Genomic DNA, 140,228 nt, shown 5'->3' with positions numbered 1-140,228 from the left:
TAAGGCTTGTTTAAAAAATAAGGATATTTTGGAGATTATTTCCTTTTCAAACAACCGAAAGTGAGCAGGTGTAATCTGAATAAAGGGAAAAAGGCCCTTCTTGAACATAGGATGAGACATTCGTACCAATTTACTAGAGAACCAGTTTGGATTTAAGTATAACTTTTGTATGACTGATGCCTTTAGTGAGAGGTCTAATGCTTTAATATTTAATAATTTCTGCCCTCCGAATTCATATTCGTTATATAAATAGGCCCTTTTAATTTTATCTGGCTTTCCGTTCCAAATAAAATGGAATATTTTTTGTTCATATAATTTAAAAAGCAGGTCACTAGGTGTAGGCAAAACCATAAGCAAATAGGTAAACTGTGATATGACTAAAGAGTTAATCAGGGTGATTTTTCCACAAATAGACAAGTATTTTCCTTTCCATGGTAGCAAGATCTTATCTATTTTTGCTAACTTTCTATAAAAATTTATTGGAGTGAGATCATTTCTTTCTTTTGGGATTTTTATACCGAGTATGTCCACATCTCCGTCAGACCATTTAATTGGTAAACTACATGGCAATATAAAATGTGTATTTTTTAGTGATCCAATACGTAATATGGTACATTTATCATAATTTGGTTTTAATCCAGAGAGGATAGCAAAGGTATCTAGATCCTCTATGAGGCCGTGGAGCGACTCTAGTTGTGGTTTTAAAAGAAAACATGAATCATCAGCGTACAATGACACCTTAGTTTTTAAGCCACGGATTTCTAATCCATTAATATTAATGTTTGATCTAATTTTAACAGCTAACATTTCGATGGCAATAATAAATAGATATGCCGATAGTGGACAACCTTGTTTTACTCCTCTAGATAGTTTAAAACTTTCTGAGATGTAGCCATTATTTACTATTTTACACCTAGGGTTACTATACATAATTTTAACCCATTTTATAAGAGATTCCCCAAAATTGAAATATTCTAGGCATTTATATATAAACTCCAGTCGTACTTTATCAAAAGCCTTTTCAAAATCAGCTATGAAAACCAGACCTGGTGTCCCCGATATTTCATAGTGTTCTATTGTTTCCAGTACTTGCCTTATATTATCTCCAATGTATCGTCCATGTAAAAAACCTGTCTGATTAGGATGAATAATATCTGACAAAACTTTTTTTATTCTATGTGCCAAGCATTTTGCTAGGATTTTTGCATCACAACACTGAAGTGTAAGAGGTCTCCAATTTTTTAATTGGACTGGATCTTTATATATACCACTTGGGTCCTGTTTCAGTAATAACGATATCAGACCTTCTTGTTGCGTGTCTGATAATCTACCATTTATATAGGAGTGGTTAAAACAAGCTAATAATGGTCCTTTGAGTATATCAAAAAAAGTTTTGTATACTTCCACTGGTATGCCATCCAGCCCTGGAGTTTTCCCATCCTTAAAGGCCCCAATTGCATCAAGCAGTTCCTCCTCTGTAATTTGGCCTTCACATGAGTCTTTCTGTACAGATGTTAATTTTACATTATTAATAGGAAAAAAATCCATACAATTAGTTTCAGTTAGTGGAGATGGAGGAGCCTGAAACGAAAACATATTCTTAAAGTACTTTACTTCCTCTTTCAAAATATCATTTGGTGAATCATGCGTGACTCCATCATTTGTAACAAGTTTTAATACATTTTTTTTGGTAGCATTTCTATATTGAAGATTGAAAAAGAATTTGGTGCATTTTTCCCCATATTCCATCCAGTTCGCTTTATTTTTATAATATATTACACTGGATCTTTCTTGAATAAGTTCCTCCATTTATTTTTGTTTTTCCTCTAACTTATTCTGTGCCTCTATGGTACTGTTTTTATTGCTATCTAACTGTACTGTTAGTCCTTCAATTTCCTTTGTTAATATGGACTCTTTTGATCTAAATTCCCTTTGTTTTATAGATGAGTACTGAATTGCATGGCCTCTAAAGGCACACTTAAAAGTGTCCCATACAATAAGGGGATCTGCTGTACCTATGTTATGTCTGAAAAAGTCAGTTATAAAATCTTCTGTCCTAGTTCTAAACAATTTATCATCTAGTAGACTTTGATTAAATTTCCAATATCCTCACCCACGTGGAAATTCTGTAAGAGAAATATATATGCCAATTATGTGATGATCCGACCGCATTCTGTCCCCTATCAACACTTTTTTAACTTTTGGTGCCAGAGAGAATGGTATAAGAAAGTAGTCAATACGACTAGCTTGATTCAGCCTCCGCCATGTATATCTCACTAAATCAGGGTATTTAAGTCTCCATATATCCACTAATTCCAATATATCCATGACATTCATGATTTCCTTAAGTGCCTGAGGGTGATAGTTTGTAGTGTGATTTCCTTTCCGGTCTATAGAGGTATTTAAGACCGTATTAAAATCTCCCACTATAATAATAGAGTCTAGTGTTGCTTGTAGAGTTGATAAATTCTTATATATATTTTCAAAGAAGCTTGGATCATCATTATTCGGACCGTATAGGTTAACAAGCCATATTTGTTTATTGTCCAATAACATATTTAAAATAATCCATCTACCTTGAGGATCTGTTTGGACAATTTGCACATTTGGATCAAAATTATTGTTAATTAAAACCATCACCCCTTTTGAATTTCTTTGCCCATGGGAGAAATATATTTTGCCCCCCCAGTTCTTTTTCCACAAAACTTCATCTAAAACTGTTGAATGGGTTTCCTGTAAACAATAGATATTATAATCCTTCTCTTTTAGCCAGGTAAATACTGATCGTCTTTTCTTATTATCTGCTAAGCCATTACAATTGTAACTGGCTATACTTATTTCACCACTTACCATAATGAGACACACCTTTCATTCTTTTAATCAGAATATATTTTTGTAAACGTACTATTAAAAAGTAACATAATGATTGAGTGTCTATATAGTTGTACATTGATATTTGCATTTCTACTAAGTAAACCTCCAATTGGTCCCTACTATTCCACCCGCTAAAAGGCCTCATCTCGAGATGGCTTGTCATCCCAATGCCCGGTAGACCACCCTCGACCCCCTGTATCCCATAGCCCTGAACCGACTGGGATCCATTCTTTGAAAAGAGCATACAGTGCCATTTACCGAATTGAAGAAGATCAATTACCATATGCATTTCCATTGCCCTCACCTCGATTTGTATTATATATATCTGTGGATCATCCTCTATTGTCCCTAACATCTTTTACTTCTTCCTTCGCAACAGTTGTGGGATACACACATACACCCACACACACTCAGCCCTTACCCCCACACAACCATAAGCTCACTTTCTCAACAATTGCACCATCCCAGAGCCCAACTCAAGATGGGTCATGATTTACAAATGCACTTGCAGTTGCAGCTGCATGAGAAGGCCTGCAAGACCGCACAAAAAATTAGCAAAAATTGAGAGATTTATTTACCATTGTCATATCCTAGATAATGGAGGTCAAATGTACACCTTATTCCTGAAACACCCACAATACGGCCACCCGTCATGACCATGTCCCCACGCATCTCCATGCAGTCCGACTTTGATTTTGTGCCGCCAGGGCCACAATAATATACCCCCTCTCTGAATGTCCGAGTGTGACCCCCTCCCCATGGGTTACTGCAGCTAGTGTTGCCAGCACTGCCACTGCCTGGGTGGGGGCACCCCACCGGAATCCCCACCGGCTAGGTACAAGGTCGTCATGGTTCTCATTAGCAGCTTTGTTTTATTTATTGCTATCTTGGTCATTGCAGCAATTGAGAAAGATTGAAGAGGACAGTTGTGTATCAGAATGGTCTACTCTAGGCTTTCCCCCAATGGATACATATTTCCCTTATCATTGAATAGGCTATTTTTTAGCATAAATGATTAGCCAATTAGGCTTCATATTATAGCCTTGGGGTCACGAATTACCTTCTGCCATGGGCTGATATTTTTCCTTGAGTGGATGGTCAGGGGGTCAGAACCATAGTAATAAATCATTAGTACACTGACCGGAAAAATCCCAAACAGATATAATTTCACACCTTTACATTGGGGTGTGATCACACATGCCTCTATGCGTTGGAATACTCGGGAACAGATTTCCTAAATTAAAATCAATCTGAGCTGATATCCTGGTGATTTCACAGTCCAACAACGAAAAGTATCATAAAATAAACACAAAAAACAAGGTGTCGTTGGTGACTGTCAGGTACGAAAAGGGGGAGGGGTTAACAACAAGAGATTCGATTGGTAGCTGACTAACGAAAACAAACGGTCGGAGGAGACGGCGTGCTCTGTCTATCAGTATACACGGTGCCTCATAAGCACCCAGTAGGCGAGTGACAAACCGTGCGCTCTCACACTTTGCCATCCTGCCAGATACAGAGAAACAATGGGAGACGATAATTGAGGCAACCACAAAGAGAAACACACCGAGACCGACTATGGCTGTGGACGGTAAGAGCGCTGTTTTAATTATGAAACGACTCATTTGAATCGTTGGTATATCTTTTGTAAAATAGAGGTAAGGGTATTTGTATTAAGCATTAGGTTACATCGGGGGCTTCTATCCCTCCCAGACCGGTGGTGGGGGTTCTCTTGTCAACATCAATAACAACATCTTTACTTACCATATTAGGGTGAATTTATGAGGACGTCAATAACTGGGGGACTTGTAAGATGTCCTCTTGTTCTTTGTAAATGTTGCATGAAGATCAACATCCGTAGAGGATAAATAACGTGGGACATTGCCGTGTTAGAATTTCTAGGAGCTTTGAACTGGTTTTTCAGTAGTTGGTCACTCACATATTGTGATTTGTTTCATTAGCCTCAGTCCTTGAAGTTATCTTTCATAAGGACATTGACTGGGGTGGGTATAATTTGTGGAACGTGTGTTGGGGGAATTGAACAGGGCCCAGTTTCCCGATAGCTATGGAATTTGGGTTTAGGACTGTGTTTAACAATGCATCTTTCCTACAACGGCCGAAGTAACATGCGTTTCCCAAATCACCAGGTAGAGAGAATGTTCCGTAAGTGCGTGGTTGAGGCATGTGTCAAATGCTAATAGGTTCCCGAAAGAAAGGCAGTTTACCCTAACATTATAATTATTCCACTATACTGATGACGGATCAGCTCCTAGAAAGATATTATCACATATGGCTGCAAATATTGCGGTGGCTTATTCTAATGTTTACTTTAGCCAGCAGATCCGACCCGCTTGCTTACAGCACGCCTCGATCACACCGACAATATTTTTGCGTTTTGGTACACCAGAAGTACATTAATTTCCAGTGAAACGCTGCGTTTGCTTTACAACATTGTGTTGCAGAAGCAGTTTCAGTGCGTTCTGTGTGGTGCATGCTTTATCGAATGTATGCATCACATTGTATTTGTAGATGGCTTGACAGAAAAGGTAGCAGAAGGGGAGTGTTGAACTTTTGTCGCACACATAAAAAGACTGTAGGTGTGATCGAGGCATTACAGCTGCACTAGGGTCGAACAGACTTCATGTGTAGACTAAGACAGAGCCGAGCCACGTCTTCTGAACCATATCTCGCGTCGGCTCTGCAATGTCTTAATCTACACAGGACGCTTGTTCCACCCTAGTGTAGCTGTAAGCAAGCGGGTTGGATCTGCTGGGTAATACATACTCTACAATAATGCACTAAATCAGTATTTAGCAGATTATTGTGCACGTTACACATCATTAAATATTTTGAAGCAAAAATGACAGATGGTAGCCAACAATTAGCAAAATATTAATTAACATACAATTGATTTCAATATCATTGAATTATATAGGCCTATGTAGTAGGCTATTTATCTATTATTTGCAGTCATATTGGGTTTCATTTTCAACGTATATTTATCATTCGCTTGTTTGTCACAATTGCAAATATGTTGCCAACTTTGTATTTGTAGTCAACTCCGTTGTGAAGTTATTGCCGGTTGTCACGTAAAAAATCTTCCCAGCGTGAAATACTCCCAATCGTTCTGATTGTGTCGTTATTATGACGTCATGTTGTAAAAATTCTCACGGTGTGAAATGTTCCCGGTTCAATAATTGCACGTGCGTATCTTTATGTGGATGGTTGATCTTGTGCGTCTCTTTATGTGGATGGCTGATCTTGTGCGTATCTTTATGTTGATGGCTGATCTTGTGTGTCTCTTTATGTGGATGGGTGATCTTGTGCGTCTCTTTATGTGGATGGCTGATCTTGTGCGAATGTTTCTCTCACACCCTCTCCCTTGATTTAGCTACACTGTACACTGTGCTCCTTTTACGTGTATGTAACTATTTGCATCAGATTTTTAAGTAAATCCAACAAGGAGGATCTTTTAAGTATAATAGACTTCGCTTTTAGTGTATTACAAACCCAGATATATTAAGTGCAAACAACTCATACATTCCTTTCACTCAACTTAATTTTATCAGGTTCAGAACAATATATATTTTTTGACCTGCTTAAGTCCTTCAAATCCCAGAACTAATGTTATAAGTTTTATATACTTAATGTAATCAGTTACAGAACTAATATTGTAAGTTTAATTTGCTGAATTTACTCAATATTGTAATTGATATTCTATGTTTTATCTACAAATGTTTTTTGCTCAGTTACTTATGGTACTCAGGTTAGTAAAATGTATTTAAATTGGGTTCCTACTACTCAAATATATACTCACAACTATACATTTACATTTACATTTAAGTCATTTAGCAGACGCTCTTATCCAGAGCGACTTACAAATTGGTGCATTCACCTTTCTATACTTAAAAAGCTGATGCAAATAGTTACCTCAATATACTTGGGATGATTTACTAAAATTATTATTTCTATACAAGGGAATATGCAAAAGAAACAACAGTATTCAACTTCAAACTTCAACACCTTTATATTGAATAAAATAAATGTTTATCATTTTTTCAAACTTCAATCTCAAATTGCCCCTACTCCTTAGGCATTTGTGGAGAGCTCATTATTTTTTTGTAATCTGTAAGCATTCTGGGTATAACTACACCTTGCCTCCTTAGGTAAAGTTACATCCAGATTAGAGGTCGACCGATTATGATTTTTCAACGCCGATACCATACCGATTATTGGAGGACAAAAAAAGCCGATACCGATTAATCGGCCGATTTATAAAAAAATATGTTTTTATATATATATATATATATATATATATATATATATCATACACACACACACATTTTTGTAATAATGACAATTGCAACAATACTGAATGAACAATTAACACTTTTATTTTAACTTAATATAATACATAAATACACACACACACACAGCTCTGAAGTGACAATGATACTGAAGAGTCTGCTTAGGAGACAAATACTCTCAACTGTTTGAATAAAAATTAAGTTTAAGTTACCTGTGATGAATGTTGAAAACAAAAACTTTAATTTCTATATGCAGGAAATCCTATTTTAATAATGGGCATGGTAAGAATTGACGACCAAAGTGCGAGTCATAATTCCCATGACACCTTCTAGCAAAATCTGAAAAGCGGTTCCTTCATTTATTCCACTTTCCATTCACTTAAAATAAGGTCTGTGTTTCGTGTAGGCTTACACCACCGTGCCGATTTTATAACTGTGTAGATATCCATAGGACAAGGTAACTCTGATCAATATTGGCTAAATATAAGTGAATATACATTTTTTTGTAGAGTGGGTTTATGAAAATATGTTGACAAACGTTACCTTATCCTAGTGAGATTTACACGGGTATCAAAACGTCGAGGCGGTTTAAGCCTGCACGAAACACAGACCTTATTTGAAGTAGATCAAGACATTCTCTATGGAAGACATGAACGGTAAAATAACGAAGGAACCCCTTTCAAGTTCCGCCGCAAGTTATTACAGCAATTATAACGCGTCGACTATTTCTCTCTAAACCATATACCTTTGACTAATCCGGAAACTATCACCTCGAAAACAAAACGTTTATTCCGTTCCGTATTTTATCTAACGGGTGGCATCCATGAGTCTAAATATTCCTGTTACATTGCACAACCTTCAATGTTATGTCATAATTACGTAAAATTCTGGCAAATTAGTTCGCAAAGAGCCAGGCGGCCCAAACTGTTGCATATACCCTGACTCTGCGTGCAATGAACGCAAGAGAAATGACACAATTTCACCTGGTTAATATTGCCTGCTAACCTGGATTTCTTTTAGTTAAATATGCAGGTTTAAAAATATATACTTGTGTATTGATTTTAAAAATCTGTCGAGGCAGAACGTTCCTAGGCCGTCATTGAAAATAAGAATGTGTTCTTAACTGACTTGCCTAGTTAAATAAAGATTAACTAAAGGTGTAAAAAAAAGAGGCAAATCGGCTCCCAAAAATACCGATTTCCGATTGTTATGAAAACTTGAAATCGGCCCAGATTAATTGGTCGACCTCTAATCCAGATAGCTTACACCTGACTACAAATAATTTCAGATCTTCACGACTGCATAAGGTTTAGGTGATAGTTTGGGATTAGCACTTTGACCTCCCATCTTGTACAGTTTGGCAAGAATTCTCTGGTGGTCTGTGTGCCCCTTAAAAACAAAGCGATATTTTAACAGAAATGTAAATTAACGATGTGTCTTAAAACTTCTTCTCAATAGGGGGTGCTGTTTGCACTTTGTAATAATTTCGTTCCAAAATTAAACTGCCTCGTACTCAATTCTTGCTCGTACAATATGCATATTATTATTACTATTGGATAGAAAACACTCTCTAGTTTCTAAAACCGTTTGAATTATATCTGTGAGTGAAACAGAACTGGACTTAGAGCAATTTTCCTATGTGGATGTGAGAATGCAGAATTCTGCAAGCTGTTCCCAGATCAGTTTATTAATTTGCCTGTCTTCTATTGGTTGAGATGCACTGCATACGCCTTCCCCTGGGTGTCAGCGAATAGTGAGACTTGAAATGGAGTCTCTAGGCAGATCTGAAAGGTTATAAATGGCTTGGGAAGAAAAGGTCCGGTCTTTGCCCTCTTCGCTCTGACGCAGGAAGGAGCTTGGCATATCGTACTAGAAGCTCCGGTTATAGCTCTTAGATAATTCCGGCTGTGTTTTTATTCGATATAGGCGTTAAAGACATCATAATGTTGTTATTTTAAACCGAGTTATATCAGTTTATGTCAGTATATTGCGATTTTCGGGTATTTATTTGTGTGGCGTTCTAGGGAGTTGGGTATCTCTGGCTCACATGGCTAATGTTTACTGCTAATTGCAACGTTGAAGACTACATTCTACAACCGAGCAACGATTCTTTTGGACAAAGGACACCTTTCCCAAGATTCTGATGGAAGCACATCAAAAAGTAAGAACTATTTATGCTGTTAATTCGTTGTTCTGTTGAAAAATGTAAAATGCATAAGCCGCCATTAATTTCAGTGCGGTCTCGCTTTAACGCACGCTGTATGTTGTAGTAACGTTAATTTTAAAAATGTAACACAGCGATTGCATTAAGAACTAATGTATCTTTCATTTGCTGTCCAACCTGTATTTTTTAGTCAAGTTTATGATTAGTTATCGATTAGAATAGGTGCCTCTCCCAAGATTTCTCCCGACATTTTGTTGGCAGCTTGGCTACTTTTCTCATTGTATAACCACGATTTGTGCCGCTAAATATGCACATTTTCGAACAAACTCTATATGTATTGTGTAATATGATGTTATAGGACTGTCATCTGAAGAATTCTGAGCAGGTCAGCGAAAAAATTAATATATTTTTGTGGTTTATACGTTATCGGTATTTTTGGCTTGAATCAATGCTGTTGTGTGGTTTGCTATTGTGGTAAGCTAATATAACGCTATATTGTGTTTTCGCTGTAAAACACTTAAAAAATCTGAAATATTGGCTGGATTCACAAGATCTGTGTCTTTCATTTGCTGTACGCTGTGTATTTTTCAGAAATGTTTTATGATGAGTATTTAGGTAATACACGATGGTCTCTGTAGTTATTCTAGTTGCTTTGGTGAGAGTTGTGATGGTGGCTGCAATGGTAAACTATGATTTATACCTGAAATATGCACATTTTTCTAACAAAACATATGCTATACAATAAATATGTTATCAGACTGTCATCTGATGAAGTTGTTTCTTGGTTAGTGGCTATTTATATCTTTATTTGGTCGAATTTGTGATAGCTACTAATGCAGTAAAAAAATGGTGGAGTAAAAAAAGTGGTGTCTTTTGCTAACGTGGTTAGCTAATAGATTTACATATTGTGTCTTCCCTGTAAAACATTTTAAAAATCAGAAATGATGGCTGGATTCACAAGATGTGTATCTTTCATCTGGTGTCTTGGACTTGTGATTTAATGATATTTAGATGCTAGTATTTACTTGTGACGCTATGCTAGGCTATGCTAGTCAGCTTTTTTACTGATGGGGGTGCTCCCGGATCCGGGATTGGGAGGAATTAGAGGTTAATAGACTTTACACAAAGAACAATATGAACTTTAGCTCAAATACCTAATTCAAACTGTTTTAGATGACTCAAAACATGGGTTTTCAAAACATACATTGCTCATATTGTTACAAAATATATGGCAAATTGTCCATTAAACCCAACTACGTACGCACTAGTGAAGCCCATATGGACTAGAGGTCGACCAATTATGATTTTTCAACGCCGATACCGATTATTGGAGGACCAAAAAAAGCCGATACCGATTAATCGGCCGAAAAAATAAATAAATAAATTATATAAATAATAATAATATATATATATATATATTTATTTTATTTTTATTTAAATTTATTTATTTTTTATTTTATTTTTATTTAAATTTATTTTTTATTTATTTAAATTTGTAATAATGACAATTACAACAATACTAAATTAACACTTATTTTAACTTAATATAATACATCAATAAAATCAATTTAGCCTCAAATAAATAATGAAACATGTTCAATTTGGTTTAAATAATGCAAAAACAAAGTGTTGGAGAAGAAAGTAAAAGTGCAATATGTGCCATGTAAGAAAGCTAACGTTTAAGTTCCTTGCTCAGAACATGAGAACATATGAAAGCTGGTGGTTCCTTTTAACATGAGTCTTCAATATTCCCAGGTAAGAAGTTTTAGGTTGTAGTTATTATAGGAATTATAGGACTATTTCTCTCTATACAATTTGTATTTCATATACCTTTGACTATTGGATGTTCTTATAGGCACTTTAGTATTGCCAGTGTAACAGTATAGCTTCCATCCCTCTCCTCGCCGCTACCTGGGCTCGAACCAGGAACACATCGACAACAGCCACCCTCGAAGCAGCGTTACCCATGCAGAGCAAGGGGAACAACTACTCCAAGACTCAGAGCGAGTGACATTTGAAAGGCTATTAGCGTGCACCTCGCTAACTAGCTAGCCATTTCACATCGGTTACACCGCCCTAATCTCGGGACTTGATAGGCTTGAATTCATAAACAGCAGAGCTGCTGGCAAAACGCACGAAAGTGCTGTTTGAATGAATGCTTACGAGCCTGCTGGTGCCCACCATCGCTCAGTCAGACTGCTCTATCAAATCATAGACTCAATTATAACATAATAACACACAGAAATACGAGCCTTAGGTCATTAATATGGTAGAATCCGGAAACGTATCATCTCGAAAACAAAACATCTATTCTTTCAGTGAAATACGGAACCGTTCTGTATTTTATCTAACGGGTGGCATCCATCAGTCTAAATATTCCTGTTACATTGCACAACCTTCAATGTTATGTCATAATTACGTAAAATTCTGGCAAATTAGTTTGCAATGAGCCAGGAGGCCCAAACTGTTGCATATACCCTGACTCTGCGTGCAATGAAGGCAAAAGAAGTGACACAATTTCACCTGGTTAATATTGCCTGCTAACCTGGATTTCTTTTAGCTAAATATGCAGGTTTGAAAATATATACTTCTGTGTATTGATTTTAAGAAAGGCATTGATGTTTATGGTTAGGTACACGTTGGAGCAACGACAGTCCTTTTTCGCGAATGCGCACTGCATCGATTATATGCAATGCAGGACACGCTAGATAAACTAGTAATATCATCAACCATGTGTAGTTATAACTAGTGATTATGATTGATTGATTTTTTTTAATAAGATAAGTATAATGCTAGCTAGCAACTTACCTTGGCTTCTTACTGCATTCGCGTAACAGGCGGGCTCCTCGTGAGGCAGGTGGTTAGAGCGTTGGACTAGTTAACTGTAAGGTTGCAAGATTGAATCCATGAGCTGACAAGGTAAAAATCTGTCGTTCTTCCCCTGAACAAGGCAGTTAACCCACCGTTCCTAGGCCACCATTGATAATAAGAATGTGTTCTTAACTGACTTGCCTAGTTAAATTTAGGTGTAAAAAAAAAAATCGGCAAAATCGCCGTCCAAAATTACCGAATTTCCGATTGTTATGAAAACTTGAAATCGGCCCAATTAATCGGCCATTCCGATTAATCGGTCGACCTCTAATATGGACATATTATTATTTTAACAGGTCTAAGCATTCTGGGTATAACTCCACCTTGCCTCCTTAGGTAAAGTTCATCCAGATAGCTATATGGACTAAGTTTTTAAACAAAGCTGTTTTTTTAAACAGGAATGGACAATGTCTCTTATGACTTCACCTGACAAAGAGCATCATGTAAACTGTAGCTCCTATACCACCTAGCAACTAGCTTTTCAGCTTACTGAGTAGGGTTTAGACCACAGTTTGGGAGTGGCCCTTTGACAGTTCTCATAGATATCTTTAGATATCTCTGAAAACAAGTAACTTCATCTTTAGAGCTTGGACCCGTGGGGAGGTCCTGAGATCATCAAGTTCCAAGAATACTTTTTTGGAACACCTCAAAGGTATACTTCAGTTCTTTGGGGTGCTTTAGATTTAAGCCCAAGATGAGGCCCATAAGCAAGGTACATGACTGTGAAACACTGGAAATATCAGCCAGGACCTCTGCTCCTTCGATGCAGATCCCCATGCTCTATATTCTGGCGCAGATCCTTCACAGTGAACACCATCACATGCTGAACGAGGTCCTCTCGGATCATGGTGTCCTCGGCATCCTGAGTGAAAAAATTAAGAATTAACAGACTAGGCTGCTAGATTAACTGTGCAACTTGAGAGGAAAGAGAGGGAAAGAAAGGAAGATACCTCATATGAAAACCTTTAACTTGTATTCTGTGATAAGGTCTTCAACCCTCTCGCCGGGGGATATGATCAGGACACGGATCACACGGTCTCTTCTTTCCTGGATGGTGTTGCACTGTAATATGATGTTATACAAACAATTGCATTTAATACCGGCAACTAAATACATACAGTATAACTTATATACCATTGTGAAAGTGTTACTCTGCATTCCCCATACAGAACTTTTTTTTTTCTGCATGTCCGCATTTACAGCACCTCTTTTTGACTTCAACAAGTCCAATAGTTTGTGTATATTCGTCCAGCTTCTGCATAAATGTAACGATCGTCGTAATCCTCCTCCTCGGACGAGGAGGAGAGGCGAGAAGGATCAGGCCAATATGCAGAGTGGTTAGTGTTCATATTTAATGAAAATAGACTGAACACTTCAACATACAAAACAACAAACGTGACAAACCGCAAACAGTCCCGTGTGGTACTAACACAGACACGCGATACAACCACCCACAAAAACCACGTGAATCACCGGCTGCCTAAGTATGATTCTCAATCAGGGACAACGATTGACAGCTGTCTCTGATTGAGAATCATACCCGTCCGAACACAAACATCCCAACATAGAACAAACACATCGACAACCCACCCCAACTCACGCCCTGACCAACTAAAATAATACAAGAGAAAGGAAAAACAGGTCAGGAACGTGACATAACCCCCCCCTTAAGGTGCGAACTCCGGGCGCACCAGCATAAAGTCTAGGGGAGGGTCTGGGTGGGCGTCTGTCCACGGTGGCGGCGCTGGTCGTGGTCCCCACCCCACCATAGTCAAACCCCGCTTCCTTGGCCTCCTCCCAATGGCCACCCTCCATATAACCCCCATTAGATTAAGGGGCAGCACCGGAATGAGGGGCAACACCGGAATGAGGGGCAGCACCGGACTGAGGGGCAACACCGGAATGAGGAGCAACACCGGAATGAGGGGCAACACCGGAATGAGGGGCGGATCCTGGCTGGCTGGCTCTGGCGGATCCTGGCTGGCTGGCTCTGGCGGATCCTGGCTGGACGGCTCTGGCGGATCCTGGCTGGACGGCTCTGGCGGATCCTGGCTGGACGGCTCTGGCGGATCCTGGCTGGATGGCTCTGGCTGGTCCTGGCTGGACGGCTCTGGCTGGGCCTGGCTGGACGGCTCTGGCTGGTCCTGGCTGGACGGCTTTGGCTGGTCCTGGCTGGACGGCTCTGGCTGGTCCTGGCTGGACGGCTCTGGCTGGTCCTGTCTGGCGGAAGGCTCTGGCTGATCCTGTCTGGCGGAAGGCTCTGGCTGATCCTGTCTGGCGGGAGGCTTTGGCTGCTCCTGTCTGGCGGAAGGCTCTAGCGGCTCCTGTCTGGCGGAAGGCTCTAGCGGCTCCTGTCTGGCGGACGGCTCTGAAGGCTCATGGCAGACGGGCGGCTTTGCAGGCTCAGTACAGACGGGCGGCTTTGAAGGCTCAGTACAGACGGGCAGTTCATGCGGCGCTTGGCAGACAGACAGTTCAGACGGCGTTGGGCAGACGGGCAGTTCAGGCGCCGCTGGGCAGACGGCCAGCTCTGACGGCTCGGGACAAACGGGCAGCTCTGACAGCTCGGGACAGACGGGCAGTTCTGGGCAGACTGGCAGTGCAGGCGGCTCTGGGCAGACTGGCACACCTGTAGGGAGGAGACGGAGAGACAGCCTGGTGCGTGGGGCTGCCACAGGACCCACCAGGCTGGAGAGACCTACAGGAGGCTTGATGTTAAAAGGCACCTGAAGGACCGGGCTGTGAGGGAGCACTGGAGCTCTGGTGCGCAGCCTTGGCACCACTCCCCCAGGCTGGAGTACTACTCCAGCCCGTACCCTCCAGAGTGCAGGCACAGGTTGAACCGGGCTGTGGATGAGCACTGGAGATCTAGTGCCTACTACGCGCACCTCTCCCTTAGGCTCCACTCCCACATTTGCCCGGTACGAGCGAAGCGTAGGCATAGGACGCACTGCACCCTCCCAGCGCCCCGGAGACACAGCACGCAGAGCCGGCGCAGGATACCCTGGACCGAAACTGCGTACCGGAGACCAGACGCGCTGAGCAGGCACAATACGCCCCGGCTGGATGCCCACACTCACACGACACTTTCGGGGGGCTGCCCTATAGCGCACCAGGCTATGGGCACGCACTGGCGACACCGTGCGCTTAACCGCATAACACGGTGCCTGACCAGTGACGCGTTGCTTATAACAAGCACGAGGAGTGCGCTCAGGTCTGCTACCTGGCTTAGCCACACTCCTCTCTAGCCCCCCCCCCCAAAAAATTATGGGGTTGCCTCTCGTACCTGTCGCGCTGCCTTGCTGCCTCCTCATATCGCCGCCGCTCAGCTTTCGCTTTCTCCAGCTCAGCTTTGGGGCGGCGATACTCCCCAGCCTGTGCCCAGGGTCCTTCTCCGTTCAAGATCTCCTCCCATGTCCAGGAGTCCTGGAATTTCTGCTGTTGTCGCTGCCCGTTTACACTCCGCTTGGTCCTAGATTGGTGGGTGGTTCTGTAACGATCGTCGTAATCCTCCTCCTCGGACTTCAACATACAAAACAACAAACGTGACAAACCGCAAACAGTCCCGTGTGGTACTAACACAGACACGCGATACAACCACCCACAAAAACCACGTGAATCACCGGCTGCCTAAGTATGATTCTCAATCAGGGACAACGATTGACAGCTGTCTCTGATTGAGAATCATACCCGGCCGAACACAAACATCCCAACATAGAACAAACACATCGACAACCCACCCCAACTCACGCCCTGACCAACTAAAATAATACAAGAGAAAGGAAAAACAGGTCAGGAACGTGACAATAAAGGTGGACTCGAGCAACAGTTGACCATTTTCTGAACTCTTCCTTAATGCTATTGGGAAACCCCTCCCAAAGCTTGTGCAGAGTGAGAATATTCAGACTAATCTGTAATGCATATTTAATATTCTAGATTAGAATATTAGGTCAAGACAGCACAACATATTTAAATCAATATAATTTTTTTTAACCTTTTTACCTATTGCCTATTTTAATTCAGCTGTATTTTGTACCTGAGTGGGCTCAAACAGGGCTGGCCATCTTTTTTTGAAGTCCTTCACAGAAAAGGCCTGGTCCCGTGTGACTCAGTTGGTAGAGCATGGCGCTTGCAACGCCAGGGTTGTGGGTTCAATTCCCACAGGGGGACCAGGGTTCAATTCCCACGGGGGGACCAGGATGAATATGTATGAACTTTCCAATTTGTAAGTCGCTCTGGATAAGAGCGTCTGCTAAATGACTTAAATGTAAATGTAAACAACATCGTGTCTTCGATATGAGAAGGTCTTTGCCGTTTTGGCACTCACAATGTTGTGGTTGTCACGTATTTGTAGCTCCACTCGCTGCCTCTCCAGGGTCTCATCTGTTTCTCCAGCAGGGTGGGGTAGGAGGTAATTTACCTCTGCCTTTTGTTTTTTTTAGGTCTTGGCAATGGGCCTGTCCTTTGGTGATTTCTCTTGACAGAGTTCACTTCCAGTTCTGGGCAACCAATTCCTCTCAGTTTCAATCTGTAATTTCCCATCTTGTACTTCAGGCTGGTTTGCCATCCGTACAGGTCTGAGTAGGACCCAGTCTCTTTAAGGCATGGGTACTTTTTTACCAAAGCATCTGCAACTTGGAAAATTTGTAGACTTGATGGATAATCTGTAAACTGGAAGATCCTTTCAGACAGTTTTTCCAGGATGTCTGATTTCACAGACAGATTGTTGAGAAGTGTTCCATCCTTCATGTGTGCTTCATTAGCTGCCTCAAGAATGAGCTCTGTATCAGTACTCGGGAACGTCTGAATACGTGAATACCTATATTTAAAGAAGACGAGTTGTATTAAAATCTATGACAATGCCAGGAAAATAAAACTCTAATGACTTCAGCTTTAGATAGCTAGCTAAAAAATGTAAACATCGTAATTCAAGCTGACTTGGAAGAGAAGCTTGTTATCTATCTTACTAGCCAGCCCAGTTATTTAATTTAGCTTATTATTATTATTGACTAGATAACTACTGCAGAAAGTCAACATTTGCAGTGATGCCTTGAACATTTTGGGAATACGTGAACAACATGAAGGTTTCTGCAAGGACCAGTGTAGCTAGATGGCTAGGTTTAGTTAGCTAGCTAGCTACGTATTGTTCGTTCCTCTCTCTGCCTGGCTAGCTTTCCTAGCAGGCAAACATTAAATTGCAGGGGCACCATGTGTTCAGTTCTACTGTAATGTTTTTGCATTTTTTGGTAAGCTAGGTAGCTAATATGTTACGTAGCTATTTCAGTTAATATAAAACTTAAATAAAAGGTTAGAATCAGCACTGAGGCGAGTAAATACACTGCTAACTTACTAGCTAGTAGCATGCCCACCACTAGCTAACTATACAGACATCAAGGCCGTTAACTAGCTAGCTTATCAACGTGCAAATATATAACGTACTCTGGCAATATAGCTAGCTAAAGGCTTTTCGTACTTGAAGAATATTATTTAACGTTTTCCACAAGTATTTTCGACATTTCATCAAATGTGTGTAGAGAGATCCAATCTACATTCCAAATTATAATTTGGTTCTTACCTGCCGCATGGCCATTCCAGAGAAGAAGAAAGATCAAGATGATGTCCGTTCCAAGAACAATTGACGTTCAGAACTAGATCTAGCATGTCAGTCCAACATAATAATGATAAATTGAATATCATATTTTTAGTTGTTGGTAGTTACTTAGACATATTCATTCAAAATTAGCAGCATATTACCTTGGATTTTTATTTGCAAATGCCAGTCTTTTTCAACAAATACATTAGGTACTGTATTACGAAATGTAAGTTAAACCAGAGAACCTATTATTTTAAGTAAAAATCATTGATTTACCTTTGCAATATTTACTAATTTACAGTGTAGCCAGCTAACTAACAAATATATGCACTGTCAATCAAAAGTAGCGCCCAAGTCTTTGCAATCGCAAAAAAATCAATTCTCACATCAACCCTCAACACTTTGATGCGCTTTGGCAATGCACACATATTTTGCAGATGTTATCGCATATATATATATATAGTATATATATAGTATATATATATATATATATATATATATATATATATATATATATATATATATATATATACTACCGTTCAAAAGCTTGGGATCACTTTCAAATGTCCTTGTTTTTGAAAAAAAGCAAATGTTTCTTTGTCCATTAAAATAACATCAAATTGATCAGAAATAGTGTAAGCATTGTTAATTTTGTAAATTGCTATTGTAGCTGGAAACAGCTTTTTAAAATATTTTTTTTTCATGGAATATCTACATAGGCGTACAGAGGCCCATTGTCCGTAAACATCACTCCTGTATTCCAATGGCACGTTGTGTTAGCTAATCCAAGTATATAATTTTAAAAGGCTTGATCATTGATCATTAGAAAACCCTTTAGCAATTATGTTAGCACAGCTGAAAACTGTTCTGATTTTAAAGAGTTGAGTGTCTGGAGCATCAGCATTTTGGGGTTCGATTACAGGCTCAAAATGGCCAGAAACAAAGCACTTTCATCCGAAACTCGCTGGTCTATTCTTGAGAAATTATGACTATTCCATGCGAGAAATTGCCAAGAAACTGAAGATCTCGTACAACGCTGTGTACTACTCCCTTTACAGAACAGCGCAAACTGGCTCTAACCAGAATATAAAGAGGAGTGGGAGGCCCCGGTGCACAACTGAGCAAGAGGACAAGTATGTGACAAGTATGTTACGGTGTCTAGTTTGAGAAACAGACGCCTCACAAGTTGTCAACTGGCAGCTTGATTGAATAGTACCCGCAAAACACCAGTCTCAATGTCAACAGCGAAGTGGCGACTCCGGGATGCTGGCCTTCTAGGCTGTTGAAAAACAAATGATAGTCCAACAGATTTGGACCGATTTCCACTGGTCTAAAGTCCATTGCTTGTGTTTCTTGGCCCAAGCAAGTCTCTTTTTCTTGTTGGTGTCCTTTAGTAGTGGTTTCTTTGCAGCAATTCAACCACGAAGGCCTGATTCACGCAGTCTCCGCTGAACAGTTGATGTTGAGATGTGTCTGTTACTTGAACTCTGAAGCGTTTATTTGGGCTGCAATTTCTGATGCTGGTTAGTCTAATGAATTTATCCTCTGCAGCAGGGGAAACTTTGGGTCTTACTTTCCTGTGGCGGTCCTTGTGAGAGCCAGTTTCATCATAGCACTTGAGGTTTTTTGCGACTGCACTTTTTCCGTATTGACTGACCTTCATGTCTTAAATTCACGAAGGTCTGTAATTTCTATTTGATCTGTTCTTGCCATAATCTGGACTTGTTTTTTGACCGACTAGGGCTATCTTCTGTATACCACCCCTATCTTGTCACAACACAACTTATTGGCTCAAACACATTAAGAAGGAAATAAATACCACAAATTAACTTTTAACAAGGCACACCTGTTACTTGAAATGCATTCCTCATGAAGCTGGCTGAGAGAATGCCAAGAGTGTGCAAAGCTGTCATCAAGGCAAGGGGCGGCTACTTTGAAGAATCTCAAATATAATTTTTTTTGCTTACAATGTGATTTCATTCTTGAGATGTTTTACAACTTGATTAGACATGATTTGGAAAAGCACACACCTGTCTATATAAGGTCCCACAGTTGACAGTACATGTCAGAGCAAAAACCAAGCCATGAGGTTGAAGGAATTGTCCGTAGACAGGATTGTGTCGAGACACAGATCTGGGGAAGGGCACCAAAACATTTCTGCAGCATTGAAGGCCCCCAAGAAAACAGTGGCCTCCATCTTACTTAAATGGAAGAAGTTTGGAACCACCAAGATTCTTCCTTGAGCTGGCCCACCAACCAAACTTAGCAATCAGGGGAGAAAGGCCTGGGTCAGGTAGGTGACCAGGAACCCGATGGTCACTCTGACAGCGCTCTAGAGTTCCTCTGTGGAGATGGGAGAACCTTCCAGAAGGACAACCATCTCAGCAGCACTCCAACAATCAGGCCTTTATGGTAGAGTGGCCAGACGGAAGCCACTCCTCAGTAAAAGGCACACAACAGGCCGCTTGGAGTTAGCCAAAAGGCACCTAAAGTCACTCAACAAGATTCTCTGGTCTGATGAAACCAAAATTGAACTATTTATCTTGAATGCCAAGCTTCAAGTCTGGAGGAAACCTGGTTTCATCCCTATGGTGAAGCATGGTGGTGGCAGCATCATGCTGTGGGTAATTTTTTCATCGGCATGGACTGGGAGACTAGTCAGGATTGTAGCAAAGATGAACGGAGCAAAGTACAGAGAGCTCCTTGATGAAAACCTGCTCCAGAGTGTTCAGGACCTCAGACTGGGGCGATGGTTCACCTTCCAACAGGACGATGACCCTATGGACACAGCCAAGACAACGCATGAGTGGCTTCGGGACAAGTCTCTAAATGTCCTTGAATGCACTGTGTGTGTGTAGAATGGTGTATATGAATAGAAAAGGTGTGTACACCAATAGTTTTATATAGGATGAGGCTTGACTACAATTCCTTATATGCATTTGAAGTGTGTAAAAAAAAAAAGATAGTATGTAATCATTATTAAAGTGAATAGTGTTCAATGACTTTGTAGATAGGGCAGCAGTCTCTAAGATACCGGGTGGTAGCCGGCTCGTAACAGTGATTAAGTTTCAGGGCATTGTACTGGGTGGAGTCCGGCTAGTGGTGACTATTTAACAGTCTGATTGCGTGGAGATAAAATATGTTTTTCAGTCTCTCTCATTCCCAGCTTTGATGCACTTTTACTGTCTCCGCCTTCTAGATGGTAGCGGGGTGAACAGGCCGTGGCTTGGGTGGCTGAGGTCCTTGATGGTCTTCTTGACTTTCCTGTGTGACCGGTTGCTGTTGATGTCATGGAGGGCAGGCAGTGTGCTTCCTGGAATGCGTTGGGCTGACCTCACCACCCTCTGGAGAGCCATGCGGTTGTGAATGGTGCAATATCCGTACCTGGCGGTGATATAGCCCGACAAGATGCTCTCAATGGTGCATCTGTAGAAGTTTGTGTCTTGGGGGCCAAGCTGAATTTCTTCAGCCTCTCGAGGTTGAAGAGGCGGTGTTGCGTCTTCTTCACCACGCTGTCTGTGTGAATGGACCATTTTCAGGTTGTCATTGATGTTTATGCCGGGGAACTTGAAGCTTTTCACCCTCTCCTCTGCGGCCCCGTCGGTGTGGATGGTGGCGTGCTCTCTCTGCTGTCTCCTGAAGTCGACAATCACCTCCTTCCTTTTGTTGATGCTAAGGGAGAGGTTATTTTCCTGGCACTTCTCCGCCAATGTCCTCTCTTCCAGCTCTCCTCATTGTTGTAAATCAGGCCTACCTCTGTTCTGACATAAGCAAACTTGATGACTGAGTTGAAGACGTGCATCTCCACACAGTTATGAGTGAACAGAGAGTACAGGAGGGGGCTGAGCCTGGTTGCCTATCTTCACCACCTGGGGTTGGCACGTCAGGAAATCCAAGACATCCAACCCAATCCCAGAGTTGGGTTCAGACCCATGGCCCCGAGCTTAGGGTTGAGCTTGGAGGATACTATGGTATTAAATGCTGAGCTGTAGTCGATGAACAGCATTCTTACATAGGTATTTCTCTTGTCCAGATGGGATAGGGCAGTGTGCAGTGCAATGGCGATTGTGTCATCTGTGGATCTGTATGCAAATTGTAGTGGGTCTAGGGTGTCGGGTAAGGTGGAGGGGATATGATCCTTAATTAGCCTCTCAAAGCACTTCATGATGACAGAAGTTAGTGCTATGGAGCGATAGTCATTTAGTTCAGTTACCTTCACTTTCTTGGGTACAGGAACAATGTTGGACTTGAACAGACTGGGATAGGGAGATATTGAATATGTCAGTTAACACTCCAGCCAGGTGGTCTGCACATGCTTCGAGTACGCGGCTAGGGATGCCATCTAATCGTCACAGTGGGAACAACATCCTCTATGCACTTCCTGATGAACTCAGTCCCTGAGTCAGTGTATACGTCAATACTATTCTCTGAGGTATCCCGGAACATTTCCCAGTCTGCGTGATCAAAACAATCTTGAAGCATAGATTCCGATTGTCAGACCAATGTTGAACTGTCCTTACCAAAGCTGCTTCCTGTTTAAGCTTTTGCCTATAGAGTGGAAGAACAAAATGGAGGCATGATCTGATTTTCTTAAGGGAGGGTGGGGGAGGGCCTTGTAGCCATCCCGGAAGGGATAGTAGCAATGGTCAAGAGTGCTCGAAGAGCAAGTTGCACAGGAGATGTGTTGAAAAGAATTCGGAAGTGTTTTCCTCAAATTTCCTTTGTTAAAGTCCCCAGTTACAATACATATGGCCTCAGGATTTGTGTTTTCCAGTTTGCACAAAGTCCGTTGAGAGCCGTCTTGGGGGGGTTATACACGGCGGTGAAGGAAAAACATTTTCCGAGAGATAATGGGGTCGGCATTTGATGGTGATGTATTCGAGATTGTGAGAACAAAAGGACTTGAGTTCCTGTACGTTAGGCCAATCACACCACGGGTAGCTAATCATGTAACATACACCACCAAGAGTTCTTTCTTTCTGTCTGCAAGATGGACGGAGAACCCCGCTGGCTGAATGGTAATAATGCAAGCAACTTTTCTGAGCAAGCATGTAGGAAATAACACAAAAAAAATACTAGAAAGTTGTCTAGGAGCAAGCAATAGGGTGACCATGTCTGTCGGTGCCATCTTGTCTTCAAATAGGAAAATAATAATTCTGTCAATGAAACATTTTTGGGGATGAAAATAAAGGCATACTAAGACAATAGAAATGTGACACATTGTGTTAATGATAACAAATTAGTGCAGGAAATGAAGAAATTGATAAACATTCTGGAAGTGAATGCTGGAATTGAACAAATTACTATAACCATAGTTTGAGTACCAGAAACTACAAAAGAGGATTTTGATTCCCATGCAATGTTCTATAAATAGGACTACTTCACTGTCAGTGTTGTCCTATTATTTTAGGTTGAACAGTATAAAGCAGTCAGAGTGGAGAAAGTGCATTAAAACCACTTAGAATTCATTTGGTGCAATCTAGGGCCATGCACTACCCATACAGCATATTTAGAACTTGTATTATTCAATAACATCCATTTCCACCAAAAATGAGAGAAATACTGTGAAATGATATTCATCGGGGTGGATGGGTGGGCGTATAACATATACAGTGGGGAGAAGAAGTATTTGATACACTGCCGATTTTGCAGGTTTTCCTACTTACAAAGCATGTAGAGGTCTGTAATTTTTATCATAGGTACACCTCAACTGTGAGAGACGGAATCTAAAACAAAAATCCAGAAAATCACATTGTATGATTTTTAAGTAATTAATTTGCATTTTATTGCATGACATAAGTATTTGATACATCAGAAAAGCAGAACTTAATATTTGGTACAGAAAACTTTGTTTGCAATTACAGAGATCATACGTTTCCTGTAGTTCTTGACCAGGTTTGCACACACTGCAGCAGGGATTTTGGCCCACTCCTCCATACAGACCTTCTCCAGATCCTTCAGGTTTCGGGGCTGTCGCTGGGCAATACGGACTTTCAGCTCCCTCCAAAGATGTTCTATTGGGTTCAGGTCTGGAGACTGGCTAGGCCACTCCAGGACCTTGAGATGCTTCTTATGGAGCCACTCCTTAGTTGCCCTGGCTGTGTGTTTCGGGTCGTTGTCATGCTGGAAGACCCAGCCACAACCCATCTTCAATGCTCTTACTGAGGGAAGGAGGTTGTTGGCCAAGATCTCGCAATACATGGCCCCATCCATCCTCCCCTCAATACGGTGCAGTCGTCCTGTCCCCTTTGCAGAAAAGCATCCCCAAAGAATGATGTTTCCACCTCCATGCTTCACGGTTGGGATGGTGTTCTTGGGGTTGTACTCATCCTTCTTCTTCCTCCAAACACAGCGAGTGGAGTTTAGACCAAAAAGCTCTATTTTTGTCTCATCAGACCACATGACCTTCTCCCATTCCTCCTCTGGATCATCCAGATGGTCATTGGCAAACTTCAGACGGGCCTGGACATGCACTGGCTTGAGCAGGGGGACCTTGCGTGCGCTTCAGGATTTTAATCCATGACGGCGTAGTGTGTTACTAATGGTTTTCTTTGAGACTGTGGTCCCAGCTCTCTTCAGGTCATTGACCAGGTCCTGCCGTGTAGTTCTGGGCTGATCCCTCACCTTCCTCATGATCATTGATGCCCCACGAAGTGAGATCTTGCATGGAGCCCCAGACCGAGGGTGATTGACCGTCATCTTGAACTTCTTCCATTTTCTAATAATTGCGCCAACAGTTGTTGCCTTCTCACCAAGCTGCTTGCCTATTGTTCTGTAGCCCATCCCAGCCTTGTGCAGGTGTACAATTCTACGCCTGATGTCCTTACACAGCTCTCTGGTCTTGGCCATTGTGGAGAGGTTGGAGTCTGTTTGATTGAGTGTGTGGACAGGTGTCTTTCATACAGGTAACGAGTTCAAACAGGTGCAGTTAATACAGGTAATGAGTGGAGAACAGGAGGGCTTCTTAAAGAAAAACTAACAGGTCTGTGAGAGCCGGAATTCTTACTGGTTGGTAGGTGATCAAATACTTATGTCATGCAATAAAATGCAAATTAATTACTTAAAAATCATACAATGTGATTTTCTGGATTTTTGTTTTAGATTCCGTCTCTCACAGTTGAAGTGTACCTATGATAAAAATTACAGACCTCTACATGCTTTGTAAGTAGGAAAACCTGCAAAATCGGCAGTGTGTCAAATACTTCTCCCCACTGTATATTGTACGTTTTGCAAATTCAGATCATATATATTGTAATTCAAAACATATCATACGAAATAGATGAGGGGCATCCACAAATGAATACATACCATACGAAACGTAACATGTGATACCTGATTCAGAGGGGTTGGATTAAATGCAGAAAACACACTTCGGTTTAATGAAGTCAGTTTTGCAACTGATTAGGTATCCCCTTTCCCTAAATAGTGTCTCAGATTTACGTACAGAATAATACCAACTGCTCTGACACCAGGTTGAGGGGGGATATGGAAAGGCTCTTGGCGGTTAGGTATGACTCCTTTGGGTTTCCATAAGAAACTGGCGGGGGGGATGCTTCTCATCTCTTTGCTAGGCTAAGTGGATAACGTGATACGCCTCTAAATCAAAACCAAATATTACATGTAAAAGGGTGGGGTCAAGTTCACCGTTGAAGCTGCTTCACTCTTAGCTTGCTGTAAAAAGCTATGCTAGGTATTTTTTAAAATATTTTTTTTATATCACCTTTATTTAACCAGTTGAGAACAGGTTCTTGGCCAAGATAAAGCAAAGCAGTGCGACTCATACAACAGCGTTACACATGGAATAAACAAACGTACAGTCAGTAACACAATATAAAAAAATCTATATACAGTGTGTGCAAATGTAGTAAGATTAGGGAGGTAAGGCAATAAATAGGCCATAGTGGCGAAATAATTACAATTTAACAATTAAACACTGGAGTGATGAATGTGCAAGTAGAGATAATGGGGTGCAAAGGAGCAAAAAAACAATATGAGGATGAGGCAGTCAGGTGGGCTATTTACAGATGGGCTGTGTACAGGTGCACTGCTCGGTTAGTGAGGGAGATATAAGACTCCAGCTTCAGTGATTTTTCAATTCGTTCCAGTCATTAGCAGCAGAGAATGAAGGAAAGGTGGCCAAAGGGGGAGTTGGCTTTGGGGATGACCAGTGAAATATACCTGCTGGAGCATGTGCTACGTGTGGGTGCTGCTATCGTGACCAGTGAGCTGAGATAAGGCGGGGCTTTACCTAGCAAAGACTTATAGATGACATGGAGCCAGAGGGTTTGGCGATGAATATAAAGCCAACGAGAGCATACAGGTCACAGTGGTGGGTAGTATATGGGGGCTTTCGTGACAAAACGGATGGCGCTGTGATAGACGCTGTGATAGACGACATCCACTTTGCTCAGTAGAGTGTTGGAGGCTGTTTTGTAAATCAAGGAAGTCAAGGATCGGTAGGATAGTCAGTTTTACGAGGGTATGTTTGTCAGCATGAGTGAAGGATGCTTTGTTGCGAAATAGGAAGCAGATTCTAGATATAATTTTGGATTGGAGATGCTTAATGTGAGTCTGGAAGGAGAGTTTACAGTCTAACCAGACACCTAGGTCAGAACCATCCAGAGTAGGGATGCTAGACACACGAAAGGTGCTGGCAGAGATTCTGTTTAAGAGTGTGCATTTAGTATTACTTGCATATAAGAGCAGTTGGAGGCCACGGAAGGAGTGTTGTATGGCATTGAAGCTTGTCTGGAGGTTTGTTAACTTCTCTAGGATAGGGGGCAGCTGTCACGTTCTGACCATAGTTCTTGTGTGTTTTACTTGTTTTAGTGTTGGTCAGGACGTGAGCTAGGTGGGCATTCTATGTTGTGTGTCTAGTTTGTCTGTTTCTATGTTTGGCCTAATATGGTTCTCAATCAGAGGCAGGTGTTTTGTGTTGTCTCTGATTGGGAATCATATTTAGGTGGCTTGTTTTGTGTTGGGATTTTGTGGGTGGTTGTTTCCTGTCTTTGTGTTCGTTTCACCAGAGGACTGTTTCGGTTTGCCACGTTTGTTATTTTTGTATTTTGTAAGTGTTCACGTTATCGTCTTAATTAAATCATGTTGAGCACAAACTACGCTGCGTCTTGGTCCGATCCCTGCTACACCTCCTCTTCAGACGAAGAGGAGGAAGGCTGCCGTTACAGAACCACCCACCAAACTTGGACCAAGCAGCATAGTAACGGACAGCAGCAACAGCGGCCCATTACACAGGACTCCTGGACATGGGAGGAAATCCGGAAGGGACACTGGGCTAAGATTGGAGAAAATCGCCGCTCTCGTGAAGAGCTGGAGGCAGCTAAAGCCGAGGAGCGGTGGTATGAGAAGGCAGCACAGAAGCGTGGCTGGAAGCCCGAGAAGAAACCCCAAAAATGTCTTGGGGGGGGGGGGGGGTTAAAGGGGAGTGTGGCGAAGTCAGGTAGGAGACCTACGCCCACTTCCTGTGCTTACCGTGGAGAGCGAGAGTACGGGCAGACACCGTGTTATGCGGAAGAGCGCACGGTGTCTCCTGTACGGGTGCATAGCCCGGTGCGGTACATCCCAGCTCCACATATCGGCCGGGCTAGATTGAGCATTGAGCCAGGTGCCATGAAGCCGGCTCAACGCATCTGGTCTCCAGTGCGTCTCCTCGGGCCGGTGTACATGGCACAAGCCTTACGCATGGTGTCCCCGGTTCGCCAGCACAGCCCAGTGCGGGTTATTCCACCTCCCCGCACTGCTCGGGCTACGGGGAGCATTCAACCAGGTAAGGTTGGGCAGGCTCGGTGCTCAAGGGAGCCAGTACGCCTTCACGGTCCGGTATATCCGGTGCCACCTCCTCGCTCGAATCCAGTACCACCAGTGCCAACACAACGCACCAGGCTTCCTGTGCGTCTCCAGAACCCTGTTCCTCCTCCACGCACTCTCCCTGTGGTGCGTGTCTCCAGCCCGGTACCACCAGCTCCGGCACCACGCACCAAGCCTACTGTGCGTATCCAGAGCCCTGTACGCACTGTTCCTTCTCCCGCACTAGCCTTGAGGTGCGTGTCTACAAACCGGTACCACCAGTTCCGGCACCAGGCCTACTGTGCGCCTCAGCAGGTCAGAGTCGGCCGTCTGCCCAGCGCTATCTGCGCTGCCCGTCTGCCCAGCGCTATCTGCGCTGCCCGTCTGCCCAGCGCCGTCTGAGCTGCCCGTCTGCCCAGCGCTATCTGCGCTGCCCGTCTGCCCAGCGCCGTCTGAGCTGCCCGTCTGCCCAGCGCCGTCTGAGCTGCCCGCCTGCCCAGCGCCATCTGAGCTGCCCGCCTGCCCAGCGCCATCTGAGCTGCCCGCCTGCCCAGCGCCATCTGAGCTGCCCGCCTGCCCAGCGCCGTCTGAGCTGCCTGCCTGCCCAGCGCCGTCTGAGCTGCCTGTCTACCCAGCGCCGTCTGAGCTGCCTGCCTGCCCAGCGCCGTCTGAGCTGCCTGCCTGCCCAGCGCCGTCTGAGCTGCCTGCCTGCCCAGCGCCGTCTGAGCCGCCCGCCTGCCCAGCGCCGTCTGAGCCGCCCGCCTGCCCAGCGCCGTCTGAGCCGCCCGCCTGCCCAGCGCCGTCTGAGCCGCCCGCCTGCCCAGCGCCGTCTGAGCGCCCGCCTGCCCAGTGCCGTCTGAGCCGCCCGCCTGCCCAGCGCCGTCTGAGCCGCCCGCCTGCCCAGCGCCGTCTGAGCCGCCCGCCTGCCCAGCGCCGTCTGAGCCGCCCGCCTGCCCAGCGCCGTCGGAGCCGCCCGCCTGTCACGAGCCGTCGGAGCCGCCCGCCTGTCACGAGCCGTCGGAGCCGCCCGCCAGTCAGGAGCCGCCGGAGCCGCCCGCCAGTCAGGAGCCGCCCGCCAGTCATGAGCCGCCCGCCAGTCATGAGCCGCCCTCCAGTCAGAAAAGAGTCGGCCCAAGATTTTAACCCTGTTGCACCCCCATAGAGACTGCCAGAGCTCCGGAAAACAGGCCCTCCGATTTGACACACTGAACACTATCTGTGAACCAGGCAAGGCAGTCATTAGAGAAACCAAGGTTGTTGAGTCTGCCGATAAGAATGTGGTGATTGACAGAGTCAAAAGCCTTGGCTTGAAGACGGCTGCAGAGTATTGTCTTTTATCGATGGAGGTTATGATAGCGTTTAGGATCTTGAGCATGGCTGTGGTACACCCATGACCCGCTCGAAAACCAGATTGCATAGCGGAGAAGGTACGGTGGGATTTGAAATGGTCAGTGATCTGTTTAACTTGGCTTTCAAAGACTTTAGAAAGGAAGGGCAGGATGGATATAGGTTTATAACAGTTTGGATCTAGTGTCTCCCCCTTTGAAGAGGGGAATGGCCACGGCAGCTTTCCAGTCTTTAGGGATCTCAGACAATATGAAGGAGAGGTTGAACAGGCTAGTAATAGGGGTTGCAACAATTGCGGTGTATACTTTTAGAAAGATAGGGTCCAGATTGTCTAGCCCAGTTGATTTGTAGGGGTCCAGATTTTGCAGCTCTATCAGAACATCCGCTATCTGGATTTGGGTGAAGGAGAAATTGGGGGAGCTTGGACAAGTTGCTGTGGGGGGTGCAGAACTGTTGGCTGAGGTTGGGATAGCCAGGTGGACTGCATGGCCAGCTGTAGAAAAATACTTATTGAAATTCTAGATTTATCGGTAGTGACAGTGTTTCCTAGCCTCAGTGCAGTGGGCAGCTGGGAGGAGGTGCTCTTATTCAACATGGACTTTACAGTGTCCCAGATCTTTTTTGAGTTTGTGCTACAGGATGCAAATTTCTTTTTGAAAAAGCTATCCTTTGCTTTCCTAACTGCCTGTATATTGGTTACTAACTTCCCTGAAAAGTTGCATATCGCGGGGGCTATTCGATGCTAATGCAGTACGCCACAGGATGTTTTTCTGCTGGTCACGGGCAGTAAAGTCTGGAGTGAACTAAGGCTATATCTGTTCTTAGTTCTACATTTTTTGAATGGGGTATGCTTATTTAAGATGGTGAGTAATGCACTTTTAAAGAATAACCAGGCATCCTCTACTGACGGAATGAGGTCAATATCCTTCCAGGATACCCGGCCCAGGTCGATTAGAAAGGCCGGCTCGCTGAAGTGTTGTTGGGTGTGTTTGACAGTGATGGGTGGTTGTTTGACTGCGGACCCATTACGGATGCAGGCATTGAGACAGGGATCGCTGAGATCCTATTTGAAGACAGCAGAGGTGTATTTAGAGGGCAGGTTGGTCAGGATGAAATCTATGACCGTGCCCGTGTTTACGGATTTAGGGTTGTACCTGGTAGGTTCCTTGATCATTTGTGTGAGATTGATGGCATCTAGCTTAGATTGTAGGACGGCCGGGGTGTTAAGCATATCCCAGTTTAGGTCACCTAACAGTACAAACAAAAAATAAATGGGGGGCAATTAATTCACATATGGTGTCCAGGGCACAGCTGGGGGCTGGGGGGGGGGGGGGGGGGGGTCTATAACAAGCGGCAACAGTGAGAGACTTATTTCTGGAAAGGTATATTTTTTTAAGTAGAAGCTCGAACTGTTTGGACACAGACCTGGATAGCATTACAGAACTCTGCAGGCTATCTCTGCAGTAGATTGCAACTCCTCCCCCTTTGTCAGTTCTACGTTGTCTGAAAATGTTGTAGTTGGGGATTGAAATTTCAGAATTTTTGGTGGCCTTCCTAAGCCAGGATTCAGACATGGCTAGGACATCATGGTTGGTGGAGTGTGCTAAAGCAGTGAATTAAACAAACTTAGGGAGGAGGCTTCTGATGTTAACATGCTTGAAACCAAGGCTTTTACGGTTACAGAAGTCAACAAAAGATAGCGCCGGTACCGTGTTATTGAAACAGTCCAGGGGGCATCAGCTGTGTAGCCGAGTGATGATAGAGTCAAAAGACAAGCAATAGGTGAGTCAGGGTGCCGTTCAGAGGTCACTACTACGCTAGGCGAGCAGGGGTCACAGCGTTCAGAAAAGCTAGCGGGCCGGGGCTAGTAGATGGTTCTTCAGCGACATTGTAACAGAATAGCCTGTTGAGACCCCCTCGGACGGTTACGTCGTTAGACCAGTTGTGATGGATCGGCGGGGCTCCGTGTCGGCAGTTAAAGGGTCCAGGCCAATTGGCAAAATAGGTATTGTAGCCCAAGAATTAGCTGAAGGACCTCTTCAGCTAGCCGGGAGATGGGCCTAGCTCGAGGCTAGCTCCAGGGTAACTAGTGCTTGATTTGGGACAGAGACGTTAGTCAGGAGTAGCCACTCGGATAGCAGCTAGCTAGCTGCAATGATCCGGTGTAAAGGTTCAGAGCTTGTGGTAGGAATCCGGAGATGTGGTAGAGAAAAAGCAGTCCGATATGCTCTGTGTTGATATCGCACTGTGTAGACTGGCAGGAATTGACTGGGCTGAGGCTGGCTGATGACCGCTAGCAGTGGCTAACTGCCTACTAGCTAGTAGCTAGTTAGCTGGCTAGCTTCTGATGGAGGATCCGGTTCTAAAGTGTATAAAAAATAACAGACCCGTACCACATTTGATGAGGCGCGTTGGAGGAGAGAGTATATTTCCGTAGATGGAAATTGAGAATAAACATATATGCAAAATATATACGAAAAAAATTATATCTAAATGGGATGGGACAAAACAAATAGACGTCCGACTGCTACGCCATCTTGGAAAGGTATGCTCGCAGCCTAGAGCCCACACACGGAGTTAACTAAATTATGCGAACATGGGTTCATGATCAGAAGTAACCATTAGCCAGCTGATTGTTTAGCTATGGGTGCGTTCATAAATTCTATCACCAATTTAAAGATTTTGCAACTTTTTTGTTGAAGCTACAATGAACTAACCCACTCCTCCCACTAATACCGCTGGTCCAAGCCAAAGACGAGCTCAACGCCCCTTCACGCTGGCAGCTAGTGGGAGGATAACTGAGGAGAAGATGAATGAGTGCCACCTAGCTGTGACCAAGTTCATAGTGAAAGGCCTACACCCCTTTGCAACAGTGGAGTCCAAGGGCTTTAGGTAACAGTCTGTCCGTACATATTGAGTTGTATTCATGTTTAGGACATAGTAGTATAAAAGGGTTGTACGTTAGTCCCATCACTCCACAATACAATACACAATAAAAAAGGCCAATGTGATCACTGAGCTGAAGGACGTGCCAAAGCTGGCCATCACATCAGATGGGTGGATCAGCCTCTGTCAGGACCACTATCTCACTGGTACAGTGCACTACACCAGGGCAGTGTAAAACAGACGATCCTCCACACCAGGGCAGTGTAAAACAGAAGGCCATCCACACCAGGGCCGTGTAAAACGGAAGGTCCTCCACACCAGGGCCGTGTAAAACAGAAGGTCCTCCACACCAGGGCCGTGTAAAACAGAAGGTCCTCCACACTCCACACCAGGGCCGTGTAAAACAGAAGGTCCTCCACACTCCACACCAGGGCCGTGTAAAACAGAAGGTCCTCCACACCAGGGCAGTGTAAAACAGAAGGTCCTCCATGAAGTAGTGGCAGAGGAGATCTCAGACATTCTGTAAGATTTTGAGATAGAGCCGAACAAGATGGTAGCTGTGACTGTTGATAATGCTGGCAATATGGATGTTTCCATCAAGAGGCTACACATCCTAAAAATAGGTTGCTTTGCACACACATTGAATCTGGCAGTGTAGAAAATCTACAAAATGACTGCCATTGTTAAATTGATCAGAGCAGTGGTCGTGTTGTTCAATAGATCCTCCATATCCAAAACAGTCTTGAAGGAAAAGCAGCAGCTCCTTGGTAAGAAGCCAGTTCAATCTATTAAAGTATTATTTAGAAATTCCCACATTTTAACAATTTAATTCAATATTCAAGTGTGCGGTAATTAAATGTTTTTTGTTTCAGGCCTTCCGCATCACTCCCTCATCCTTTGTCAAGACCAGATGGAACTCTATCTAATGATAGAGAGATTCATGGAGCAGCATCCAGCGATCCAAGCAGCAGCCTTGGACCCACGACTGTGAAAAGCAATGACCAAGGACAACCTGGACCGTCTGAAGGATGAGGACATCCGTAAGGCTGAGGAGTTTGCCCAGCTCACGAGAATGCTCTATACATCCACACTGTGTGTGTCATGTGACAAGAATGCCACCTGTGGACAGATCAAACCCATCCTCCAAAAACTGGAAGAGCACCTCACTGTGAAGCATGAAGATACAACGTTTGTGGCAACCATCAAAGAGAAGGTGTGGGAGAACCTCTCCGAGTGCTATCAGGATGACATTCAAGCCTTCCTGCATGAGGCCACAGTAATGGACCCCAGATTTAAAGGGAGGCCGGTGAGTGACGCCACCTGGGACAGGCTGAGGAAGGCAACTGTTGAGGCCAATGTGACCGGAGCAACATCAGGGCTGTCAGAGGAGCCGGAGCGGACACACAGAGCACCAGCAACAGGAGTAGGAGTCTGAAAGAGAAGGAGAGGAAATGGAGGAGAAAATCCCTCCATTGTCCAAAACAAGGAGTGCCTTGGAGGAGCTGTTCTCAGAAGAGGACAGGGAGTTGAGGGTGACGATCCAAAAGGACACCTCGTCCCTCACCCTTAGCGAGCGTGTTGACCTAGAGGCCGAGCTCTACAAAGGCCTGCCTCCCATCCCCATGGCTGAAGATCCTGTGATGTGCTGGTGGGAGAAGAGAGCTACTCTGCCCCTCCTCACAAAAATTGCAACAAGCTACCTCTGTGCTCAATCCTCCTCCACCCCTAGCGAGAGGGTATTTTCGCCAGCAGGGAACACAATAAGCCAGGAGAGGTCCCGACTTCTGCTAGAGAAATATGTTGATCTTTCTCCAGAAGAACTGCTAAGAACTGTTAGTCCTTTTGCAGCCTACCTGCAGGTCCCACCCGTGTTGTTCTATACCACTGTATTTTCTTTTGCAGGAAAATATTGTTTATTTAATTTGTTTTACATTTCCATCATCATGACATTAGTCCATAATTGTGATTTGTTCAAAACATTGCTGTTTCTTTTGCTGTAAATAACTGTTTATTTTATTTATTTTACATTTCAGAAAATAAAGCAATGCTAATTCTGTTCTTAATTAGTTTTTGGTTTTCATTAATAAAATAACAAAAACAACTGTTAAAGTACCAGGTCGATAAGCAGTATCGGTAAGAGTAGTAATACCGTTGAAATCTTAACGATACCCGTCCCTAATGCTAACTGGATAACAGTCGTTCAGGTTCTTGCTAGCTAACCAAATGACACCTGCATCTCTAGCTGTATATAGCCACTGAAAAACAATATGAGGTGAAAAAGTCAGTCACTCACCCACTCCTCCAAAGGCATGACATGACATCCTCCTAGCAGCTAGCTATCTAGCTAACGTTAGGCTCTGTGTTTTTAGCTTGCTACATAAATAGATACGCTAGCCTATTAGCCACATTATGACTGACTTGTGATCATTGCTAGTTTGAGTGTGTTGACATTCCCAGCCTTAGTTACGTTTGTCTGTTTTTGTCCAGAATATTGAGTCATTAAAACTGAATCAGTGCATCCCAAATGGAGGCAGCAAACAATGTACCAGGCCAGCTGTGATTTACAACCTCATAGCAATATTTTTGGGACTACCAAGAAAGGTATTGGTGAACTATATCAATCATGATTTGAACTATATCAATCTATTCTGCCAACAATGCCTAAGTGTACATCATGGAACGTAGAGTCAAATGTAACCTATTTTTAAAACCTCTTAAAAAGTTGGTTTTGTAGCATAAACTGGGGAATTTTATATTTTTTACTAATATTATGATTGTCTGCTTTTTTTTTTATCTGCAAATTAGTTCAAATACTGTCAGTTCCACTTTAGGTCACCGGGTTACTTTCCGTGCTAAATGTGAAATGTTTTTTGCAATGGGTAGTAATAGTTGTATATTTCGATTGGGAAATGCTTAGTGGTTGTGTTTTTCTATTCTTATGATTGGGACCTACTGGTTTATTATATCCACGTTATGGTCTGCTTATCCTTTAAGATCAGGTTGTGTGTGACTGCTGTCTTTCCATCAGCCCTAAGCAGTGCTGTAGTAGTGCCTGGAGGTGTGTGTGTGTGTGAGTGAGTGTAATATGTATGTATGTATGTATGTATGTATGTATGTGTATATATCCCAAGTGATCTGCCCAGCGAAGGAAAGGCACCTCATGTGAAAATCCTGTTCTCCTATCGATTTCTCAGATTTTCAATAAAAAAAAAAAATTGTTTAAAAAATACAAAAATGTCATGGTCTAAGTCCACAACAATGCTTAAACCAGATCAATCTGATTGGGTGGGCCTGTCAGGGCCTGGTTCCCCAATGGGTGGGCCTGTCCACCCAGGCCCAGCCATGTCTACGCCCCTGATGCAAACAGCACATGATGACAATTGCGCATCACAAATAGCCTACTAACCAACACTTAGGACTAAACATTTTCAATACCTGGTTTGCATACCCATTGTTGTCTTCGTTAGCATTTACTGGTAGATATCATAAGTTGAAACGTCTTTCCTACCCTACCGGCTACGGATGTCATTCTTCTGTGAGCTGCTATATGCCAAAACCAGCTGAGAGCTGCACACTCTTGCTGCCTGCAGATGATATTCTGCTGAAACTAGGCTGTGTGCGGCGCACGTGAATATATTTCACGAGGTGCCCACTGAAAACAAGTGGGTATACGGTTTATACCTGCATTTACCCTCCACTACACCACTGGCCCTTTGTTTTTACAAAGAGTGCACTCCTACATGAGTGGGCTGGTATTACAGTTCTTTCAGAATCACGAACCTGGTCTCAAGGCCACATATTGAGTGAATAATCAGGAATATATTGTTCCTGGGACAGTAGCCTACTAGCCCTAGCTAAATAAGTAATCAGAGGAATAATCAGTTAAGTCACCGAGCCTTCACCCCTATTGGCCAGTGCTGTACCAGCCAGGTCCGTGTGTCTCTCCCTTTCTGTTCCTGCCTCCTGGAGCAGTTCACCTCTTCATTGGCTGCTGGTAGAGGTAGGCTGCAGCAGAGAGACCGATTGTCCTATCTATAGGTAATACCCAGTTTTACTTAAGCATCCCTCATTTACGCTGCTGCAGACCCTAGAGCAGCTTTCCTATTACATTATTATTATTTCTCTCGCCATGTTGGCGGTTGGTGAACCCGGTTCAGCTGCCCTTCGTGCCGGGTAGGTGAAGTGTTCCCATTTTGAACCATTTTATTTGTCTTGAGGTAAAAACTCTGCCTTCCCGCCAGGCCCGGAGAGCAAATCAAGTGCACTATAGGCTTACCGCTGACCAATCGGATGGCTCAGATTACCGTGTCCACTATAAGGTAGCAAGCTAAAATAATAAAAACTACAGCAAAGCTGGTACTGTGAGATTTTCAAAATGTTTAAGACCATGACTAGAGACACTCAACGAATAGAGCAAAGAGCTTCTGTTTTTTTGTCAGTTAATGTTGACCTTCTTACTCGGCAATATCAACACGTTGCTAGCCATAAAATGTCCACTCGCGCTACAACAAGCACTGCAGCTGCAATGAATGAGTAGGAAAGTGGATCTATAGGCTTGCGTTATTATTAGCTGATTGGGTCTTTTTTTAAATATAGAGGAATTTCACTTTCTCTGTTCGTAGGAGCAGCAACGTGAATTTGAGCGTGACCCTCAGTCTGCTGCTCTGTCAGTCCGCCGAGGCTGACCATCAGATGCAGGCACCATCAGCCCAGTAAAATAAAAATGTCAATATTGAAACGTATGCTCACTCAGCTGTGCCTCACAAGTAATAAAACAACTGATCTATTACCGGTGTGGTCATATAGCCTACCTCAAATTTTTTTACATGGCACGAACAACAGTACATTGGCAGGGCAATTGGATTAAAGCCAATATGTAGTAATAATGTATTGGGATTACTCAAAGTAATTTTGACCCTAGAGCCATGGCATTACTCTGACAGTGTATGTGTGCCTCTGTATCTTTTAATGAGTGTAGCTAGTCTTGGTATAGGAAACAGCCCAGTAGTCGGAATCACAGTGTGTTGGTTATCTCTCTGTGTGTCACTTCATTGATCCGGTCATGTGACTGATTGCCTCAGTGAGTGCTCACCTAGTTTCCAGGTCTGAATTAGCGTTGGACTGTTTTCTTTCTTTTCTTGTTTTTATTTGATATCCGCCCTCGTAGTTTACGTTATGACGTCTGGTTGAATCTCCCAAGGACATCTGGCCGCGTCGCCATGTCTCATTGGAGCAACAATACAAAAATGCTGACAAATCTTGAGACTATTTTTCTCAATTGAACATGTTCTCCCGACTGATTCCCCATGTACGAAGCAGAACACGGTGTGTATAAAGAAGGTCCTTATCAGAGATAGAGCAGCACTGCTGCACCCTCCCGACCCCCCCACCATATTTCACACCACAAACCAGCCGGCGTGTGTGTGTCTGTTTTCATTCCAGGACAAGCCTGGGTAAGCCCAGAAGGCTGCAGGCAAAAGAGAGACTGGTTGGTGTGGAGAATGCTAAGCTGGTAACCATCCACCCATACTGGATAAATACCTAGAGGAACACACACACCCAGAGACATATACACACACACACACTTGGAAAGGTTGTGTCCAGGGTTGTGGTAAATTCCATTTTTATTCAGTCAATTTAGGGGATGAATTGGACAGTTAGTACAACAGTATGAACAAGTTTTATGACCGTAGCTGGTAGATGTGACCTAGAGTCAGTGGCCATTCCGTAGTTATATAATAACCAACCCACGTATTGGGCAGATCAGTAATCTGCCCTGTGTGTGTGTGTGTGTGTGTGTGCACGTGGGGAGCAGGGCCAAAAGGGGAACGAGTGTTAGCTTTCCTAAGACAAACACCTTTTCGTTTTCTCCCTTTGGTTGGCGTTGCCAGCAGGAGGCCCCACTGGCCATTTGTTGGCTTTAGAGGGCTTGTGAAATGTGATACAGGAGACTACACAGGTGTGTGTCTGTGTGTTGCAGTCTTCTTTCTGCAAATGTATGGATGGGTATGTGTTTAATTTCTTGAGTGTTAGCGACCAAATGCAACAGTTTCTGTCAAAGATGTCATAATGTCACGGATTAACTCTCCATCTCTCTGGCATCGGCCCTCTAGCACAGACAATGGCATTTGTTCGGTGTGTGTGTATTTAGTTACATCATCTGTAACCTCTCTTTGCCCTCTTCATCCCTCTTGTCCTCTCTATCAGCAGGCTGGCTCATCTGTACTATGTTTAGCCTGGTTATCCAGTCTGTTCTGGCTCATCCTCTCACTACACACACACTGAACTGGTGGATAATGGCATCTCATTTGGCAATGAAATGCTGAGAGAGAGAGGGAGGGATGCTGAGAGAGGGAGGGAGGGAGGGATGCTGAGAGAGAGAGGGAGGGATGTTGAGGGAGAGAGGGAGGGAGGGAGGGAGGGAGGGAGGGAGGGAGGGAGGGAGGGAGGGAGGGAGGGAGGGAGGGAGGGATGCTGAGGGAGGGATGCTGAGGGAGGGATGCTGAGAGGGAGCCTGACCCAAACCTTAACCCTTACCTTAATAATTTGGAGTTCGTGCCTAACCTTAAGAATTCAGCGTTAATGCCTAAACTTAACCTTGGAACGATACAGAGAAGTAACCAAACACATCTTGAGCTCCTGTTCACCCGACCTGGAGTTTCTGATGCTAAAATTCCGACCCAACTATATGCCGAGGGAATTCACGTGTGCTGTTATCACAGCTGTGTCCATAGCCCCATAAGCAGCAACTCAAGAGGGAGCCACCAACACAGATACTAGTGAGATGCTGGATCGAGGAGGTAGACTCAATGCTGCAGGATTGTTTTTGGAATACTGATTGGAATATGATCAAAGATTCATCCACCAAGTCTCAGCCAACAACATTGAGGAATATACATAGTCAGTCACAGGCTTCATTTGGAAATGTTTTGATGATGTTTTACCCACAATAACAATCAGGACATACCCTGAATCAACTGAGAAATCCGTACAATGCTGTCGTGTCTTGGCTATCATTAATGTGAATACAATTAGTTAATCAATTTAATTAAACAATGTTTAATTTTTACGATGATTAAATTAAATCCTGTAACAATTAACTAATTTAGCAATCTTGGGGCACCACGGAAAAAGTTTATTTAACGAGTTACCGTTTTCCAAATTAACTCTTAAAGATATAAATATCTCTTACATTTCAGTCATCAATCAGTCATTAATTAATTTTTGCCTTATATCAGTCTCATTCTGAATGTTGCAAAATCCTTTATCTGATATCTAGCATAAAGGATGTATCAGCGAAATACAAATTTGCTTAATTATTTATTTACTAACTAGCTAAATAATCACACAGAATTACATAAACACAAACAGAATAGCTTACACATTGATTACTACATAACACAATGAAAGGTCCCTAGTGGACTAAACCGATATGACGGCTTGTTACACCTAATGAAAAGGGAGGGGCATGTAAGAAAGAGCGTGAGAAAAAACAAAGGACTTCACTATCGTACGTACAGCTGAGAACTATGCTCATGGAAATGCTAATATTTTGCACAAGAATGGCCACTCATTCGAAAATAATTGCAATGTACATATTTACAATTGTATGCATTTTGTCTCTGAAATCGCCGGTCCATTTTCTGGAGAGTCAGTCGACAAAGTCTCTGGTTGTCTACCAGAGGTCACCATGTCCTTTGTAGTCGTAGCTTGTTCACTTTTAGAGGGGGGGAGGAATATCTGGTGCATATGATCCTACCCCAACAGGGCATTTCTGAAAATGCTGAGAGCATTCAATGTTAGCAGAACGGACCCTGACGACTTGGTGGCACATGACGCGTACAAGGCAAGCAGGTACGAGCTCCGCAAATCAATGGATGCAAAAAATCGAATCGATGTTCGACAGATGAGCTTAACACATTCTTTTCATGCTTCGAGGCAGACAATACCGAACCATACAAGAAGACCCTCGCTGATCCGGAAGACCAGGTGCTTTCGCTCTCCAAGGCTGACGTGGGCGAACGAGTGGCGCAGCAGTTTAAGGCTCTGCATTTCAGTGCTAGAGGTGTCACTACAGACCCTGGTTCGATTCCAGGCTGTATCACAACCGCCCGTAATTGGGATTCCCATAGGGCGGCGTTCAATTGGCCAAGCGTCGTCCGGGTTAGGGTTTGGCTGAGGTAGGCCGTCATTGTAAATAAGAATTTGTTCTTAACTGACTTGCCTAGTTAAATAAAGGTAACAAAAAAAAATACAAACTCTCGAGTCAATACTCACAAAACTGCCGGCCCAGGCGGCATCCCTGGCCGCGTCCTAAGAGTGTGCGCTTGAATGGCGGGCGTCTTCTCAGACATCTTCAACTTGTCCCTGTTCCAGGCCGTAGTCTCCACTTTCTTCAACGCACACTAGACCCACTCCAATTTGCCTACAGATCCACGGAAGATGCCATTTCCAGCGCTATTCACATGGCCCTAGCAAATCTGGACAAGAGAAACACCTATATGAGAATGCTGTTCATTGACCTCAGTTCAGCATTCAACACTATTGTTCCCTCAAGATCGCCATCAAGCTCAGAGCCCGGGGTCTGGACACTACCCTCTGCAACTGGATCCTGGACTTCCTGATGGGCAGAACACAGGCTGTGAGGATAGGCAACAACACCTCCTCTACGCAGACTCTCCCCGGGGATGTGTCCTCAGCCCTCTGTCAGTTTCTACCCTGTTCACCCACGACTGTGTGGCTCTGTACGACGCCAACTCCATCAAGTTTGCTGACGACACCATGGTTGTAGGCCTGACCGACATTGTGGTGCCAGGACAGCAACCAATCCCTCAACGTCAGCTAAACAAAGGGGTTGTATACGGCCCAGTACATCAATGGGGCCGTGTTCCCACACATCCAGGACATCTACTTGAAACAGTGCTGAGGAAGTCCCGCAGCATCATCAAAGACCCCACACACCTCAGCAACGAGCTGTTCTCTCCCTTACCGTCGGGCAGACGGTATCGGAGCATGAGGTCTGATACCAACAGGCTCAGAGACAGTTTCTATCTACAAACCATCAGACTGCTGAACACTTGAACTGGACTGACTCTTTTGCACTTTAGCAAATAGGCCCTAACTTATGCACACACACCCACACATACATCTATACAGTACATTCATGCTACACACATCACAACTGCTGCTACCAGACTCTTGTTTACTATTGCTAATACTGTACAATTTATACACTTGAGCCCAATCCCCCCTTTCCTGATACATATGTAAATGTTGTACTTTCAATTGTGCCTTTCTGTATTATACTTTTGCTAAAAATGTTATTCTATTCTCCAAAGGCATTTACTTTGTTTGTATTCTTATCTTTAAAAAATATATATATATTTGTTGCCATGTTGAGAAGGACCCTGTAAGTAAGCATTTTGTTGGACGGTGTATACCATCTGCATCCTGTACATATGACGACTAAAACCTAAGGACACAGGGAGGAAGACCGGGAGCAGGGTGAAGAGAGACAAAGAGAACAGTGTGGGGAGGGCGTGTCTGATAAACATTTACACATCAGTCTGTGCGTATGATAGGAGTGACGTGTGTTCTGAGCGGCGCAGGCAGTCTTGTGGTTTCGACATTAGCTTAATTGGGATTGGGATAATTGTCGGCAATGAGGGAGAGCTTCTCGACGGTCCGATCAGACCGTCTCCTCCATTTCTCTCTCATCCCCACCCTTCCCATTTCACTCATTTTCTTCTGAAGCAATGAGGCCTTTCTCTGTTCCGGTCCAGTGGTTTTGTTCTGGCTCCAAATTGTCCCCCTCCTCCTCTTTCTTCTACTCTCCTGCTTCATCCCCCTCTCCTCTTCTAGAATTAGAGAACGCACAGGCCCGTATCCAATATCTCTCCTTTAATTGGTGTTCTACGGCAAGAGAGCGGGGATGGCGGTTATACTTATTAGGTAAATCAAAGTTATTTATATAGCCCTGCTTACATCAGCTGATATCTCAAAGTGCTGTACAGAAACCCAGCCTAGATGTGATTTATACAGGGATTTCGTCCGTCACGCACAACACACTACTTAAGTTACCAATCTAATGGAAGTCCGTGTCCAAACTCAGATAAACACACACACAAACAAGGCAATCAGTGCCTTCCATCCTATGCTAAAGAAAGGGGGAATGGGCACACATAGATATGCAAGACCTTTAGTTCAACAGGTCAACATTCACAAGGCCGCAGGGCCAGACGCATTACCAGGACGTGTACTCTGAGCATGCACTGACCAACGGGCACGTGTCTTCGCTGACATTTTCAACCTCTCCCTGACTGAGTCTGTAATACCAACATGTTTCAAGCAGACCGCCATAGTCCCTGTGCCCAAGAACACGAAGGTAACCTGCCTAAATGACCACCGACCCGTAACGCTCACGTCTGTATCCATGAAGTGCTCTGAAAGGCTGGTCATGGCTCACATCAACACCATTATCCCAGAAACCCTAGACCCAATCCAATTTGCATACCGCCCCAACAGATCCACAGATGATGCAATGTCTATTGCACTCCACACTGCCCTTTCACACCTGGACAAAAGGAACACCTATGTGAGAATGCTGTTCATTGACTACAACTCAGCGTTTAACACCATGGTGCCCTCAAAGCTCATCACTAAGCTAAGGAACCTGGGACTAAACACCTCCCTCTGCAACTGGATCCTGGACTTCCTGACGGGCCGCCCCCAGGTGGTGAGGGTAGGTGACAATACATCCGCCACGCTGATCCTCAACACAGGGGCCCCTCAGTGGTGCATGCTAAGTTCCCTCCTGTACTCCCTGTTCACTCATGACTGCACGGCCAGGCATGACTCCAACACCATCATTACGTTTGCCGATGACACAACAGTGGTAGGCCTGATCACAGACAACAATGAGACATCCTATAGGAAGGAGGTCAGAGACCTGACCGTGTGGTGCCAGAATAACAACCTATCCCTCAACGTAACCAAGACTAAGGAGATGATTGTGGACTACAGGAAAAGGAGGACCGAGCACGCCCCCATTCTCATCGACGGGGCTGTAGTGGAGCAGGTTGAGAGCTTCAAGTTCCTTGGCGTCCACATCACCAACAAACTAACATGGTCCAAGCACACCAAGACAGTTGTGAAGAGGGAACGACAAAACCTATTCCCCCTCAGGAGACTGAAAATACTTGGCATGAGTCCTCAGGTCCTCCAAAAAGTTCTACAGCTGCACCATCGAGAGCATCTTGACGGGTTGCATCACTGCCTGGTATGGCAACTGCTCGGCCTCCGACCGCAAGGCACTACAGAGGGTAGTGCGTACGGCCAAGTACATCACTGGGGCCAAGCTTCCTGCCATCCAGGACCTCTTTACCAGGCAGTGTCAGAGAAAGTCCCTAAAAATTGTCAAATACTCCAGCCACCCTGGTCATAGACTGTTCTCTCTGCTACCGCATGGCAAGCTGTACCGGAGCGCCAAGTCTAGGTCCAAGAGGATTCTAAACAGCTTCTACCCCCAAGCTATAAGACTCCTGAACATCTAATCAGATGGCTACCCAGACTATTTGCATTGTCCCCCTTCCCCTCTTTTACGCTGCTGCTAACCTCCTATTATCTATGTGTAGTCACTTTAATATCTCTACCTACATGTACATATTACCTCGACTAACCAGTGTTTATATATAGCATTGGTACGGTTATTTTATTTCTGCTCTTTAAATATTTGTTACTTTAAGTTATTTTCTTTTGTATTTTTCTTAACTACATTGTTAGTTAAGTGCTTGTAAGTAAGCATTTCACTGTAAGGTCTACTAGACCTGTTGTATTCGTCGCATGTCACAAATAACATTTTATTTGATGATCATCATTTGGTTACTGGACGAGCACTGGAATTGTTATGGGCCAATTTATTATACAGATAATTTATTATGCCCTTTCATTTTTCGTATGTTCCTACCTGTACACACACTCTCTCTCTGTCAACAAGGGAGGAGGAAGGATCTGAAGAAGGCAAGGGAGAACATTGTAGATCAATGAACACTATTGAAAATGTGTAGTTGCATTGATATTATCATGAGTACCGCACATAACTCTACCCAAAGTGCTACTGTTGTACAAAGATACCAGGTTTGAATATAGATGAGATAAATATGGGCCTAGATGACTATTTTAAGTCGTAGTTCATCTAACCCGTGAGTGTCTCTGAAGCCTAGTAGCCCAGGCTGTGGAGCTGTCAGTTATCTTTTCACGCCTCTCAACCCCGGATCCGGGATCACCCCCCACCCCCCCCACACTGATTAGCATCGCTAGCATAGCGTCACAATTAAATAGTAGCATCTAAATATCATTAAATCACAAGTCCAAGACACCAAATGAAAGATACAGATCTTGTGAATAAAGCCACCATTTCAGATTTTTAAAATGTTTTACAGGGAAGACAAAATATGTAAATCAATTAGCTAACCACGTTAGCAAAAGACACCACTTTTCTAACTCCATCAGTTTCTTACTCCATCAGGTGCTATCACCAATTCGGCCAAATAAAGATATTGATAGCCACTAACCAAGAAAAAACCTCATCAGATGACAGTCTGATAACATATTTATTGTATAGGATAGGTTTTGTTAGAAAAATGTGCATATTTCAGGTAGAAATCATAGTTTACAATTGCACCCACCATCACAACTCGACTAGAATAAATACAGAGAGCAACGTGTATTACCTAATTACTAATCATAAAACATTTCTTAAAAATACACAGCTCACAGCAATGGAAAGACACAGATCTTGTGAATTCAGACAATATTTCAGATGTTTTAAGTGTTTTTCAGCGAAAACACAATAAATCGTTATATTAGCATACCACATGTGCAAACGTTACCCGAGCATTGATTCAAGCCAAAGAGAGCGATAACGTAATCATCGCCAAAATATATTAATTTTTTCACTAACCTTCTCAGAATTCTTCCGATGACACTCCTGTAACATCATATTACAACATACATATATAGTTTGTTCGAAAATGTGCATATTTAGCCACAAAAAAACGTGGTTATACAATGACAATACTAGCAAAACTGGCCTGAAAATGTCGGGCGCCATCTTTCACAGTGATCTTGTCTCATGAATAACTATTCATAAACTTGACTAAAAAAATATAAGTTGGACAGCTATCGAAAGACAAATTAGTTCTTAATGCAATTGCTGAATTACATTTCTAAAATTATCCTTACTGTGCAATACAGGGTTCGCCAAGCGAAGCTATACCAAAAAAAATGGCGGAATATGCGTTTAACATTTTTCGACAGAACAACGATTTATCATCTTAAATATTTCTTACTATGAGGTGATCTTCCATCAGAATCTTGGGCAATGTATCCTTTCTTGGGTCTAATCTTCTTTTGGTCGAAAGATGTCCTCTTGTCCGTCGAAATGCCCACTAACGTTCGACCGGGACCCCGAAACGTGCCCGGCGCTTCAAAGTGCATCACAAAGCAATGCCTCAAAATCGCACTAAACGGATATAAATTGCTATAAAACGGTTTAAATTAACTACCTTATGATGTTTTTAACACCTATAACGAGTAAAAACATGACCGGCGATATATTACTGGCTAAACAACAGCTTGGAAAGAGAGCAGGTCCGACGTCCATCGTGCGTCAGGCGCAGGGAGCAAAAGAACGGTACATCCGGTCTTTGGCCTTTTATACAGGCCCTGATTGCGCAATCGACTCCATTCAAATTGTCACCTCTTACTGACATCTAGAGGAAGGCGTGGGCAGTGTTTGTATCCTCATAGGATTCACAGGGACTTTAAAACTGACCTGGGACCAGAGGCCAAGATTTCTGAAATCTCACTCCCTGTCAGGAAAAGTGCTGTAGAATGAGTTCTGTTCCACTCAGAGACATAATTCAAACGGCTATAGAAACTAGAGAGTGTTTTCTATCCAATAATAACAATAATATGCATATTGTACGAGCAAGAATTGAGTACTAGGCAGTTTAATCTGTAGAGCAAATTATGCTAATGCGAAACAGCACCACCTATAGTGGCAAGAAGTTATGGTGAGCAGGGTCTGACGTGTCATCCCGACCTCCCACTCCGGTCTGTCCTAGTTCCAGGTTACCACCTGCAAGACTTGAGACAACACTCCAAGCCTGAAGACCAGAGAGGAAGATCAAATGTGAACACTTTCTCTGTTACTAATATCCCTCAAACTACCAACTGGGGTAATTTTGACCCCAGAGTCATATTTTTTGATCATAGACTGAAGGTGGTTTTATTAAATTCTTCCAATATTTCATGACTTTGTCACTCAACTTGTTCTTAATAAATCACAATCATTATTTTGTGTTTCTGTATCAATATGGATGTAACGAAGTGCGCTGAGAGTCAGGAAGCAAGTACAGGGAGTGAGTGATTTAATCAGTAAATGAAACATAAAACAAAACAAGAAACACGAACAATGCACAGACATAAAACTGAAACAAACATTGACACCTGGGGAAGGAACCAAAGGGAGTGACATAGGGAAGGTAATCAGGGAAGTGATGGAGTCCAGGTGAGTCTGACGACGTGCAGGTGCGCCATATGGTGACAGGTGTACACCATGATGAGCAGCCTGGTGACCTAGAGGCCGGAGAGGGCGCACACGTGACAGTACCCCCTCCCCGATGCGCGGCTCTGGCCGCAGGACGCCACCCAAAATGACGATCCCGGAGAACAGGAGCGGACCGGTCACCTCTCCTGAGGTGAGGGAAACCTGTCGGTCCGGCTGAGACGCGGGAGCATGGCAACCTAGAGCGCCAGAGAGAGCATACGTGACGGTACCCCCTCCCGGCGCGTTCGGCTCCAGGCGCAGGATGCCAACCAAAGGGACGATCCCAGGGATCAGGAGCGGACCGGTCACCCCTGCTGATGCGTGAGAACCTGTTGCCAGCTGGGGCGCGGGAACCTGACAGACCGGCTGAGGCAGGGGAGCCTGACGAGCCGGGGAGCCTGGCGATCTGGCTGAGGCATGAGAGCCTGTAGCGGCTCACGGAAACTACATCATTCCCATCAAAAAAAAAAAAAACCTGATGCTTCCCTTAGGTGAGGCGTCATTCTGTAACGATGTGCGCTGAGAGTCGGGAAGCAAGTTCAGGGAGTGAGTGATTTTAATCAATAAACAAAACAAGAATCACGAACAACGCACAGACATGAAGCTGGAACAGAAACAATAACGCCTGGGGAAGGAACCAAAGGGAGTGACATACATAGGGAAGGTAATCAATGATGGAAGTGATGGAATCCAGGTGAGTCTGATGATGTGCAGGTGCGCGTAACGATGGTGACAGGTGTGCGCCATAACGAGCAGCCTGGTGACCTAGAGGCCGGAGAGGGAGCACACAGGACAATGGCCTTTTAAAATTGTCCTTTGGGGTCATTTTGACCCCTCCCAAAAATACCTAATTCCGTCTATAGGAATAGATAGGACCTTTTAAATCTAGGTTTATCTGGAGATTTAATAACAAGTTATCAATACCACCAGAGGGTGGAGGGGGACCTGAGCTGTGTCAGTGCTTTTAACCAGACAGATAATCTGCAGAGATATAGCTTCCTATGTACTCGCCTAAAATGTTACTTTCCTATACCACGTATTCGCGTGACTGTGTACAAAAACAAAAATTACGTTATTCTTGTGCATATACAAATCTGCCAATGGTATAGTTTCTTGATAGAACTGCAATACAGATCTACACAGACAGCCCTATTGGTGTGTATTCTCCAAAAACTCAGAAAAACCGGGGTTATGTTAGGTAACCTTAAGTTATTATAGGGCAAATCTAAAAAGTTTCTCTGGATACATAATATTAAGTACATATAGTGCATTTGGAAAATGTTCAGACCCCTTGACTTTTTCCACATGTTGTTATGTTACTGCACAATATATTGGTGAGCATATAGTAGCTAAAAATGCCAACATTGGCATCGGCCTGATGTCTAGTTTAACACCAATGTGCAAAAACCGATGTCAAAGCTGACATGCATACGTGCATAAGTAGATGTAGTAAGGACGCCAGGAACAATACAGCACTACACACAACAAAAGCAGAAAAATACTAAGCGCACACTTCCAACAACTAACCAAGTTTAAGTTGAGCAGTCGTTTGAAAGGGTAAGAAAATTTCAGCGAGAACTTAAAGGCAAAATCCATTAACGCCAAGATAATGGAATTCATTATGCTGCTTGCTATGGGCATCACGACTGACCTTTGGACCAGCGACGTCTGCCACATGAGCATGTTGAGTCTGACAGCACAGTGGGTCGACGAGGAATTTGTACGGATGAAAGCCGTATTGCATTCTCAGGAATGTGCTGGTACTCAAACCGCTGCTGCCATTTCAATGACATTTGAGAACATTTACATTTACATTTAAGTCATTTAGCAGACGCTCTTATCCAGAGCGACTTACAAGTTGGTGCATTCACCTTATGATATCCAGTGGAACAACCACTTTACAATAGTGCATCTAACTCTATTAGTTCCTTAAAGAGGTGGTGTTTCAGGTGTTTCCGGAAGGTGGTGATTGACTCCACTGACCTGGCGTCATGGGGGAGTTTGTTCCACCATTGGGGTGCCAGAGCAGCGAACAGTTTTGACTGGGCTGAGCGGGAGCTGTACTTCCTCAGAGGTAGGGAGGCGAGCAGGCCAGAGGTGGATGAACGCAGTGCCCTTGTTTGGGTGTAGGGCCTGACCAGAGCCTGAAGGTACGGAGGTGCCGTTCCCCTCACAGCTCCGTAGGCAAGCACCATGGTCTTGTAGCGGATGCGAGCTTCAACTGGAAGCCAGTGGAGAGAGCGGAGGAGCGGGGTGACGTGAGAGAACTTGGGAAGGTTGAACACCAGACGGGCTGCGGCGTTCTGGATGAGTTGTAGGGGTTTAATGGCACAGGCAGGGAGCCCAGCCAACAGCGAGTTGCAGTAGTCCAGACGGGAGATGACAAGTGCCTGGATTAGGACCTGCGCCGCTTCCTGTGTGAGGCAGGGTCGTACTCTGCGAATGTTGTAGAGCATGAACCTACAGGAACGGGTCACCGCCTTGATGTTAGTTGAGAACGACAGCGTGTTGTCCAGGATCACGCCAAGGTTCTTAGCACTCTGGGAGGAGGACACAATGGAGTTGTCAACCGTGATGGCGAGATCATGGAACGGGCAGTCCTTCCCCGGGAGGAAGAGCAGCTCCGTCTTGCCGAGGTTCAGCTTGAGGTGGTGATCCGTCATCCACACTGATATGTCTGCCAGACATGCAGAGATGCGATTCGCCACCTGGTTATCAGAAGGGGGAAAGGAGAAGATTAATTGTGTGTCGTCTGCATAGCAGTGATAGGAGAGACCATGTGAGGATATGACAGAGCCAAGTGACTTGGTGTATAGCGAGAATAGGAGAGGGCCTAGAACAGAGCCCTGGGGGACACCAGTGGTGAGAGCACGTGGTGCGGAGACAGATTCTCGCCACGCCACCTGGTAGGAGCGACCTGTCAGGTAGGACGCAATCCAAGCGTGGGCCGCGCCGGAGATGCCCAACTCGGAGAGGGTGGAGAGGAGGATCTGATGGTTCACTGTATCAAAGGCAGCCGATAGGTCTAGAAGGATGAGAGCAGAGGAGAGAGAGTTAGCTTTAGCAGTGCGGAGCGCCTCCGTGACACAGAGAAGAGCAGTCTCAGTTGAATGACTAGTCTTGAAACCTGACTGATTTGGATCAAGAAGGTCATTCTGAGAGAGATAGCAGGAGAGCTGGCCAAGGACGGCACGTTCAAGAGTTTTGGAGAGAAAAGAAAGAAGGGATACTGGTCTGTAGTTGTTGACATCGGAGGGATCGAGTGTAGGTTTTTTCAGCAGGGGTGCAACTCTCGCTCTCTTGAAGGCGGAAGGGACGTAGCCAGCGGTCAAGGATGAGTTGATGAGCGAGGTGAGGTAAGGGAGAAGGTCTCCGGAAATGGCCTGGAGAAGAGAGGAGGGGATAGGGTCAAGCGGGCAGGTTGTTGGGCGACCGGCCGTCACAAGACGCGAGATTTCATCTGGAGAGAGAGGGGAGAAAGAGGTCAAAGCACAGGGTAGGGCAGTGTGAGCAGAACCAGCGGTGTCGTTTGACTTAGCACTTAGACTTAGCACTTTTGACTTAGCACTTAGACTTAGCACTTAGACTTAGCACTTAGACTTAGCACTTAGACTTAGCACTTAGAACATGTTTGAAACTTGGAAACATGAACACACTCCTTGCGCCATTCGAACAACTGACTCGAGAAATCAACAAATGAACTGTGTCTGCAGCAGACGTGATACCCTCTGGCAGGGCATTGAAACGCCTGCTCAACAAAAATGGACAAGACAGAAATGGACACAGTGCGCACCGAGGAAGAGAGGCCACGGACAGACAGACAGCTGAAACTTCCCTGCTTGACATGTATGATGAAATCCTGGTTGAGAATGAAACGACTGAACAAAGGAACAACGAAACAGCACAGCAAGTAAGTGAAAGATAGGTTTTGATTATGTTTTACTGGCAATGGGGAGAACGTAAATGCCAACAAAATAACTTTTTGGTCGGTGTGTGTGTGTGTGTGTGTGTGTGTGTGTGTGTGTGTGTGTGTGTGTGTGTGTGTGTGTGTGTATAACCTTTATTTAACTAGGCAAGTCAGTTAAGAAGGAAATTCTTATTTACAATGACTGCCTACCCCGGCCAAACCCGGACGTCGATGGATCAACTGTGCACCGCCATATGGGACTCCAGATGACATTGCATGTGAAAGCAAAAAGCCATGAGGTTGAAGGAATTGTCCGTAGAGCTCCGAGACAGGATTATGTCGAGGCACAGATCCTGGGAAGGGTACCAAAAAATGTCTGCAACATTGAAGGTCCCCAATAACACAGTGGCCTCCGTCATTCTTAAATAGAAGAAGTTTGGAACCACCAAGACTCTTCATACAACTGGCCGCCCGGCCAAACTTAGCAATTGGGGGAGAAGGGCCTTGGTCAGGGAAGTGACCAAGAACCCGATGGTCACTGACAGAGGTTCAGAGTTCCTCTGTGGAGATGGCAGAACCTTCCAGAAGGACAGCCATCTCTGCAGCACTCCACCAATCAGGCCTTTGTGGTAGAGTGGCAAGATGGAAGCCACTCCTCAGTAAAAGGCACATGACAGCCAGCTTGGAAGAAACCAGGCACAGCTCATCACCTGGCCAATTCCATCTTGCAAAGCATGGTGGTGGCAGCATCATGCTTTGGGGATGTTTTTCAGGGGCAGAGACTTGAAGACTAGTCAGGGTCAAGGGAAAGATGAACGGATCAAAGTACAGCAATGAAAATCTCTCAATGTCCTAGACTGGCCAAGCCAGAGCCCGGACTTGAACCCGATTTGAACATCTCTGGACAGACCTGAAAATAGTTGTGCAGCAACGCTGCCCATCCAACCTGACAGAGCTTGAGAGGATCTGCAGAGAAGAATGGGAGAAACTCCCCAAATACAGGCTTGTAGTGTCATACCCAAGAAGACTTGTTTGTTGTCAACAATCAATTGTTGTGATATAAATGTAATATTTCAGGGTTTAAAAATACATTTTAAAAAACAGTTTTTGCTTTGTCTTTATCAGGTATTGTTTGTATATTTGAGGGCTGTAACATAACATGTGGAAAAAGTCCAGTGGTCTGAATACTTTCCGAAGGCACACAAAAGTATGTGGGCACCCCTTCAAATGAGTTGAATCAGCTATTTCAGCCACTTCTGTTGCTGACATGTATAAAATCAAACACACAGCCATGCAATTTCCATAGACAAACATTGGCAGTAGAATGGCCTTACTGAAGAGCTCAGTGACTTTCAAATTGGATAGGATGCCACCTTTCCAACAAGTCAGTTAATCAAATTTCTGCCCTGCGAGAGCTGCCCCGGTCAACTGTAAGTACTGTTGTTGTGAAGTGGAAACGTCTAGGCGCAACTACAGCTCAGCCGCAAAGTAGTAGGCCACACTACGGGACCGCTAAGTGCTGAAGCTCTTAAAAATGGTCTGTCTACGGTTTTCACCTGGGGTGTGTGTGTGGGGAGAGTAGAAATAATTGCCGTGTCTGTCTGACTGAAAGTCCCTGGCTAACTCGTGAGGGATTTTATCCCTAAACATCATCACCACCAAGCTGACACTCAACACGGGGTGTAATTAGTCCCCTCATCGTGTGTAGGCCAGTGCCGTGGTAGGTTCCGTGTTCCTTGTCAATCATTGACTTATTGGTGAAATTGCAGTCAGACAATATCTTCTTTAAGTAAATCAATTGAACCTTTATTAATGCAATTGCAGACAGAAGTTGACAATGGAAACACAGCATGTATATTTCAGAGTAAGTTCTGCAACCAACCAAAGGGCGCAGCTGATTATATACAGTTGAAGTCGGAAGTTTACATACACCTTAGCCAAATACATTTAAACTCAGTTTTTCATAATTCCTGACATTTAATCCTAGTAAAAATTCCCTGTCTTAGGTCGGTTAGGATCACCACTTTATTTTAAGAATGTGAAATGTCAGAATAATAGTAGAGAGAATGATTTATTTCAGCTTTTATTTCTTTCATCACATTCCCAATGGGTCAGAAGTTTACATACACTCAGTTAGTATTTGGTAGCATTGCCTTTAAATGATTTAACTTCGGTCAAATGTTTCAGGGAGCCTTCCACAAGCTTCCTACAATAAGTTGGGTGAATTTTGGCCCCTGACAGAGCTGATGTAACTGAGTCAGATTTGTAGGCCTCCTTGCCTCGCACATGCTTTTTCAGTTCTTCCCACACATTTTCTATAGGATTGAGGTCAGGGCTTTGTGATGGCCACTCTAATACATTGATTTTGTTGTCCTTAAGCCATTTTGCCACAACTTTGGAAGTATGCTTGGGGTCATTGTCCATTTAGAAGACCCATTTGCAACCAAGCTTTAACTTCCTGACTGATGTCTTGAGATGTTGCTTCAATATATCCACATCATTTTCTTCCCTCATGATACCATCTAATTTGTGAAGTGCACCAGTCCCTCCTGCAGCAAAGCACCCCCACAACATGATGCTGCCACCCCCATGCTTCACGGTTGGGATGGTGTTCTTCGACTTGCAAGCCTCCCCATTTTTCCTCCAAACATAATGATGGTCATTATGGCCAAACAGTTCTATTTTTGTTTCATCAGACCAGAGGACATTTCTCCAAAAAGTATGATCTTTGTCCACATGTGCAGTTGCAAACCGTAGTCTGGCTTTTTTATGGCATTTTTGGTGCAGTGGCTTCTTCCTTGCTGAGCGGCCTTTCAGGTTATGTCGATATAGGACTCGTTTTACTGTGGATATAGATAATTTTCTACCTGTTTCCTCCAGCATCTTCACAAGGTCCTTTGCTGTTCTTCTGGGATAGATTTGCACTTTTCACGCCAAAGTACGTTCATCTCTAGGAGACAGAACGCGTCTCCTTCCTGAGCGGTATGACGGCTGCGTGGTCCCATGGTGTTTATACTTGCGTTCTACTATTTGTACAGATGAACGTGGTACCTTCAGGCATTTGGAAATTGCTCTCAAGGATGAACCAGACTTGTGGAGGTCCACATTTTTTTTCTGAGGTCTTGGCTGCTTTCTTTAGATTTTCTCATGATGTCAAGCAAAGAGGCACTGAGTTTGAAGGTAGGCCTTGAAATACATCCACAGGTACACCTCCAATTGACTCAAATTATGTCAATTAGCCTATCAGAAGCTTCTAAAGCCATGACTTAATTTTCTGGAATTTTCCAAGCTGTTTAAAGGCACAGTCAACTTAGTGTATGTAAACTTCTGACCCACTGGAATTGTGATACAGTGAATTATAAGTGAAATAATCTGTCTGTATACAATTGTTGGAAAAATTCCTTATGTCATGTACAAAGTAGATGTTCTAACTGACTTGCCAAAACTATAGTTTTTTTACAAGAAATTTGTGGAGTGGTTGAAAAACTAGTTTTAATGACTCCAACTTAAGTGTATGTAAACTTCTGACTTCAACTGTAGCTTCTTACTTTCTCGTGTTATTTTTTTAAATTTCTTGTTTGTTTTTGGTCCCACTTTAAATGAAGTGCAGCTTATAAAGACTTCATAAAGCTTTCATAAACGCTACATATATGTGTTACAAATCATCTGCTTCATTAATGGTTAATAAATGTAGCATAACTGTGTGACAGAACCACCAATGTCAAATGTGACAAACCTGTACTTCATAATAACCGCATAACCACTTAAAAAAGGCCTCTTGAAATGTATTAAATTTTTTTTTTTTTTTTTTTTTTTTTTTTTAACCTTTATTTAACCAGGAAGGGCTCATTGAGATTTAAAATCTCTTTTTCAAGAGCGTCCTGGCCAAGATAGGCAGCACCAAGTCATTACAAAAAATTACAGACAGACAACATGAAAAACTACAAGTAATCTAGTAAAAACCATTCATGAATTCACAAGAGTATAACAATATCAAAAACAGCAAATTAAAAACATTGACAGGTCAGGGAATCAGCCTCAAAATCCTTCATCAGTGATTTAAAAACACCAATCGGGACAAGTTCTTCCAGTTTAAAATTATTTTGTAAGGTGTTCCAAGACGATGGCGCAGAGTACATAAAAGACCTTTTACCAAATTCAGTTCGGACATTTGGAACAGTTAGCAGGATAAAGTCCAGTGAACGAAGAGAGTACCCACCACATTTCTGAACAATAAAAATGCCCAAATAAAAAGGTAGTAAACCCAAAATGGCTTTGTAAATAAAAGTATACCAGTGACTGAGCCTACGAGTGACTAGAGAAGGCCAGCCAACCCTGGTATACAAAGTGCAGTGGTGCGTAAGGGTTTTGCAGTTTAAAATAAATCTCAAAGTGCCATGGTAAAGAGTGTCAATTGATCTCAAACACTGAGCGGAAGCATTCATATATAAAATATCCCCATAGTCTAGTAAAGGCATAAATGTAGCTGATACTAGCCTCCTTCTGGCTTCAAAAGAAAAACAGGCCTTATTCCTAAAATAAAATCCCAATTTCAGCTTCAATTTTTTTGTAAGTTGTTGAATATGCAATTTAAAAGAGAGGCCGTCATCAATTAGAATTCCAAGATATTTGTATGAGGTTACAACCTCAATCTCCTTGCCCTGACAGGTAGTAACAGGTGAAAGGTTCAGAGGTCTATTTCTTGCATTAGAAAACACCATTAGTTTAGTTTTGTCAGTATTGAGGATAAGCTTCAATTGACACAAGGTATGTTGAACAGTATAAAAAGCAGTTTGCAAGTTCTGGAAAGCTTTTGTAAGAGATGAGGCACAACAGTAAATAACAGTATCATCAGCATAAAAATGAAGTTGTGCATTTTGGACATTTCTGTCTAAATCATTTATATAAATAGTGAATAAGAGAGGACCAAGTACAGAGCCCTGGGGCACACCATTCAGGACAGACAATTTAACAGACATAAGCCCATCAAATTGAGTGCACTGAGTTCTATCAGACAGATAGTTAGCAAACCATGCAACTGCATGCTCCGAAAGACCTACACTCAACAATCTCTGCCTCAGTATAGCATGATCAACTGTATCAAAAGCCTTAGAGAGATCAATAAAAAGTGAGACACAGTGCTGTTTTTTGTCAAGGGCTTCAGTGATATCATTTAAAACCTTCATGGCTGCTGTAATTGTGCTATGCTTCTTCCTGAAGCCCGATTGGTACATTGATAAAATAGAGTTAGTAAATAAAAACTCTTTTAGCTGTTCACTTACAAGGGTTTCAAGTATTTTCACCAGGGGTGACAGCTTTGAGATTGGCCTATAATTATTTAAAAGAGTTGGATCTCCCCCTTTTAAAAGTGGTAGGACAAATGCTGATTTCCAGATCTTTGGAATTTCATTACATTCCAGGGTTAGATTGAACAGATATGTAAGTGGTTCAGCTATGAAATCAGCTGCCAGATTTAAAAAGCAGGGATCCAAAACATCAGGACCTGCAGGCTTTCTTTGATCTAAGGATTTCAGGGCTTTATGTACCACCTGCACTGAGAATGGCAGAAAGCTAAAAGTTTGACCAGCTCTCACTGGTTCATCCACACAGGGTTGTACAGAGACAGAGGACACTGGTTCATCCACACAGGGCTGTACAGAGACAGAGGGCACTGAATCAAACAGCCTACCAGATGATACAAAGTGCTCATTGAAACAATTCAGCATTTCAGTTTTGTCATATATAGCAACAGAGTCCTTCAAAACACATGACGGTAATTCATTAACATTACTGTTACCAGACATAGACTTAATAGCATTCCAAAACTTTCTAGGGTCATTCAGGTTATCAGTGGTAACAGACATAAAATATTCAGACTTGGCCTTCCTGAGAAGAAAAGAACACTTGTTTCTTAACTGCCTAAAAATAAGCCAATCAGCATCAGAACAAGATTTCCTTGCTTTAGCCCAGGCTAGATTACGGTCGTGAATAATACAAGACAGCTCAGAAGAAAACCATGGATTATCCCGCCCTTTAACCCTGAACCTGCGGAATGGTGCATGTTTGTTTACTATTTGGAAAAACCCATCATGAAAGAATTTCCAGGCAGTTTCCACATCAGGGATAAGCTCAATCTTGCTCCAGTCAAAATAAAACAAATCATGAAAGAAAGCCTGCTCATTAAAACACTTCAAATTTCTCTTACGAATAAAACGTGGATTTGTCTTTGGAACCTTAGTATTTCTAACAGCAACAACAGCACAATGGTCACTTAAATCATTACAAAAAACACCAACCGCAGAATATTTATGTGGAACATTTGTCAATATCAAATCAATCAGGGTAGATTTATCTGGGCATTTAAGATTTGGGCGAGTGGGTGAATTAATCAACTGGGTAAGATTCATAGAATTACAAAACATTTTTAAATCATCAGACACCGGCTTTAACCAACACCAGTTGAGATCACCAATCAAGATCATTTCACTGTAAAGAAGTTTAGACATAAGGTGCGTCAAAGAAGAAAATGCATCACCAAGAGCAGAGGGGGGTCTATAACAGCCAATCACAGTTATAGAGAGGCCCTTTGAAACCTCAATATTTAAAGCAAGAAATTCCAACTGTTTACAAATAGTTTCAGACTTTGCCACACTTACATGGAATTTAGATTTTACATATATAGCCACACCCCCACCTTTCTTAACCCGATCTGTGCGATAAACATTGTAACCACTTATACAAATATCCTTATCAAAAATAGACTTGCTGAGCCAGGTTTCAGAAAACACAATTACATCAGCATCAGTTGATTTAGCCCAAATCCTAACCCCATCAATTTTTGACAACAGGCTGCGTACATTTAAATGAAAAATACCAAAACCAGATCTTGATTTAAAATCAGAGGGGGTTTGGAGACATTGCATATCAGGGCCAGGGTTAGGTTGCACGTTACCTGATATCAACAACAGAAGAATAACTAAGCACCTCTGTTTAATAACCTTGCACGGCTTCTCTTTTTTAAGAGACCTACTGCAAGCGAATTCTACAAGTGAGTTTCCAGACAATACAAAACAGTCATTTAAAACCATTAGACTTTGGTAGTGACACAAATTCGTACTGTTCACATCATGCCACAAATGCATCGGCACTTGGACGAGTGGACCGAGTGAAAAAGAGCGAGTTCCTGCAGACAAAATGTCTAATGGACGCGAGAGTACATTGTCAGATGTACTCACCCTGCGACAATGTTCGTTTTCTCCAGAGTTCAGTAAAGTCAGTGCGCAAAGCAATACCACGTAAATTGTCATTTTCTCTGACCAAAAAACAAGAGGCCAACGAGGGTAAGTGGAGAGAGGGACAGCGTGTATGTGAGTCAATGTGAGTGTTTGCGCGTGTGAGTAGATTGGGTGTTGAGGGCGATAGAGAGAACGGGTTGAGCTGCCACTGACAGCCAGGCGAAGAGCAAAAAGGAGCAGCTTGGACAAGACACTCCGCGGACGAAGGAGAAACTCAGGCCAGCCAGAGATAGGGTTACTTTGGTAAACTTCAAGTAATGAAGTTCCGAGTTGAGGAGGACCCGTGATCTTTACACCAGCAAAAATAAAATAGTTTGCACTACGCAACAACGAAGTTACGCAACCATAAATAAATAGATTATTAGTAGGTTAAAATGTACTAGTCACAAACAAACGACTTGACATGCTGCCATCTTGGATTTTGTTAAACTGAAAAATCAACACATCAATCAAATTGAGGCTACATAGAGTATTTACAACCCTGTCATGCATCTTGGTAGGGCATTGCAACGCTAGGTTAGTGGGTTCGATTCCCAGGACCACCCGTACGTAAAAATGTATTCACGCATGACTAAGTCGCTTTGGATAAAAGTATCTGCTAAATTGTATGTATTATTTTACTCTAAACCATTCCTAGGATGGCCCAACCTCTTTCCCGCGTAGTCAATATACTCAAGTTTCGTCAAAATGCTGCAGGATGACACACACTCATGTACAGCAAAAAAATACACGTTGGTGGGGCATTTTAACCTCTAATTCCTCCCAAACCCGGATCCGGGAGCACCCCCATCAGTAAAAAAGCTGACTAGCATAGCCTAGCATAGCGTCACAAGTAAATACTAGCATCTAAATATCATTAAATCACAAGTCCAAGACACCAGATGAAAGATACACATCTTGTGAATCCAGCCATCATTTCTGATTTTTAAAATGTTTTACAGGGAAGACACAATATGTAAATCTATTAGCTAACCACGTTAGCAAAAGACACCACTTTTTTTACTCCACCAGTTTTTTACTCCATCAGTAGCTATCACAAATTCGACCAAATAAAGATATAAATAGCCACTAACCAAGAAACAACTTCATCAGATGACAGTCTGATAACATATTTATTGTATAGCATATGTTTTGTTAGAAAAATGTGCATATTTCAGGTATAAATCATTTTATACCATTGCAGCCACCATCACAACTCTCACCAAAGCGACTAGAATAACTACAGAGAGCAACGTGTATTAGCTAATTACTCATCATAAAACATTTCTTAAAAATACACAGCGTACAGCAATTGAAAGACACAGATCTTGTGAATCCAGACAATATTTCAGATTTTCTAAGTGTTTTACAGCGAAAACACAATATAGCGTTATATTAGCTTACCACAATAGCAAACATCACAACAGCATTGATTCAAGCCAAACATAGCGATAACGTATAAACCACCAAAAGATATAAATTTTTTCACTAACCTTCTCAGAATTCTTCAGATGACAGTCCTATAACATCATATTACACAATGCATATAGAGTTTGTTCGAAAATGTGCATATTTAGCGGCACAAATCGTGGTTATACAATGTGATTAGTGGCCAAAACGTCAAGCAATCTGTCCGGCGCCATCTTGGAGAGGCACCTATATTCTAATCGAAAACTATTCATAAACTTGACTAAAAAAATACAGGTTGGACAGCAATTGAAAGACAAATTAGTTCTTAATGCAATCGCTGGGTTACATTTTTAAAATTAACGTTACTTCAAGCATACAGCGTGCGCTAAAGCGAGACGCACCGAAATTCATGGCGGAATTATTATTTGACATTTGTCAACATAAGTACGAATTAACAGCATAAAGACTGCTTACTATTAGCTGAGCTTCCATCAGAATCTTGGGCAAGGTGTCCTTTCTCCAGAACAATCGTCTTTGGGTTGAAAGATGTCCTCTTCTCCTGTCGAAATAGCAGCTAACGATAGCCACCCACTGGAGAGGTGTCCAACTCGTGAAAGCGCATGACAAAGAAATCCCAGAAAATCGCAATAAACTGCTATAAACTGCTATAAGTCGGTTTAAATTAACTACCTTATGATGTCTTTAACACCTATAACGAATAAAAACATGACCGGAGATATAGAACTAATAAAACGAAAGCGTTTGCAGGACGCCATTGTGATGTCTTCTTGCGCCAGGCGCACCGTTGAAAAGGACGGTACTTCCGTTCCACGGTCTTATATAGGGTCCCAGATTGCGCAATCCACTCCATTCAAATTCTCCCCGCTTACTGACATCTAGAGGAAGACGTATGCAGTGCATGTAGCCCGATGGCTTACATGGGGACTTATAAACTGACCTCAGAACAGGGACCTCGATTTCTGAAATCTCACTCCCTGACAGGAAATGTGCTGCAGAATGAGTTCTGTTTCACTCAGAGAAATAATTCAAACGGTTTTAGAAACTAGAGAGTGTTTTCTATCCAATAGTAATAATAATATGCATATTGTACGAGCAAGAATTGAGTACGAGGCAGTTTAATTTGGGAACTCATTTTTACAAAGTCGAAATGGCGCCCCCATAGGCTCAAGAGGTTAAAATCCGTTAATGTTTTGCTTACTTCTGTTTTTTCCCAGATTTCAATTTCTTGGTTTTGTTTTTCCAGGTTTCTGATTTCTCCCATTTTGTTTCTGGGTTTCACATTTTTTAAACTTTTTTAAAATAGAAAACAACTGTTATAGACTGCATCCAATTTGTTGAGTGGAGTGTTGGAGTCTATTTTGTAAATGACATCGCCGAAGTCGAGGATCGGTAGGATGGTCAGTTTTACGAGGGTATGTTTGGCAGCATGAGTGAAGGATGCTTTGCTGTGAAATAGGAAGCCGATTCTAGATTTAATTTTGGATTGGAGATCCAAAGGAGAGTTGCATGCCATTGAAGCTCATCTGGAGGTTAGTTAACACAGTGTCCAACGGAGGGCCAGAGGTATACAGAATGGTGTTGTCTGCATGAAGGTGGATCAAAGAATTACCAGCAGCAAGAGCGACATCATTGATGTATTGAGAAGAGTCGGCCCGAGAATTGAACCCTGTGGCACCCCCATAGCACTGCCAGAGGTCCGAACAACAGGCCCTCCGATTTGACATACTGAACTCTATTGGAGAAGTAGTTGGTGAACCAAGTGATGCAAACATTTGAGAAACCACGGCTGTTGAGTCTGCCACTAATAATGTTGTTATTGACAGAGTCGAAAGCCTTGGCCAGGTCGATGAATACGGCTGCACAGTAATGTCTCTTATCGATGGCGGTTATGATATCGTTTAGGACCTTGAGCGTGGCTGAGGTGCACCCATGACCAGCTCTGAAACCAGATTGCATAAAGGAGAAGGTACGGTGAGATTCGAAATGGTCGGTAATCTGTTTGTTAACTTGGCTTTCAAAGACATTTACATTTACATTTAAGTCATTTAGCAGACGCTCTTATCCAGAGCGACTTACAAGTTGGTGCATTCACCTTATGATATCCAGTGGAACAACCACTTTACAATAGTGCATCTAACTCTTTTAAGGGGGGGGGGGGGGGGGGGGGTTAGAAGGATTACTTTATCCTATCCTAGGTATTCCTTAAAGAGGTGGTGTTTCAGGTGTTTCCGGAAGGTGGTGATTGACTCCGCTGTCCTGGCGTCGTGGGGGAGTTTGTTCCACCATTGGGGTGCCAGAGCAGCGAACAGTTTTGACTGGGCTGAGCGGGAGCTGTACTTCCTCAGAGGTAGGGAGGCGAGCAGGCCAGAGGTGGATGAACGCAGTGCCCTTGTTTAAACCACAGCTGTCTCTAATTGAGAACCAATCTAGGCAGCCATCGACATACAAACACCTAGACATGACATTTCCCCATTAAACCTACAAACCCCTAGACAAACCAAAACACATACTTCCCCATGTCACACCCTGACCTAACTAAAATAATAATGAAAACAAAGATAACTAAGGCCAGGGTGTGACATAACCCCCCCCTTAAGGTGCGAACTCCGGGCGCACCAGCATAAAGTCTAGGGGAGGGTCTGGGTGGGCGTCTGTCCACGGTGGCGGCTCTGGCACTGGTCGTGGTCCCCACCCCACCATAGTCACTACCCGCTTTCGTAGCCTCCTCCAAATGACCACCCTCCAACTTAACCCCACTGGATTAAGGGGCAGCACCGGACTAAGGGGCAGCACCGGACTAAGGGGCAGCACCGGACTAAGGGGCAGCACCGGACTAAGGGGCAGCACCGGACTAAGGGGCAGCACCAGGATAAGGGGCAGCACCAGGATAAGGGGCAGCACCAGGATAAGGGGCAGCACCAGGATAAGGGGCAGCACCAGGATAAGGGGCAGCACCAGGATAAGGGGCAGCTCTGGACTGAGGGACGGCAGCTCCGGACTGAGGGACAGCACCGGACTGGCTGGCGGATCCTGGCTGGATGGCTCTGGCGGATCCTGGCTGGACGGCTCTGGCGGATCCTGGCTGGGCTGCTCATGGCTGGCTGACGGATCTGGCTGCTCATGGCTGGCTGACGGATCTGGCTGCTCATGGCTGGCTGACGGATCTGGCTGCTCATGGCTGGCTGACGGATCTGGCTGCTCATGGCTGGCTGACGGATCTGGCTGCTCATGGCTGGCTGACGGATCTGGCTGCTCATGGCTGGCTGTAGGCTCTAGCGGCTCCTGTCTGGCAGACGGCTCTGAAGGCTCATGGCAGACGGGCGGCTTTGCAGGCTCAGTACAGACGGGCGGCTTTGAAGACTCATGGCAGACGGACAGTTCAGACGGCGTTGGGCAGACGGGCAGTACAGGCGCCTTTGGGCAGACGGGCAGTTCAGGCGCCGTTGGGCAGACGGGCAGTTCATGCGGCGCTTGGCAGACGGGCAGTTCAGACGGCGTTGGGCAGACGGGCAGTTCAGACGGCGTTGGGCAGACGGGCAGTTCAGGCGCCGTTGGGCAGACGGCAGACTCTGGCCGGCTGAGACGCACTGTAGGCCTGGTGCGTGGTGCCGGAACTGGAGGTACCGGGCTAAGGACACGCACCTTCAGGCTAGTGCGGGGAGCAGCAACAGGACGCACAGGACTCTGGGGACACACAGGAGGCTTGGTGCGTGGTTTAGGCACTGGTGGTAAAGGGCTGGAGACACGCACCATAGGGCTAGTGCGTGGAGGAGGAACAGGGCTCTGGAGACGCACTGGAAGCCTGGTGCGTGGTGTAGGCACTGGTGGTACTGGGCTGGAGCGGGGAGGTGGCGCCGGAAATACCGGACCGTGCAGGTGTACTGGCTCCCTTGAGCACTGAGCCTGCCCAACCTTACCTGGTTGTATGCTCCCCGTCGCCCGACCAGTGCGGGGAGGTGGAATAACCCGCACCGGGCTATGTAGGCGAACCGGGGACACCATGCGTAAGGCTGGTGCCATGTAAGCCGGCCCGAGGAGACGCACTGGTGGCCAGATGCGTTGGGCCGGCTTCATGACATCCGGCTCAACGCTCAATCTAGCCCGGCCGATACGTGGAGCTGGAATGTACCGAACCGGGCTATGCACGCGTACAGGAGACACCATGCGCTCTACTGCGTAACACGGTGTCTGCCCGTACTCTCGCTCTCCACGGTAAGTACAGGGAGTAGGCGCAGGTCTCCTACCTGACTTCGCCACACTCCCTTTAAGGCCCCCCCCAAGACATTTTTGGGTAGTACTCACGGGCTTCCAGCCTTGCCTCCGTGCTGCCTCCTCATATCGCCTCCTCTCGGCTTTAGCTGCCTCCAGCTCTTCACGAGGGAGGCGATATTCTCCCGGTTGTGCCCAAGGACCCTTTCCATCCAGTATCTCCTCCCATGTCCATGAATCCTGTGTAGGTGGGTCCTGTTGCCGCTTGACACGCCGCTTGGTCCTGGATTGGTGGGTAATTCTGTCACGATCGTCTTCTTGAGAGAGATTGGACCAAGGCGCAGCGTGTGCAAAATACATCTCTTTATTGTGGAAGAGAGAAAAACACGAAAACGAACACTATACACAAACTAACAAAAACAACAAACGACCGTGAAGCTAAATAACGTAAGTGCACAGACAAGCAACAAACGTTCAACATAGACAATTACCCACAAACACATGATGCCCAATAAACCTCAGCTGTCTCTAATTGAGAACCAATCTAGGCAGCCATCGACATACAAACACCTAGACATGACATTTCCCCATTAAACCTACAAACCCCTAGACAAACCAAAACACATACTTCCCCATGTCACACCCTGACCTAACTAAAATAATAATGAAAACAAAGATAACTAAGGCCAGGGTGTGACAGCATGCTTATTTAAGATGGTGAGGAAGGCACTTTTAACCTGTTTGGGCTGCAAGCCCGACACCGCCCACACTAAGACAACATCCAGCTCAAAGTGCAGGGCGCGACATTCAAAAGCTAGTTTTTAAAAATATTTAACTTTCACACATTAACAAGTCCAAGACACCAGATGAAAGATAAACTTCTTGTGAATCAAACCAACATGTCCGATTTTTAAAATGTTTTACAGGGAAGACAAAATATGTAAATCTATTAGCTAACCACGTTAGCAAATGACACCACTTTTCTAACTGCATCAGTTTCTTACTCCATCAGGTGCTATCACAAATTCGACCAAATAAAGATATAAATAGCCACTAACCAAGAAACAAATTCATCAGATGACAGTCTGATAACATATTTATTGTATAGCATATTTTTTTTCGAAAAATGTGCATATTTCAGGTATAAATCATATTTTACATTTCAGCTACAAATCAGAAAGTGCACCGAAAGCAGCCATAATATTTACAGACACCAACAGACACCAACGTCAAATAGCTTATTACTCATCATAAAACATTTCCGAAAAATATATAGTTTGCAGCAATTGAAAGATAGGCAACTTGTGATTCCAAACAATATTTCCGATTTATTAAATGTTTTACAGCGAAAACAAAATGTATCGCTATATTAGCGTAGCCACAATAGAGAGACACATTTGGGCGCCCACGACCCGTTCACATGCACGACAGATATATGAAATAACATCATAAAATGAGTCTTACTTTGGCTGATCTTTCATCAGAATGTTGAAACAGGCGTCCTCTGTCCAGATGAGTCGTTGTTTCGTTTCAGAATGAGAAATATCCCTGTTAATTTACCATTTCCAGTAGCCGTGGCCCAACGTAAACACAGTCATACGACGGAACACGGCAAAACTCCCGAATAAAGTTTCAATAATCTGATTAAACTATATTGAAAAAACATACATTACGATGATATGGTCACATATATCCAAAAAAATTCGAGCCGGAGACGTTAGCCGTTCGTTAGGAAGGCAAAACAGAAGTCCATCCCACTTCCTTCAGAATACCGGAAGTTGGCGCTCAGGTCAAAGAAATAGGTTTTTTTCCACCACAGACCAAGAGGAGCAAAAAAATTTCTTCTCTGACATCCTCTTTACACCAATAGGAAGGCGTATAGACTGTTAGCAGACTCGTAGGTGTTAAGACCATGTATAGGCATCAGATTGAAAAGAGCATAGATTTCTGACATTTCACTTCCTGGTCAGGAAAAGTGCTGCAGAAGGACTTGTGTTTCACTCAGAGAAATAATTCCAACTGTTTTAGAAACTAGAAAGTGTTTTCTATCCAAAAAGAATAATAATATTCATATTGTACAAGCAAGATTTGAGTAGGAGGCCGTTTGAAATGGGCACGATTTCACTGGCTACTCAACACTTTGCCTTGCAGCCATAAGAAGTTTTAAAGAATAACCAGGCATCCTCTACTGACGGGATAAGCCAATGTCATTCCAGGATATCCCGGCCAGGTCTATTAGATAGGAATGACACCATATTGTATATACGGTACGAGTCAAAAGTTTGGACACACCTACTCATTCAAGGGTTTTAATTATTTTGATTTTTTTACTCTTTTCTACATTGTTGAATAATTGTGAAGACATCAACACTATGAAATAACACATATGGAATCTGGTTGACTGGGAGGTTTATCTCGGGAAACATGAAAGGTGGGGTGTATACGAAGCGTACGGGGCAGCAGAAGACGAACAGCAGAGGAACTAATAATTTTAGAGATGGGGAAATGGCCCAATAAACCGGGGAGAGTTTGTGGGATTGCTTTCAGTGTTGCTTTCAGATGGGGGGAGACCCGTGACAAAATCCAGGGCTATGTGGGACCAGGGACGGTGAGGGACAGGCAGAGGTTGCAGAAGGCCAGCCGGAGCTTGGCGAGGAGTCTTGTTCTGAGCACACACGGTGCAAGCGGCGACAAATGCGAAGAGTTTAGGACCCATGGTGGGCCACCAGAAGCATCGTCGCACAAATGCCAGGGTCCGCCGGGAGCCCGGGTGTCAGGCAAGCCTGGGGGAATGGGCCCACTCCAGGACCACGGAGAGGACAGTGTCAGGCACGAACCTCCGGATATCTGGCCTCCCCCCACAGGGTTCGGGTGGGTCCGCTGTGCCTCCCAGACCTGTTTCCCAATACCCCAGCTGAGTGCTGTCGCCAGGCACAAGGTGGGAAGGATGGTCTCGGGCTCCGGGGTGGTAGCGTAAAGTTTTAGCGGCGAGACAGGGCATCCGGCTTGACGTTCTTGGACCCCCGACCGGTAGGAGAGGAAGAAGTTGAACCGGGTTAATTGCAGGACCCATCTTGCCTGCCTGGAGTTGAGGAGTTTGGCGGTGCGGAGATACTCCGTCCGCCGTTTGGTCGGTCGGTCCACACAATGAACGGATGTCCCGCCCCTTCGAGCCAGTGCCTCCATTCCTCCAAAGCCATCTTCACAGCGAGAAGCTCCCGATTCTCCACATCGTAATTCCTCTCCGTGGCGGTGAGGCGGTGGGAGAAGAAGGTGCAGGGATGCAGCTTAAGGTCCATAGCAGAACGTTGGGACAGAACAGCCCCCACTCTGATATCCGAAGCATCAGCCTCCACCACAAACTGATGGGAGGAGTCCGGATGAACCAGGATCGGAGCAGTGGTGAAGCGGTGTTTAAGGTTACGGAATGCCTGGTTTGGGGTGCGGACCACATGAACGGAACCTTTGCAGAGGTGAAGGCAGACAGGGGAGGCCAGGGTGCTGTAACCCCGGATAAAGCGGCGATAGAAGTTGGCGAACCCCAGGAAGCGTTGCAGCTGCACCCTGGACGTAGGATGGGGCCAATCGAGATCCATCTTGACGCTCCCAGCAGAGATGATGTAGCCCAGAAATGGAATGGTGGAGCAATGGAACTTACACTTTTCCGCTTTAACTAATAACTGGTTCTCCAGAAGGCGTTGGAGAACCTGCCGGACATGGAGCACGTGTTCTTGGGGGGAGCAGAAGAAGACGAGGATTTCATCAATATAGACGAAGACGAACCGGTGCAGCATGTCGCAGAGAACGTCATTCAACGGAGCCTGGAACACGGCAGGGGCATTGGTGAGGCCAAAGGGCATGACCAGATGGTCGTAGTGGCTGCTGGCCGTGTTGAAGGGAGTGTTCCACTCGTCCCCCTCTCGTATCCGCACCAGATGGTAGGCGTTGCGTAGATCCAGCTTGAAGAACACCGTGGCCCCCTGGAGTGGCTCGAAGGCCGAGGAAATGAGTGGTAGCGGATAAGGGTTCTTAACTGTGATGTCAGTGAGTCCCCGGTAGTCAATGCACGGGTGCAGGGTCTTGTCCTTATCCTCCCCGAAGGAGAACCATGCGCCAGCGGGAGAGGAGGAGGTACGGATAAATCCAGTAGCTAGAGAGTTCCCAATGTAGCCCTCTATGTTTCAGGTCCTGACAGCGAGTACAGACGGCCCCGGGGCGGTGTGGTGCTAAGTAGAAGGTCAATCCCTCAGTCATAGGGGCGGTGCGGTGGAAGAGAAGTGACCTGGGACTTTGCTGAACACCTCCCAGAGATCCTGGTACTCCGCGGGAATGGCGAAGAGATGCGGAACCACCTCAGGAAGACGTCCCTGGGCCGATGGGTCGACTTCAGACAATCGGCGTGGCAGAACGGACTCCAGCCCATGATGGCACCCGTAGAACAGTTGATGAGTGGGTTGTGTCTCTGGAGCCAGGAGAATCCCAACACCACAGGAATCTGAGGGGACTTGATGAGCAGGGACTGAATGGTCTTGTTGTGATTGCTTGACACACGTAGGTTGATGGGAGTGGTGTTATGGGTGACCTGACCTATAGAGCGCCCGTCCAACGCTCTATCCTCCAGGGGAATGGAGAGGGGCTGAGTGGAGATGTTCAGCTCGGAAGCCAGGGTGGAGTCCAAAAAAGCTCTCATCGGCCCCCGAGTCAATGAGGGCCCAGAGAGATTTGGACTGGTTTCCCCACAGCAGAATGACATTAAAAGGGGTGCGAGTAAGGGAAGCAGAGAAGTTCCCCATATGGCCCACCACAGTACTCGCTCCCTGGTGAGCATGGTCCTTTACCGAGCACGAGGACACAAGATGACCAAAAGTCCCGCAATACAGACAGCTCCTTGTGCTGATTCTGTTTTGCCGTTCCGCTGGTGACAGCCCAGCTCTGCCTAGTTTCCTGGGCTCGGGAAACAGTGCCTCGACCCTCTTCGGTGACTTGAGGAAGGTTGGGAAACCTTGGGTGCTCTCGGCCGAGATGGCTCGGAGGCGAGGTGGAATCCCTGGACGTGCGAGTGATATCAAATTCCCTCTCCATCCGTCGTTCCCACAAACGGCCATCGATGCGGATAGTCAAAGCGATGAGGGAGTCAAGATCCGTGGGCAACTCTCGAGCCGCAAGCTCGTCCTTAACCTCCCCCGAGACCCTGTGCAGGAATATGTCGAACAATGCTTCCGGGTTCCACGCACTCTCCGCTGCCAACGTGCAGATATTCACTGCATAGTCGGCCACTGTGCGGGCATCCTGCCGGAGCTGGATTGGCTTCCAGGCAGCTTTTCTCCCGGAGAGCGGGGCATCAAAAACCTTCCTCACCTCTCCCACAAACCCCTCCAGGCTCACACATATGGTCGGTTGCTGTTCCCGTACAGCGGTAGCCCAGGTGAGAGCCCTTCCAGACATCAGCATGATGAGGTAGACTATTCTGGAGTGATGCGAGGGGAAGGAGGAGGTCTGAAGCTCAAATGAGGGCACACTAAAAATGCCCGACAGGTGTCGGCTCTCCATTAAAGCGTTCCGTAGGAGGTAACCGGGGCTCCCAGGAAGGAGAAGTAGCCGGTGGGGCGGCGCTGCTAACTGCCGAGTTACTGAGGGGCAGTGGGGTTACCACTGTGGCAGGCTGCCCCCCAGCCAACCCGCGGAATTGCTCCTGCAGCATGTCCAACGCCCCGTCATGGTGCTCAGCCAGCGTTTGGAGCCACTCCATCAGCCCACGAAGCAATTCCTTGTGCCTACCTTATGCAAGAATAAGAATGCATGATTTGTCACCATTACTTGATAATGTAAATAGAAGAGTAAATAAATAGATAATTACCACACAACATTTTCTGATACTGATTTATTGATACAAGTGGCGCGTGCCGGCAGTCAATCACTATCCTCTCACTTCCACTCTGAGACATTCAGTGTTGTTTATTTATGTAGCTAGTGAGTTAAGCTGTAGCATTAGCAATGTCTTTCAAAAGAAGACAACTCACAAATACAGAAATTCTGGAGATTTTTTATAAATTCTGACAATGAGTCTGACTATGAAAGTAAGCAATCAGATTCTGACGGTGACAGTGAGAAGCTGCCCCACAACCTTGTAGCCATTGAGAACCCTGAATCTGAGGACCCCTTGTCGACTGACAAAGTCCCCGGTCCCTTTGAAGATGATGGTGGTCATGGAGGCAGACCGACAGTGGATGAAGTACAGGAGTTCTGTGGTAGCTGGAAGGCCGCCAGCCATTTCACCCCTCCTGGCCCTGCTGATTGCTTTGAGTCCCATTCTGGAGTGCAAAGCCCCTTGCCATTTCCCTCTGAGGCAGAATGCTTCAAGCTGTTTCTGACAGAGATGCTGGTGGGAGACATAGTGGAGGAGACAAATCGCTATGCCTTGGAGCTACAGGAGAAGAGAGAGTCAGGAGTGAGGGGGAAACTCGCTAAATAGGTGACAACCACAATTAGTGAAATGCATACCTTCCTGGTGACAGTCATTCTCATGGGGATAGTAAAGAAGAACTCCCTAAGAGAATACTGGAGCACAGATTCTATGTTTGCAACTCCCTTCTTTGCCACCCTCTTTTCCCAAGATCGCTTCCTAGTTCTGCTGCGATGCCTGCATTTCGTCAACAATGCCACTGCCAACCTAAATGTCCCGTTACACAAAACAAGAAATGTTCTTCCCAGCCCGACATCAACATTTGGTCGGGTCTTTGAGCAATACAAGGACCTATGCATTGAGTCCCTGATGCTATGGAAGGGTAGGCTGGCGTTCCGTCAATATATTCCCTCCAAAAGGCACAGGTTTGGGGTCAAGTTCTTTGTCATGTGCGACGTGAAGACAGGATTTGTCCAGGACATTATAGTCTACACAGGGTCCACCACTGACATCCAACATTATGAGGGGCTTGGGGTGTCCGGGTCCACGGTGATGATCATGCTGGCTCCTCATCTCGGCAAGGGACACACTTTGTATGTGGACAATTGGTACAGCAGTCCCACAAACTGCCAGCATCTGCTCCTCAACAGCACAGTGGCCTGTGGCACAGTCAGGTCGAACAGGAAGGAGATGCTAGCATTCGGATGAGCGAGGGGAGGTGCGGTCAACAGCTGGCAGTAAAGTGGCATGACAAACGAGACGTCCATGTCCTCTCCACTTCCAATACAGAAACCATGTCGGCCACAGGGAAGGTGGACCACCTGACGGGAGAGAGAAGGATCAAACCAGACTGTGTGCTTGACTATAACATCAAAATGGGGGCAGTGGATAAGGCGGACATGATAAATATCTTTGTGGAATGCGCTCGGAAAACTACCAAGTGGTACAAGAAGATATTTTTCCATTTGATCGACACTGCTGCCCTCAATGGCCACATAGTTCAGCGCCAACTGACAGGTGAGATAATTGCTGAACAAGGTATTTTTAGTAATTGGACGTACAATTCACATACAAATCACATACAGTTACATTATGCAATTATTGTTACAATATCTCACCCACCCAGCCACCGCCTCATCCTCTCCCTTCCCTCATCCTCCCCACTCCCTCTCCCCATAGTTAAAGTAATTACCTACCAAAAGTACAGAGAGAACCTCATGAGAGAGCTGCTGGAGGAGCACCACACCCCTCGGCGTTCATCCACTGGGGGTGGTCCTGCTGCAGACAATCCTCTACACCTCACTGCACGGCATTTTCCCTGCGAAGTCCCTCAAACTGCTGCTCAAGGTAGTCGCACACGGAGCCACTGCAAAGTCTGCCTGTCTGGCACCAGGAGAAGGAAGCAGAGGAGGTTGACAAAGTACATCTGTTTACCTTGTGACACACCTCTATGTGTTTCACCATGCTTGGGGGAGTACCATATGCTCAAGCACTACTGAGCACATCTGCAGCAATTACTGACCTGACAGGTGACTTGCCAGGTGATCTGCCATGATACTATTTCTTTAGAGGTGGGGGTGAAATGCAGTCGTTCAATCACTGCATTAATATGAAATATGGGTTATGCGTATATATATTTTCTCCTGTAGTAAAACAAGTGTTTGTTGTTGTTGTTCAACCACCACCAATACTTCAATAAAATAGACAACTATTACCTATTGGCCGATGTGTTTTCTTGCTGTGTTTTCATCCAGTAAAACTGTTAAGGAGACCCTAGCACACAAAAGATGTCCTCAATCTGCAGCTTGAAGATGTCCAATAGCCGTTATGATATTGGCAAATACTGTTTGTGCTTTCTGAAAGTAGAGAATAAAGAGGAATTATTAGTGATTAGAATACAATATCAGGATATAGCAATAAAACAATATTACAAAGAAGTAACATAATAACACTGCTCTAAAAATGATATATTGCATTGACAAATTCACAAATGAGTTATAACAGCAAGAACAGTAACTGTTGAGCTCCACAAGAGGGCAGAACAGAGCTCTGCCAACTGAAAACGAAACATGGCCATAAGGCCAGGGTAGCTTCAAAAGACAACACAAGCTAATGCTTATCTGACTCAATTAGTATTGTTTTACAGAGATACTAGAAGAATTTAGCTTTCTACATGAGTACAACTCCATAAAGGTTATGAAATGAGGAACGTTACCTCGCAGTCTGCAGTTATAAGGAATACACACAAATATATTTTGTATTTTATTTATTTTTTATTTCACCTTTATTTAACCAGGTAGGCTAGTTGAGAACAAGTTGTCATTTACAACTGCGACCTGGCCAAGATAAAGCAAAGCAGTTGGACACATACAACAACACAGATTTACACATAGAATAAACAAACATTGTCAATAATACAATAGAAAAAGTCTATATACAGTGTGTGCAAATGAGGTATTAGGCAATAAATAGGCCATGGTGGCGAAATAATTACAATATAGCAATTAAACACTGGAATGGTAGATGTGTAGAAGATGGATGTGCAAGTAGAGATACTGGGGTGCAAAGGAGCAAGATAAATACATATATACAGTATGGGGATGAGGTAGTTGGATGGGCTATTTACAGATGAGCTATGTACAGGTGCAGTGATCTGTGAGCTGCTCTGACAGCTGGTGCTTAAAGCTAGTGAGGGAGATATGAGTCTCCAGCTTCAGTTATTTTTTAAATTTGTTCCAGTCATTGGCAGCAGAGAACTGGAAGGAAATGCGTCCAAATGGAGGAGTTGGCTTTGGGTGTGACCATTGAGATATACCTTCTGGAGCGCGTGCTACGGGTGGGTGCTGCTATCGTGACCAGTGAGCTGAGATAAGGCAGGGCTTTAGCTAGCAGAGACTTGTAGATGACCTGGAGCCAGTGGGTTTGGCGGCGAGTATGAAGCGAGGGCCAGCCAACGAGAGCGTACAGGTCGTGGTGGTGGGTAGTATATGGGGCTTTGGTGACAAATCGGATGGCACTGTGATAGACTGCATCCAATTTGTTGAGTAGAGTGTTGGAGGCTATTTTGTAAATGACATCGCCGAAGTCGAGGATCAAGGATATTATGTGCCATACATACAGTGAGCTACAGTAGAAACTACATAACATGACATACAGAAACTATTATAATGTATAAGGCACTTTCTTTGATAGAAACGCACACATGTCTAAAGTTAATATCATGTAGTAAGGAAAACAACAATGAAGGCGAACCTGGCACCAGCCGGGAAAATGTGAAAAGTTTGTGCAGGTCCTGTTCTAACTGGCGATGCACAGATGTCTGCATACTTGATCTGCGGAAACAATGGGGAAGTGCTGGTGGAAGTTTGTCCAGCACAGTAATGTCAAAAAAATTAATTGTCCGTAAAAGTGAAATGGCCTACTTTTATGTGAATTAATTGAGGCAGAATACGCCTCAATTCAAACTGTTGTTAGAAAATAAAACTTGTTAGAAAAATCTTTTGAAATGGACAAGTTGAAACGGCCTATAAATAATAGCAGGCAGCGTGCCTTAGTTTGAGGGCAGCGCGGATTAACTGTCCTGTTGTATAACAATCACATTTTGGAACAGTGAGCACATTCTGAACTCACGCTAGAGAGAGATATTTGGAGAATGAATGTCCTTCAATCCTTGATGTCCTTAATTCTTGTAATTTTCCACCATATGCCCCAGATTACTACTTCATTAATTCTTATATGGTTAATTTAATAATTAAATGTAGTTAATTGATTTGATAAAAAAAAACAGTCTAACACATTAATAACAGCAAAGACACGACAGTGCCTTGGTTTGAGGGCAGCGCGGATTAACTGTCCTGTTGAATAACAATCACGTTTTGGAACAGTGAGTGCATTCTGACATCACGTGCATGAAAAACTCACGCTGGGGCGTCCGTTAGAGATATTTAACTCACGCTGGGGCGACCGTTAGAGATATTTAACTCACGCTGAGGCGACCGTTAGAGATATTTAACTCACGCTGGGGCGACCGTTAGAGATATTTAACTCACGCTGGGGCGACTGTTAGAGATATTTAACTCACGCTTGTGCGACCGTTAGAGATATTTAACTCACGCTGGGGCGACCGTTAGAGATATTTAACTCACGCTGGGGTGACCGTTAGAGATATTTGAAACTCACGTGTGAAAGGTTAAAGATCCACTATGCAGAAATCACCTGGTTTCCTGGTTGCTAAAATTTCAGTTTTTGTGACAAAACAAGAAGTCATTGTGGAGAGAATCATTGTACCATTTAAACTTTTTTTTTTTTAAGCAAAAAAAAATATTTTATTCAGCTGTATGTTTAGCTGTTTGAAGCTGGTGTACAAACCCGAAAGTAAAAGATGCAAAAAACTTCAGAATGGGAAGCAGAGGAATAGTATTCATAGAACATATCTACCGCTTCTTAGACTTGCTTTCAACGGAAATGAAATATCTATAACCCACATTTCTTTATGGGTCACCCAAAAAGTTACATATTGTAGCTTTAAATATGAACAAATATGAATCATTTTTAATGTTTCGACATTCATTTTTCATATACTGTATTGTCACGCCCTGATCTGTTTCACCTGTCCTTGTGCTTGTCTCCACCCCCCTCCAGGTGTTGCCATCTTCCCCACTTATCCCCTGGGTATTTAAACCTGTGTTTTCTGTCTGTCTGTGCCACTTCGTCTTGTTTGATCAAGCCTACCAGCGTTTTGTGTCTCAGCTTCTGCCTTTTCCATTTTCTCTGCTCTCGCCCTCCTGGTTTTGATCCTTGCCTGTCCTGACTCCGTGCCCGCCTGCCTGACCACTCTGCCTGTCCTGACTCCGTGCCCGCCTGCCTGACCACTCTGCCTGTCCCTGACCCTGAGCCTGACTGCCGTCCTGTACCTTTGCTCCTACTCTGGATTATGGACCCCTGCCTGCCTTGACCTGTCGTTTGCCTGCCCTTGGTTTTACAATAAACATTGTTACTTCACACAGTCTTCACTTGGGTCTTACCTTATCCTGATATGTACTGTATCATGAATAAATACAGGTTATTGACACTTCTATGATTACGTAGAGGACTTTTATTTTGGACATTTTCAGAATTCCGTGACCCGGAAGTACTTTTTTAGTGTTGCTGATTAAAAGCTGATCATTTGATGATTCATAAATAAAATGCTCACTAGTGGTGCCACTGGACAGCGAAAAACAAGTAACTTAACCTGTATTTATTGTCATTTAAATTTGTTTTTAGTAGTTGAGTGTTGAGTTAGATTACATACTGTAGCTACCTCAATCGTTATTTCAAATAATTTCGGTGACTTCACTGCAATTGCTAGCTAGACGAAATTGAGCTAGCTAGCAGGCTCAGATAAATAAAAAGCTCCCTAGATACAGCCACATCTCATAGCCACGGAACATAACTTTATCAGATAACAACAAGCTAGCTCCCAAACTTCAGAAGGAGAGCGAATGACAGACCCCCACTGTATCTTTCTCTGTTCACTCATCATTCACTCATCATTCACTCATCATTCCTGCTGCTTACAAATTACTTTATTTCTTTCTTTCTCTCTCTGTCTCTCACTCTCTCTCTCTCACCCTCTGAACATAAGTTTAACTTTACTTACGTTTAAGGTGAGGGAAAATAGTATTTTGAATGGTTATGAATTGTGTGTGCCTACAAGGTTAGTTAGACAAGACTGTGTGGGTGTGTGCGTTGGAGGTTGTGGGGTTACAAATAGGGCTGGGCGATATATCGAATTCATTTGATTAATTAGAATATATGTATTAGCGCGAAATTCCAAATGCCTGCATCACAAGAATCAAGTTTGTTTTGTTTGTTCTGTTTTTATGAGTGTTTATGTCCGTCCACTTGTTTTCATTTTGTCTTTTTGGTCTCGTGTCCTTCACTCCTTCTGTGCTGTGTGCACCTTCCTACTCATACACAAAGCCCCTCCCCCTGCCCACGGGGGTCAATTTCACGTCTTAAAGGAAAAATCCACCCAAAACCACCAATTCCTATAATTTACAGTGTTAAATAACACTAGTTTATGAGAACAATATATTTTGTGAACAAATCTTTCATTTTGTCATTATAATAAGGTTGGTAGCAACGTGGAAATATATTGCAGCTCAAGTCGTCTTCAAACCCCACAATGCAATGCTCTCTATGGGCCGGCTGGCTAGGTAGCGCGCTGGCTAGAAAACGTAGCTATACACAATAATACCAAACTCAACATCGGCATGAAGTAGCTAGTTAACCTCTCTGGGACAGTGGGACGCTTGCGTCCCACTTGGGGAGCACCCCCCACCCACCCCCCACTGATTAGCATCGCTAGCATAGCGTCACAATTAAATAGTAGCATCTAAATATCATTAAATCACAAGTCCAAGACACCAAATGAAAGATACAGATCTTGTGAATAAAGCCACCATTTCAGATTTTTAAAATGTTTTACAGGGAAGACAAAATATGTAAATCTATTAGCTAACCACGTTAGCAAAAGACACCATTTTTCTTTGTCCACCATTTTTTCTCTCCACCAGTAGCTATCACCAATTCGGCCAAATAAAGATATTGATAACCACTAACCAAGAAAAAACCTCATCAGATGACAGTCTGATAACATATTTATTGTATAGGATAGGTTTTGTTAGAAAAATGTGCATATTTCAGGTATAAATCATAGTTTACAATTGCACCCACCATCACAACTCGACTAGAATAAATACACAGAGCAACGTGTATTACCTAATTACTAATCATAAAACATTTCTTAAAAATACACAGCTCACAGCAATGGAAAGACACAGATCTTGTGAATTCAGACAATATTTCAGATGTTCTAAGTGTTTTACAGCGAAAACACAATAAATCGTTATATTAGCATACCACATGTGCAAACGTTACCAGAGCATTGATTCAAGCCAAAGAGAGCGATAACGTAATCATCGCCAAAATATTTTAATTTTTTCACTAACCTTCCCAGAATTCTTCCGATGACACTCCTGTAACATCATATTACAACATACATATAGAGTTTGTTCGAAAATGTGCATATTTAGCCACAAAAAAACGTGGTTATACAATGACAATACTAGCAAAACTAGCCTGAAAATGTCGGGCGCCATATTTGACAGTGATCTTGTCTCATGATTAACTATTCATAAACTTGACTAAAAATATATAAGTTGGACAGCTATCGAAAGACAAATTAGTTCTTAATGCAATCGCTGAATTACATTTCTAAAATTATCCTTACTGTGCAATACAGGGTTCGCCAAGCGAAGCTATACCAAAGAAAATGGCGGAATATGCGTTTAAAATTTTTCGACAGAACAATGATTTATCATCTTAAATATTTCTTACTATGAGGTGATCTTCCATCAGAATCTTGGGCAATGTATCCTTTCTTGGGTCTAATCTTCTTTTGGTCGAAAGATGTCCTCTTGTCCGTCGAAATGCCCACTAACGTTCGACCGGTACTGGAAACGTGCCCGGCGCTTCAAAGTGCATCACCAAGAATTGCCTCAAAATCGCACTAAACGGATATAAATTGCTATAAAACGGTTTAAATTAACTACCTTATGATGTCTTTAACACCTATAACGAGTAAAAACATGACCGGCGATATATAAGTGGCTAAACCAAAGCTTGGAAAGAGAGCCAGTCCAACGTCCTTCGTGCGTCAGGCGCAGGGAGCAAAAGAACGGTACATCCGGTCTTTGGCGTTTTATACAGGCCCTGATTGCGCAATCGACTCCATTCAAATTGTCACCACTTACTGACATCTAGAGGAAGGCGTGGGCAGTGTTTGTATCCTCATAGGATTTACAGGGACTTTAAAACTGACCTGGGACCAGAGGCCAACATTTCTGAAATCTCACTCCCTATCAGGAAAAGTGCTGTAGAATGAGTTCTGTTCCACTCAGAGACATAATTCAAACGGCTATAGAAACTAGAGAGTGTTTTCTATCCAATAATAACAATAATATGCATATTGTACGAGCAAGAATTGAGTACTAGGCAGTTTAATCTGTAGAGCAAATTATGCTAATGCGAAACAGCACCCCCTATATCCCCAAGAAGTTAACTGTAAAATTGCCTAAACAAACTGCATTATCAATTTAGGAGTCTACAATCTCACCATGTTCAACCTGCAGTTTGGAGTCTGACATTCGCAACGGCCATGCAACGGCAGCCATGTAATGCACCCTGTACTGAAGAGGCAGACAAACAGGAGAAATGTGGTTGCCCCTCTGCTAAATTACACATTTCTCGAGGTAGGAACATGGCTAAAATATGATCAATGGCTAATTGGAGAGATGACAACCTCCGGCGTTATAACATCGGGCAGTATTGAAATCTGACATGTTTGATAGAAGTTTTCGCCATCTAAAAGTCATATTCCTATTAAGTTCCAATATACTGAGAGCGTCTCAAACACAACTATCTCATAATGGCTGATTTTCTGCCTGCGTAAACTGCAGTAGCTCAGATGGATAAACATGAAATGACTCCGGGAATCGATAGAACATCGCTCAGAGATGCACAAAACCAATATAACATTCAAAATGGGTGAATCTTTCCTTTAAGTGTTAAAGTAAATATAAAATACATTGTAAACATGAAAAATAAAGTTGGAAATGTAAAATAATATGTTGGTGAGGAAAAGTGATATAATGGATTTTGAGATAAAAACGACTATTGAATTCATTTCGCCTACGCTCTTGCTTGCAGTTACTACTGTTTCATTGCTTTCACTGCCAGTTTCCATGAAGCCGGGGTTTAGAGGGTTAGTAATGTAATGGGTAATGGGTCTCCATTGGTCCACTAGACTTGGAGTGACGGTTCATCCTAATAATAATGGAACACTAGTTACTTTAATAATTCCACTTTAATAATGTTTACATATCTTGCATTACTCATCTCATATGTATATACTGTATTCTATACCATCTATTTGCATCTTAGCCTATGCCGGTCTGACATTGCTCATCCATATATTTATATATTCTTATTCCTTTACTTAGATTTGTGTGTATTGGGTATTTGTTGTGGAATTGTTAGATATTACTTGTTAGATATTGCTGCACTGTCGGAACTAGAAGCACAAGCATTTCGCTACACTCGCAATAACATCTGCTAACCAGGTGTATGTGACCAATAATATTTGATTTGATTTTACACTAATTGCACTATAATGGTGACAAACGGTTCCCACAAACTGTCAGGGCCTACATAACGCTGTCACAACAATAGAGTTTTCTTTTCAGCACCATGGAGTGAATCCTTACCACTGCTACACCTGGCTATCAGCGGAGCCTTGTCTGGCAGCGAAACAGTTCATTCAGCCTCATTTACTGCCTTTTTTATTATTTTATTATAATTTATTATTTTTTTATTATTTTTTTAAATAATGTAAAGCAGAAATACCTTATTTTCATTGCCTTTTGCTATGAGACTCAAAATTGAGTTCAGGTGCATCCTGTTTCCATTTATTATTCTTGAGATGTTTCTACAACTTGATTGGAGTCCACCTGTGGTAAATTCCATTGATTGGACATGATTTGGAAAGGCACACCTGTCTATATAAGGTCCCAGAGTTGACAGTGCATGTCAGAGTAAAAACCAAGCCATGAGGTTGAAGGAATTGTCCGTAGAGCTCCAAGACAGCATTGTGTCGAGGCACAGATCTGGGGAAGGATACCAAATAATGTCTGCAGCATTGAAGGTCCAAGAACACAGTGGATTCCATCATTCTTAAATGGAAGAAGTTTGGAACCACCAAGACTCTTTCTCGAGCTGGCCGGCCGGCCAAACTGAGCAATCGGGGGAGAAGGGCCTTGGTAGGGGAGGTGACCAAGAACCTGATGGTCACTCTGACAGAGTTCCTCTGTGGAGATGGGAGAACCTTCCAGAAAGACAACAATCTCTGCAGCACTTCACCAATCAGGCCTTTATGGTAGAGTGGCCAGACAGACACCATTCCTCAGTAAAAGGCACATGACAGCCCGCTTGGAGTTTGCCAAAAGGCACCTAAAGGACTCTCAGACCATGAGAAATAAAATTCTCTGCTCTGATGAAACCAAGATTGAACTATTTGGCCTGACTGCCAAGCGTCATGTCTGGAGGAAACCAGGCACCGCTCATCACCTGGCCAATACCATCCCTACGGTGAAGCACGGTGATGGCAGCCTAATGTTGTAGGGATGTTTTTCAGCGGCAGGGACTGGGAGACTGGTCAGGATTGACAGAAAGATGAACAGAATAAAGTACAGAGAGATCCTTGATTAAAAACCTGCTCCAGAGTGCTCAGGACCTCAGACTGGTGTGAAGGTTCACCTTCCAACAGGACAACAACCCTAAGCACACAGCCAAGACAATGCAGGAGTGGCTTCGGACAAGTCTCTGAATGTCCTTGACTGGCCCAACCAGAGCCCGGACTTGAACTTGATCAAACATCTCTGGAGAGACCTGAAAATAGTTGTGCAGCGACGCTCCCCATCCAACCTGACAGAGCTTGAGAAGATCTGCAGAGAAGAATAGGAGAAACTTCCCAAATACAGGTGTGCCAAGCTTGTAGCGTCATACCCAAGAAGACTCAAGGCTGTAATCGCTGCCAAAGGTGTTTCAACAAAGTGCTGAGTAAAGGGTCTGAATACTTCAGTAAATGTTGTATATTCCAATTTTTATTTTAAATACATTTGCTAAAATGTCTAAAAACCTATTTTGGATTTTTCATTATGGGGTGGGGTGTTGTGTGTAGATTGATGAGGGGGAAAAAACACATTTTTAAATGTGGAAAAAGTGAAGGGGTCTGAATACTTTCCAAATGCACTGCATCTCCCTGGCATATTACATAATTTATGCAGCAGCATACAATACATTTTTGGACTCACCTTGTTGTGTTCTGCTCACTTGAACAGGAAGTTTGCGCTGGATCCTTCTTGTGGGCAAATTTGGACATCAAACATTGTCGTCAAAATCTGGCATTCTCTGGATTTATGGTGCTTTCAAGACAACCGGGAACTCAGGAGAAAAAAAACTAGGTTTAATCATGATGTCAGTGATCTTCAGGTCTGAGCTCTAGAAAGAGACCAGAGTTCCTGAATTGGAATTCCAAGTTGGATTACCGTTCAAAATGTATTTTCCCAGTCGGAGCTAATTTCATCCCAGTTGTCTTGAACTCACTGAAGTCTGAGATTTCTCAGTTCCGATTTTCCAGCAGAAGTCATGCTGGATTGACAGCATGGATAATCTATTCAAACCCTTCTGGCCCATGGTGTTGTATGTGAATGTTTATCCTTTGAAGCTTGGAACCCAGACTAGGACCACATACCCTCTCCACCGAATAGCAGGGTAGTGATTTCTTTGCAGTGCTTGCAGTTAGCCACGGATTCCTTCCAAACCCCTCATTGTTGAATTTGCGATTTCCAACTTGTGTAATGTTTATGTCCAATGACCGATGAGCACCGATGTATGTATAATTTCACTTTATATGACAACACAGATTAAAGATTCCTTCGTCCATTTTGACAACAAGCAGGTTTCAACTTGCTATTTGCGTTTGGGGTTTGAGCCAACAGAATGGGTCATATGGACACTGAAATACATTGAGACATTATTTTACTGTAACAGAGGAGAAGTTAACCTTTCTAACCATAACCTGTTTATGTCTCAACTCCCAACATTGACGGAGAGCAGACCCTACTTAAACTGTAGTATCAATGAACATTATTTCTGGGAAATTAATGCTCCGTTTCTGTTGTGCGTGGCATTGCGGCACCACGTAATTGTAGCAGAATTGTAGGTGCTCGCTGTCTAGTCTGTTTTATAAATGTGTGATGAGCATAAAAATACACATTTATAAAACCAATTGGCAACTCCTTCTCATTCTAAGAAAAAAGCATCTTCTTATCCAGGGAGACCACTTGATTTCAATATCTAAACAAAAGTGGACAGCATGCTGGTCAAACTGTTGGAGACAGACAGGAGGGTTTGTTCATGAAAGTTAAAAGTATTGGCTTCCCGTCAACAGGACAGTTGTAAATCATTCAGCACGTTATGTCAACATAGCAGATTTTAGAGTAACAACAAATGTCGGTACATAGAAGTGTCTTATATCGGCTGAAAGCTTAAATTCTTGTTAATATAACTGCACTGTCCAATTTACAGTAGCTATTATTGCGAAAAAATACCATGCTATTGTTTGAGGAGAGCTCCTAACAACAAAACCGTTTTTTTTCTCTCACCGCGATAGGTTTGATAAATTCACCTCTGAAGGTGAAATGTGTACTTACATTCTGAAATCTTGCGCTGATTTATCATCCGAAGGGTCCCAGAGATAAAATGAAGTGTAATTTTGTTATATAAAATCTTTTTTCATATCCTAAAAAGGTCCATATAGCATGCATGATCGATTTTGTATTTACACTCATTCAATTTGCAAAGAAAATAATCTGTGTAAATCTCACCATAAACGTTGTTTCAACGAGTCAAATCACGTTCGTATCTATTCCTCAGAGATGCTAGAAGGTAACAAGACTTCACTATTTCAGTAGGGGTGTAGTATATCCTATAGGACACCAGATTTGGTCAGAGAGCCATGCCTTCATGGCATGCCGATGCCTCGGGCGACCATCACTTGAACGACTGTATCTTTGTCAAATAAGCACCAATCGGGGTCAAACAAAGCTAGTGTGGGTCGAATACGCCCGCAGCACCCTTGCTCTGCCACGGGTCTCTCACCCTTTGAGTGTGCCCTGGGCTATCAGCCCCCGCTCTTCCCTGAGAAAGAGGTAGAGGTCAGCATACCTTTGTCCCAGATGTTTGTCTGGGTTGCGGATCAGACCTGCACAACGAGCTCTCTCGAGGTCATGCCACAGCGTTTTAAAATTGGGTTGAGGTCAGGACTGGGCCACTCCACAAGGCATATTTTCTTCTGTTGAAGCCATTCTGTTGTTGATTTACTTCTGTGTTTTCAGTCGTTGTCCTGTTGTTTTGGGTCGTTGTCCTCAACAGAAGTTGAACCAACTTTTGTTGAGCTTCAATTGGCGGACAGATAGCCTTACGTTCTCCTGCAAAATGTCTTGATAAACGTGGGAATTAATTGTTCCGTTGATGATAGCAAGCTGTCCAGGCCCTGAGGCAGCAAAGCAGCCCCAAACCATGATGCTCCCTCCACCATACTTTACAATTGGAATGAGATTTTAATGTTGGTGTGCTGTGCCTTTTTTTCTCCACACATCGTGTTGTGGGTTCCTTCCAAACAACTCAACTTTAGCTTAATCTGTCCACAGAATAGTTTGCCAGAAGCGCTGTGGAAAATCCAGGTGCTCTTTTGTGAACTTCAGACATACAGCAATGTTTTTTTGGACACCAGTGGCTTCTTCCGTGGTGTCCTCCCATGAATACCATTCTTGTTATAAGTGTTTTATGTTTTACGGTATGATCGGACTCATCAACAGAGATGTTAGCATGTTCCAGAGATTTCTGTAAGTCTTTAGCTGACACTCTAGGATTCTTCTTGACCTCATTGAGCCTTCTGCACTGTGCTCTTGCAGTCATCTTTGCAGGATGACCACTCCTAGGGAGAGTAGCAACAGTGCTGAACTTTCTTCATTTATAGATAATTTTTCTTACCGTGGACTGCTGAACATCAAGGCTTTTAGAGATACTTTTGTAACCCTTTCCAGCTTCATGCAAGTCAACCATTCTTAATCTTAGGTCTTCAGAGATCTCTTTTGTTCGAGGCATGGTTCACATCAGGCGATGCTTGTTGTGAATAGCAAACTCAAACTTTGTGAGTGTTTTTTATAGGGCAGGGCAGCTCTAACCAACATCTCCAATCTCGTCTCATTGATTAGACTCCAGGTTAGCTGACACCTGACTCCAATTAGCTTTTGAAAAAGTAATTCGCCTCAGGGTTCATATACTTTTTCCAACCTACACTGTGAATGTTTAAATGATGTATTGAATATAGACAAGAAAAATACAATAATTTGTGTGTTATTAGTTTAACCCCACATTCCACTGAAAAGGCAGCGCGGGAAATTCAATTTTTTGGGGGGGGAAATATTTAACTTTCACACATTAACCTGTCTGGCCCAGGCGTTCCGCTAGCGGAACTCCTCCCACATTCCACTGAAAAGGCAGAGCGCGAAATTCAAAAAATATTTTTTAGTAATATTTAACTTTCACACATTAACAAGTCCAATACAGCAAATGAAAGATACACATCTTGTGAATCCAGTCAACATGTCCGATTTTTTAAATGTTTTACAGCGAAAACAGCACGTATATTTATGTTAGCTCACCACCAAATACAAAGAAGGACAGACATTTTTCACAGCACAGGTAGCATGCACAAAGCCAACCTAACTAACCAAGAACCAACCAAACTAACCAAGAAACAACTTCATCAGATGACAGTCTTATAACATGTTACACAATAAATCTATGTTTTGTTCGAAAAATGTGCATATTTGAGGTATAAATCAGTTTTACATTGCAGCTACCATCACAGCTACCGTCAAAAATAGCACCGAAGCAGCGAGAGTAATTATAGAGACCAACGTGGAATACCTAAATACTCATCATAAAACATTTCTGAAAAATGCATCGTGTACAGCAAATGAAAGACAAGGATCTTGTGAATCCAGCCAATATTTCAGATTTTTTAAGTGTTTTACAGCGAAAACACAATATAGCATTATATTAGCTTACTACAATAGCCTACCACACTTCCGCATTCATTCATCAAGGCACGTTAGCGATAGCAATAGGCACGTTAGCGTTAGCGAATAAACCAGCAAAAGATATTAATTTTCACTAACCTTCATAAACCTTCCTCAGATGACAGTCCTATAACATCAGGTTATACATACACTTATGTTTTGTTCGAAAATGTGCATATTTAGAGCTGAAATCAGTGGTTATCCATTATGCTAACGTAGCTTCTTTTTCCCAGAATGTGCGGATATTTCTATTAGACTCTCACCTATTCTGACCAAATAGCTATTCATAAACATTACAAAAAAATACATGTTGTATAGGAAATGATAGATACACTAGTTCTTAATGCAATCGCAGTGTTAGAATTCTAAAAATATCTTCATTACGACATAAGGCTTATGTTATAGCGAGAGAGTGGCCAAAACCTGGGCGCAAAACTACTAGTACACAGTTCGACAGATATATGAAATAACATCATAAATAGGTCCTACTTTTGGTGATCTTCCATCAGAATGTTGGACAAGGGGTCCTTTGTCCAGAACAGTCGTTGTTTGGATTTAGAACATCGTTTTTCCCTCTTGAATTAACAAGCGCACTGTGGCGCGAAGCTCTCCTTTCTGAACAAAGGCACACAACGCAACACGCCTAACGTCCCGAATAAATTTCAAAAATCTAATAAAACTATATTGAAAAAACATACTTTACGATGATATGGTCACATGTATCAAATAAAATCAAAGCCGGAGATAGTAGTCGCCTATAACAACAGCTTTTCAAAAGGCAATCCCACTGTCCTCCTCGCGCCTTCCTGAAAACCAGAAATCGGTGACACGTCATTCCAAGAGGACGTATTCCATCTCAGACCAAGATAAACACTCAATTTCTTCTCTCACTGCATCTTGACATCCAGGGGAAGGTGTATGACGTGCATGTATACTAATAGGTATCATGCCCATTTATAGGCAGGACCCAGAAGAGAGCATCGATTTCAGATTTTCCACTTCCTGGTCAGGAAGTTTGTGCCAAATGAGTTCTGTTTCACTCACAGATCAAATTTCAAACGGTTTTAGAAACTAGAGAGTGTTTTCTATCCAATAGTAATAATAATATGCATATTGTACGAGCAAGAATTGAGTACGAGGCCGTTTAAATTGGGCACGTTTTTCCCCCAAAGTGACAACAGCGCCCTCTGTCCTCATCAGGTTAACAAGTCCAATACAGCAAATGAAAGATAAACATCTTGTGAATCCAGCCAGCATGTCCGATTTTTTAAATGTTTTACAGCGAAAACACCACATATATTTATGTTAGCTCACCACCAAATCCAAAAAAGCACAGACATTTCTTTCACAGCAAAGGTAGCTTTCACAAAACCCACAAATAGAGATAAAATTAATCACTAACCTTTGAACATCTTCATCAGATGAGTCATATAACATCATGTTACACAATACATTTATGTTTTGTTCGATAATGTGCATATATATATATATAAAAAAAATCTCTGTTTACATTGGCGCGTTACGTGCAGTAATGTTTTGATTCCAAAACATCTGGTGATTTTGCAGAAATACTCATAATAAACATTGATAAAAGATGCAAGTGTTATTCACATAATTAAAGATAAACTTATCCTCTATGCAACCGCTGTGTCAGATTTCAAAATAAACTTTATGGAAAAAGCTTAATCTGAGAACGGCACTCAGAGCACAATCCAGCCAAAGAAATAGTCGCAATTTTGGCGTCAACAAAAGCTACAAAAACACTATAAATATGCACTTACCTTCGAATAACTTCATCAGAAGGCACTCCCAGGATTCCCAGATCGACAATAAATGACTGAAAAGTTCCATAAAGCCCATCATTTAGCCACTTGTTGTTAGCATGTTCAGCCCAGGAATCCATTTTCATGACGCACGAGCAATCCCTCCAGACAAAAACTTAAAAAGTTCCGTTACAGGTCGTAGAAACAGGTCAAATGATGTATGCAATCCATATTTAGTACGTGTTTTACATTAATCATCAATAAGGATCCAACCGGAGAATTTCATTGTCTGAAGAAAGAGCATTGGAACGAGAGCACTCTCTCTCGTGAGCGCGCCAAAAGAGACTGAAAGTTTTTGATGACCACTCAGTAAAATAGCTCCTATGAGCCCCTCCTTTATAGTAGAATCATATAACTAAAATCTAAAGACGGTGACATCTAGTGGAAGCCCTAGGAAGTGTTTGCTTATCCATAACTAGAAGGGGTATCATTTGACACTGTTTTGAAAATCGAGTTCTCATGTCCTGTTTTGACCTCTTCTCAGGTTTTTGTCTGCCACATGAGTTCTGTTATACTTACAGAAATAATTCAAACAGTTTTAGAAACTTCAGAGTGTTTTCTATACAATAGTAATAATAATATGCATGTATTACCTTCTGTGACAGAGTAGGAGGAAATTCCGTTTGGGCACGCAATTTTAGTCTTATTTATTTTTTAATCTTTTTTTTTTATTATTATTATTTTTTTTTTGGGGGGTGGATCAGCTTAATATTGCGGAAAGAATTTTGCTTCCAATGTAATTGTCTGCATCATTTCCAATCCCCCATATTTTTTTGGGTAAATATATATATCCATTCACGTATGCATACATATACACATATATACATACACATACCTACATAGACATACATACTTTTTTTAAAGAGTATACCTTTATTATTATTCCCCGCAAACCCTACCACCGATCCCCCAATTGGAGTAAACTGATAAACATTTCTGTTTTTACCTTCAATTTATACATCTTATACACATTTTACAGACACAGTCTACTTTATAATAGTTCTCTCTTGTTTGTTCTTAGTCCTTCCTCTATTTCTGTTGTCCATCCAGTTTGATTTCCACTTGGGCACGCAATTTGTTCAAAGTCGAAATGCTGCCCCCTATCCCGATGAAGTTTTAAGCAGACTATGTTTGTCTATTGTTGTGACTAAGATGAAGATGAGATCAAATTGTATGACCAATTGATGCAGAGACTTTTTCTTGCTACTGTCTACCTGTGTTCTCTGTTTGTCTGTTGCCAGTTCATTTTGGTCGTCAAGCCTACCAGCGCTTTTCCCCCTTGCTCCTGTCTGTTTCTAGTTCCGTTTTTCCCAGTTTTGACCATTCTGCCTGCCCTGACACTGAGCCTGCCTACCGCCCTGTACCTTGTCACATCACACGGGATTATTGACCATTCTGCCTGTCCTGACCCTGAGCCTGCCTGCCCTGACACTGAGCCTGCCTACCGCCCTGTACCTTATCACTCCACACTGGATTATTGACCATTCTGCCTGCCCTAACACTGAGCCTGCCTACCGCCCTGCACCTTGTCCCACCACACTGGATTATTGACCTCTGCCTGCCCTGACCCTGAGACTGCCTGCCGTTCTGTACCTTTTGGACTCTGATCTGGATTACTGACCTCTGCCTGCCTTTGACCTGTCCTTCTGCCTACCCTCTGTTCTAGTAATACACTTTTGTTACTTCGACACTGTCTGCATCTGGGTCTTCCCTAAAACGGGATAATACGTTTTCAAAAATGAAGATATGATTTTTAAACCATATCACCCAACCATAGTTACCAACCCTTTAGCGCCTTCTATGACCAACAACTAGTTGGTGAAAATACTGACTCAAAGCTCTAACATACACACACTGCTCAAATAGTTTGAATGTTTAATAATAATTCATTGAACTGATAGAGATTTTCATTAAAGACAGAATCTCAAATCGCTTGTTAAGCAAAATAAACAACAAGAAGTCATTTAAAAATAAATATAAGCTACAACAGTAGCTAGATCAAGTCTGTTTGAGTGCTTCTTGAAGCCTCCAGCAGATGGGCAGTCGCGGGCTGAGGATCTGAATGGCACTGGAGGGATCTGGAATAATTGGCTCCTGACCAATTGAGCTATTTTGTGTATTTCTTTGTGCTGATCTTAACTTTTTGTGTACATAATGTTTCCACCATTGTTTCCTATGACCGAAAAGAGCTTCTGGACATCAGAACAGCAAGCACTAACCTCAATTTGAATGAGGACTTCGGAGGCGAAAGACATATTGATTATCCCGGACCAGGTGCAAAACTCCCACACTCGAAGAAGGAGACGACGCTATAGAGACCGGCGTGCTGTATACCTGACGAGACTATGTCGGAGAGGGGATAAATCGCCTCTACCCTCCGTTCTATTGGCGAATGTGCAATCACTGGAGAAATGGATGAGCTCCGTTGGAGACTATCCTATCAACGTGATCTGAACAACTGTAATATCCTCAAGAAGGACATGGTAAAGAAATCTAGCTGGTTTTTCTATACATCGCTAGGTCAGATAGGTGGCATCGGGGAAACTCAAGGGAAGAGGGGGTGCGTGTGTCTCTTTGTTAACAGCTGGTGATCTCGAATATTTATGATGTATCGAGGTTCAGCTCGCCTGAGTTTGAACACCTCGTGATATGCTGTAGGCCAGTGGTTCCCAAACTTTTTATAGTCCCGTACCCCTTCAAACATTCAACCTCCAGCTGCGTACCCCCTCTAGCACCAGGGTCAGTGCACTCTCAAGTTGATTTCTGCCGTCATTGTAAGCCTGCCACACACACACACACACACAGACACACACGCACACACACACACTATACGATACATTTATTAAACATAAGAATGACTTTGAGTTTTTCTCACAACCCGGCTCGTGGGAAGTGACAGAGCTCTTATAGATAGGACCAGGGCACAAATAATAATATATAATGATAATCAATAATTTTGCTCTTTATTTAGCCATCTTACATATAAAACCTTCTTTGTTCATAAAAAATGGTGAATAACTCAACACAGGTTAATGAGAAGGGTGTGCTTGAAAGGATGCACATAACTCTGCAATGTTGGGTTGTATTGGAGAGAGTCTCAGTCTTAAATCATTTTCCACACACAGTCTGTGCCTGTATTTAGTTTTCATGCTAGTGAGGGCTGAGAATCCACTTTCACATAGGTACATGGTTGCAAAGAGCATTTTCATTGGGAATCCAGATTTCTAAGGGACCTTCCTGCAGTTCCTATCGCTTCCACTGGATGTCAACAGTCTTTAGAAATTGGTTGAGGTTTTTCCTTTGAGAAATGAAGAAGTAGCCATGTTCAGAATGAGGCTCCAGTGAAGTGTCCTGTTTGTTAGAGGCGCGTGACCAGAAAGCATGCTACTCATTGTTTTCCTCCGGTATTGAACACAGATCATCCCGTCTTCAATTTTTATCGATTATTTACGTTAAAAAATACCTAAAGTTGTATTGCAAAAGTAGTTTGAAATGTTTGGACAAAGCTTACAGGTAACTTTTGAGATATTTTGTAGGCACATTGTGCAAGTTGGAACCGGTGTTTTTCTGGATCAAACGCACCAAATAAATGGACATTTTGGATAGATATCTTCGGAATTAATCGAACAAAAGGACCATGTGTGATGTTTATGGCACATATTGGAGTGCCAACAGAAGAAGCTCGTCAAAGGTAAGGCATGAATTATATCTTTATTTATGCGTTTTGTGTCGCGCCGGGAGGGTTGAAATATGATTGTCTGTGATTGTTAGCTGGGATGCTATCCTCAGATAATAGCATTGTTTGCTTTCGCCGTAAAGCATTTTTGAAATCTGACATGTTGCCTGGATTCACAACAAGTGTAGCTTTAATTTGGTATATTGAATGTGTGATTTCATGAAAGTTTAATTTTTATAGTAATTTCTTTGAATTTGGCGCTCTGCATTTTCACTGGATGTTGGCCAGGTGGGACGCTACCGTCCCACATATCCCAGAGAGGTTAATGCAGACAGAATAGAGCGCCAACTTCTTAATCATAGCCTCAATTTTGTCCCGCACATTGAATATAGTTGCAGAGAGTCCCTGTAATCCTAGATTCAGATCATTCAGGCGAGAAAAAACATTACCCAGATAGGCCAGTCGTGTGGGAAACTCGTCACCATGCAAGCGGTCAGACAAGTGAAAATTATGGTCAGTAAAGAAAACTTTAAGCTCGTCTCAATCAACAACAAAAAATGTGTCAATACTTTTGCCCCTTGATAACCAGCGCACTTCTGTATGTTTTAAAAGCGTTACATGGTCGCTGCCCATATCATTGCATAGTGCAGAAAATACACAAGAGTTCAGGGGCCTTGCTTTAACAAAGTTATCCATTTTCACTGTAGTGCCCAAAACATCTTTCAAGCTGTCAGGCATTCCCTTGGCAGCAGGAGCCTCTCAGTGGATGCTGCAGTGTACCCAAGTGGCGTCGGGAGCAACTGCTTACAAACACATTACCACTCCACTATGTCTCCATGTCGTGGCTTTTGCGCCATCAGTACAGATACCAACACATCTTGACCACCAAAGTCCATTTGATGTCACAAAGCTGTCCAGTACTTTAAAAATATCCTCTCATGTTGTCCTGGTTTACAGTGGTTTTCAGAAGAGGATGTCTTCCTTAATTGACCCCCCATAAACGTAACGGTCATATACCAGGAGCTGTGCCAGGCCCGCCACGACTGTTGACTCATCCAGCTGTAACGCATATAATTCAATGGCTTCTATGCAAAGCAGTAATTGTTTCAAAACATCTGCTGCCATGTCACTGATGCATCGTGAAACAGTGTTTGATGAAAACATTGTCTGTATAGTTTTTTGGGCCTTTTCCCCAGCATTGTCCCAACCATATCTGCAGCAGCAGGAATAATTAAGTCCTCCACAATAGTATGGGGCTTGCCTGGCCTAGCCACTTGGTAGCTCACCATATAAGACACTTCTAACCCCTTCTTATTAATGGTATCTGTTGCTTTTATACATGTCTTACTACTTGAAAGTCGTTTTTATTCTCTCTCAAAAAACTCCTGTGGCTTATTTTTCAAATTGTCATTTTTAGTTTCTAAATGTCTGCGAAGGTTTCCCTCGAGAGAGTAACGGTTAATGTGATTGGATGTTAATTATTTGACTAGGCTACCTGTATTTGACATTGTGTTGTTATTTCACTGAACACTAGATGGTTTCATTTTAACTTTGGCAGTGAAACGCGGCTACACAGGCGAGAAAAAAATCTCGCCCAAATGTATAGCCCCGTTGGAAAATATAAATGGACTGTTTGAAAATGTGAATAAAAAAATAAATAATAATAAAAAATAAAAAAATGTGAATCACATTTTTATTTGGCGTACCCCCAACAGCATTGCGCACACCTCTGATTAAAGAGCATGATCATTACACACGTGCACCTTGTGCTGGGGACAATAAAAGGGCCACTTTAAAATGCACAGTTTTGTCACACAACACAATGCCACAGATGTTTTCGAGTTTTGATGGAGCGTGCAATTGGCATGCTGACAGAGTGAATGTCCACCAGAGCTGTTGCCAGATAATTTAATGTTAATTTATCTACCATAAGCTGCCTCCAACGTCATTTTAGAGAATTTGGCAGTATGTCCAACCGGCCTCACAACCGCAGGCCATGTGTAACCACGCCAGTCCAGGACCTCCACATCCAGCTTCTTCACCTGCAAGATCGGCCTATGCCCTCCCAGGCCCATCCATGGCTGCACCCAGTCATGTGAAATCCATAGATTAGGGCCTAATGAATTGAATTAAATTGACCAATTTCCTAATATGAACTCTAACTCGGTAAAATCTTTTCTATTGTTGCATGATTCGTTTATATTTTTGTTAAGTATATATTTTTTGTAGCTGTCTATTTACTACCACAAACTGATGCTTGAACTAAGACTGCACTCAACAAGCTGTATAGGGCCATAAACAAACAAGAAAATGCTCACCCAGAGCCGGTTCTCCTAGTGGCCAGTGACTTTAATGCAGGAAAAGTGAAATCAATTTTACCTAATTTCTACCAAACTCTAAACTCTAGATCACCTTTGCTCCACACACAGAGACAAAAACAAAGCTCTCCCTTACCCTCAATTTGGCAAATCTGACCATAACATCTATCCTCCTGATTCCTGCTTACAAGCAAAAACTCAAACAGGAAGTATCAGTGATGCTCAATATGGAAAAGTGGTCAGATGAAGTGGAAGCTAAGCTACAGGACTGTTTCCCTAGCACAGAATGGAATATGTTCCGGGATTAATTTAATGGCATTGAAGACATTACCACATCAGTCACCGGCTTCATGTGCATCTACAAAGTCATCCCCACAGTGACCTACATACATACTATCCCAACTAGAAACCATGGATTTCAGGCAACATCCGCACTGAGTTAAAGGCTAGAGCTGACGCTTTCAAGGAGCGGGACACTAATCCGGATGTTTATAAGAAATCCCGCTACACCCTCTGACGAACTATCAAACAGGCAAATTTTCAATACAAGACCAAGATTGAATCCTAATACAGTGGCTCTGATGTTTGTCGAATATGGCAGCGTTTGCAAACTATCACGAATTACAAAGGGAAAACCAGCTGTGAGCTGTCCATTGAATCTAGCCTGCCAGACAAGCTACATACCTTCTATGCTCACTTCGAGGCTAGCAACACTGAACCATGCATGAGAGCACCAGCTGTTCCAGAAAACTGTGTGAACAAGGTTTTCCTATCCAATGTGAGTAAGTCCTTTAAAGAGGTTAACATTCACAAGGCCGGAGGACCAGACAAATTATCAGGACACATACTTAAAGCATGCGCTGACCATCTGGCAAGTGTCTTCACTGCCATTTTCAACCTCTCACTGACCCAATCTGTAATACCTACATGTTTCAAGCAGACCACTATAGTCTCTGTGCACAAGAATGCGAAGGTGACCAGTCTAAATGACTTATCGCCCCATAGCACTGACATCTGTAGCCATGACATGCTTTGAAAGGCTGGTCTTGGTTCACATCAACACCATCATCCCAGGCACTCTGAACAAACTCCAATTTGCATACCGACCCAACAGATCCACAGATTTAGCAATATCTGTTGCACAATGGCTTAAAACTACCAGACCAGACAGCATGAAGCGGTGGCTACACGGCTGACAAATGGAAAGACCCTCAAACTCTCAAGTTAAGAAGATAAAGACTACATCGGAACATTCAGTATGCAGCTGTTTAAGTACTTTAGTCTAGTAAACTTGACCGAGGACCACTGCGTGTGTACCTTTGAAGGAGCCAGTCTAAGACGAGAGGGGAAGAACATTTCCCTCCCACCACGTGTGGTACTCTGATTTATCCATTCTAACAGACACTTCCAGAACAATGGAAACCTACTACAACTACTAAGGACATGGTGACCTCTGGTGGACAACCAAACTTACACAACCAGAGACTTTCTGTCAAACTATTCGTCACAGACTGATCGGGCGATTTCAACAGAGAGAGACGACAAAGACATACAAGCCTAAATATGTACATTGCATTTCTAAATCCGAATGAGCGCTTGTTAGGGTGCTAACTATCCATATTTACAATGAGCGTATTATTCAACTGTATGTATGATAGTTGAATTCCTTTGTCTCTCCTACTCCCGCTCCCCCCCTCCCATCGTGTAACAAGCCGTCATATTAGGTTAGTCCACTAGGGACTTTTCATTGCATTATGTATCAATCAATGTATAATTTATCCTGTGTGTGTGTTTATGTAATTCTGTGTGATTATTTAGTTAGTTAGTAAATACATAATTAAGCCAAGTAGTGTATCGCTGAGTCATCATATAGACAGCCTTTCTCTCAAACTCTGTCAGGTTGGATGGGGAGTGTCGCTGCACAGCTAATTTTAGGTCTCTCCAGAGATGTTTGATCGGGTTCAAGTCCAGGCGCTGGCTGGGCCACTCAAGGACATTCAGAGACTTGTCCCGAAGCCACTCCTGTGTTGTCTTGGCTGTATGCTTAGGGTCATTGTCCTGTTTGAAGGTGAACCTTCTCCCCAGTCTGAGGTCCTAAGCGCTCTGGAGCAAGTTTTTATCAAGGATCTCGCTGTACTTTGTGCCGTTCATCTTTCCCTGACTCGTCTCCCAGTCCCTAAAGCTGAAAAACATCCCCACAGCATGATGCTTTCACCACCATGCTACAGCATACGGATGTTGCCAGGTTTCTTCCAGACGCGACGCTTGGCATTCAGGCCAAATAGTTCAACCTGATGAATCCATCAGAACAGAGAATCTTGTTTCTCATGGTCTGAGAGTCCGTTAGGTGCCTTTTGGCAAACTCCAAGCGGGCTGTCATGTGCCTTTTACTGAGCAGTGGCTTCTATCTGGCCACTCTACCATAAAGGCCTGATTGGTGGAGTGCTGCAGAGATGGTTTTCCTTCTGGAAGGTTCTTCCATCTCCACAGAGGAACTCTTGAGCTCTCGACCCATCGGGTTCTTGGTCACCTCTCTGACCAAGGCCCTTCTCCCGCTATTGCTCAGTTTGGCCGGGCCGGCCAGCTCTAGGAGGAGTCTTGGTGGTTCCAAACTTCTTCTATTTAAGAATGATGAATTCCACTGTGTTGTTGGGACCTTCAATGCTGCAGAAATGTTTTGGTACCCTTCCCCAGATCTGTGCCTCGACACAATCCTGTCTCGGTGCTCTACGGACAATTCCTTCGACCTCATGACTTGGTTTTTGCTCTGATATGCACTGTCAACTGTGGGACCTTATATAGACAGGTGTGTGCCTTTCCAAATCATGTTCAATCATTTTAATTTACCACAGGTGGACTCCAATCGAGTTGTAGAAACATCTCAAGGATGATCAATGGAAACAGGATGCACCTGAGCTCAATTTCAGGTCTCATAGCAAAGGGTCTAATTACTTGTGTAAATAAGGTATTTCTGTAAACCTGTTCTCGCTTAGTCATTATTGTAACGGCAGCCTTCCCTCTCTTCATGAGAAGAGGAGGTGTAGCAGGGATCGGACCAAGACTCGTAGCTCGTGTTCAACATGTTTAATATACAAGACGAATACTGTGAACACTTACAAATACTACAAAATAACAAACATGGCAAACCGAAACAGCCCTATCTGGTGCAGAGAAAACACAGAGACAGGAAACAACCACCCACCAACCCCAACACAAAACAAACCACCTATATATGATTCCCAATCAGAGACAACACAAAAAACTTGCCTCTGATTGAGAACCATATTAGGCCAAACATAGAAACAGACAAACTAGACACACAACATAGAATGCCCACCCAGCTCACGTCCTGACCAACACTAAAACAAGCAAAACACACAAGAACTATGGTCAGAACGTGACAGTACCCCCCTCCTGAGGTGCGGACTCCGAACGCACCCACTAAAACTCTAGGGGAGGGTCTGGGTGGGCATCTGTCCGCGGTGGCGGCTCCGGCGCTGGACGAGGACACCACTCCACCATTGCCTTTGTCCCCCTCCTTAGCGTCCTTTGAGTGGCGACCCTCGCCGCCGACCTTGGCCTAGAAACCCTCACAAAGGGCCCCATCAGACTGAGGAGACAGCTCCGAACCGAGAGGTAGCTCCGAACCGAGAGGTAGCTCCGAACCGAGAGGTAGCTCCGAACCGAGAGGTAGCTCCGAACCGAGAGGTAGCTCAGGACAGAGAGGTAGCTCAGGACAGAGAGGTAGCTCAGGACAGAGAGGTAGCTCAGGACAGAGAGGTAGCTCAGGACCGAATGGCAGCTCCGGACCGAATGGCAGCTCCGGACCGAATGGCAGCTCCGGACCGAATGGCAGCTCCGGACCGAATGGCAGCTCCGGACCGGAGGGCAGCTCAGGACCGGAGGGCAGCTCAGGACCGGAGGGCAGCTCAGGACTGAATGGCAGCTCATGACTGGAGGGCAGCTCATGACTGGAGGGCAGCTCATGACTGGAGGGCAGCTCATGACTGGAAGGCAGCTCATGACTGGAAGGTAGCTCATGACTGGAAGGCAGCTCATGACTGGAAGGCAGCTCATGACTGGAAGGCAGCTCATGACTGTAGGGCAGCTCATGACTGTAGGGCAGCTCATGACTGGAGGGCAGCTCATGACTGGAGGGCAGCTCATGACTGGAGGGCAGCTCATGACTGAATGGCAGCTCATGACTGGAGGGCAGCTCATGACTGGAGGGCAGCTCATGACTGAAGGGCAGCTCATGACTGGAAGGCAGCTCATGACTGGAAGGTAGCTCATGACTGGAAGGCAGCTCATGACTGGAAGGCAGCTCATGACTGGAGGGCAGCTCATGACTGGAGGGCAGCTCATGACTGGAGGGCAGCTCATGACTGGAGGGCAGCTCATGACTGGCGGGCGGCTCTGGCGGCTCCTGACTGGCGGGCGGCTCCGGCGGCTCCTGACTGGCGGGCGGCTCCGGCGGCTCCTGACTGGCGGGCGGCTCCGGCGGCTCCTGACTGACGGGCGGCTCCGGCGGCTCCTGACTGGCGGGCGGCTCCGGCGGCTCCTGACTGGCGGGCGGCTCCGGCGGCTCCTGACTGGCGGGCGGCTCCGGCGGCTCCTGACTGGCGGGCGGCTCCGGCGGCTCCTGACTGGCGGGCGGCTCCGGCGGCTCCTGACTGGCGGGCGGCTCCGGCGGCTCCTGACTGGCGGGCGGCTCCGGCGGCTCCTGACTGACGGACGGCTCTGGCGGCTCCTGACTGACGGACGGCTCTAATGGCTCGGGACAGACGGGCGGCTCAGACGGCTCGGGACAGACGGGCGGCTCAGACGGCTCGGGACAGACGGGCGGCTCAGACGGCGCTGGGCAGACGGGCGGCTCAGACGGCGCTGGGCAGACGGATGGCTCAGATGGCGCTGGGCAGACGGATGGCTCAGACGGCACAGGAAGCCTGGTGCGTGGTGTTGGCACCGATGGTACTGCCACAGGAGAGCTGGTGCGCTGAGCTGGCACAGGACGTGCAGGGCTAGGAAGGCGCACAGGAGGCCTGGTGCGTGAGGCTGGCACAGTCTTCACCAGACGGCTAGCCCGCACCTCAGGACGAGTATGGAGAGCTGACTCAGGTGACATCAAATCCCCGACATGTTCCGTCGGGCGGATGCCGTGCCTCATGCACCAAACCAGCAAATCCGTCATTTCTCTCTCCCCCAATTTCCCCATTAGATCCTTCACAGTCTCTACTTCGCTCACCTCCAATACCGCCCTCACCGGCTCCGGTTCCATCCTTGGCTCCTTACGGTAAGCAGGGGGAGTTGGCTCAAGTCTCCTACTTGACCCAGCTACACTCCCCTTTATCCCCCTCCCAAGATATTTTTGGGGGAGCCTCTCGGGCTTCCAGCCGCTCTACCTTGCTAGCGCCTCATAATGCCGCCTCTCTGCTTTTGCTGCCTCCAGCTCTGCTTTAGGGCGGCGACATTCCTCTGGCTCTGCCCAGGGTCCTTTTCCGTCCAGCTCATCCTCCCATGTCCACTCCTGAACTCGCTGCTGCTGCTGTTGTCGCTGCTGCCCGTTGCTACGCTGCTTGGTCCGAGATTGGTGGGTGGTTCTGTAACGGCAGCCTTCCCTCTCTTCATGAGAAGAGGAGGTGTAGCAGGGATCGGACCAAGACGCAGCGTAACTCGTGTTCAACATGTTTAATATACAAGACGAATACTGTGAACACTTACAAATACTACAAAATAACAAACGTGGCAAACCGAAACAGCCCTATCTGGTGCAGAGAAAACACAGAGACAGGAAACAACCACCCACCAACCCCAACACAAAACAAGCCACCTATATATGATTCCCAATCAGAGACAACACAAAACACTTGCCTCTGATTGAGAACCATATTAGGCCAAACATAGAAACAGACAAACTAGACACACAACATAGAATGACCACCCAGCTCACGTCCTGACCAACACTAAAACAAGCAAAACACACAAGAACTATGGTCAGAACGTGACAATTATGGGGTATTGTGTCTAGATTGATGAGCATTTAAAAAAATGTCATCCATTTTAGAATAATGCTGTGACATAGCAAAATGTGGAAAAAGTCAGTGGTCTGAATACATTTTGAATGCACACCGTATGTATGGAGCATAATGTATTTACTGTTTTAATCACATGTTTTCAAGTACTGATGACAAATAATGCATTCTGATTATTGCATAGATTGTAATGGACACATATGATGTGTTTAAAATACTTTTTTGAAGGTTGTACTGATTATGATGAGCTAATCTTTAGCTATAGTGTTGCCAGCTACAGTATGTGTGGCGCCATGTTAGTTGAGATCATAAAATGCATTCTGATTGTCATGTAAGCTTCTGTCAGACCAAAGATGTTATAACAAAACGAGGTGAAGGTTCACTCGACTGACTTATGGTGCTTTCAGGACAAATTGGAACTCGGAAAAATATGAGGTCAAATCATGATGTCAATGATCTTCAGGTTGGACAGTCAGAGCTCTAGAAAGAGGCCCCCGAGAGTTCTCAAGTTGGAATTCCGAGTTGGATGACCGTTCAAAACGACAGACCTCGTTTTTTTCGGAGTTCACCAGTTGGCTTGAATGCACTGAAGTCGGAAGTCGGAGATTTCTGAGTTCCCACTTCCAAGATCCCAGTTGTTTTGAACGTGTAATCAGATTGTAACTATGGTACCTCAGGGTTGCCAGTTTTATTTTTATTTAGCTTATGAACTTGTGTTTGCCACCCATTTATTGATAAATCCCCCATCATACAGATTTTAGCCGCATCTCTTTTCAAAACAACATTACGTTAGTCCCTTGTGCTCACCAGAGATTGTAAACAAGTCTAGCTGTCTGGTCGCTAACTAACTGTTTTGGGTTTTGTCAGCGCAACCTGTTATTTAGTTTTTGGAAGGAGTTTGGCTGTGTGATGTCCTCCGTGTGATGTTTGATGATTAAGTTTGCATTCCTATTTTACAATAGAAGGTGAAATTGAGGAATAAAGTTGTGAAGATCTTTATTTATCATCAGTACAAAACATTGTTTAGATGCTTTTCAGACAACAATACTGTTTAGACGTGATCTGATGCTACTGTTCCAATCACATATTTGCGATGGTACGCTGCAGGGACCATTCAGCAATGGTCAGAAATATGTGATCGTACACATCAAATGGTTAAGTTTACAGACGACACGATGGTGGTAGGCCTGATCACTGACGACGGTGAGAGCATACAGGGAGGAGGTCAGAGACCTGGCAGTTTGGTGCCAGGACAACGACCTCTCCCTCAACGTCAATAATATTTGCCCATTACTTTATTTTTCGTTACTCTTTGTATATTTATTCTTCGTATTATTATTTTTCTAATTATCTTTTTTTTCTCTCTGCATTGATGGAAGGGCTTGTAAGTAAGCATTTCACCTGTTGTTTGCAAAGCATGTGTCACGACTTCCGTCGGAGTTGTTCGAGCGGCGTTCGGCGGTCGACGTCACCGGCCTTCTAGCCATCACCGATCCACTTTTCATTTTCCATTTGTTTTGTCTTTGTTTTATACACACCTGGTTTCAATCCCCCCATTACATGTTCATTATTTAACCCTCTGGTTTCTCCCATTTTTGTGTGCGTGTTTGTTTTATTGTTCAGGCTGTTTACTGACAGCTGGTATTTTGTTGCCGGGTTTTGTTATTACGCCTGTTTATTTTGTGGTACCGGTATTTTTCCCGCACCATAGTATTGTCTTTATACTGGTGTTATCTTGTATTAAATACCTTGTCCACGCATCTCAGCTCTCCTGCGCCTGACTCCTTTCACCAGTTACCCACAGCCTTGACAGCATGTGTCAAGTAATATTTCATTGATTGAGATGGTCAGCGGAGGTGGTGGTCAGGTCAGCATGTCTAAAGGCAGGCAGGTAGGCAGGCATCAGGGCGTCTCCGCCATCTGCAGATTCTCTGTGATGAAGTTTGAGCTCTCCACGGAGTACAGCCTATTCCTTACTTCAGAAGTATCCTCCTGAGCAATGAAAAAGCTGGCCCACTGCCAACTCTGCATGCATAAGCCTCCTCTTGGTCACCGTTGGTGAAAAAGAACCCAAAGTCAGTAGTAATGTATTTCTAATTAAAACAAACAACGGCTAGCTAGCATTAGCCAGCTTGTTGACAACACGGATTTTCAGCTTATTACGGGCAGGAACCAATTCATGATATCAAGATTTGATCAGCACAAATGTAACTATTGAAAATAGAAACTTCTAAATATGATTACATATGAACAGATTTTGCATGAGTTCTTGCCTAGGCTGCCACTAGGCTCTATGGCAACTGTAGGACTCTAATCTAGGACAAACATACTGAACATATACAGTACACGTATCTATAGTGCAGTTCAATACAGAATAGATAATTAGCATATACATAGCCAACAATGGTTAATTCATCAATGCATACCATCCCTGGGGGGGGAAAAAACACACACACACACACACACACACACACACACACACACACACACACACACACACACAGGTAGTAGGTCAGTGTGTAGTAGTGGTTAGAGCTTGAGGACAGTCAATAAAGTATTGAATGGGGCTTTAGTCAATCCATCTCTCTGTGGTTTGAGGTCACGGCAGGGGAGCGCAGTATCGATCTACACACTACATGTGACCATTACAATGAACTGGAGTCCAATCTACTTACATCACTTGCAGGCCAGTGTGTGGATGGATACGATGGAGCTTTACTGTCCATGCAAGCTACAGTCCTTACATTAAAACAAGTATTGAGAATCAACAAAATTCGTTAGAGACCTGTGATTTTTAGTTGGAGCTGATGATTAGACCAAGGAGCGCACTGATTCCCTCAGCCCAGCTATCACCATGCAGGACTCTGCAGGCTATCGCCGAAGGTACTTCTCTTTAGTGTGTGTGTTTGTCTTTAGACTTTAGTGATTACACCTATGTCAGGGCTGTGAGTGTTTACTTAGTAATATCAAGACCACAATTTGGGGGGACGCGGTCGTGGTAACGGCTGGTAGCGGAATAGGTGGAATGGTATCAAACACATTAAATACATGGTTTCCATGTGTTTGATGCCATTCCATTTGCTCCGTTCCAGCCATTATTATCAGCCGTCCTCCCCTCAGCAGCCTCCTCTGATCCAGACACACGTTAATACACCCAGACAGCCACTCTCCCAGTCACGGGAAAAAATAGACAAGCATAAAAAACGTACAAAGACAATTTTGTCTGAGCTGGGATATTATGTGCTTCTGTTTGATTTGGTTATTCAATCATCTTTCTCAAAGGAGTACATGGGAACTTGGGCAAACTTTTCAGACAATTCATCTAATTAATGAATTATGCATGTGTTATTTGGTATGCATATGCGATTAGGTATCTAGGGAGTTTCTGTAAAAACTTTGTGTGCTTGACGTGACAGATGGATAGAGGAATATAATAATGGATGATGAATGGATGGATAGATAGAGGTACTCTACATCACCAAACTATGTGGACACCTGCTTGTCGAACATCTCATTCCAAAATCATGGGCATTAATATGGAGTTGGTTCCCCCTTTGCTGCTATAACAGCCTCCACTCTTCTGGGAAGGCTTTCCACTAGATGTTGGAACATTGCTGCTTGGAACAGCAGCAATGTAGCGTAGTGGTCAGCAATGTAGCCTAGTGGTTAGAGCGTTGGGCCAGTAACCGAAAGGTTGCTGGATCGAATCCCTGAGCTGACAAGGTAAAAATCTGTTGTTCTTCCCCTGAACAAGGTAGTTAACCCACTGTTCCCCGGTAGGCCGTCATTGTAAATGAGAAATTGTTCTTAACTGATTTGCCTAATTAAATAAAGGTTACATAAAAATAATTAAATAAAACACTTCCATTCAGCCACAAGAGCATTGGTGAAGTCTGGCACTGATGTTGGGCGATTAGGCCTGGCTCACAGTCGGCCTTCCAATTCATCCCGATGGGGTTGAGGTCAGGGCTCTGTGCAAGCCAGTCAAGTTCTTCCACACTGATCTTGAACAAACCATTTCTTTATAGACCTCACTTTGTGCATGGGGGTATTGTCATGCTGAAACAGGAAAGGGTCTTCCCCAAACTGTTCCCACGAAGTTGGAAGCACACAATAGTCTAGAATGTCATTATCTCAGCTCACTGGTCACCATAGCAGCACCCACTCGTAGCAAGCGCTCCAGCAGGTATATCTCACTGGTCACCCCCAAAGCCAATTCCTCCTTTGGTCGTCTTTCCTTCCAGTTCTCTGCTGCCAATGACTGGAACGAACACGAAACACTTATCTCCCTCACTAGCTTAAGCACCAGCTGTCAGAGCAGCTCACAGATTACTGCACCTGTACATAGCCCATCTATAATTTAGCCCAAACAACTACCTCTCCCCCTACTGTATTTATTTATTTAGTTTGCTCCTTTGCACCCCATTATTTCTATTTCTACTTTGCACATTCTTCCACTGCAAATCTACCATTCCAGTGTTTTACTTGCTATATTGTATTTACCTCGCCACCATGGCCTTTTTTTTTGCCTTTACCTCCCTTATCTCACCTCATTTGCTCACATTGTATATAGACTTATTTTTCTACTGTATTATTGACTGTATGTTTTGTTTATTCCATGTGCATCTCTGTGTTGTTGTATGTGTCGAATTGCTATGCTTTATCTTGGCCAGGTCGCAGTTGCAAATGAGAACTTGTTCTCAACTAGTTTACCTGGTTAAATAAAGGTGAAAATAAATGGTATGCTGTAGAGTTAACATTTCCCTTCACTGGAACTAAGGGGCCTAGCCCAAATCATGAAAACAGACCCAGACCATTATTCCTCCTCCACCAAACTTTACAGTTGGCCCTATGCATTTGGCAGGTAGCGTTTTCCTGGCATCCGCCAAATCCAGATTCGTCTTTCGGACTTTCAGATGGTGAAGCGTGATTCATCACTCCAGAGAACAGTTTCCACTGCTCCAGAGTCCAATGGCAGCGAGTTTTACACCACTCCAGCTGACGCTTGGCATTGTGCATGGTGATCTAAGGCTTGTGTGTGGCTGCTTAGCCATGGAAACCCATTTCATGAAGCCCCCGAGGAACAGTTATTGTGCTGACGTTGCTTCGAGAGGCAGTTTGGATCTCAGTAGTGAGTGTTGCAGCCGAGGACAGACAATTTTTCCTCGCTTCAGCACTCGGCGGTCCCGTTCTGTGAGCTTGTGTGGCCTACCAGTTTGCGGCTGAGACGTTGTTGCTCCTATACGTTTCCACTTACAATAACAGCACTTACAGTTGCCCGGGGGCAGCTCTAGCAGGGCAGACATTTGAAGAACTGACTTGATGGAGACACGGAGCTCTTCAGTAAGGCCATTCTACTGCCAATGTTTGTCTATGGAGATTGCATGGCTGTGTGCTCGATTTTATACACCTGTCAGCAACGGGTGTGGCTGAAATAGCCGACACCACTAATTTGAAGGGGTTTCCACATATTTGAATATAAATTGTATGAAAGAAGGTAGCTTTGATGATTGGATGGATAGATTGAATCAGACATCCAATTATGCAACACAGCTCTGTTTGGCTGAAGTCTTTGTGACCTCATAAGACATTATTGAATAATTCTAAGTCTGACAGGCAACAGATGGACTCAGCCTGAACTTAAATATACACGAACCCCGATAAGAGTTTTCATTGATATTCGAATGTAATTTGACCCTTTTGATTTTCTTATCGAATAGGTCATTTTGAAAGCACTACAGAATCTAAGTTCTGTTGCACAATGTGAGTTCATCAGTTGCGAGAGCGGCCAGAGGGTTTGTCTGGACACTGCTCTTATTTGGTTGGCTCAGTGAACAATTAAATAACCTATGGGGACACACACACTCCTTCACCTACCTTACCATTACCATGTTGTAGTGATGCACTGCACTGCACTGTACTGTACTGTACTGCACTGCTAAACAATTAGCATTATGCAGTGACCTCATTACTCAACCCCAGTTGATTGGACTCACGTTGGACAGCATGGTAGAGACAGACCGAACGTCTCTGTATTGTGTGAGGGGTTCATGTTGTGAGGTTTGCACTGGCTTTTATGAATGAAACGAATACTGTAGGTGAAGGATAAGATTCCATGTTTATAGGTCAATCTTTGACTCTGCAAAATGGGGCGTTAAGGTCACATGGCTGTGACCGGGTTACTGATATGACTCTCACGCATCACTATTGCTGTCACTCCCCTCCCTGCTCTGTGATAAGCTGCCTATCAACCTCCTCTCCCTCTCATCCGTCTCTCCTCTCCTCCATTGAAATTTCTTCTGGGCAGTCCTGAGTTATTGTCTGTCAGGGAGATTGAATCGGTTTCTCTACGCCGTCTTGCAAGATCTGCCGGCAGCATCCTTTTAACACTTCTCCCCCTCATTCTGTTTATCTGCCTCACCTCCAATCAAATCAAATCTCATTTTATTCGTCACATACACGTGTTTAGCAGATGTTAGCGCTTGTGTTTCTAGCTCCAACAGTGCAGTGATATCTAACAAGTAACATCTAACAATTTCACAACAATACACACAAATCGGAAGTAAAGGAACGGAATTAAGACTATAGAAACATCTGGGCGAGAGGTTTCAACTGACCAGCTCCTTCCATTCTGAATATCATAGAACTGCCTCTGTCTGTCTGTTTCTCTTCCTCCTGGTATGAAGCTAAAGGATGAAGGCGGGGCGACTGGAGAGAACGGTCAGGATGGTGACCTACTCGGAGGATAACGGGGTGAAGGAATAATATGGAGGGGTGAAGGTAACATATGTAATGAAGGAGAAATGTGGTGTTGACGGGCATGGACGAATGGATGAAGCAAACGATGAAAAGAGTAAACCATCTCAAAAGTTCATTCTTCTATTCCTTTACTCGTTCATCGTTTGCATCGTCCATTCGTCTTTGCCCGTCATCACCACATTTCTCCTTCATTACATATGTTACCTTCACCCCTCCATATTATTCCTTCACCCCTTTATCCTCCGAGTAGGTCACCATCCTGACCGTTCTCTCCAGTCGCCCCTTGTTATCACCCTTTAGCTTCATACCAGGAGGAAGAGACACAGACAGCCTGAGGCAGTTCTATGATTTTCAGAGGTGAAGGAGCTAGTCAGTCCTGGATATAACATAGGAGGGAGAGAGGGGGAGAGAGGAAAGGAGAGGAGAAAGTATTCTGTGCATGTGTTATCTGAAGTGTAAATGTGTGACACAGTGGGAGAAAATCGATAGTTCTGTTTCCTCCGTACTATCACATTGTACATCTATATGGGCTTATATAAATCACCAGCTGGGACGTTCGCTCTCTCTGGGAATACAAGTCCTCTCCTCCTAACACTGTCTAACACGGTGCCCCCTCGGCCTCATAGACACAGAGTGCCTGGAGAGACTGAGTGCTAAGGTCAAGGTCTGGCATTTTGTACACTGACCGTTCAACACTTCTCTTCACTCTACTCTGGGGTACAGATGGGCGATTATTTCACCGTTTCTGAGAGCTACAGGGCACATATGCAATCTGTGTTCAGGATTGATTGTGCCTTGAAAAAAGAGAGGGTTTTATTTATATATTTCTAGTTTTTTAATTTTAATTTTACCCCCTTTTCTCCCCAATTTTTGTGGTATCCAATCGCTAGTAATTACTATCTTGTCTCATCGCTACAACTCCCGTACGGGCTCGGGAGAGACGAAGGTCTCCATGCGTCCTCCGAAGCACAACCCAACCAAGCCGCACTGCTTCTTAACACAGCGCGCCTCCAACCCGGAAGCCAGCCGCACCAATGCGTCGGAGGAAACACCGTGCACCTGGCCCCCTTGGTTAGCGCGCACTGCGCCCGGCCTGCCACAGGAGTCGCTGGAGCGCGATGAGACAAGGATATCCCTACCGGCCAAACCCTCCCTAACCCGGACGACGCTAGGCCAATTGTGCGTGGCCCCACGGACCTCCCGGTCGCGGCCGGCTGCGACAGAGCCTGGGCGCGAACCCAGAGACTCTGGTGGCGCAGCTAGCGCTGCGATGCAGTGCCCTAGACCACTGCGCCACCCGGGAGGCCCTATATATTTCTAGTTTTGACTTATTTTCTCCCCTGCTCTGCTGCGCTCTGGGAGATGGGCTAATTTAAGGGGTCCCATAGAGAGAGACTAAGGTAAATACCCTGGTCCTACTCCATGAGCACATTTGCTGAGAGACTTCATTTAGACCACAGGTAGATGTAGACCTCGAGAAAATCTGGTATGTATTTTCTGCTGTCCACTCTATATTTAGCGTTTTATGCTTCATGTATTACAGAAAGAGTGAAACTGCTGCAAAATGAAGTTTCGGCCACTCTCAGATGATGTGGCCAAAATGTGGGAGTGGATGTTTTTTCCCCCCAGAATTAGAATGCCCTCTTTTGGAGCAAATGAGTACTGTTCAAAAGTGGGATTTGGATTGGTATAACCTTTCACGGTACAAGACATAATAGCCTAATTGTCTTTTTGAAAAGGGGAATACCTTGGAGATTTCAAAAGCTTGAACTGTGATATGGTTAAGGGGAGATGGGGACGCGCTCCAATAGAGTCCAGGTAGTCCAGGTAGTTTGACCTGGTAAAAGTTTATTTATTATTATTTGTGTCTATCCCTTTTCCCCTTGGGTTTTGCTCTTGATTCTGAGTCTCTCTCACCTTTCACCGATGAAACATGCAGTGCTTTCAGAAAGTATTCAGACCCCTTAACTTTTCCCACGTTATGTTAGGTTACAGCCTTATTCTAAAATTGATTCATTCGTTTTTTTCCCCCTCATCAATCTACACGCAGTACCACATAATGACGAAGCAAAAATGGGTTTTACATTTAAAAAAAAAATGCTAATTCATTAAACATAAACTGAAATATCCAATTTATGTAAGTATTCAGACCCTTTACTCAGTGCTTTGTTTAAGCATCTTCGGTAGCAATTACAGCCTCCAGTCTTCTTGAGTATGACGCTACAAGCTTGGCACATCTGTATTTGGGGAGTTTCTCCCATTCTTCTCTGCAGGTCCTCTCAATCTCTGTCAGATTGGATGGGGAGCGTCACTATTTTCAGGTCTCTCCAGAGATGTTTGATCGGGTTCAAGAACGGGCTTTGGCTGGGCCACTCAAGGACATTCAGAGACTTGTCCAGAAACTATTCCTGCTTTGTCTTGGCTTTGTGCTTAGGGTCATTGTCCTGTTAGAAGGTGAACCTTCGCACCAGTCTGAGGTCCTGAGCACTCCGGGGAAGGTTTTCATTAAGGGTTTCTCTGTACTTTTCTCTGTTCATCTTTCCCTCAATCCTAACTAGTCTTAAGTCCCTGCCACTGAAAAACATCCCCACAGCTGCCACCACCATGCTTCAACTTAGGGATGGTGCCAGGTTTCCTCCAGATGTGGCGCTTGGCATTCAGGCCAAAGAGCTCAATCTTGGTTTCATCACACTAGAGAATCTTGTTTATCCGGCCTTTATGGTAGAGTGTCTGAGAGTTTAGGTGCCTTTTGGCAAACACAAGGCTGGCTGTCATGTGCCTTTTACTGAGGAGTGGCTTGCGTCTGGCCACTCTACCATAAAGGCCGGATTGGTGGAGTGCTGGAGAGATGGTTGTCCTTATGGAAGGTTCTTCCATCTCCACAGAGGAACTCTAGAACTCTGTCAGAGTGACTATCGTGTTCTTGGTCACCTCCCTGACCAAGGCCCTTCTCCCCTGATTGCTCTGTTTGGCCGGGCGGCCAGCTCTAGGAAGAGTCTTGGTGGTTCCAAACTTCTTCCATTTTAGAATGATGGAGGCCACTGTTCTTGGGGACTTTCAATGATGCAGAAATGTTTTGGTACCCTTCCCCAGATCTGTGCCTCGACACAATCCTGTCTCAGAGCTCTACGGACAATTCCTTCAACCTCATGGCTGGGCTTTTTCTCTGACATGCACTGTCAATTGTGGGACCTTACATAGACAGGTGTGTGCTTTTCCAAATCATGTCCAATCAATTGAATTGACCACATGTGGACTCCAATCAAGTTGTTGAAACATCTCAAGGATGATCAATGGAAAAAGGATGCACCTGAGCTCAATTTTGAGTCTCATAGCAAAGGGTCTGAATACTTCTGTTCTTCTGTTTTTATTTGTAATAAATTTGCAACATTTTCAAAAAAATTGTTTTCGCTTTGTCATTATGTGGTACTGTGTGTAGATTTTTTAAAATCCATTTTAGAATAAGGCTGTAACGTAACAACCTGAAAAAGTCAAAGGGTCTGAATACTTTCAGAAGGCCCTGTATGCAGTTTAGTGCTCTGCAGTGAACATCAGAGGTAATTCAAACCTCCTCTAGATAGAAGACTGTAATTCAAGTGAAACATCTTTAACTTTCCTCTGTATTTCCACCCTTTCTCTTTCATTGTGCTCTCTCCCTCCATTCATGTGGTCAATCTCCTCTCCTCTCATCTCCTTCCCTCACTCCTCTCCTCCTCTAATCCCCTCCTCTCATCTCCTTCCCTCACTCCTCTCCTCCTCTAATTCCCTCCTCTCATCTCCTTCCCTCACTCCTCTCCTCCTCTAATCCCCTCCTCTCATCTCCTTCCCTCACTCCTCTCCTCTCATCTCCTTCCCTCACGCCTCTCCTCCTCTAATCCCCTCCTCTCATCTCCCTCCCTCCCTCACTCCTCTCCTCCTCTAATCCCCTCTTCTCATCTCCTTCCCTCACTCCTCTCCTCCTCTAATCTCCTTCCCTCACTCCTCTCCTCCTCTAATCCCCTCCTCTCATCTCCTTCCCTCACTCCTCTCCTCTAATCCCCTCCTCTCATCTCCTTCCCTCAATCCTCCTCTAATCCCCTCCTCTCATCTCCTTCCCTCACTCCTCCTCTAATCCCCTCTTCTCATCCTTCCCTCACTCCTCCTCTAATCTCCTTCCCTCACTCCTCTCCCCCCTCTCCCCTCTAGGTGATAATATATTTTATTGAGAACGACGGTTGCACCTATTACAACATCACTTACTGAGGAGGTCGAGAGGGGAGGGGAGATGGCCTGGCTCCAGTCTGATCAAATATGTATAAATGTAGACAGACAGATGGCCAAGGACATATATACTCTATCCTGCTGAATCATAGGAAAGGTACAGAGAGAGTGCTATGACACACAAGTATACAACTGAGACTGCATCATAAAAGAGACCAGGAAACACACACTGGAGCCAACTTTTTAAAACTAAATGAAACACCTGTTTTCCCATAAAGAGCACTAATCAGAGACCAGGAAACACACATTGGAGCCAACTTTTTAAAACTAAATGAAACACCTGTTTTCCCATAAAGAGCACTAATCAGAGACCAGGAAACACACATTGGAGCCAACTTTTTAAAACTAAATGAAACACCTGTTTTCCCATAAAGAGCACTAATCAGAGACCAGGAAACACACATTGGAGCCAGCTTTTTAAAACTAAATGAAACACCTGTTTTCCCATAAAGAGCACTAATCAGAGACCAGGAAACACACATTGGAGCCAACTTTTTTAAAACTAAATGAAACACCTGATTTCCCATAAAGAGCACTAATTCTGAGCTTTTGTCAAATGTACTGCACTAGAAAGTATATGGTGTCATCTGAGAAACATTCTGTGTTCGATTTGACTGCACATATCTCCTTGGGCTTTGCCCGTGACTCTGAGTCTCTCTCACCTTTCACCAATGATACACATGTCTGATGTGTGGTTTAGTGCTCTGCAGTGGACATCAGGGGTCATTTAAACCTTCTTCTCTGGATAGAAGACACTCCAGCTGAGAGTGACCTTCCAATGAAACCAGAAGCTCTGATGTCAGTTATAGTGTTGTGTCAATGAAGGCGGGGACAGTAGTTAATCATGTGTGGCTGGTCTTAAAGCAGTGCAGTCAAAAATGTGATTTTTCAGTTTTTTATCAATATTTCCACACTATGAGGTTGGAATAATATTGTGAAAATGATGATAGTGCCCTTTCAGTGTCAGACCTGTTCAAGAGACTGCCTGCAATCTCCGCCTGTTTTGGTGGGATACATGAGTGAATAGACCAATAAGAAAGAGAGTTCCGAACCTCTCTGCCAATAACAGCACATGTTCTGTTTCCGCCTCCCTACCCAGACCACTCCCAGACAGTCCGAGCAACATTCTTGCTTGAGAAATTGCCCTTTGCTAAGAAGCTATTATGGTACTTAATTGTTGGCCCTAAATGATTTGATATTGAAATAAACATGGCTGCATTGGATCCTTAATGAAGAGGAGTATATCCTGTATATTACAGTGGATTCCATTCCCTAGCCAGGAGGTTCACTTTATTAAACAGAGGCCAGTTTAGTTCACTGTGAAAGGGGAAGGGCTGATGAGAGCACTTTATCTGGAACACTTTCAAAGTGACTGGAATAGATTGGGTATATGGTTGGTGCTGGTAAGGTTTATCCGAAGCTGATTTTAAACCACTAAAACCTGCAGACACGTTTTATGTTTCCCAACATTCCTCAGTTATTCACCAAATCGTTATTCCTCCCTCCCACTCTCTCCATCGCTCTACTCCACCTTCTCTCGCCATCTTTCTCTCTCTTCGCCCATAACCAGTAGATGTACAGTTCACTGAGAGGACTCTCCACTCTCCTTCCTCTTCTACTCTCCCTTCCCTCTCCCTGCTAGGTTTACTGGGAAGGCCCGCTGATCGCTTCTCCTCCTGTTCTCTCCCTTCTGTCTCCTCTTCTCACCCCCCCCTCTCGCACCCTCTATCTGCTGTTCTCTTCTGCTGTTCTCTCTGTGTTATTCAACCCCACAGACGAACAACATAGGGCAGCAGAGAGAGAGGGACCACAGAATCAACAGAGATGGGAAAGCAGAGGATGGGGGAGAGAGGAGAAAGCAGAAGCAGACAGGAAAGACATCACTGCTCACCGAAAATACATTTCTCTCTTCAGTCTCTTTTCTTTCCTTTTTTTCGTTTCTCCATAATGTTTCTCTGAACTCTATCACCTCTGCTCTACGGAACAGTTTCTGGCTTGTCAGCTGTGAGCAGGTGTACACCAGAATTGGCCTTTTGGCTCAAAACACTGTCTCTGTCACTATGATACACAGAACTAAATAGAGAGTGGGGAGAGAGAGAGGGGCAGGAGAGAGAGGGCAGGGTTACAGTAAGTTACAGAGTTATAGAAGTGTAGTAGTAGTCACATTGAGATTGAAGAGTTTTTGTTCAATTAATCCTGGATTTGAGTTGAATATTTTTAAACCATATTTTATTTTCTGTAAGTGATCTCTTATTATATATACAGTATGTTTTATGACTACTATGACATGGCCACATATAACTGAGAGTGTTTTTAATGGAATGGTTTTGGGGATTTTATTCAACAAGCTCTCGGTCTCACGTCAGAATTCGACGTCCATCCATGTTTCTCACGCGTTTAATCAACTAAACTGTCTGTCTGTTTGTCTGCAGCTGCGTCCAGCTTCAGTTTCTGCCGTGCATCCCTGGAGCAAACAGTGTCTGCAGAGGAGCTGAGCTACCAACTGCCTCGCCGTCCAGGGTCTAGTCTCGCCTGGCATGATGGGAGGGGACAGATGAACACGTACACACGCACCGTCAAACTACTGCAGCAACCTGGCACAGAGGGCATACAGGTATAGTGGGCATAGAGTGGCTTTGGAAAGTTTTCAAACCCCATGACTTTTTTAACATTTTATTATGTTATAGCCTTATTCTAAAATGGATTAAATAAAAAAAAGTCCTCAGCAATCTACAAACAATATCCCATAATGACAAATACAGAAATACCTTATTAACATAAGTAGTCAGACCCTTTGCTACGAGACTCAAAATTGAGCTCAGGTGCATCCTGTTTCCATTGATCATCCTTGAGATGTTTCTACAACTTAATTGGAGTCCACCTGTGGTAAATAAAATTGATTGGACATGATTTGGAAAGGCACACACCTGTCTATATAAGGTCTTATAGTTGACGGTGCACGTCAGAACAAAACCCAAGAAATGAGGTCGAAGGAATTGTTTGTAGAGCACCGAGACAGGACTGTGTCGAGGCACAGATCTGCGTAAGGGCACCAAAACACTTATGCAGCATTGAAGGTCGCCAAGAACACAGTTGCCTCCATCATTCTTAAATCGAAGAAGTTTGGAAACACCAAGACTCTTCCTAGAGCTGGCCACCCGGCCAAACTGAGCAATCAGGGGGGAAGGGCCTTGGTCAGGGAGGTGACCAAGAACCCAATGGTCACTCTGACAGAGCTCCAGAGTTCCTCTGTGGATATGGGAGAACCTTCCATAAGGACAACCATCTCTGCAGCACTCCACCAATCAGGCTTTCATGCTAGAGTGGCCAGACGGAAGCCACTCCTCAGTAAAAGGCACATGACAGCCCACTTGGAGTTTGTTAAAAGGCACCTAAAGTCTCTCCGACCATGAGAAACAAGATTCTCTGGTCTGATGAAACCAAGATTGAACTCTGGCCTGAATGCCAAGCATCGCATCTGGAGGAAACCTGGCACCATCCCTAAGGTGAAGCATGGTGGTGGTGGAAACATCATGCTGTGGAGGTGTTTTTCAGCGTCAGGTACTGGTCAGGATCGAGGAAAAGATGAATGGAGCAAAGTACAGAGAGATCCTTGTTAAAAACCTGCTCCAGAGGGCTCAGGGCCTCAGACTAGGGTGAAGGTTCACCTTCCAACATTAACATTAATTAATTAACATTAACATTAATTAATGGTCAATTACCGTGAGACCGGCATTTATTTGCTTGACAATCACCGACTGACAAAATGTCATGACCGTCACAGCCCTATTCAGTACTTTAGATAACGTCTCCATTTGTTCTCTCTGGGGCTCAAATGCCTTCAGAAAAATCAATACATTGAATTGGAGATGCGAGGACATGCATATTGGCTAGTGAAGAATAGAGAGTGTCTGCTAAATGACCCTGCATATCAGGGGTTGATGTGCGCATGCAAAAACAGACTTCAGAAAGCCAGTCTCTGTTCCACATATTGCTTTGATGCAATATGGAACACATCTGTGCACTTCTAGAATGGCAGAAAACAAAGGCAAATATATATATATATATATATATATATATATATTTTAAGACCTTTACAATGCCTGACCTAAAAGCCAGCATGACATAACCGTACACTTCCTGGTTGCCCTGTAAGCCAACGGGATCATGGGAGGAAGGAGAGAGTACAAAATGGTGCCAACATGCACCGCAGTGTTTAATAATTTACAGCTACACTATTCCGTAAAATAGGTCTGAAGGCTTAATCAAAGATGGATTATCAAGCTGTTTCCATGTGGATACATGGAGAATTGATAATTGAAAACCTTGCCTATAGTATGAAGAACACACTGTAGGATTCCCACATGGCTTTGAGCGACAAGACACACTATACATGATTCAACAGTGCAGAGCGAGCAGTCCTGGTCTCTTTGTGTGTGTGTGTGTGTGTGTGTGTGTGTGTGTGTGTGTGTGTGTGTTCAGCTCTGTGGAGAGCTGATTAGATTAGAGCCCTTAGGTTTGTTTAACAGAGATCAGCACTAATAAGAAAACAACCTTAGTGAAAAAACAGCCTAGTCCCACCACACACACGTGTGTGTGGTTCTATAATCAAAAGAACCAGTACAAAAGATACTTTATTCTGATTGGTCAAGAGGGTGTCCGTTTTGGATCCTCTGCATGCTGCAAGAGTTAATACATATCTCGGTTGTAGTTATCAAGTATATTTGATGAAGTTCCAACAAACAGAAAGACCATCACCAACCAAGATCAATACACCGTGTCCACTTCTACATTATGGCTGCTGACAACATATCACTGGGGTTCATTTGAGGGATCTAACTGTCCAATGGCAGGGAGAGAGAGAGAGAGAGAGAGAGAGAGCAGAACACAGCAGAACAGTCCACCCCAGACCCTGACCATATTCTCAACATCACAGCAGAACAGACAAATGAAGAACCCCAAGCCCAGGGGATCCCACACCCTCTGAGCACGCCTCCTGTCAGCCACCCTGATAGGGCTCTGTTCACAAACATACCCCACAGAGCCCCAGGACAGCAACACAATTAGACCCAACCAAATCATGAGAAAACAAAAAGATAATTACTTGACACATTGGAAGGAATTAACAAATATACAGAGCAAACTAGAATGGTATTTGGCCCTAAACAGAGAGTACACAGTGGCAGAATACCTGACCACTGTGACTGACCCAAATTTAAGGAAAGCTTTGACTATGTACAGACTCAGTGAGCATAGCCTTGCTATTGTGAAAGGACACCGTAGCCTGCCCTGGCTCTCAAGAGAAGACAGGCTATGTGCACACTGGCCACAAAATGAGGTGGAAACTGAGCTGCACTTCCTAACCTCCTGCCCAATGTATGACCATATTAGAGACACATATTTACCTCAGATTACACAGACCCACAAAGAACTTGAAAACAATCCGAATTTTGATAAACTCCCATATCTACTGGGTGAAATACCACAGTGTGCCATCAAAGCAGCAAGATTTGTGACCTGTTGCCACAAGAAAAGGGCAACCAGTGAAGAACAAACACCATTGTAAATACAACCCATATTTATTTGTATTTATTTCCCCTTTTGCACTTGAACTATTTGCACATCGTTACAACACTGTATATAGACATAATATGACATTTGAAATGTCTTTACTCTTTTGAAACTTCTGTGTAATATTTACTGTTCATTTTTATTGATTATTTCACTTTAGTTAATTATCTACCTCACTTGCTTTGGCAATGTTAACATATGTTTCCCATGCCAATAAAGCCCTTAAATTGAATTGAAATTGAGGGAGGGAGGGAGGGAGGGAGGGAGGGAGGGAGGGAGGGAGAGATGGCGGGGTGGGGATGTATTGGCCTCTGATTAGTATAGTTTCCTCATTACTAACAGTCTCTGATCCCCTGGGCAGCAGAAACAACACAAATAACACGTTTCCTTCAGAAAGGAACAAGGACGCATAGAGAAGAATAGGAGTGTGTCCAGTTGTGTATATTGAGATGATGGTTGGTTTCTATTCTTTGATTCAGTTTGTAGACAGTCGAGACAGAGAGAGAAGGAAGAAGAAATAATCCCATCCAGCCCAAATGAAGTCTGCTCACATCCACTGAGATCATGGACATTTTACTGGCACTCCTTAGAGAGAGAGCCATTGGAGTATCACTGAGACAGGTTACGTTTGCAGGGACCCAGTCCTCTCACTCAATGGCGAAGGAGTCTGAATGAATACTGAAGTGAGCTCGTGGATGCTGGAATGAGACGTGGCATACTGCAAGGCTGTAGGAAGCGTAATATAGGGAGGGACGTGTGAGGTGTCCTGTTGAAATCGGGACATATGGGCGATTCTGATACTATAGAAGAAGGGAGAGAAGAATGGATGGAGATATATGATATGATGTTATATGCCGGAGGAAGGGTATGTGACGGGTTATTGTGAGTGATGGAGGTAGGGGCTGAGGAGGTGTGAGGGGAAATTAAGGATGGTGCGACATGTCTGTCAAGGACTTTGGGGGTGGAGAGAGATATTACAGGGGTGATTGAATAATGGCATGACAGTAAAGGAGAGAAGAGGGAGGGAAAGAGAATAAAAAGGGAAGAGAGAAAGGGTAGAGGGACAGACGGAGGCAGAGAAAGAGAATGAAAAGGGAAGAGAGAGAGAGAGGGGAGAGACGGAGGCAGAGAACGAGCGGAGAGAAGAGAGAAGGTCAAAGATGAGGGTAGGCAAAGGGAAGGGAGTGTGAAAGAAGAAGAGCGACAGAGTGATAGACAGAGGCGAAAGGGCAAGAGATGGGTTGCAGAGGGAGGAGGGGAATTGGGAGAGAGTGGTAACAGTGTTAAGAAAGCTGTGACATTGCTGTCTACCCTGCTTCTGCTTTGTAACACTCACACATACACACACACACACACACCTCCAGGGCTTTCCTCTGCTAATTGGCTGAGCCCTTTTGATAAATGAGGGTGGGATGTGTGTGTGTGTGTCAGGGGGCAGGGAAGTGTGTCTACTGAGGTGCAGAGGGCGCGGGACTAGCAGGCTCTAGGGAGGAGGCTGACTGTCTTATTGGTGGAGGTGGAGGGAGCCCTGGAATCCTCTGAGTCTGCTCCACTGATTCAGCGCCACTGGAGGACAGAGGACACACACACGCAGAAAGACGTGCAGTGGCAAAGACACAAACTTTCTCTTTCTCTCGTACATACACCAGACAATCAGACAGACTGCTAGAAACTCAGAACTCAAGGTCGAGCTGCTGAGAGGAAAGGAGAGGAAATGAGAGGAGAGGGAAAAAAAGTGCAGGAAGGGATATGGAGGGGAGAAAGAGAGGGATGACAAGATGGAGGGAAGTGGAGAGGACAAGGAGAGTATAGAGAGAGTCAGAGGAGAGGGAGAAGGTTGGACTTGATGGGGAGTAGAGGAGGTGAAAGACATTAGAGAACAACATTAAAAGGAAAGGCAGGAAGGAGAGGTGGTTGAAGGATAGGACCAGGGCGATTAATATAGTCCAGAGAGAGAAGAGTGAGGACAGGGGAGAAAGAAGGGAATAGATATTAATACAGGAATGAATCAAAGAGACAAGGGGAACAAGGGAACACATCTAGGAAAATAAATAGGCATGACAAAAGAGGGTGAGATGACAAAGAACGACTGAATATTACACATTCAATTGCTACCAATACTCATGGACCAGGCACAATACCAACAATAAAACATGGAGCCCAGAGAGGATTGACATTATCTTTAATTTAAGACAATCATCCACAGAAGCATCTCTCTTTCACCCACCTGTCACGTATACTCCCTCTCCGGCCTCTAGGTCATCAGGCTGCTGATTTTCCTGCACACCTGTCACCATCGTCAAGCGCACCAGCACCTCATGACACTCCATCACCTCCTCGATTATCGACCCTATATCTGTCACTCCCGTTGGTTCTTTCCTCAGGTGTTATTGACCGTTTCATGCTGGTGCGTTTGTTTCGTGTTCATTTATTAAAACACTCACTCCCTGTACTTGCTTCCCGACTCTCAGCGCACTCACTACACCAGCGCCTCCCCTCTCTAGCCTCTGACTGGGATAAGCCGTCAAAGATGGCTTTTACATGGTTGAGATCCCACCCATTCACACACACCTCCCCCTCCTCTCTTTCTGGTGTAATGAATGAGAGGTGCTGTGGTTTTAGAAGTAGGTATCTAGGATTTAAGGGTGAGTGTTAACAGCACGGAGCTGGCCGAGGGGAGACACAGCTTGACGAATGGCTATAAACCCAGAGTAGGGAAGGAAGGAGAGGGACAGGCAGAGAGACAAAAGATAAGAGAGGAGATAAAGCCTGATGGATGGTCATGGAATGAGAGGAGTGGAGAGAAGAGCAGGAGGGAGGGATACTGGGCAGCATAGGGCTGGTGTGGTACACAGTGAATGCTTCTCCTGGATGCAGCTGAAACACACAGTGTGTGTGTGTGTGGGTGTGGGTGTGTTTGTGTGTGTACAAGCAATTAACATCCCCTCATGCTAAGGGTCATGTATAAAAATGCTGGGAAGGCCATTATTTTAGCCATTATTTTGGCTACCATGGCTATGCCCACATAGGATGACAATGGCGAGTTGTCACTGAATGGTTTGATGAGCATGAAAATTATGTAAACCATACGCCACGGTCGTCTCAATCACCAGATCTCAAACCAGTGGAACACTTACGGGAGATTCTGAGCAGCACCTGAGACAGTCTTTTCCAACGCCATCAACAAAACACCAAATTATGGGATTTCTCTTGGAAGAATGGAGTCACATTCCTCCAAATACATATCCAGACACTTGTAGATTCTATGCCACGGTTCATTGAAGCTGTTCTGGCTCGTGGTGGCACAACGCCCTACTAAGACACTTGTAGATTCTATGCCACGGTTCATTGAAGCTGTTCTGGCTCATGGTGGCAGAACGCCCTACTAAGACACTTGTAGAATCTATGCCACGGTTCATTGAAGCTGTTCTGGCTCATGGTGGCACAACGCCCTACTAAGACACTTGTAGAATCTATGCCACGGTTCATTGAAGCTGTTCTGGCTCATGGTGGCACAACGCCCTACTAAGACACTTGTAGATTCTATGCCACGGTTCATTGAAGCTGTTCTGGCTCATGGTGGCAGAACGCCCTACTAAGACACTTGTAGAATCTATGCCACGGTTCATTGAAGCTGTTCTGGCTCATGGTGGCACAACGCCCTACTAAGACACTTGTAGAATCTATGCCACGGTTCATTGAAGCTGTTCTGGCTCATGGTGGCACAACGCCCTACTAAGACACTTGTAGAATCTATGCCACGGTTCATTGAAGCTGTTCTGGCTCGTGGTGGCACAACGCCCTACTAAGACACTTGTAGATTCTATGCCACGGTTCATTGAAGCTGTTCTGGCTCGTGGTGGCACAACGCCCTACTAAAACACTTTATGTTGGTGTTTCCTTTATTTTGGCAGTTACCTGTTGTTGGCAATATAAAATTGAGTGATGGTGGAGATCCTTTTGAAACTTTGTTTGTATGGCAGATTTTATGGAAATAAAGGATGTTAGCCGATTGCCTTGCTTCAACCACTGGGCCAATCACAGACTGGATTAATGGGAGGCATGTATGAATATAATCCATGAATCCATCAGAGAGATGCTGGCTCTGGTCTGACCTTATTAACGGTCAATGACCTTATGAATGGACATATTCAACTCTGTAATTATGCCAGCTGAATAAAGGACTAGCAGTGTGTGTGTGTGTATGTGTGTGTGTGTGAGAGTGTTACCAAGCAGAAGCAGGGTCGACAGCAATGTCACAGCTATCTCAACAGTGTTAAGAAGGGGGAAGAGGTGACCGACACTGTCATATCTCACACAGCAGGGCCCACAGCCATCACACTGCTGGGAGCACTAAGGCAGCTGACCTGGAAGAGTCAAAGATAATACAAAGGACACACACTCAGTCACCAGAAATAATGTTCACAATCACTCAGTCACAACACAGAGTACATTCACACAACAAAACATCATACCATAACATTTTGTATGCTTCCTTCCATGGTCTCTCACACAATATAAACATATACTGTACACACACACACACACACACACACACACACACACACACTGTAACCCCCATACTCTGTGTGTTTCAGCTGCATCCAGGGGAAGCCTTCACTGTTTACCACACCAGCCCTACGCTGTCCAGCCTGTCCAAACCAGTGGTGCTTTGGACCCAACAGGACGTCTGCAAGTGGCTGAAGAAACACTGTCCACACAACTACCTAACCTATGTAGAAGCCTTCTCCCACCACGCTATCACAGGTATCACACAACTACCTAACCTATGTAGAAGCCTTCTCCTACCACGCTATCACAGGTATCACACAACTACCTAACCTATGTAGAAGCCTTCTCCTACCACGCTATCACAGGTATCACACAACTACCTAACCTATGTAGAAGCCTTCTCCCATCACGCTATCACAGGTAATGTGTGGCCTTCTCCCACCACGCTATCACAGGTAATGTGTGGCCTTCTCCCACCACGCTATCACAGGTAATGTGTGGCCTTCTCCCATCACGCTATCACAGGTAATGTGTGGCCTTCTCCCACCACGCTATCACAGGTAATGTGTGGGACAAGTTCATGCAGGGCTCTGAAAAGGCTTATCCTGAGGAACCAAATCCCACACAAGTTGTATAGTTCTGTTTAGTTCTGGTTCCATAGCTTAGCGTTTCAACTGTGGGATTTAGGAAACGGTTTACACCCAAATCTCTCACTAGGAGATGTAAAGACCATTCATGTGAGGTGAGCTAAGAAAGTGGGTTTTAGGAAGCGGGTCTCAGTCTCTCACTAGGAGATGTAAAGACCTTTCATGCGATGTGAGCTAAGAAAGAAGAAACGCTGCGTTTTTGGGAAAGAAAGGGAAGGCTACGTACAGTTGAAGTCGGAAGTTTACATAAACGTAGGTTGGAGTCATTAAAACTCGTTTTCAACCACTCCACACATTTCAACCACTCCACACATTTTTTAACAACCTACAGTTTTGGCAAGTCGGTTAGGACTGTAACGTCTGTTGTCGGATGAAGAAGGAGCGTGGTAGGCGTTTTTAATAAACTGAACACCGCAACAAAATAACAAAGTAGAAAAAAATGAAAGTGCACAGCTCTGTCAGGCAACTAAACAGCTAAACAGAAAATAACTCCCCACAAAACCCAAATGGAAAATGACAACCTATATATGATCCCCAATCAGAGACAACGATAGACAGCTGCCTCTGATTGGGAACCATACTCAGCCAAAAACACAAAGAAATAGAAAACATAGATTCTCCCACCCGAGTCACACCCTGACCTAACCAAACATAGAGAATAATTAAGGATCTCTAAGGTCAGGGCGTGACAAGGACATCTACTCTGTGCATGACACAAGTACTTTTTCCAACAATTGTTTATAGACAGATTATTTCACTTATAATTCACTGTATCACAATTCCAGTGGGTCAGAAGTTTACATACACTAAGGTGACTGTGCCTTTAAACAGCTTGGAAAATTCCAGAAAATAATGTCATGTATTTAGAAGCTTCTGATAGGCTAATTGACATAATTTGAGTCATTTGGAGGTGTACCTGTTGATGTATTTCAAGGTCTACCTTCAAACTCAATGCCTCTTTGCTTGACATCATGGAAAACCAAAAGAAATCAGCCAAGACCTCAGAAAAAAATTTGTAGACCTCCACAAGTCTGGTTCATCCTTGGGAGCAATTTCCAAACGCCTGAAGGTACCACGTTCATCTGGACAAACAATAGTACGCATGTATAAAAACCATGGGACCACACAGCCATCATACCACTCAGAAACGAGTCACATTCGGTCTCCTAGAGATTGTGGTGGAATATTGACTCAGAAATATAACGCTCTTACTAGAACTTGTGAATTCAAAATAGACTTTAACACAAAGTAGCAAAGCCGAGCCCTTCCATCGAAAGTCTTTATTACGAACGTAACAAAGCCGAGCCCCTCCATGGAAAAAACAACATTTTCATATTACAGAGTCCTGCCTTTATAGGATTCTGTCTTTGCATAACGTATAGAGTCCCCTCCCTCTATATGAAAATAGCTTCCCTTGACCTTTCTCCATCACTATCTTTCCATCTCAGTTCTTGCTTGTTAACACCCACATCTGACAGCTGTATAGGTTATAATGGTAGCAGGGCCCTGGTCATATATGTTCCATTCCTTATATGGCCATTCTGTCTCAGCTCTTCAAAGTGGAAAGCCTAGATGCTGCTAATAATGGAGATGTTATCATAGTGATGAGTTTTGCTCCCACAAGATGAACGTACTTTGGTACGAAAAGTGTAAATCATTCCCAAAAGAAGAGCAAAGGACCTTGTGAAGATGCTGGAGGAAACAGGTACAAAAGTATCTATATCCACAGTAAAACGAGTCCTATATCGACATAACCTGAAAGGCCGCTCAGCAAGGAAGAAGCCACTGCTCTAAAACCGCCATAAAAAAGCCAGACTACGGTTTGCAACTGCACATGGGGACAAAGATCGTACTTTTTGGAGAAATGTCCTCTGGTCTGATGAAACAAAAATAGAACTGTTTGGACATAATGACCATTCTTATGTTTGGAGGAAAAGGGGGAGGCTTGCAAGCCGAAGAACACAATTCCAACCGTGAAGCACGGGGGTGGCAGCATCGTGTTATGCTTTGTTGTAGGAGGGACTGGTGCACAAAATAGATGGCGTCATGTGGGAGGAAAATGATGTGGATATATTGAAGCAACATCTCAAAACATCAGTCAGGACGTTAAAGCTTGGTCGCAAATGGGTCTTCCAAATGGACACTGACCCCAAGCATACCTCCAAAGTTGTTGCAAAATGGCTTAAGGACAACAAAGTCAAGATATTGGAGTGGCCATCACAAAGCCCTGACCTAAATTCCATAGAAAGTATATGGGTAGAACTGAAAAAGCGTGTGCGAGCAAGGAGGCCTAGAAACCTGACTCAGTTACACCAGCTCTGTCAGGAGGAATGGGCAAAAATTCACCCAACTTATTGTGGGCAGCTTGTGGAAGGCTACACGAAACGTTTGACCCAAGTTTGACTCATGCCTTCAAACATACACTCGTAAGACTGACTATCCTACCGATCCTTGACTTCGGCGATGTAATTTACAAAATAGCCCCCAACACTCTGCTCAGCAAACTGGATGTCGTCTATCACAGTGCCATCCGTTTTATCACCAAAGCCCCATATATTACCCACCACTGCGACCTGTATGTCCTTGTTGCCTGGCCCTCACTACATATCAGTCGCCAAACCCACTGGCTCCAGGTCATCTATAAGTCTTTGCTAGGTGAAGCCCCGCCTTATCTCAGCTCACTGGTCACCATAGCAACACCCACCCGTAGCACGCGCTCCAGCAGGTATATCTCATTGGTCATCCCCAAAGCCAACACTTCCTTTGGCCGCCTTTCCTTCCAGTTCTCTACTGCCAATGACTGGAACGAATTGCAAAATTCTCTGAAGCTGGAGTCATATATCCCTCTCTAATTTTAAGCATCAGCTGTCTGAGCAGTTTACCGATCACTGTACCTGCACACAGCCAATCTGTAAATATCACACCCGACTTCCTCATCCCCATATTATTACTTACTCTCTTGCTCTTTTGCACCACAGTATCTCTACTTGCACATCATCATCTGCACATCTATCACTCCAGTATTAATGATAAATTATATTTATTTTTGCCTCTTGGGCCTATTTGTTGCCTGACCTCCCTACTCTTCTACATTTGCACACACTGTATACAGATTTTTCTATTGTGTTATTGCCTGTACGTTTGTTTATGTGTAACTCTGTTGTTGTTTTTGTCGAACTGCTTTGCTTTATCTTGGCTAGGTCGCAGTTGTAAATGAGAACTTGTTCTCAACCGGCCTATCTGGTTAAATAAAGGTGAAATAAAATATTAAAAATAAACATTTTAAAGGCAATGCTACCAAATACTAATTGAGTGTATGTAAACTTGAGTGTATGTAAAATAATTCTCTCTGCTATTATTCTGACATTTCCCATTCTTAAAATAAAGTGGTGATCCTAACTGACCTAAGACGGGGCATTTTTACTAGGATTAAATGTCAGGAATTGTGAAAAACTGAGTTTAAATGTATTTGGCTAAGGTGTATGTAAACTTCCGACTTCAGTTGTAGATTATTATAAAAAATCAGCCGTTTCTAGCTACAATAGTCATTTACAACATTAACAATGTCTACACTGTATTTCTGATCAATTTGATGTTATTTTAATCGACAAAAAATCAAAAACAAGGACATTTCTAAGTGACACCAAACTTTTGAACGGTAGTGTATATACAGGCCTCAACCACTACCCTGAGAACACTTGATTCAGTATATCATGCGGCCCTCAGGTTCATTACATTTCAAAAACATCTAACACATCATTGTGATCTCTACAGCGTGGTTGGCTGGTCGTCATTGACCTTATGTAGGCTTAAACACTGGTATACACTGATTTATAAGGCCATACTGGATAAAATGCTATTTTATCGCTGATCTTTTTTAATCAGGTCGGTAAATAAATATCAATTAAGGTCCCATTCTCATTTGCTTTTAACAGTACCAAGAATTAGAACAGGTCATGGTAGAAATAGTTTTAGTTACTTAGCACCGTGGTCCTGGAATTCTCTCCTGAACATTTTACAATGTGATGATCTAGTTACATTGGTGGAGTTTTAACACTTGATCGATGTAAATATCATAGAAGAGTGTAATTGTCTTTAGCACAGCTGTTTTTTTGTCTTTTTTTACATCATACTGTATGTAATTGTTGTACTGTACGTGTGTCTATAGTTTTGTTTAATGTTGTGTTAGTTTATGTCTGAAACTTTGTTCCCCCGGCTCCTATTGGACCAGGTCTCTCTTGAAAAAGAGATGTTATCTCAATGAGAAAAACCTGTATAAATAAAGGTAAAAAAATGTATAAAAAATAAGTGAAGCTGGTTGAGAGAATGCCAAGAGTGTGCAAAGCTGTTCCGGTCGGCCTCAGAGAACAACATCGACATATACGCTGACTCGGTGAGTGAGTTTATACGGAAATGTGTTGGAGATGTTGTACCCACTGTGACTATTAAAACCTATCCTAACCAGAAACCATGGATGGAGGGCGGCATTCGCGCAAAACTGAAAGTGCATTTAACCATGGATAGAGGTATGGGAATATGGCTGAATATAAACAGTGTAGTTATTCCCTCCGCAAGGCAATCAAACAAGCGAAATGCCAGTACAGGGACAAGGTGGAGTCTCAATTCAACAGCTCAGACACGAGACGTATGTGGCAGGGTCTACAGGAAATCACAGACCACAGAAAGAAATCCAGCCACGTCACGGACACCGACGTCACGCTTCCAGACAAACTAAACACCTTCTTTGCACGCTTTAAGGATAATACAATGCCACCGTCGCGGCCCCCTAACAAGGACTGCACCCCCCGCTCTCTCCTTCTCTGTGGCTGACGTGAGTATAACATTTAAACGTGTTAACCCCTTCAAGGCTGCTGGCCCAGACGGCATCCCTAGCCGCGTCCTCAAAGCATGCGCAGACCAGCTGGCTGGTGTGTTTACGGACATATTTAATCGCTCCCTATCCCAGTCTGTTGTCCCCACATGCTTCAAGATGGCTACCATTGTTCCTGTACCCAAGAACTGAACTAAATGACTACCGCCCCGTAGCACTCACTTCTGTCATCATGAAGTGCTTTGCGAGACTAGTCAAGGATCATATCACCTCCACCTTACCGACCACCCTAGACCCACTTCAGTTTGCATACCGCCCCAACAGGTACACAGACAACGCAATCGCCATCACACTGCACACTGCCTTATCCCATTTGGACAAAAGGAATACCTTTGTAGGAATGCTGTTCATTGACTACAGCTCAGCATTTAACACCTTAGTACCATTCAAACTCATCATCAAGCTGGAGGCCCTGGGTCTCAACCCCGCCCTGTGCAATTGGGTCCTGGACTTTCTGACGGGCTGCTCCCAGGTGGTGAAGGTAGGAATCAACATCTCCACTTCGCTGACCCTCAACACTGTGGCACCACAAGGGTGCATGCTCAGCCCACTCCTGTACTCCTTATTCACCCACGACTGCGTGGCCGTGCACGCCTCCAACTCAATCATTGCAGACGACACAACAGTAGTGGGCTTGATTACCAACAACGATGAGACAGCCTACAGGGAAGAGATGGGGGGGACTCGGAGTGTGGTGTCAGGAAAGCAACCTCTCACTCAACGTCAACAAAACAAAGGAACTGATCGTGGACTTCAGGAAACAGCAGAGGGTGCACCCACCTATCCACATCGAAGGGACAGCAGTGGAGAAGGTGGAAAGTTTTAAGTTCCTGGGCATACACATCACAGACAAACTGAAATGGTCCACTCACACAGACAGTGGGGTGAAGAAGGCCCAACAGCCCCTCTTCAACCTCAGGAGAAACCGCTGCAGAAATGTGGCTTGTCACTCAAAACCCTGACAAACTTCTACAGATGCACAATCGAGAGCATCCTGTTGGGCTATATCACAGCCTGGTATGGCAACTGCACCGCCCTCAACCACAAGGCTCTCCAGAGGGTGGTGCGGTCTGCACAACGCATCACCGGGGCCAAACTACCTGCCCTCCATAACACCTACAGTACCCAATGTCATAGGAAGGCCGAAAAGATCATCAAGGACATCAACCACCCGAGCCACTGTCTGTTCACACCACTAGAAGGCAAGGTCAGTACAGGTGCATCAAAGCTGACTGAAAAACAACTTCTATCTCAAGGTCATCAGACTGCTAAACAGCAATCACTAACTCGGAGAGGCTGCTGCCTACATTGAGACCCAATCACTGGCCACATTAATAAATTGATCACTAGTCACTTTATACAATGCACTCTAAATAATGCCACTTTAATAATGTTTACGTCTCTTACATTACTCATATCACATGTACTGTTTATACTGTATTTTACACCATCTATTGCACCTTGCCTTTACCGCTCGGCCATCGCTCATCCATATACTTACTATGTACATATTCTCATTCACCCCTTTAGATTTGTGTGTATTAGGTAGTTGTTGGGGAATTGTTAGATTACTTGTTAGATATTACTGCACTGTCAAAACTAGAAGCACAAGCATTTCGCTACACTCACATTAACATCTGCTAACCGTGTGTACGTGACCAATAACATTTGATTTGAGCTGTCATCAAGGCAAAGTGTGGCTACTTTAAAGAATCTCAAATATAAAATATATTTTGATTTGTTTAACACTTTTTTGGTTACTACATATGTGTTATTTCATAGTTTTGACGTCTTTCCTATTGTTCTACAATGTATAAAATGGTAAAAATAATGAAAAACCCCTGAATGAGTAGGTGGGTCCAAACTTTGACTGGTACTGTATACTGAACAAAAATATAAACGCAACTTCACCTCGTCCGAGAAAGATGTACATGGTTATCAAAACATCACGCCAGGCTAAGCCCACACGAAACACAGCTCTTATTTGAAGTGTTTCTATGGGATAAATGAATGATGTAAAAATTATTGAAACCAATTCCCTATTTGACCACTAGGTTATATTGGTATTATGACACCTCAACTGTGGTGTTCTGTTATTCTTGTTTCTCTGGTGGGGACAAGCTGATTTTGACTTCACAGTAGGTCAGTGCTATCAGGATCCATGGGACATCCCTATCCTAAACCCTAACCTTAACCTGTACCCTAACCTGAACCATAACTCTGACCCAGCCCTAACCTTTATATTTATTTATTTTATTTATTTCACCTTTTTTTAACCAGGTAGGCTAGTTGAGAACAAGTTGTCATTTACAACTGCGACCTGGCCACGATAAAGCAAAGCAGTTCGACACATACAACAACACAGAGTTACACATGGAATAAACAAACATACAATCAATAACACAGTTGTCACGTTCCTGACCTTATTTCCTTTGTTTAGTCTTGTTTAGTTGGTCAGGACGTGAGCTGGGTGGGCATTCTATGTTATGTGTTTCTATGTTTGGTTTAGGGTTGTCAACTAGCCTGATATGGTTCTCAATCAGTGGCAGGTGTTTTACGTTTCCTCTGATTGGGAACCATATTTAGGTAGGCTGTTCTCACTGTTTGTTTGTGGGTGATTGTTCCTGTTCGTTGCGTTCTTTGTCTCTATGTTCACATGTTCAGGTCTGTAGCGTCGTTAGTTTCATTTTCTGTTTATTGTTTTGTTCGTGTTGTTAAGTATTCCAATAAATATGGAAACGTACCACGCTGCAATTTGGTCCTCCTCTCTTCCACCTAACGACGAGCGTTACAACAGTAGAAAAATATATACACAGCATGTGCAAATGAGGTAGGATAAGAGAGGTAAGGTAATATATAGGCCATGGTGGCAAAGTAATTACAATATAGCAATTAAACACTGGAATGGTAGGATGTTCAGAAGATGAATGTGCAAGTAGAGATACTGGGGTGCAAAGGAGCAAGATAAATAAATAAATACAGTATGGTGATGAGGTGATGAGGTAGATGGATGGGCTATTTATAGATGGGCTATGTACAAGTGCAGTGATCTGTGAGCTGCTCTGACAGCTGGTGCTTAAAGCTAGTGAGGGAGGTAAGAGTCTCCAGCTTCAGAGATTTTTGCAGTTCATTCGAGGCGTTGGCAGCAGAGAACTGGAAGGAGAGGCGGCCAAAGGAAGAATTGGCTTTGGGGGTGACCAGTGAGATATACCTGCTGGAGTGCGTGCTACGGGTGGGTGCTGCTATGGTGACCAGTGAGCTGAGATAAGGCGGGGCTTTACCTAACAGAGACTTGTAGATGACCTGGAGCCAGTGGGTTTGGCGACGGATATGAAGCGAGGGCCAGCCAACAAGATCATCATCGCAGTGGTGGGTAGTATATGGGGCTTTGGTGACAAAAGGGATAGCACTGTGATAGACCGCATCCAATTTGTTGAGTAGTGTTGGAGGCTATTTTGTAAATGACATCGCCGAAGTCGAGGATCGGTAAGATCGTCAGTTTTACGAGTGTATGTTTGGCAGCATGAGTGAAGGATGCTTTGTTGTGAAATAGGAAGCCGATTCTAGATTTAATTTTGGATTGGAGATGTTTAATGTGAGTCTGGAAGGAGAGTTTACAGTCTAACCAGACACCTAGGTAGTTGTCCACATATTCTAGGTCAGAACCGTCCAGAGTAGTGATGCTGGACGGGCGGGCAGGTGCGGGCAGCAATCGGTTGAAGAGCATGCATTTAGTTTTACTTGCGTTTAAGAGCAGTTGGAGAGTTGTATGGCATTGAAGCGCATCTGGAGGTTAGTGTCCAACGAATGGCCAGAGGTATACAGAATGGTGTCGTCTGCGTAGAGGTGGATCAAAGAATCACCAGCAGCAAGAGCGACATCATTGATGTATACAGAGAAGAGTCGGCCCGCGAATTGAACCCTGTGGCACCCCCATAGAGACTGTCAGAGGTCCAGACAACAGGCCCTCTGATTTGACATACTGAACTCTATCGGACAAGTAGAATCTATGCCTTTTTCTCCCTGAGTATTCTTTACAACTCTTTATATTTTCAAGCATGGTGGTGGGTGCATCATGTTATGGGTATGCTTGTCATCGGCAAGGACTAGGGAATTTTTTAGGATAAAAAGAAACGGAATAGATCTAACCACAGTCGAAATCCTAGAGGAAAATCTGGTTCAGTGTGCTTTCCAACAGACACTGGGAGACCTTTCAGCAGGACAATAACCTAAAACACAAGGCCAAAAATAAACTGAAGTTGCTTACAACATTTAATGATCCTGAGTGGCGTACTTACAGTTTTGACTTCAATCGGTTTGAAAATCTATGGCAAGACTTGAAAATGTCTGTGTAGCAATGATCAACAACCAACTTGACAGAGCTTGAAGAATTTTTTAAAGAATAATGTGCAAAAATGGTACATTCCAGGTGTGCAAAGCTCTTACAGACTTACCCTGACAGACTCAGAGTGGTAATCACTGCTAAAGGTGATTCTAACATGTACTGACTCAGGGGTGTGAATACTTATGTATTCTGTATTTAATTTTCAATAAATGTGCAAAATGTTAAAAAACATTTTTTTGCTTTATCATTATGGGGTATTATATGTAGATGGAGGAGAATATATATTTTTTAATCCATTTTGAATTCAGGCTTTAACTCAACAGAATGTGGAATGAGTCAAGGGGTATGAATACTTTCTGAAAGCACTGTAACTATGCAGATAGGCCTGCTATAACTGACAGAGATGTATTCATTTGAAGTAGCAGAAACCTATACAATCTGGCTACCTACCAAGCACATCCCCAGCCAAGTCAGAATCTGCCTGTCTTGCACTAACCGCATCTCCGCATGGCCCTGGTGAGATTTACATTTTCACACCCCGTCTGTGACAGAATCATGTACAGCACGTGTCAAACTCAATGCCCGTAGGTGGTTTGAGTAAAAACCGTAACAACAAATAATCTGGGAAAAAAACTATCTCAACCGACATTAAAATGACTTAATAGAAATCGATACTGTGTAGAAATGATCATGAACGTATAATTATAGTCTCTTCATTCTGTCCAGCTTGCTAATAGAAAATTCCAAAAGTGATGGTAAATATTTTTAGCTAATTTGGAGGATGTAACAAGTGCGGCACCCTGGACCTTGACTGTGGCCCGCAGGGAAATACGTTTGACACCCCTCATGTACAGAATCAGTGTGCGTGTGTGAGCGCCTGGTTTTGTGTGTGTGATAGGCCTACCAACCCAGGGACACGGATTCGGACTCAGTCAAAAACATTTCAAACCAGACAGTAGTTTATGTACAGTAGGCTACAAATGTCATATCTTAATTTGATCATTCTGTCATTGCAGAGAATATTGCTGCACTGCAGGAAATTCAAATGATCCTCATGATGAACATAAATTCACTGAAAACCTGCAGTTCTCTGTCTATCACTAGATCTCACACCTAAACTACATCCTGCTGTAGCCTATGAAAATGAATTTCCCGTTAGAAATTATCACTTTTTTACATTTTTATAATGCTGCAGGATTATTTTACTCCTGATGAAACTGGTCAAATTAAGATCCTACATCTGTAGGCCTTAGGGAGGGGCCAACTGGTTTGATATTGTATGAAGCTGCCACACAGGGTATTTTAGGATCTCTTGAATTTGTAGTTAAGTGTAATTTCTGTGGCTTACATGACGGGAAAGTCTCCCTTTTGCCCTCAGAACTTCTTTATCACCAATTAACTGTGTGGGTGGATTGAACAAAGATGTTTCTACAGAAACAGAAGAAAGTTCTTAGTCATTCCACCAATTTGGTGCCTTTTGAGAAGTGTAACTTTTGATTTTAACATTCTGTCATAAAGAGCACATGTTCAACTTTGTAAACAAAAATGTTTTCCCATTTAAAATAATGACTATAGTAAGTGCCTAATAAAGTAACAGGGTTGACTGTAACAGAGTTAATGATTTCATCTTAAATCAGCCATTAATCCCCTCCTGCCAGGGGGAATGGAAGACGTATAGGGACCTGCTCAGTTTTCCAGATTGGAGCTCTTTTCATCTGCTTTGTCTCATTTGTACACAAAGGAACCAAGGGCAGCGCTTTTCTAGGACACCACGTTTCTGGGGGCACGAAGGAGAGACCCACTGGCTGAGGTGGGAGGGAGGGAGAGGGCTGCGCGGAGAGGTGTGTGTGTGTGTGTATGTGTGTGTGGGCTGAAAGCACCTAAACTCAGAAAATACGTAGTTTAAAGAGGAACACAATCCCTCACATGGACAGAGAGCAGGAACAATGCCCCTGACACACACACACACACACACACACACACACACACACACACACACACACACACACACACACACACACACACACACACACACACACACACACACACACACACACACAGAGAGAGAGAGATGTATTATTTCTGGTAACCTTGCTGTTTGTCAAAGAAAATGTTTCCTGGAGGTTACATAGCGGCCAAACAATGCTCCTGCTCTCTCTCTCTCAAGTGTGGTGATTCAGCTCTTCAGTGGAGTGTGTGCATGCCACAGGGGACCCCTGATTGGAGGTATTGTGTGTGCCCTCCAGCCATCCTTCAGTATGTGTGTCTTGTCCTGGTCTGGCTGGTCCTGCTCTGCTAGCCTGTCCTCTTGGGTCCCTTACAATGGTGAGGAAGACAGGGAGCTGCTGTCATCATGGGGATACCCAAGGCCTTGTCCAGTGTAAAGTGAGATAAGACAGAGAGAGAGGAGAGTGGTGGTTGGTTGGTTGGTGTGTTTGTTTGTTCTGCCTGGAGGAGCAGTGAGTGGCCTCCCCCTCCTTGTTCCTCTGTTAGGGGTAGACAGGGAGCTGCTGTATGTGGTGTCACCAGGAGGATACCACAGAAATCTTATCAAGTAGCCCGATAACTTCTATACTTCCTGAAATGGAGAGAAGTAGGTATGGAGGGAGGGAGAGAACAGGAGAAGAGATGAGTTGGATGTATCTGCCAGCTCTGAGATGAGGCTTGTTTTTGTTTTGTCACTTGCTCGCAAGCCAGCGTGCAACTATGTGTGTGTGCCTGTGACTACGTGTGTGTGCCTGTGACTACGTGTGTGTGCCTGTGACTACGTGTGTGTGCCTGTGACTACGTGTGTGTGCCTGTGACTACGTGTGTGTGCCTGTGACTACGTGTGTGTGCCTGTGACTACGTGTGTGTGCCTGTGACTACGTGTGTGTGCCTGTGACTACGTGTGTGTGCCTGTGACTACGTGTGTGTGCCTGTGACTACGTGTGTGTGCCTGTGACTACGTGTGTGTGCCTGTGACTACGTGTGTGTGCCTGTGACTACGTGTGCGGTTGTGTGGATGTCTATGCTGGGTTTTTACCCTGTGTCAATGTCCAGAGAGGTAAATGAAAATGGATGGATTGATTAGGAGAGCTAACGGTATGAGTAATGTGTCTAATTATCATGTAGACCTCACCCTGGCTGCTACAGCTATGATGGATTCCCGCAACCTCGGAATGATTGAAGGACAATCCCCTACCGTTCGGAAGCGTGTGCCCACGCGTGTGTATAACGCACGTGTCATCTCTGGCCTCTGCGTTTCTGTGTGTGTGTTCGTCATCCCCTCTCTCTCCCTGTGTAAAGCGGGATGCTTACTGTGGTTAATGGTATGTTAAATGTGTGTGTGGCCCTGGGAGCCCAACACCTTGGTGTTCTAGTTGAGACATCCTCAGTAAATCATCTGGCTGAATGAACCTCACTGAGCTGTCCTGCTCGCTGTCATTAAAATCAACGACTCGTGGGTAAAAGCAGAGAAAACACAGTTAACGCTTAGCTATAAATCAGCAGGAATAACAGCATACACACGCACATAGAGAGAGAGACAACACATGCATCTGCACTCCATTACACACACAAAGTAAAAGCACTGCCTACATAACAAGTGTCACGCAAGTGTGCTTAGCAAGTAGCACTTCCTCCTGATTCTGGTACTGAGGCTCAAACCCAGGACCTCTGCCATGCTAGCACACAGGACTGCCCTCCCAGAGCATCTTGCCAGTCAGCGCCACAGGAAAGCTAGCTATTTGGCAGTGCAAGTGGGGACAATTCAGGCTGAGGAGTGAGTTTCACACATCCAGCCAGCTCATTTTCGACTGCAGTCCCTTGGCAGGTGATTAAAAATAATGAAAATGTCAATACAGACAGACAATGAGCACATATAGAGCAACGAATGACAAACAACACTTTTTATTTTGGATTTTATTAACCCCCCTCTTCAGAGAACACATATCTTGTTGGGTTTTTTACAGCTTTCCTGCTACATATGCATACGTTTGACATACACATTTGACATACATGGTACGTTTACATAAGCAGTCACATAACAATAATACATTACCAAGCATCAGCTCTTTAATCCCACCCCTCAGCCTCTCTTAGCCCATCCCACCTATCACCATAGACCACCCTCGTTTGGTTTCCACGTGCCATATATTTTTCAATTGCGCTGTGATGTTTTACATAATTTTGAAACTTTATAATCGTATAGTATCCACAGATAGTATCCACAGATCCACAGATGTGAGCTGAAGATTAGAACCTTTCTGACCAGTATTATTATATTATTTATTGACTGACTAGTTTTTCCTAGCCACCGTGCTTCTAGACCTGCATTGCTTGCTGTTTGGTGTTTTAGGCTGGGTTTCTGTACAGCACTTTGAGATATCAGCTGATGTACGAAGGGCTATATAAATCAATTTGATTTGAAATTTGATTTGATTTGACTATGGCTTTCCAAATCGCCCAACACTGCTATTTGTAAGGTTAATTTTAAGTGCATGTTGTGATTTTTTTAACCATTCCTGAACCTGTGACCAAAAACAAGCTACATAGGGTCAATACCAGAATAAATGATCTAGTGATTCTGTCTCTTTACAGCAAAATCTACTGAGCTGAGATGGTTGTATGCCACATATATATAGCATTCTGTTGGTGGCAAGAATTTTGTATCATAATTTAAATAAAAAAACTCAAAGTGTTGTTTTGTACCAGTTCATTAACCATGTGGCATGGAATTGGTACATCGAAAATCTCTTCCCATTTATTTTGCAACCTGTATGGCACAGCTGTCAACATTTCTGTTCTGAAAAGAAACTGGTATATTTTCTATTTATACCAGTTCCTTTCAGCCAATTTGTATCTTTAATATATGGCAGGCAAACAAGTTCCCTACCTTCTCCCTTTTTCTACTCGACTCCTCCATTTTTGTGGTAGTGCTGCAATCAGTTGGTTGTAAGTTTGGATTGAGCAGACATTCCCATATATTTACCATAGCTGCATATGTGATATAACTACATCATTTATATTTATAATATCATTAGTAAATATAATACAATAAAAAAAATGTTTTTAAAAATCCATAAAGAATGTTTTTTTTTATTAATCAGTATATTTGAGTTTAAACAGAACATTTGTTGTCATATTTCTTCCATCTTTTCTGGAGGGTAAAACTGAAATCGTAACGAACTCTGCATGACTTGTTGAAGAAAGAGTGGTACTTTTAACAACATTTAAATTTTTAATTAGTCATAAATGAGAATTGTTTTAATCTGTTAATTGTCAAAAAGGAATTTTTGAACAAAGGATGAGCCTCTTAATAATCTACTGGAGAACCAGTTGGGGTTTAAGTATAACTTATATATGAGTGAAGCTTTTAGTGAGAGGTTTAAAGATTTAATATTTAATCATGTTTGACCCCAAACTCATATGTCTGGCTTAGCATTCCAAATAAAATGAAATATTTTGGGCTCATATGATTTTTTTTAAAACGAGTCGTCTGCAGTAGACAGCACCATTAGTAAGTAAACTGTGATAGGACCAAAGAGTTAATCAATGTGATTTTTCCATAATAGACAAGTATTTACCTGTTCATAGTTGCAGAATCATATCTATTTTTTCAAACTTTCTATTGAAATTGATTGTGGTAAGCTCATTTATATGTTTTGAGACGTGTCTTTTGACAATCCTATACGTACAGTAGACTGCAGACAGACAGCAAACACATAAAAAGCAATCAAACAAAAAGACAATGTCTACACACCTCACAAGCTACAGACAACAAACAACATGGAAAGCAGCTATAAACAGCTATAGATTGTGTTCACACACCTGATTGTCCTTTAGCCATGTCTTTTGGGTTCTTTACGAAAACGCGGAAGGTAGCGCAGTTACCTGTGTCTGAAGGCAGTGTGTAAGAGACTTATTCTTATTGGGAACTACAGTATCCAACACCTCTCAGGGCAGACCTTGTGGATCTGCTGCCATGGATGTTCTGCTTGATGAAGGCACTAAGTGGAGGGGGAGCCAGGCCATATAGGATCTTGAAAACAAGACATGCGTCTGTGTATTTCACAAGACTTTCCCAGATCACTAGCTCATGCTTTATTTTTATCCTTTTTTATTTATTTATCTTGGACCCCGTTTTCTCCCCAATTTCGTAGGTATCCAATTGGTAGTTACAGTCTTGTCTCATCGCTGCAACTCCCGTGCGGACTCTGGAGAGGCAAAGGTCGAGAGCCCGCGTCTTCCCGAAACACAACCCAACAAAGCCGCACTGCTTCTTGACACAACGCCCACTTAACCCAGAATCTCTAGTGGCACAGCTAGCACTGCGATGCAGTGCCTTAGACAACTGCGCAACTCGGAAGGCCAGCTCATGCTTTCTGAGGATGTTACAATGGTGTTGGCTATTGGACTTTTTATCAAGCACCTTGAGAGCATGTTTGTAGAAAGACTGCATCGGTTTCAATATTGTACAGCAAGCTTGGGCCCAACAACAGGTAACTGCCAAAATAAAGAAAACACCAACATAAAGTATCTTAAGAGGGCGTTGTGTCACCACGAGCCAGAACAGCTTCAATGAACCGTGGCATAGAATCTACTAGTGTCTTAGTAGGGCGTTGTGCCACCAAGAGCAAGAAGAGCTTCAATGAGGGCCTCCCGGGTGGCGCAGTGGTCTAGGGCACTGCATCGCAGCGCTAGCTGTGCCACCAGAGACTCTGGGTTCGCGCCCAGGCTCTGTCGCAGCCAGCCGTGACCGGGAGGTCCGTGGGGCGACGCACAATTGGCCTAGCGTCGTCCGGGTTAGGGAGGGTTTGGCCAGTAGGGATATCCTTGTCTCATCGCGCACCAGCGACTCCTGTGGCGGGCCGGGCGCAGTGCACGCTAACCAAGGTCGCCAGGTGCACGGTGTTTCCTCCGACACATTGGTGTGGCTGGCTTCCGGGTTGGATGCGCGCTGTGTTAAGAAGCACAAGTTGGTTGGGTTGTGTTTCGGAGGACGCATGGCTTTCGACCTTCGTCTCTCCCGAGCCCGTACAGGAGTTGTAGCGATGAGACAAGATAGTAACTACTAACAATTGGATACCACGAAATTGGGGAGAAAAAGGGAGTAAAATTCACACAAAAAAAAAAAAAAGAAGAGCTTCAATGAACCGTGGCATAGAATCTACAAGTGTCTTTGTAGGGCGTTGTGCCACCACGAGCCAGAACAGCTTCAATGAACCGTGGCATAGATTCTACAAGTGTCTTAGTAGGGCGTTGTGTCACCACGAGCCAGAACAGCTTCAATGAACCGTGGCATAAAATCTACAAGTGGCTGGAACTCTATTGGAGGGATGCCACACCATTCTTCCAAGAGAAATCCCATTATTTGGAGCTTTGGTGATGGGGGTTGAGATCTGGTGACTGACACACACACACCTACCAGCTCTCACCTCAGAATTTAACGTTCATCATGTTTCTAAAATGTCAAATTTCAAAGTTGTTCCAAATGTCGATTTTCGAAGTGTTTAATGTTATGTTTAGGCATTACCTCCGAATGGTTAAGGTAAGGGATTAAGGTTAGGGATAGGCTTAAAACTAAAAATGTCAAAAACAACTTTCTATCGCTGGATTCAAACTTGCAACCTTTGGAACCATAGGCAGATGCTTACGTCCATCCACCATGCCTTAGCAAAACCGAAACTTACATGAAGGTAACATCAGTGTTGCCCCTAGTGGCCAGTGTCCACGTCGTCTCCCAACGTCCTCAGATATGGATGGACTTCAAACACTAACTTGTATTACGGGTGACCTGGCTGCACACACTTTAAACCCCATATGCTCCTTCGGGACCCCTCTTTCAAAGTCAATGAGATCTCTTGTTCTAGCTATGGTATCCAATGGGGAGCTCGGCCTTATGGGATGTTAACTGATTAATTAACTCAGGTTCCACACCTGTGTGGAAGCACCTGCTTTCATTATACTTTGTATCCCTCATTTGCTCCTTTATTTTGGCAGTTACCTGTAGTCAAGCAGTAGGGGAAAGGGGTAGGTTGAGTAATTTTTTTAATTCAGCATCACTCCATCAAGGGAAATGTAGTATTCTTTCTAACAAAGACATATACATATATATCAGGATGTTGTGTTTCCCTGGAAATAATCAGAATTCATGTAAACATTACAGTTTTGAAAACATAGCTTGTCCAAAGAAAGTGGTCTCTCGGCACAACCCAGGTGTGGTGTAGCTTGAGCCGCCTACAAATTTCCATACTGCATGAAAAATGATCACTACCTTTCTAAAACCATGTCTTAAGAGATGAAGAGAGATTGGAATCAGCGATCCCCATGTGCTACAACAGTCTCCCTCTATCTCTCTTTCTTCCCTCCCCGCTCTCCCTCCCCACTCTCCCCTCCCCGCTCTCCCCTCCCCGCTCTCCATCCCCGCTCTCCCTCCCCACTCTCCCCTCCCCGCTCTCCCCTCCCCGCTCTCCCTCCCCGCTCTCCCCTCCCCGCTCTCCCTCCAGGTCGTGCATTGCTGAGGTTGAACGGGGAGAAGTTGGAGAGGATGGGCATCTTCCAGGAGACACTGAGACAGGAGGTTCTACAGCAGGTCCTTCAGCTACAAGTCAGAGAAGAGGTCCGCAACCTGCAACTGCTCAGCAGAGGTGAGGAGAGAGTGAGTGAGTGAGTGAGTGAGTGAGTGAGTGAGTGAGTGAGTGAGTGAGTGAGTGAGTGAGTGAGTGAGTGAGTGAGTGAGTGAGTGAGTGAGTGAGTGAGTGAGTGAGTGAGTGAGTGAGTGAGTGAGTGAGTGAGTGCGTGAGTGCGTGCGTCTGTGCATGTGTGTGTGTGTGTAATGTGTTCCATATTCACACTTATCCAGACATCAATAGCCAGCTACAGTCACTATGTGCTAACCTGGATACAGCTGCTAATGACAGTCTGCTGGAGCCAGGATAGAACACAGCAGTAGGCTGCTGTCTCTCTGTTGTTACCAACTAGACAATGTTAAAAGCTCTCATCATTAGACATACAGTACACTGCGTATACCAAGCATTAGGAACACCTTCCTAATATTGAGTTGCAACCCCCCATTTTGCCCTCAGAACAGACTCAATTAGTCGGGGCATGGACTCTACAAGGTGTCAAAAGCGTTCCACAGGGATGCTGGCCCATGTCTTCCCACATTTGTGTCAAGTTGGCTGGGTGTCCTTTGGGTGATGGACCGTTCTTGATACACTCGGGAAACTGTTGAGCGTGAAAAACCCAGCAGCATTGCAGTTCTTGACACAAACCAGTGTGCCTGGCACCTACTACCATACTCCTTTCAAAAGGCACTTAAATATTTTGTCTTGCCCATTCACCCTCTGAATGGCACACATACACAATCCATGCCTCATTAAAAATCCTTCTTTAACCTGTCTCCTCCCCTTCATCTACACTGATTGAAGTGGATTTAACAGGTGACGTCAAGAAGGGATCCGAGTTTTCACCTGGTCAGTCTATGTCTTGGAAAGGGGTGCTTAATGTTTTCTACACTCAGTGTACATGGTGAGTGTCCGTAGCCAGATCTGTCTAATGCCGGACATTCTACATAGAGGGAGGTTCTACTGAGCTATCGTATGGAATTTTTTAAGATGGTCATACCATGGATCATTTAGCTATTTGATTTAGAATTTTAGGAACCCTGTAGGTATAAAAAAAAAAAAAAATTGAACTTGGTCTTTACTACTATAGCCCATAGACATGCATTGAATTACACATTCAGAAATGGCAAAATAGAGGAATAAGGAATAAGGTTTTGAAGTGTCTGTCCTATATCTAGGAGATATAAGAAAGCTCAGGAAATATTTTTGTTTTTTGGACACATTTAACCCCCTTTTTTTGTTGGCACGAAGCTACCTTAATTCTTCCACAAATGTTTTTAACTGGTACCAGGTTACATTCAGACGAGTCCCCTGACACTTGTGGATGTCGTAGAGCAAAACAGAGAATATCTTTGTGTTCGTGAGAATCTCATCTTTCCTTAGAGTGTAACCGTTCGGATGCTACAGATGTTTTCATGAGAAGACCGATTTTGGGGACGTCTCGTGGTCTTTAGAAACACCGCTGTAGCTCGGCTACCTTTCACTGCAGATGCGGAAGGCTGTCACGTTTGTTATAACGGACGGACCAAGGCGCAGCGTGATCGGAGTTCCACATCTTTATTAAAAGTGAAACTTCTCAACAACAAAAAATAAACAAGCAACGAAACGTGAAGTAACGTAGTGCAACAAGCACATACACAAACAATATCCCACAAATGCAGGTGGGAACAGGGACACCTTAAGTAGGATCCCCAATCAGAGACAACCATAATCAGCTGCCTCTAATTGGGAACCATACTCAATCCCAAACATAGAAATAAATCGACTAGAACACCCCCTAGTCACGCCCTGACCTACAACACCATAGAGAACCAAGGGCTTCTATGGTCAGGGCGTGACAAAGGCCGACATAGGCTGATGTGGTGGATTGAGACGCAGCCCATGCAAAACAGATATCTCTATCTTAAACTGACACATTTTGATGGGGATTTATTTATTATGTTACTTATGTTACTTAGACAGGGGAGAGAAGGAGCAAGACAGAGAGAGAGGGAGACAGAGAGAGAGAGATATACAGGGGAAGAGATACAGGGAAAGACAGGGGGAGAGAAGGAGCAAGACAGAGAGAGAGGAAGACAGAGAGAGAGATACAGAGAAAGACAGGGAGAGAGGGAGACAGAGAGAGAGATATACAGGGGAAGAGATACAGAGAAAGACAGGGGGAGAGAAGGAGCAAGACAGAGAGAGGGGAAGACAGAGAGAGAGATACAGAGAAAGACAGGGGGAGAGAAGGAGCAAGACAGAGAGAGAGGGAGACAGAGAGAGAGATACAGAGAAAGACAGGGGGAGAGAAGGAGCAAGACAGAGAGAGAGGGAGACAGAGAGAGCGATACAGAGAAAGACAGGGGGAGAGA

The 140,228-nt window shown here is 44.0% G+C and overlaps 1 protein-coding gene across 1 annotated transcript; it reads left to right on the top strand.

Annotated features, from left to right (window-relative positions):
* Positions 1-70,553: 70,553 nt before the first annotated feature.
* On the top strand, positions 70,554-138,187 carry LOC120020552 (sterile alpha motif domain-containing protein 10-like). Its single transcript, XM_038964260.1, has 6 exons — positions 70,554-70,695; positions 70,858-71,025; positions 111,732-111,913; positions 119,469-119,637; positions 137,755-137,895; positions 138,111-138,187. Exons 1-6 carry the CDS (start codon positions 70,554-70,556, stop codon positions 138,185-138,187), a joined length of 879 nt encoding a protein of 292 aa, XP_038820188.1.
* The last annotated feature ends 2,041 nt before the right edge of the window (positions 138,188-140,228 follow it).

Source organism: Salvelinus namaycush, chromosome 25 (assembly GCF_016432855.1).
Source record: "Salvelinus namaycush isolate Seneca chromosome 25, SaNama_1.0, whole genome shotgun sequence".
NCBI lineage: Eukaryota > Metazoa > Chordata > Actinopteri > Salmoniformes > Salmonidae > Salvelinus > Salvelinus namaycush.
This window is presented reverse-complemented; position numbering and strand designations above follow the sequence as displayed.

Excerpts from the sequence above, each read along its gene's own strand:
- LOC120020552 (XM_038964260.1), top strand. The coding sequence starts at position 70,554 with ATGGGGGCAGTGGATAAGGCGGACATGATAAATATCTTTGTGGAATGC. Across the intron at positions 71,026-111,731 it reads CCCTCAAACTGCTGCTCAAG|CTGCGTCCAGCTTCAGTTTC; the intron begins GTAGTCGCACAC and ends GTTTGTCTGCAG. Across the intron at positions 119,638-137,754 it reads CTCCCACCACGCTATCACAG|GTCGTGCATTGCTGAGGTTG; the intron begins GTATCACACAAC and ends CTCTCCCTCCAG.